Here is a 144,179-nt window from a genome sequence, read left to right on the forward strand (position 1 = left end):
TTTAATCTTTTGTTTCCCTTCTGAATTCTGCAAGTGAACTAAATAGTAAATAAAATTCTTAGCCATTTAGGATTTCAATTAAAAATATACAGAAGTATTTTTTCTCATTTTCCTAAGTAGGAAAAACACTAAACTACTTTTCTAAAGAACACAGAAAAGTACAACAGCACACTGCAGCAAAACTTAAACACTTTCAATAACCAAAACACTGAAATTAAAAACACTGGAATACCAATGAATGTTTACAAAGTACAGAGCCTTCAACCATAATGCCTGTGGACCAGTAACACTGTTAGATGAAGAAAGGTCTCAGAATGGAAAGGTGCATAAATGTAGGAGTGACTAACAAGGAGGTATAGTATATAAAAAAATTAGAAACAGTTTAGGTGATCCTTGGCTGCCATACAAGGTACTTTCACCGAGAAAAAAGCAGGGAAAGAAGCTAAAGCCCAGCAGCCAATAAAGTGGAGATTTGAGACGTAATTCCTGGAAGGATGTTAGCCTAACTTTGTTTGTTCTCGGAAGAGATTTTTAATATAAATATGTGCCTAAACTTCCAAATTAGACTTGAATAAGCTGGATAATACTGCAATTCTATTGCAGGTAAAGAAGATTTAGTTGAAAAAACAAACAGGAAACACTTATTTAGAAATTAAAACCTCACTGTACCTTCTCATTAAGATCTGTGTACGATGATATTCAGTGTCGTTGCACTACCCTGTATGAATGCATATGGATATGGATATGGAGTAAGGCTTAAATGAAAGCTTTCAAAGTAAGGTATTTAAAATTTTACATTTAAAGAATTTCATAATTTTTAAAATTATGCAAAAATAGTTTAAGATTGAAACATAGTCTTTGGAGGCCAAAAGGTCAGAACAAAGCTTTTATTTATGAAGAAATTAAATTAAATAATTTGATACTCCTATTTTTCCTTAAACACTGAAATAAATGTGCTTGGAATCCATCTATACTATCGCATTGGAAATAGGAGACATTATTCAATGCAGGCTGAAGGACTATAGCTCATGTAATGTCAAAGCCGTCTTTTCTGGTAAAGGGACCTGACTCTTCAGCATGACAGTTTCCTGGCTTGAAGTGTAGAACCTTCTTTCCATGTAGCAAAAATGCCTGATGTAAAATAACTTTTGGTACTGCAATCCCTCTTGATAATGAGATACTTGCTTAAATAAATCACATTATTTAGGTAGGCTGGAATTGGAAAATTCCTTGGATGACGTAGAAGATCAAAATCTGAGACTTCTAAGGAAAAGTCTGTTTAAAAAAAAAACCAAAACAATGAAAGGACTTCTCATCATGCTGAAAAAATAAACAAGGATGAGGCAGACTACATATTAAACAAAGGAAGAAATACTACCAAGCATGCTTCCCTGTCAGAGAATCTCGGGAGAGAGCTGTGCTACATTTCAGTGTTTCCTACAAACATGGTTGGTTGCTCAGTCTGCCATCATCTGTGTGGGCTGCATTCCAGATGAGAACATGTGGGAAAGCACAGTGTCTAAGCTTCATGCTAGTCAGGGAGGTTAGCCAAATGTCTGAAACTGATAACTGGGAGCAGGGCCAGAAAATTCTTGGCATTTGATATGTGGTTAGGTTTTTGGGGAATCAAGCCAGGAAATCTTTTTAGGACTCATCAGAAAAAATCTACTGAGTGTGTTCTAAATAATGCTCTTGCTGTACTGTTGAGATATGGTAAGGATGGGTAAATTCAGCAGTCCTTGTCTTGATACAACTGCCATGAATTTTTATGAAAGTATTATCTAATGGAAAATGCAGATTAATCTCTCACTGCTGTTTTGAATTTATATACTGAGTGATGATTTCTTCCTGTTAAGGATTTTTGCTGCCTTATTTTTTTGAAAAAAAAAAAAAAAGTTATTGCAGTAAACTGAATGCAAGCAAAATTTCCTTTTTAAAATCACAAGGGCACTATTAACCAAAAAAAAAATCTTTTATCTTCAATAAAAAATAATTTCTATACTTTACTTAAGTATTACTGTTGAGATCAACTGACTCTTGCAATTGATTTGAAAAAGGGAAAAGGAGGAAAGCTATGTGTTAGTATAAATAGACCAATCTGTTTTCAACATTTTTGGTATTCTTTTTTTTCCCCCATAATATACTATACTATGAAGACCATCCTATTAGCCTCAAAAAGGTAGTATAAGTGCTGTCATTGGAATTCCCTTCCCTTCCCTTACTTAATTAATTAAGGTGGTAATTTAAGTGTGTGTTCTAATTATGACTTTCGTGGATGATCTATAAAAAAGGGTTCATACATAACGTATATTAATGTATGAGAAACCAATTGCAGCCAAAGACTTCCTGCAAAAAAGTAGTTCATGTGGACCTTCTAAGTTCAAATATATCCAGAACATGTAGAAAAAAAAATTGTAAGATTTTTAGTCTGCTGTCTTAAATTAGTCCAGACATTCTACTCTAAAATCTAACTTCCTCTATCAAGCACTACTTTTCTTTAATCATACAATTGCTATAGTCAACTTAGTAAACCTCTAAGTTTTGATTCTATTTCCTTCTTCATGCACAGATTGTTTAGTTCTATACCAGAATGAGAAATAAATTTTATCTTCCCTGTAGAATCTTTTTCTAAGACAGTTATTTCTAAGCAGAAGAAAACTGTTCTACTGATATTAATTTTACACTTTTTCACAGTAAATGTTATTTACTGTAATACATTGTAATACATAGTAAAATTCAACAATGCAGCTCAGGAGTAACATTAACTGACAGATATGCACTAACAGCATTTCATTATAGAAATGTCAACTTCTCACATGAGAAATCAGCAACTGACTAAAACAATCACCTGCTTTTACCAGCCTTTCTCGCAATTTTGGAACTCTTTCTGCTTATAATATATCTGCTACTTAATAACATTAGTAATAATTTTGCAAATAAGGCCTGACTGGTTATTTTGTAGCTACAGATAATTTATGCAACTTGCTCAATGGAGAAAAAATAATGACATTTCATTTTATATTCATGCTTAAAACAGTATAAAAATACAGGCTGAAGAATGAATAGTAGAAGTAGGAACAAATTGTGAAGTTATTCGACATTGACCTACCTAAAAATCTTTTTAATGCAAATATGTTTAATCTATTTTTTTTCCAACTGACAGTGTCAGAAAGCAAATCTTAGGTGAACTGCTATTACATACTCCTGCTTGATAATCTTTGTTGAATCACTAGGTTCAAAAATCACTGACCCCGCAAAGATGCAGGTCAAGCTACTTTTCTGAGAGCAGTTGATAAAAGAAATTCAATTATGTTAGAGATAAGAGCCTACATTTTTCATACTACATTAATAAGGCCACAAAGAGCACAATTCCATGAGATAGTAAATATGATTTCTGAGTCTACCAGTCATAAATATAGAACTATTTATACACATATCTTTAAAAGTTTTACTAGCTTTCTGGGAATACTGAATCTCATTTAAACAATAAGCAATTAGAATATAAAAACAATCTCCATGGGAAAATAATTTTCAAAAGCACTTATTTGCTTTTCCAAAATTGCCTCATTATACCTTCGTGGTTATATACTTTTTCTATAAGAGCACACTTACAGTTATTAGTAAATGTACATATGCTTTCACTGTGTTTCCTGGCCACTCAAGAAAAAAAAAATTCCTGTAAGGACAGACACACAGATTAATTTTGGAAAAGATGTTATATTTCTACACAACTTATTAACTAAAATCATTTTAAAAATAATAACTTTTAGTACTTCATCTGGGAAAGAAATACAGTAAAAGTCTATGGTGAAAGACAGAACATGCTTTGCCACTTGGAAATAGCAATATATAGTATTGAGGATAGGAGATAGTTTATAAAAATATCAATTTAATTAAAATACTTTGTAAATTCAAAGAAAAAATGGTGAATGTTTTGTTGAGATTAACTTAAGCTTTATTTTTTTTCCTTGATTCCCAGTGGATACAACATTCAGGGATTTGATTAATTGTTTTTACCAGATTAAAATAAACTGTTATAGTTTTGATGGTGGGACTTTGAATTCAAGATCCAGATTTTAATATGCCCAGCCTGGTGAAGGTTAATCAACACAAGAGGATATATTTGCAGTAAATTGTATTATTTTCACAAATGCTGAAAAGAGAAAGTCAGAAATTGCGTATTTTACTTGCCTAAATCAGTCAGATTTTTTGTTTCAGTGAAATAAAGGTGCTATCACACCTAGATCTTCATCTTATTTGATTCTGGTTTTTGTCCCTAAATTATGCTCTTTCCCCAATGATTTAACACAAAGAAGAACGTATAGCATCATTTTGTATTGATTTCAAGGTCACTTTGTACTACTGAGTTCAGTTACAGATTTCTACCCACTGCTGGTTGTCCAGCTAACCAGCAACTAAGTCAATAAAGGGTAATCAAAAAAGGCTTCAAGGTTCTTAGCTGCCTGGGTGAAGGGATAGAAGCACAGATAATGTTCTCCTTGATTCTTTATTAGCAAGGATGAATGCTAAAAGGAATAGAAAAACTAATATGATCAGTAAGTGGCTTAAAGAAAGTTTTTTAATTACGGGGCAGTTTATATGTTACCAGGTCTGCTGGAGACGGATGGAGTTAACCTGTCTAGAAAGTGCAAAAGGATCCTAGCCTATGAATTGGCAGGGCTGAGAGGGCTTTCAGTTAAGTCTGAAGGGGGAAGGGAATGAGTAGAACCTTGCTACAGCCTGTGAGTGACAAGCCAAAGTAAGGGGCAAAATCAATAGCCCAGCCAAAGTGCATCTACTCTAATGCACACAGTATGGGTTACAAACAGAGGGAGCTGGATGCCATTGTGCTGCAGGTAAGACATGATATAGTCACCATCATCGAAGTGTGGTGGGATGACTCACATGACTGGGGTGCTGCAGTGGATGGCTACTAGCTCTTCAGAAGTTACAGGGAAGAGGTGAGGTGGTTCTGTACATTAGGGAGGGTTCTTGACTGTGTAGCACTCAAGGCTACTGATGATAAGGTTGAGAGACTAAGGATAAGAGAAAGGGGGAAAGCTAACAAGGCAGAGATCCTGGTGGATCTCTGTTATAGAACACCCAATCAGGATAAAGATGTGGATGAATTATTCTACAAGCAGCTGGCTCATGTATCAGCAAGAGCAACCCTTGTTCTTGTGGGAGACTTTAACCTGATGGACATCTGCTGGAAACTCAACACAGCAGAGATAAGGCAGTCTAGGAAGTTTCCTGAAATTCATGGAAAACGACTTCCCGACACAGCTGGTAATAGCCTATCAGGAGTGAGGCCTGCTAGACCTGCAGTTCGAAAAAAGGGAAAGGCTGATGGGAGATGTGGTAGTTGGGCACAGCAACCACGAAATCATATAGTTGGTGAAATAAGGATGGACATCAACAAAACCTCTACCCTGAACTTCCAGAGGGCAGACTTTGTCCTATTCAGGATACTGATTTGGAAAGTTCCTTGAGAAGCAGCCTTTAGAAACAGAGGCCCCGGAAGGCTGGACATACTTTAAGAAATCTTGAAGCAGTAACAGGTCATCCCTATGTGCTAAAAGGTAAAAAGACAAGCCTATCTGAATCTGGATCTTTTGCAGGAACTCAGGTAATTCCATCACTTTTGAAAAAAGAGGCAGTCATGTTGTCTACCATGACTCAGGAAGTGTTTAAGAATGCCATTACATCATGCAGAAAGAAAATTAGAGAGGTGAAAACTCAATTAGAACTTAATTTGGCTATTTCTGTAAAGGATAATAAAATAGTGTTTTTATAAATACATTAATAGCAAAAGGAGAGGCAAAGAACTCCTCCATGCTTCATTGGACATGAAAAGGAATGTAGTCACCAAAGGAAAAGGTGGAGGTACTTAACAATTCTTTGCCTCAGTCGTAAATAGTAAAACCAGTCATCCTCAGGACAACAGGCCTCCTGAACTGGTAGACAGGAACAGGGAGCAAAATAGACCTGTAATCCAGGAGGAAGCTGTTAGTGACTGCTGAGCCACTTAAATCCTCACAAGTCTATGCGACCAGATGGGATTCATCCTAGTGTGATGGACCTGGTAGAAGAGCTTGCTAAGCTGCACTCCATTATTTATCATCCTGGCTAACTAAGTAGGTCCCAGATGACAGGACCGTGGCCAATGTGATGCCCATCTACAAGAGGGGCTGGAAAGAGGATCCAGGGACTGCAGGCCTGTCAGCCTGACCTTGGTGTCTTCAGCATAATCACATGACACTCACAGTACAACCACAGCATCAGACCCAGACGGGTTTTAGTAAAGGTGGGTCCTGCCTGAACAACCTGATCTGCTTTTATGACCAGATGACCCACCTAGTGGATGCAGGAAAAGCTGTGGATGTTGTCTATCATGAGTTCAGCAAAGCCTTTGACACTGTCTCCCACAGCACTCTCCTGGCAGCCTATAGCTTGGACAGGAGCACCCTTCACTGGGTTCAGAAGTGGCTGGATGCCAGGCCCAGAGAGTGGAGAGAAAGGGTGCTGCATCCAGCTGGTGGCTGCTCACTAGTGGCATTCCCCAGGGATCAGTGTTGGGCCCAGCTCTTAAATATTTGATCAATTATTTGGACGAGGGAATACAATCAGCAAATCTGTGGACAACACCAAGTTGGGTTGGAGTGTCAATCTGCTGCAGGATAGAAAATCTTTGCAGTGGGACCTGGAAAGGCTAGAGAGATGGGCCAGGATCACGGGGATGTGGTTCAATTAAGCCAAGTGCTGAGTCCTGTATTTTGGAGACAATTGCAGGCAGCTCTACAGTATGAGGGCAGAGTGGCTGGAGAACTGTCCATAGGCAGAAAAGGACCAGGTGATGCTGGTTGACAGCAGCTGAACTTGATCCATCATGTGCTGAGTTGGCCAAGAAGACTTATGGCAACCTGGACTGCATCAGCACACAAGGCCAGCACGACCAGGGCAGGGATTGTCCCCCCGTACCTGGCACTGGTGAGGCTGCATCTCAAGTACTGTGACCAGTTCCAGACCCTGCAGTTCAGAAATAACATTGAGGTGCTGGAGAGAAGGGCAAAAAAATTGCGAGTGGTCTGGGAAGCAGGTTCTGTGAGGAGCAGCTGAAAGAGCTGGGATGGTTTAGCCTGGAGAAGAGAAGGCTTTATCATGCTCTACAACTGCCTGAAAGAAGGCTGTAGCCAGGTGAGAGTCTGCCTCTTTTCCCAGGCAACCAGCAACAGGACTAGAGGACATAGACGTAAAGCTGTATCAGGGAAGCTCAGGTTAGACATTACGAAAAAAATTCTTTACAAAAAGGGTGATTATATCTTGGAATGGGCTGCCCAGGGACATGATGGAGTCACCATCCCAGGAGGCATTTAAAAAAACTGGATGTGGTACTTAGTGCCATGGCCTAGGTGACAAGATAGTGTTAGGTCATAGGATCAATTGACCCAATGATCTCAGAGGTCTATTCCAGCCTAATTGATTCTGTGATTAGACTATACTTTGCTCTATGCTACAGCTGCTCCCACCAACTTTTCAGAAAACTCCCATGTGATTTTCTTTATATCAAGTTTTTTTCTTTATATGAAGTATAAATATATGAAGTATAAATATATTGCCTTCTAAATATAAAAACAAGATAAAAAACCGTGAAAAAACATTTTTAGGAATGAAAAATCAAAGCATCTGGGTTTCGTGGCTGTATGAAGAATACAGCTGGTATTGTTGTGGTGCAAATACGTAAAATGTTTTCATTTTTTTGGACCTTAGTAATTTATTGTTATGAAAATATATATTTTAAATAAGCTATAGTACTTTTTTTGCCATTTGTAGTTTACAAAAGAAAGCAGTCTTCCTTTCACAAGAGATGGGAATAGATGTTTGAGATCCATACAGAATTATGGATCTCACCCTTGCTTTAAATAAGGTTTTCTCACCCTTGCTTTAAATACTGCTGTATTAATGAAAATTGGGCAGAATACTACAGCAGAGATTTTAATTAGATAATATCCTCTCCCCTTTAAAAAATATTAAAAGTTTGTATTAAAATTGCATTAAAAATGAAAGCTCAATGCTTTTAATACTTCTTTTTTGTAATTTTGAAATGTAGTATTTAATTGCTAGTGTGAATTTCCAGGGAGTGTCAGGATACTTATTTTCCATACCCCCAGAAAAAGTCAGACAAATTTCTGTGCCTTTTTTCTTTCTCAAATTTCAATCCACAAATACTTTCAGAAGAAACCATAAACAGAGATATTGAAAAATATCCATGTAATTTATGAGAAAGCTCCATTTGGTGTTGAGAAGAACATCTAAGTTAAAAAGCAGAGGAGATAGCCTGAAGACATTTAACAAGACCAAACACATGCATGCACGCACACACAACCATCACAAAAATCTCCCCAAAAATCAAAACAAACAAACAAAAAATTGTGCTGCTTTGCAAACTTTCACAGGTTTGCACTCAGCAAACAATGAGTTGGGTGATATTTACTGATAGAAAGGAAAACTTCAATCTATTAACTGTTTTCCAGTAATTTTCCACAGAAAATTTTGAACTGTATTTGATACTGGGGTCATAATGTTGTCACCTGAAACTTACAACAATATTCTCTGTTCTCACAAAAAATTTTTGCATACCAATAGCTTCAATAATAGGTTTAAAATAAATTTCTCTAAAAATATCTGCTGATCTTACAGATAAGTTTTACAAAAAATCACATCTGTGAAGTAGTTAAGAATTCAAAATATTAACTTCTATCTCCAAAGCATGACAGAAACACCAAGACAGAAAACAGAGGAGGCACATTCCTCATTCATCAAGCCCAGCCAATATGCTATTGGAATTCATCTATCTACATTCCAGCGTGTAGCTTTTTGTTAAGTCAGCTTCAATATTGTGGGCTTTTATTATGTGATTCTAAACTAAAAGACTAGGAAAAGAAAAATAAATATAGAGAATATTTGGGAGAGGGTTGAATGTGGATCTTGCTACTAGTATTAACAGAAGGGCATAATGTAAAGTATGTAAAGTGTAGATCATCTCTAGCATAGATATTCTTCCCAAAGAAGACTTAAAGTATCCTGATTTTTAATCAATAGATTTTCAGCTGCCAATTTTCACCATTATAGTATCACAGGATTGTGCCCATACTTATGGAAGACTAGGTTATATATTTTCTGGGAAGATGCTGATGCTGGTTGAATAGCATTTTTTAAAGATTTTCTGAACAAACCTGAGTATCCCAGGATACTTAAATATCTGAGCATTCCAAAGACCACTGTCTAGTTTCAGATACTATCCTTAGACTTAGCATACAGTGAACAGTGAATTCACTGTATATGAAGAGTAGCAATAGAATAAGATAGCACGAAGATTCTGTAAGCCTTCTTTAAACTGATAAATTTTTCATATGTAAGGCATTCTTTTTCTATCTAAATAAAATTTAATGACATTTACAAAAATGTTATTCACCTGAATAACCATGTTTATTCTATAACAGTTCAAGCATCTACATCTAATCTGTTTCTCAAACATAAGTAACACCTGCAGTAATAAAATGAACACATTTTTATTAGACATTTAAAAAATGCTGAAACAAAAATCTGGGAAAAAAACCCCACAAAACATATTTTATTTCACAAGTAGATATAGACAAAGCCTTGAAAAGTGTTCTTGTCAGCTAACTAAGAAATATCTTCATAGAATCTAAGGAATCTAAGAATCCGGAATTGTAGACATATATTATAAAAGAAATCATACACAAGATAAAGATTCTTTAATTTTATGAAATTAAAACTACCTATCAAGGATAGTAAAGTATTAATTTTTTTGTAAATTTATTACTAACAATGGTGAGAGAGCCTTATATGTAATTATATGTTTTACACCTAGGTAAATAATGAAAAAAACCCCTCATATTTTCAGGGGGAAGGGTGTTTAGCATGGAAGCTTTTTGCTGATTTTTGATGCATAATATAATTTTGTATTTAACAGTTCTAAAGAATATTGTCATATTGAAGAAGTTAACTTGTTGTATGAGAATGAAATGTTTTGCTTTGCAGAAAATATGTAAGTATTAATCTGGAGTTCTATAGGGCTACTTCAGCACCCATTAACTCATACAGTAGTTTTTAATATATAAACAGATATACTGATTTCCCAAATTACTTCAAAAGGTGAAAACACAGACAACTGGTATGAGAATACTAGGCATATTTCTTCTTTCTGCACTATGAGTATCTTGCCACTGATTGTTGAGTAAAAGGAAGGGTTCTGGTGTTCACCAATTCCTCCAAAGCCCAGAACTATCTCCCCATACTGACCAAACCCCTACTTTTTAGCTTTCAAAAGGTACATGAACGGCTGTGTAATGTGTAACTTAATCTCTTTTTGGAAGGGACTTTTTGCTATTTTTACAGAAGAGTAATTACAGAAATGGATTGCTCTGAAGATTACATCTGATTTCTCCTTTACCATTCCACAATTATATCTTAAGTCTTTCTGCCCTGCATAGCCAAAGAATTAGGTAATTTCTTCTCCAGTCAGCTTTCAGTCCCAAAAATAATTTGTGATTTGCTCTTGCTACATAGGAAACCAAAAAAACCATACGTATATACAAGACTGAAAAACAAAATGACTGGCAGGGTAGAAAAGATAAGAAAATAATAGCAATTTTTGTCAATCTGTGCCTCTGCCTGTCATGAAAAAAAAAAAAATTATGTGACTTAAAATAATTGCATACCAATGAAGACAATAGGAAAGGTACTGCAGCACTGTCATTTCTGTAATTCCTGGGTATTCAGGAGTTGCTTCTTGTCAAATTAAAAAATTCAGATTGTATTGAAAAATAGGTCCCATAGGTCAAATATTCCCCTTAAATTAGGTTCCAGCAATTACATGGAAGTGTTTAGTTATATGCTATTTTTTAAGTCTTGTCTGTAATATTTAAATTATTTGTTCTTAAATGGAAACACATCTTAGATGAGTTCACTCTTTTCAGTGTGACCTGAACATTTACAGATGTTTTCTTAGACTGCTATATTTTCTTATCTAATTTTTATGAAATCAGACACTTAAAAATAACCAAACCACTAAACCTCATATGTTCTTACACTGCATAATATTTCTACATTTTTATGAGTGAAATATACTAGATTTGAAAAGGGCCATGAGGTAAACTTGTGTTTCTACCCATTTTTCAAAAACATTCCTTCAGGTCTTACTCTTTATGAAAAATATATTCATACCTAAGAGGACAGCTGTTTACAATAAGCATCGTTAACTGTGTTTATTATAAAGCAACTTTTGAAAGTTTTGAAGACATTAATGATGATAAAGATTCCTAAAGTCAATTTCAATAGCAAATAAGAAATACAACATTCGGTTATGCACCTAAATTCCCATATTAGAAAAATCAAGGCTAGAAAACTAGTGGGAAGAGACTACCATGATATTTTGTCATTGTGTTTTTCTGGATGTTTGCTTTTTGAAGGTTTCTATTTCCAGACAGACCAGTGATAAAAAGCAAATTTGAATCTTGAAAACTGAATGCCATAAAAGGTTTTCTAACACAAAGGGGAAAAAATAAGTTATTATTATAATTAGAAAAATATAGACGTTTTTAAAATAAAGATCAAAACACATTTATAATGAGCATTTATATATGAGCACACAGATTTTTTAAAGGAATTATTTTGTAAAGGTCACATTTCAGACCTAATGTTCTGCATTTAATAGAGTTTGGATCTAAACTTAGGGTCCCAAATTTCCTTCATTAACTGTGGGTGGTGATGATTCAAAGCAATTTACCTTATACTTGAAAAGTGTAAGCAGGAAAATATGGTTTGGGGGTCATCCCCCGTCCCTAACCCTCCCCTCACTTTTTATATCCCCCCTGTCTTTTGGTACTGCAAAAAAGAAAAAAAAAAAAAAAAAAAAAAAAAAACACCAAAAACCAAAAAAAAAAAAAAAAAAAAAAAAAACCCAAAAAACCAGGTATCTGTCTGGCAGTCACTTATGAAATTCAAGGCTGCAATTTACATATTCTCATTCTTTTTATATAGTGGCCAAAAAAAAACCCTGAGCTATTTTTGGTCCAATACAGTCTTTCACAAACTATTGTATCACATTGATGGAACCTATTCTCTGACATTTACCACATAAACATTTTACAACTCTTTGCTGTTTAGACAATTATTTGTAAGGCTTTTACTAGAGTTTGGTGAAAACAGTGGAAGTTATTTATGAAAACAATTTTCAAAAATACGTTTTAATTTTGTGATGCCATTACACCCTTTATTATTGTTTTTGCACGGCAAGGTTTTGGGGAGTCTGGAAAGGCAGCTACAGGGATGGCTCCCATGAGTAGCTTCTAGAATCTTCCCAAGTACCACTTGACTCCAAGATGGACCTACGACTGACCAAGACAGAGCCCATCAACAATGCCGGTAGTATCCCTGTGTCATAGTTTGGAATGGGAGGAAATTCAGGGAAGTGATGCAAAGGTTTCTGTGTAAGTGACAGTTTGTTGAAGCACTGAGAAGCTGGATACGCCTCTGTGAAATACACATGTTAAAGATAAAAAAACTGCAGGAACTCTCTTTTTCCTTTCCGGTCGGTGAGGAGGTGGCGGGCCCCGCTCTGGTCCCCCGTCTCGGCCAGGCTGGGCCTGGCGGTCGGGCGGTGGGCTGGGCCCTTTCCCCGTCCCCAGGCCGCCCGCCACCCCCACATCTGCTCTATCCTGGTCGGGCTGGGCCCCAGCAGCTGCTGGGTAAGAAGAGGGTGGAGGCTGCGGAGCCCCGGGTGGAGCAAGTCTGGCCGCGGCTGTGAAGATCTTATCGTCAAATCCCCTTCCCCCAGCGCAGCTGGGACCAGAGATCTCTGCAGCCTATGAAGGAAACCAATGAGCAACCGTAACACAGCCTAGCCAGCAGCTCCTGCCTCAAGTTACCGGGGTCAGGAGGTCTCAGGTATGATGTTAACCCTTTCAGTGCTTCAAGCCTCCCTCGAGTGAAAGGAACAAGATGCAAGCGTGTAAAAGAACAGCGTGAAGACATCAGTGTCAGTGAAGAAGTTAAGTGTCAGATGGGAGGGAGGAGGAGAGGCCTTGTTTTTAGAGCTGAAATCCTCTTGTAGAGAAAGGACTCTTTTCCTTTATAACACATGAAACTATGGGGAGCTGAAAGTATTAAAATTGATACTAAGCAAAAGCCTCCAGGTTAAAATAAGCAGATGTTGAAATAGCTGTGATCCCATGAGAAGTTTGAACAAACAGAGAAGAGTAGTCCTGTGCTTCCAGGAGAAGATCTCTGTTCCCAGGGATGAAGATGATTTTAGAAATAGAGAATGAAAACTTCTGCCTTTGAACAACTCATCTTTAAAACAATACCCCATAAGTCGACATAGCCCATCAACAAGCTGTGGGAAGGCTTGTAGAAATGGGAAGGACTTCACAATAGCAGGGTCCCCTGGTCGCTGCTATTCATGATGAAATTGAGAGCCACAAGAGAACTGTTTTTCCTCTTATAGAGAAGTCTCCATAACTTTACAAGAGGGACTTCTCTACCTCAGTAAACTGAACAAAGACTATTTCAGACGTAGTAAACTGACTAGAAATCTTAAGTTTAATTTCTTTACATTGTCAATAAGAAAGAAAAATTTGTGGGAGGAGGAGAAGTGTTCTGAAAAGTTTGTTTTTATTCTTACCACTTTTTTCCTTCTAGTTACTTTTAATAAAATTTTCTTTATATCCTCTTAAAGTTTTGAGCATGCTTGGCCTTTCTTCTAATCCTATCTTACATCAAGAAGTGAGTTTAGTAGTGATAGCCAACATCAAACCCACCACATTCTTTAATACATTAGCTGAGAAAATCTCAAAATTAGTATTTCTGCCTGGTTTCGAACTGAAACCACTGCACCCTGGGATAACGTATTTAAGTAGGGAGAAAAAGTTATTGTGCAGAAGAAATTGTGGCCAAAGTACAGAGGCATGAGGTCATAAAAGAGAAACAGTCCTTCAGACACCAAGGAGTGGGAGAAGCTGCTAGAGGTGCCAGAGCAGATTTCCCTGCAGCCCCTGGTGAAGCCCATTGTGAGCCAGACTGTCTCTGCAGCCCATGGAGATCCTTGCTGTAGCAGGTAGGTGTGCCTGAGCGAAGACTGTGACCACCTGTGGAGCCATGTGTGATGCCTGTATTGGAGCAGGCTCCTGGGAGGACCTGTTGCCACGTGGAGAAAGAAACCCACACTGAAGCAGCTTTTCTGGCAGGAGTTGTGACCCCATGGGGAATCCATGCTGGAGTAGTTCTTGAAGAATTTTGGTAGGACCCCACACTGAAGCACAAGAAGAGTGTGAGGAGGAAGTAGCAGCAGAGATGTGAGATGAATTAACCCCAATACCCACTCCCCATCCCCTGTGCCACTGGAGAGAGGAGGAGGTGGAGAGCAAAGTTAAACCGGGGAAGGCAAGACATTTTTAGGTTTTTGTTTTATTTCTCATTATCCTACTCTGATTTAAGTGGCAATAAAATAAACTAAGTGGATTTTGGTTTTCCCATGATGGTAGTTGCTGTGTGTCATCTCTCCCCGTCCTTATCTTAACTCATGAGCCTTTACTTCTATTTTCTCTTCTGCAGTCCACCTGAGGAGGAGAATGATAGAGCAGCTTTGGTAGGTATCTGGCATCCAGACAGGGTAATCTGCTGAGCAATCACATTTCATTTGCCCTAGTAATTCATTTGCCTAAGCCCCACTGTTACACAGAGTAAAAGATCACCTTCCATCAAAAGGAACTGTTTTACACTATCAGTTTATCTCTTAACCCACTATTTCAGGTAACAGTGGTTTGTCCCCTACTAGGCTTCTCTAAGAGGCATTTTCTGGCAAGCAAAATTACAAGCACATTACAGGGGCTTCTTTATGGTGCTTTGAGAGGACTTTTTATATTTTTTGGGGGCTCTAATTGGACCTGTAGAAAGTTGGAAACACTAAATTTCAAACCACTTAAAGTAGAGCTTAAAGTAGAATTTTTTGCAGAGGCAAGTATTGGTCATTTTATTTTTGTTTGTTCTTTGTTATAAACAGTGATTTAGGCCACCATTAGGGGTTACAGAAAAAAAAGGATAATGGTAAGTATATTTTACTTGTGATGGTAGAATTCATAAAAAGTTGATCAATCACAGATTCATTAGATCTGGGAGAACTTGTTTTCCAAAAGGATATTTTTCAGAGATTACAGAAAGCTTTGCTGTTCTTAATATAGTTATATGTGTAAAAAAAAGGACTGTTGTATTGTGAACTTTGTTACAGAACTTATCTAATTGATATATTTTTTTATTCATTATATTTTATGGACTAAACATACTTTTATTGCTGAACACAACTTTGATTATATGTCACTGACATTAAAAAACACTGACTGTTTTTTTAAAAGTACGCAATGGTTCTGCATGATTCATAGTGGTATATTGTTTTGAAAATTTGGCATGGTAGTAATCTTACTAAAATAATTTGTGCCAGAGTCTATAGTGATCTTTATGTCAGTTAGCAGAGAAGCAACTACAGTTTTTAGCTTGCCCGAAATGGAACCTTAGTATATTCAAGTTCCACTGTCTTGCTTTTCTGCATAAAACTAAAACAAGAGAATTAAGTGTTACAAATTAGATATTTGGGTTTGTTACTATCGTGGTTGCTTTTTTTGTTATTATTTTGGTTTTTTAATATGGCTAGTTGCTTGCACCAACATTATACCTTATTTTTGAAGCTTTGTAACCTAGTGTGGACATCTCTGGTCTAATAATAACACCTACCGTTTTCTAAATGTCTGCATATCTCAGCACCTAAATTGGTAATTTCTTTTGAGATAAATAAAAAATAAACATAAAACTCCAAACAACAAAGTTCATTAACACAGAGCTAGATCTGAACCTCACCAAGAATCCGTGCAGTGCACTGAATTATACACATATAGCATCTAACTGTATACTGCAACACTGTAAATGAAACGGAAATATTCTCTCTCTTCTCTGTTTCTGATTATATTAACATAAAGATTTTTCAAACCTAGTTATCTTTACACTTTCTCATTGCTAATGCATGTTATGCAGAATTCAATCATCTGACATCATGGGTTTTGTATCAATATTCTAAAGAGCTATATCATCAAAACAGTCAATAGCTTAAATGTTTCATCTTACCATTGACTAGCACATTCTCTAGGACAAGAATTTATTTACACTACTTATTCATAATTACTTATGTCTCACATAGTATGAGAATATCTTTTAACAACTACTGGGAAGCAGATGTTCCATTTCCTGAAGTAAAAATAAATGGGTTTGCCTTTTGAGTATAAAAATGCAATTAAAAAAAAAAAAAAAATTTGTTCATGTACAAGGAAGAAATATATAGTGAGAGATATAAACCCCCTACACACACAAATAAAAAGCCCAATCTCAGGGAAGTACCACCCTGGGCAAGAACAACTTGCCCAGCTGTTAGAATAGTCACATAGCTCACTGGTGACCTCTTACTTAACATAAAATATGCCTAGCTCTCGACATAACTGCAGATCCATCAGGGAAAAAAAACTCCAAAAAAATCAGTTAGGTATTGTTGACACTATTCTCTCTTGTAATCTAACATATTAGATTAGAAATAAAATGTACTCATATTAATAACTGTATTACTATTAGGAACACCAGACATTTGAATCAATTTTCCCTGGGAAGGGAGAACTGAAAACCCTAGTGCTTTGGAATTTTAGGTGGCTATTGGTATAAAATTTTTATCAAAAATTTTATCTAAACCAATTGCTTGTGTACGTAAATAAAATAAATACTGCAGAAGGTTCTGCCACTAGATCTTAAGAGATTTATCTGGTATACAGCATCAAGATTCATGGATTTACAGGAGTGAAAAAATGGTCTCCTATCTTCTCTTACAGGATCAACAGAAGACTGCTTGAGCACTAACAGACTTCATTACTTCAGTTGAATTTAGCCAGTCAAAAGATCTGAACATTAATATGAACAAGCTGCATCTCTGTACTTCAACTATATTATTGCTTTACATTTCGAGGTGAAAATTCCTATATTCATAGGACTGCAAATCCATCAGCACTCAGCACCCCTACTGCTTTGATAATTTTTGCTTTCTATCCCACACCTGTTGTCCTGCTTACCTAAAAAAAAAAAAAAAAAAAAAAAAAAAGATTTCCTGCATATGTACAGAAATTATTGTAAATGTTGGAGAGATGTGCAAAAAGAAGAAAAGAAGATATGGCAAAAAAGTAGGATGGTATTTACACATATAATTGCAGTATAATCCATTTTTAAAAATGCAGATTAGCTGACAGAAATTTAATAAATTCCTTCTGCTCATTTATGATAGTCAAAGACTGCATCAGTGTGTAATTCGAAGGAATTAAATAATTTCATAGTACACTGAGGAAAACTGACTTGGCATAGTTGACTTACTGACACCAGTTATCCTCCTGCTGTCACTTCTAATTCTCTATAAACAATTGCCCCTAACATCCCCTACTGCCAGAGACAATTCACACTCTGTGAATGATGGGGGATCATTCAGGACAATAGTATGCATTTTCTTGTATAATACCTGAAAACTTAAAGGATTAAACCATTTGATCAAAATGACAATTTGAATTTGGGTTTCTAATAAAAAAATTGATCTCCAATTATAATATAGCTATAAAATATAGCTATGTTTTTATGAATATGTACACATGTATTTTTTTCAACCTGTACATTTCTGTGTATACCTGTACATTTTTCCCTGGTTAAACATAGTGAGATTTTTTTTTTTATGTCTTTCCTGCAGAGAACATATATTATAGATAAATATATATATACACACATATGAATAAAACTAAGCAGGGCCAGATACTTCCTCTCAGAAGTATTTTGTGGCATTTGCCCTATATTTTTCTTTTTCTGTTTCTTATCATTTTAATTATATAACCTTCTTATGGCAATCATGAGTTTCAAAAGAAATATATAGTTAAATTCATTTAATACATCAGGTAAGGCCCACAAAAAGCAAACCAGACTGCTAGTGAAAAATATGCTACTTCTTCCTTATAGGGTTTATAGATAATAGTAACTCATAACCTCATTCTCCATCCTAATTTTTTAGTTTTACATCACAGTTCACTTCTTCATATCAATGGATTTGTACAGAATGGACATGCCTGTAAAGTTGAACAGTCAAAACCAAGTCTACCACATTAGGTATTTATAACTTTTGAGAAGGAGAGAAAATCAGTGAGAAATTTAAAAATCTATAATCAGCTAAGTTTTACAATTGGTCATTTTATTAGTCTGAACCTGATTCCATGAAGTGAAAATATGAAATCTGCAAGAAATTTTGAAAGCAGATTACTTATAAACAGCACTGGTCATTCTGTTACAATGTATATATTTTACGTATGCCTGCAACTACCTGTAAGAGCTGAAAAAGGTAGCCCATACACGCAAGCTCGCACAAAAGCGACAGAGTTAAAAGAAATCAACTGTATCTTTGAACATATGGTGTGCTTGTTTCAGACACTGTTCAAATCACAACAGGGGCATAGCTCTTACACAACGGGTATAGGCTGTAGAAGTGAAGGGAACCATCAGGAAACACTTCTAATCGGATGAACAGCTATTCTCAAGGTACATACTGGGGCTCTCCCTGCACATACTCTTTACAAATTTTCAGCTTATTTGATGATATCTCTAAAAAGAGATAATATTTTTGCTAAAAAAGGAGGGACTTCAATATCTTTTCATATTGTTGTGTGTTAATTTGTATCAGAAACATTATTCTAATCTGCATATTGACTGAAATATTTGTTTGCTTAAAGAAAAGTTTAAAGCAACACAAAGTCTCAAAAGATTTTGTGCTTGTCTTTAGGAGCAATTGCAAATTACAACTGTAGCACTAAAAAGAAGGATCCCCTAAAATAACCAGTCTCTGTTCTTTTCGTGACACACTTGTGATGAATTCTCAGATAACTCCAAAGACATAATTATTAATGAGAAACTGAGCAAAAAGCAGTGTCTGTGAAACTGAGTTTCTTAGAGTAAAATACTCCACATGGCCTGGGAGCTGTCAATAATAGACCTTACTAATACTAGGAGAAAACTTAACTGATTTCAGTAAAATTAGTTACTTTTATGCAGCATGGAACTGAAATATACTGTGTTAAAAGTGATAAAATCATGCTGATATATGGAGGGATTTCAATCTCTTTGGTCCACCTCGTATTTCAATGTCTGGGAGTTTAGCCAAATATAATTTTGTGACAGCTACCAAATCAGTGGGAAAGTATCACAATCAAATGTAAATAATTAATAGTCTCCATCTTTGACCAAGTCAAGATTATCCATCCCATTGTTGGAACTGTTCAGCCAGGTTGGATGCAGCCTTGGGCAATCTAATCTAGTGGGTGGCATCCACGTCTAGGTCAAAGGTGATTTATAAGGTCCCTTCCAGCACATTCAATGATTCTGGGAACTACTGCAATCAATTTAAGGGCCAAGAGCTTCTTGTCCTGAAGCAGAAGCTTAATGGTATTGAAAATAGGAGCTGCTCTAGATAATTTTCATTTGATTCTGATCTTCCAGTACAGTACATTGCACTGTGCTTAGGTTTTTCTGTCTGTGCCTGTCTGTGACCTATCTCGTATATATATGTGGATGTTTATAGAAGTGTTCTGTAAATGACATTTCTCATTTAGATATTTCTATTCCTATGTAAGTCTATATTTTACTTCATTTTGTTTCTCCCAATAAGTAGCAAAAGACAAAAGGATACTAGGAAGGTCACTGGCACTTTACACGTATGAAAAGCTCAACAAATATAATTGCACTTTACTTTAGCACTAATGTTATAATCTTTGTCTTTCACTTCTCCTATACCTTGGTACCTCTTCTTCATGACATTTTAATATTGAAGATCTTCCTTCTAAAGAGATTTTCTCCCTCTTGACTTGTAAGTTGTCTCAGTCTCTTTTCATAAACTCCTAATGTCTTCTGATCTTGATTCACCTTTCAATAAGTGATCTGATCACTAGTATGAAAGACATAAAAGTCTTCTCATGATAGTTCACGTGGTAACTTTGTACATATTTCTCACTATTTCCCATCTCAGATCAACCCAGAAAAACAATATAATCTTAATTTTTCACTCAGAATTTAAGGAGATGTGTTCTAACACCAGGATGGAAGTAGATTAGTGACTTCCATAAACAGTATGATTGTCTTTTATGTTGTGCACTTACAAAGCAAAGAATCATCTAGGCTTAACTTAGCTTAAATTACTGCATCTTTTGAAACTTTCTCTTTTTAATATGATTGCATATCATATTTTTAATTTGATATGAAAAAAGGAAAACAACTCAAATATTTCCAAATTTATTTTTTATTATTGTTTGTTCTTAAAACAGATCAGTTTTTATACATCCATAAAATTTTACTTTCAAACAAATCATCCAGGACAAGTGACCTTGACCCATGTAGGAGCATTAAAAGGAAAAGGAAATGATACCAGCAGGTCACTTGTTGCTGTAGGAGATGAAGGCACTCAAGAGATGACTAGTTCTTTTGTCTACAGAAGTTAGTTACTTCATGGGGATTCACATGCAGGATGTGGTGGGGAGATATTCAAAGCTTGCCTGTCTCCCTGACTGTGAACCCTTGCTGTTCGTCCTTGTTTGAACCAGTTATGCTAAATGAGGCAACCTGGAGCATAACAGTTGTGACTACAGAGTTCTGGAAGAAATAACTAGGACACTGCAATCCAGGTGATATTATCCTGAATCCTGCAAGTGACAGCAAAGCGTGCAAAAGGAAGATAAATAGTAAGAAATATGACAAATGAATTTCCAGCTTAAAAATTCATCGTTCAAAATTATATATGAAAGTTCAGGACATTTAATTTTTTATGTAATACTTATAGGTGACTACAAATAAATTACAGAAGAAGACTCTCTGGTGAAGAAATTATGTTTTCTATAGTTAATGTGAATTCTCATGAAAAAAAGTAGTAAACAAATTGAAGGATACAATCCTTGAAAAACAGTCTATTTAAAACATTAGATAGAACCACCATCAGAAATCTAGATAATGCTACAGAGAAAAAAGAATATATATTAGGTTTTATTTTATATGATTTTGTTTTGAAAGAAGACAAACTAATCAATGTCAGTATTTCAAGCTGTTAGCTTTTGTTTTAGATCCTGCAGGCAAGAAGCTAACTTCACTAAGAGGCTCATATTTGCAAAAAAAAATTGTCTTTGGATTAATTTTAACTTGTTTCCAATTTTCTTGTTATTTGGAGCAAAAGAAATATTGTCACCTATTTAATTTGTTAAATTGCTTTGAATTTAGCTTTTGTCAGTTTGCCAATCTAGAACTACTTTACAGGAGATAGGAGGTTTATCTTGTAGCATCACAAAGATGCCTATGATAACATATATTGTGGTTTGCATTAAGTAGAAAATTGAAGAATGAACACTTCCAAAATGGGCTTAAGGTAGTTTTCTTTACAGTATTTTATTACAATCCAGAATTCACACACTTTTATGAAAATTTACTAATTATTTTTTTTTCCCTTCCTAGGAACAATCATTAAATCTGGTAAAAAGACTGAATATAAAGCAGCCTTTTTCTCCCCATAGATCCTTTACTTCCCTTATAAGCAGTCTAGAACTACAGAATAGGACAGGGATTTGTGTTGAGTCATGATGGGGTTATCTGCATAAAGTAAGCTGCATATAATCTTGGTTTTTGTTTTTTGTTTTTTTTTTTTTTTTTTTCACAGTGGCTGCTGAGAGGACTGGGGCATGAACCTGGTAGTGGCAGAGGCTGACAGATCTATATCACCATGGTTGACCTGGTAAAGCATGCCTCAAGGAGCAACAGAAATGAGATAATGAGACATAGCAACATCATAAAAATATCTCTGAAAATTAGTTTTAAAAGATCTAAAGAGCATCCTATTTTATACATGCAAAGTGGTGTCAAGGGATAGCCATTTAGCAGGGTTTTTTTTTTCTGATATTTTATGTTATTTTAACAGTATTCAATTAAGCAGCAAAGTTAGACATACCAATAAATTACTGCAGGAGCATGATGACTATTGAGGAAGTCACTCTAAGATTGGAAAGGATTGAGAAGATGAGGATGTTCTGACACTGCAGATAACAGAGAAGTTGAGGACAAAAAGCCCACAAAGTGGAGAGGCTGTGTTGAACACTGTTCCTTCACAAACAACAAATTATCGTGAGGAAGGAGAGAAGGACAAGGGGAGTAATAGCCTTAACTTTTTTCCCTATTGAAGAAGGATTATATTACCAGTACAAATGGGCCAACTCCAAGTAGTGAAGACAATCGATTTCCCTGTCTTATGCATGAAACTCTTCACCAGAACTAGCTTCCAAAGCAGTATCAAGGTGTTTTCCCAGTAGGTAGAAAATATATCTAGATATACCCATAGAAATCTCCTGAATAATTAAACCAAGCAAAATGGATGATAACCCTTACTGCAGCAATTAGATAGATACTTAAAAGGAAGGTATATAATTAATGAAATTGTTTTAAGCTTTCAGTGTGATTTGGGCTGGAAAAATAAATCACAGATTTGAAACACTCAATTTATTCCTATCCTGATAGTCAGCTACATAGATTTATGCCCCAATTGTATCTATGAATTCTTTCATAGGCATATAACTAATATCTCTATGGCTACTTTATTCCTGTTTGAACCAATGCTAAGACATCACAGTTCAGCTGAGACATTTTTCAGTTTCCAAATCATAGGAAGGATGCTTCACTTCATGAACATGATCATTAGCAAAAATTATCTAAATGATATCCTAAATATTTCCGTTTTCTTTACAGGTCTATGGCTTGTAATAGAAAAACTTCAATAGTAATCCTTTCTGTAATGAGTATTTGGGGCTCAGATAATCCTGTAAATGAAGTCTCTAGGTTATTTTAGAATTTTAAAAAACACTCAGGTCCATTTATCAGGTACAGCATCTGCTTGAACTTATCACATGGAACAATTAAACGAGTTTTTCAGTTTTACACAACTGAAGGCACTGGTTTGATCTCATTTTCATTTCCCAGCTAGCTGTTTTTCCTTTGATCTAGAAAGCTGGTCTTTGTTCTCTATTTCCCAATATATGCAGATTAGCTGGAACTAATAGTTCTGGCTAGACTTCTGGTCTACTGCTGGATGTTGGGAGATCATGTACAAATTGGCCAGATGCTCAAATCTCACACCAGAAAATCTTTCAGTCCAAGGAACCCAGCAGAGCAATCATTGTAATCACTACTACTCTATTCTTCTGTCTTCTGTAATTGTAAAGTAAATGGAAGGTTCAGTTATGCTGGCCAGTATAAGGATGTAAAGTACAAAGATTGGTAACTGGGCATTTGTTTTCTTGCTTTCAAGTTACTTATGCTTTTATTTAAAACTGATTAATATCAACATATAAAATAATTATACATCATATGTGCATGAATAATGCATGAGGTAACTTCAGTTAATTTTATTTGCAAATTAATGTTTTTAAACTTCTGATACTGAGAAAAGTCAAAATATATAATTAATATTACATTTCTTATATTCCTTGTAGTAAAACATACAATCAAATATTTTTCACATTGAGAATTGGATGAAATGACTTCTCAAAACTCTCTTGGCAGGTGTCGGCAGGTGTTTCATTCCCATTGAAATTGAGAGGTTTCCCATCAGTTTGTATGGAATCAGTTAGAGAAAATAAGTTGCTTATCTATTTTATACAGCTTTCACTGCCTAACTAGAAGCACTCTTCAAAAAGATACAGTTCTATTGACTAGTTTGTATATATCAAATAAATTCAAACATTTTATCCCGTTCCACAGTTTACTTAAACTTTGCATATTGAGTTTTATTCAAGATGTTATTTTAGCTTGTATAAAACCAGACAAAAATTATATGTATGTCTGAGGCAGTGATATATTTTGAATATGAGCATATAAGTTTCTCAACTTTATGCATTAAAACTTACGTGTGAATTGTGTTCTCTTACCACAATTAATTAATGTTAGAAACTGACAGCTGGGCACTTACATTTTCATGTGAAGCCTTCAGCAGCTATGCACTAATAAAGATTGACAAGAAGGAAACGAAATTCCTCTTTTTTCATGCCAAATCAAATTGCACCTAGCCTCTTATAACAAAAACACTACCAAACAATCACTTTTCTAAGTAAGCCCAATGTGCAACTACAAGTTGGGAAAAAAAACCCCAAATCTACAGAATAGAAAAAAAAACACCTGAACTTTTGCACTTAAGAATCTGACACTGCTGCAATTTGTCAAAGACATAATTTCTGTCTAAAAAGGAAATAAATCACAACTACCAAGGATAAAAATCTAAAATTCTTTATATTTATATACTAGAATAAAATATATATTCAAAATCAATGCCGTGGTCTCTCAGTGTGGTACTATTTAACTACATGGTGGCTTTAATATGCCAGAAGCTTTTATTCCCTTTGAGATAGCAATTAATAAAAAAAAAAATGCTTTCATATATAAAATCTGAATAACAATTTCCTACTAGTAAAACAAAGCTTTTATAAAGGGCACCCCAGACAAGAGTAAGCAAAATAAGCAGCATCACCTAAGTCTATTAAAACAATATGAATGGCTGCCTTCTTTGAAGAAGGCTATAGATTCACACTTCATGTCAATAAGCATCTACAGTGAACTGTGAAGCCCTTTTGCCTAACATGAGCTAAACTACTGTTCTGGAGTAATTATAAATCACCTGCTTTCACATTTTTGTAGAAGTGGGTGATGTGTTGTGGCAGCACCTGTTGATTCCCCAAAACTCTTTTCTTTCTAAGAGATATTCATGGGCTGATTAATCCTGATGATTCTGGGGGGTTTTGTGTTTGGTTTTTTCTGTTTGGTTTTTGTTTGTTTTGGGTTTTAGCTCTAGTGCACATGAGTTATCCATTAAATACTTCAGGAGACACATATTTAATTTCCCCATAAACAATATTGTGAAATAAAGAAGGACAGACATTTTAATTCGAGTGATGACTGAAACCATTATGGTGCCTACCAGACTAACCTCAGGTGCTTAGTAGTCATTTCCTTTATAAACACTGTATATGTATTGGTTTTATTCCTCTTTGTGACCAGTTTTTACTGAATTTTATGTTTTGTTAGTTGATATTCTCAGGAAAAGCCTTATTCTGTCTTTAACCAGTATTCACTGTTAAAATACTGTTTAAAAACAGCTGTGATCATGTTCAGTTTCCTACCACTGTAGCTTTTCAAGCTCTTTTTAACTTTGACAAGCTGTTGCAATTTCTAGAAGAAACAAATCAGGTAACATGAAACCTCAGTTTTGTAGAATTATTGGTAAATATTACTTTTAATGGGCTTGGTTTACAGTAACTAAAAGTTTAATGCAGCTGTATAAATAACTGATTCATCCTATCTTAGTCTTAAGTTCTTCTGGGGTTAGGTTTTTTAATTCTCATTTGCATTTTAATTCATGGTGAATTTCGAATTCACACTATAATTTTGGAAATTTAATTCCCTGTTGAATTATTCAACTTCTAAAGATACTAGGGTTATTTTAATATCTTTGCTTGTTACTATGAACCAAACCTTCTTTCTTGTCTTTTTTAAATGTCCCAAAACATAGTTCAAAACAAAATAAAAGAAGAAGATTTGGTTTGTCATTTCTAGGGGAGTAGAAAAAAATCTTCCTGACCAGAATTAGGCTTCCTGTAAAACAGGTTTTTTTAATGCAAATACTGCTAGAACCTTCTGTACTTGTGCTGCAACCTGGACAATATTAGGAGGAGCATTATGCATGGAAGACATACAGTTTTATGCTCTAGAATACCCACAAACTAGCAAGGCATTCTCCATAATTTACTTTTATGAGTTTCAATTTCAAATTAATTTTACAAACTTAATGGTTTGGGAAATTATTATGGGAAACAATAATTTAGAGTTGACCTTTTTTGAGCTACCTGTTACTTGATTGGTTTAGCTAGCAATGTCTTTAATTGAATTTGTCAGCAACAAAAATATGTGTGCTAACAGCTGCTGACTTAAATTTTATAATTATTGTTATTACCTTAGATAAAAATTTAAGTAGGCAGAAAAAAAAGGGGAGTAGGACAAAGTCACCTACACTAGTCACCTAGTATACTATTTACAGAGTGTCTCAATTAAAAAGTTTTAATACTTATTGCTTCTTTAGAAATATATTTCTGCATTAGAACAAATTGTGACAAATATTTTTCATTTAGTGAAAAAAATCACAAGATATATATGAGATGATGTGTGTAAAAAATTATTATATGTATGTTATTTCCTTAGCCAAATCTTCATAATGTCATCAGAAAAAACACTTTGAAGTTCAGTCTTGAATTCTACAAATCTTACCTCTTGCTTACTATTTCAGAAATGCTTTTTGCAAGGTGCTACACAAGGGTCTGGGCAATCCCTAGTACCAACACAGGCTGGGGGAGTGAACAGATTGAGAGCAGCCCTGCTGAGGAGGACTTGGAGATTCTCTTGGATGAGAAATGAACTTGCAGCCCATTTCTGGTCTGTATCAAAAGTGTCATGGCCAAAAGGTTAAGGGAGGTTATTTGATTCTGTCCCTGTGCTCTGCCTTGTAAGACACCACCTGGAGTGCTGCACACAGCTCTGGGGTTCCTGGCACAAGAGGGACATGGATATTTGGAATGAGTCCAGAAGGAGGCCACCAAGATGAGCAGAGGAATGGAGCACTTCTACAAGGAAAGGCTGAGATAACTGAAATTGTTCAGCCTGGAAAAGGGAAGGCTTTGCAGTGACCTAATTGAAGCCTTCCAGTACCTGAAGGGGACCTACAAAGGAGAGGTAGAAAAATTATTCACACCACCATGTAGTCACAGGGCAAGTAGGAATGGCTTTAAAGAGAGTAGGTATAGATTAGATATTAGGGAAAAATTCTTTACTCTGAGGCTGGTAAGGCACTGGAACCCGGACCCCACAGAAGTTGTGGATGCCTGTTTCTGGAGGTGTTCACAGCCAGGCTGGAACCCTGAGAAAGCTGGTCTAGTGAAATGTGTCCCTGTCCATGGCAGGGAGTTGGAACTAGGTCACATTTGACGTCCCTTCCAACCCAAACCATTCTGTGATTCTATGAAATACAGACCTCTTCTTTATACAGTGAATTATAGGAGTAACATCAATATCTGTTTTGTTGTTTTTTTTAAAGAGATATTCCAAAAATCTCTAATTAAAATAGGACAAAATAACCAGATAGCTGAATTTGTATACACACTATATCAAAAAATGAAATCCATTTTCAGATAACTAAGTTCTCACCTCTCAATATTTAAAAAAAACCAACTTTGCATTAATTTTTGAGGAGGGAGTTCTAGGGGTTTGTATGTTTGCTTGTTTTTAAATTATCTCTTTGTCATTAAGTCATGTTGCAAAGAGAGGAATGAAATGTATCACTGTCTTCTAGTCTGAAACAATTTTTGGAGAATAAAACAGAAGTTTCCTTCAAGTGCACTGTTTTTTTCATCCCAAAAAATTTCAGACAAACTTTTTCATAGTTTCTTTTTAATGGTGTTTTGCCTAATTTCCTGCCATAGAAGTAAAGGAAATTTGATATGTTATTTCTAAAGCAAAAACATTTGAGGAAACATGACATTCACCAAGGGAATTGAATGCATTTGAAATTCTAACTCCAACACACACACCAAAATGAATTCAGAATCAGGCCTTCTGATTTTCCTAGGTATGATTCTTTTTCCTATTGTCCTTACTGCAACTCTTCCCTTTGTAACTTAATGTACAGTTTAAATCTGGTTATTGAGACATAAAAGCACTGTATACTATTGGGAAAAATCTGTTTACTGTATTTGGATAATATGAGACTTATCAGAAACATTCAAATTAAGTACCAGTCAGCCTACTTTCAACAAATCTCTTTCATGGCTCCACTAGTCCATATGAATGAATTATATGAAGTGGTACACAATTAATGACAAAAATTTTTAGAGCAGAACTCTCTATCCAAAGTCATTCTTCTCTCTCTCATACTTCTGGAGTTATAAATCTTGTATTTTGTTTAATATATTGCAACAAATTAGGTAAACACATTCAGCTGTGGGGCTGAAAAAAAGTTCTATTGTATTACAGTTTTAGAACTGTCACCATAATTGCTAACCTATCTTATGAGCAATTTCTCCTAATTTGAGAACATCCTATTTCAGGGACATAGGGTTATGTGCTATTGTCTATAAAATAAAAGTTTATGTATAAAAGGTATTTTGTTATAAGTATACAAAACATCTGGATTTGGGTGGGCTTTTTTTTTGGTTGGGTTTTTTTATTTGGTTGGTTGGTTGGTTTGGTTTTACTTTTGGTTTTGCTTTTGTTTTGTTTGTTTTGTTTTATATTTTGAGAGAACAACATATCTGACAAGATGCTGTGCTTCTTGTGGACAAAAGGAATTTATGAGATTTTAAGCCATGAATTATCACAGAAGAACAAATACAGAAAAAGAGTAGAAATCTGATTCTGTAAATAGAAAATGCAAATAATAATAATAATCCAAGTAAAAAGTTGATGTCAGTGTATTCTTTGCAGCCATTCAGAAATTTTAAAAGGTTTTTAGCAAATTTAAAAGTTGTATTTTCCTGATATATTTGAATAATGCATCTTGTATTGGAGTAGCTATAATAAAACATTTTCTACTCTGCAGGTATTTTCAAAAATCAATTTCTACCAGTAATAGTTGTGTAATGAAAATGTGGAAACTATAGATTTTAAAAACCTATGCAGGAAGCCAGGCGTTGTGATGGCATAACATCAACCTGTTAGGAGCTTTGCTTTGTTCTATGGCTGTGAATTTCTTGATACAAGTCATGTAGTACATCATAGTGACATAATTAATTTAAATCCCTTCTATATGATAGCATGTTCCTTATCAGAAATATATTTCTATTCACCTGTAAAGATGAAAGCGTGTGAAGACAACCACATTGAAGAAATTACTTTTGCCAAGTACTGATATTATTCTTCCCCCAAAATAAGTAAAAACATAAAAATCCACTGTTCATGATTTCTAGTACAACATCAGTATGGTATTGTGAGAGGATTCAGATGTAACAGCAACCTGCTTATTTTTAAGCAGTAAGAAGGCATTTTTTTACTTACAAGATGTCATCCATATTGCTATAGGAAATCAGAACTACAATCGTGAATTCAACAAAAGAAACTAAGTATTGTTGTTTATAACATCAAAGCATGTTGAAAGCACACTGCAAGCAGACAAAGAAAAGGATTTTTGCCTTTTTTAAATCTTGAATATCAAGTCAATTGTAAAGATATTATGTACAGATTTTTCATACAAGACTTCAGAAAAAGGTCAGAGCTGTCTTATCTTTTTAACATATATGTTGTCAACTATTGGGTCACTCAACGTTGCTATTCATGTTTACTGAAAGACTAGAGAAAATATCCAGTCATCTTAAATTTGTTTTGAGTGGTTTACAAAACAGAAAAGTTGATTACATTTATTATATATTCACTAACATAAAGAGAAAAGAATACACAGTATTCTGCATTATAATGTTTCAGAATGGCATATATTATTCAGAATTGTATTATAATACTTGAAAATTTAAAACAGAGTTTAATATCTTCAGTGGACTGTGAGTAATTTTCCTGCTTTTGTATTTTTGAATGCCTGCCTTTACTAAAGTTCTGCCTCAAACATCTGCTTCAAATGTGCATGGAAAACACAGTCTAAATGAGAAATCCTCTAAAGATAGTAAGTTTTCTCCCAGGATCTGACCAGGAAATAATAAAAAAATAAAATGTGGGAAAGTAAGTGCACAATCTTGTTCACTAATTCTCAACAGATGCAATGCTCTGAAGAATCAAAATAACAACACTGAGCATTATAGATGTAGTGAAGATGCATTTGAATTCAAAATTGGAAAGATAAATGAAAAAAAATTACTCTGGATGACTTTTCTTGAGAAGCTTCATATTGTATTTCATAACTTGCATAAGGTATAACAGAATTTCAGGCTTTGTCTATGGAAAGTTTATCACTGTCCTAGATTGCATGGTAATTAATTAGTTTTACAAGTAAAGCCTACTTTCACAAAGTTCAACTGTACTAATCTATAAAAAAATGCATTATAAAATACATTTCCAGCACGTTCCTGGAAGACATTGATGCTGACTTCTGTACAAGGTAGTGAATGATCCCAAAAGCAGTGGTTTGCTGTTCAACCTCATACTAAGAAATCAGAAAGCCCTTGTTGATGATGTGAAGGTTGGGTGCAGTCTTGGCTGTAGCAACCATGAGATTGTGCAGTTCACTACTGAAGAGGTATCAGGACAGTGAGTAAGATTACAGCCATCGACTTCAGGAGAGCTAGCTTTAGCCTCTTTGGGGATCTCCTTGGAAGAGTCCCAGAGAAACAGGTCCTGCATGGAAGAGGGCTCCAAGAGAGTTGTTAGATTTCCAAGGATCAGTTCCTCCAGGCTCAAGAGTGATGCATGCCAATGAGAAAGAAATCAGTGGGAAAGGGCAAGAAACCTCCATGGATGAATAAAAAAACCTCCTATCATTATTCAGGAGTAAACAGGAAACACACAGGAGATGGAAGTGAGTTATGTCACTTGGAGTGAATATAAAGAGGTAATCAAAGTAGAAATGAGAATAGAAAGGCCAAGGCACATTTAGAATTAAATATGGCCAAGGATGTGAAGGATAACAAAAAAGGCTTTTCAAATACGTCAATTACAAAAGAAAAGTAAAAGAGAATATAGGTCCATTGGTAAATAGAGAGGAGACTCTGGTAACAGAATGTAAAGAAGACAGAGTTATAGAATGCCTTCTTTGCATCAGTCTACACTGATGAGACCAGCCTCCAGAAATATCTGACCCAGGAGACCAGGGTAAATTAATGTTGGACAGAAAATTTCCTCTTGGTCACAAAGGATTGGGTTAGAGTCAGGAAAACATGATATCCTCAGTTCCAGGGGCCCTGATGGGATGAATCCACAAGTGCTGAGAAAGCTGTTGGACATTTTAGACAGGATGCTCATGACCATCTTTAAAAGGTCATGAAGATCAGGAGAGGTACCTGAGGACTGGAATACAGCAAATGTCACCCTGGTCTTCCAAAAGGGCATGAAGGAGGAGCCAGGAGCCAAACAGCCTCACCACAATCACTGGAAAGATGATGGAGTGAGTGCCTCATTCTGGAATCCACATGGGAGGCTGATCAGGAGTCAGCATGGATTCAGTAAAGACAAGTCATGTTTGAACAACCTCACTGCCTTTCATAATGAAATAAGTAAACAGATGAATGAGGAGAGAGCAGTGGATATTGTCTACCTGGACATCAGCAAGGCTTTCAACACTGTCTCACAACATCCTCACAAGCAAGCTCAGGAAGTGTGGATTAGGTGAGTGGACAGGGAGGTGGATTAAGAACCAGCTGAATGGGAGATCCCAGGGGGTTGTAATCAGTAGTGTAGGGTCTGGCTGGAGGCCCCAAGGTTCAGTATTGATCCAGTATTGTTTAACTTTTTCATCAATGGCTTGGATGCAAGTTATTGATGCAAGGGGCAGATGCCTCCTCAGCAAGTTCCCTGATGACACAGAGCTGGGAGCAGTGGCCAATACCCCAGAGGGCCATGCAGCCCTTCAGAAGGGCCTTGACAGGGTGGAGAAATGGGCAGAGAAGAACTGTCTGAAATTCAACAAAAGCAAATGCAGGGTTCTGCACCTGGGAAAGAATAACCTGGGCACCACAACAGGCTGGGAGCTGATCTGCTGGGAAGGAGCTCTGCAGACAAGGACTTGGAGGTCCTGGTGGACAAAAAACTGTCCAAAAGACAGCACTGTGTCCTGGTGGCCAAGAAGGCCAGTGGTGTCCTGGAGTGCATTAGGAGAGCATTGCCAGCTGGTCGAAGAAGGTGATTCTGCCCCTCTATTCAGGTGTGGTGAGGCACATGTGGAGTGCTGTGTCCATATCTGGGCTCCTCAGTGCAGGGGAGACATGAGAAATCCTGAAGAGGGTCCAGTGGATGATTAAGGGACTGGAGCATCTCCCTTACAAGGAAAGGCTGAGAGTTGGGCCTGTTTAATCTCAAAGAGACAACTGAGGGGACCTTGCTGGTAAGAGTGATAAGGTGATAAGAGGCTCCACGCTCCGCTTAGTGGTTCCAAGCAATAGGACAAGAGACAACAGGCAGAAAATCATGCATAGGAAGTTCCACCTGAATATGAGGAAGAACTGCTTCACTGTGTGGGTGACCATGCATTGAAAGAGATTGCCCAGAAAGGCTGTGGAGACTCCCTCACTGGGAATATTGAAGAGCCATCTGTATACAGTCCTGTGCAAGGTGCTCTAGAATGTCCCTGCTTGAGCAGGGAGGTTGGATCAAATGCCCAACTGTGGTCCTTTCCACTCTGACCCATTCTGTGATTCTGTGATTATCAAACACATGAACATTAATAAAAATCAGCCTGATTTAGAAGGATGCTGATTTTACACAGTTGCATGTAATCACTGCTACTTTAAGACAGTAAAAAAACTTTTCTTTTTTTGATGTAAGAATTCTAATATTATAGAAATTTGAGAATTAAAACCAGAACAACAAAAAAATTCAAATTTTCCAAGCAAAAGGATTCTTACTAGGTTTTGGGGGTTTTTTGGGGTTGGTTGTTTCTTTTTTGGTTGGATTTGCTTTTTTTTTTTCTAAACAATATTGTTCTCTGCCAAGAATACATGGAGGGAAAATAGGCTCTTTTGCTAAGAAGTTTTGGTCAATTCCACAAAAAAAATTACAGACAAAAAGGTGTTCTTTATGAATTATTAATTAACTTTTAGTTATACAGAACCCTAACCACACAACGAAATATCTCAAAATTATACAGAATCTTAAAATCCTTTTGTGAATTCTTAAAATGCCTTTTGTGAAACAATCAACACTTCTTTAAATAATCCTAACTTATAGGAAAATTGATGAATATATTAACTAATTTTAAACTCATGATTATACAATATACATATAATATTTATAATAGATTGATATAGAAGTATATCAACAGGTTGCACTAAAAATGTTTTTTAAAAAGTTCTGTCTCTCAATAAACTGACTTCTGATAAAAGACTAAGTACTACTAATGTGCTAAAATTAGACCACAGATCCTGTGCTCCATGATCCTGTACTACCTGGTTGTGAAAAGTAAAATTATAGTTTCAAAGAAGCAACATTTTATTTTTTATTCAGATTATATTATTACAACCTATGTATTCTAACTGTAGATTGCCTTTTGTGACTCATCTACTATGATTAGCATGCAGATACTGAGAAATACTGACCTGTATTATATATTACCTTGCTATATTAACTACTACTTGCTGTATGTTGCATATTTGGGAGTACCAAAATACCAATATTTTCTTGGACAGAAAAATACAGATTAAAAATGTTTTTCCTTTCATTTTACTGAAAATCATCTGTAATAGATAAGTATGAAGAAAAGAATCGGTACTTTCAATAAATGCGTAACTAGTTCATGAAGATTTTGTTTATTCCTGTTTCTATCCACACAAAGAACTCTGGAAGAACTAAATTACTTGAAGTATATATAATTTTGTGGACAAAAATATTTTCATTGGTAATGTATCTATGCTGTATTGATTTTTTTTTTTTTGCAATTCTATTAGGTTGCTTTCTTAATCACTATTCCTTCATTAGAAATTACACCTTGCCTTATTTTATTATCAGTGTCAGTAAAAATATATTTATAAACAATATAGATTTTTATCAAAAAAAGGAGGTTCTTTTTTCGTAATTTTAAGGTTGACTAAGTGGTCAAGTGAATTTTGTGTTGATGCTAAGTAGATAAATGAACCAGAATTTTTTAGCCATAGCTACAGTATTGCCTGAGTGTGGGAGTGTTCACTTTTTTCCCAGGACTCCTCATCCATCTTTAGCCACAAGACTCAAAACTGCTTATTGACTTAAGGAGTAATTGACTCTGCATAGATGTCTCATCTATGACCTTTGTGTTGTGATTGTGAGATGTGAACTATTGTCAAAATGCACAATTTTTTTGTAATGTTATTATTTCTCCTCAGCATTTGAACTCATTCTATCATCACATTTCAGCTAGCCAAATAACTATCAAACTAAAAGAATGTTCAAACTGAACAAATCTAAATTGGCTTCAATAATATGGCCTAGAGGTTAAAGCTTGAATATACTTATTCTAGCTTGCCAAGCTATTGAATTGATAGTCAGTGTTAAGAATTTTAATACTTATATATTATTATTAATAATATTAATTCCATCATAAAGTGCTTAAAAAATAATAATTGCCTCCTTTAAATCTATGATCAAAAAAAATAACAGACCGCATCTTATATGCCTGTATCTAGAGTTTTCATCTTTTTCATCAACCACAACGAATTTGTTCTAAATAACGAAGATGTATTGTCTCCTCTTGCACGTATCTTAATTATCATGAAAGTGCCGCAGACATATCTCTGTTCATCCAAGTTTAAATATGGAATCTGAGACACAATGAAGTTTAAGGGATATGCTTTTTATTTCTGCATTATCAAAATTTTACCCTTAAGGGGAATATTATGTTGACATTTTTCGGGCCAATACTGTGCTCACCAAGCAGAGGAAAACAAATCACTGAATTTCTGTTTAAGAGAAATCAATATATAAAAGAGGCAACCTCTATTCAATTTTCAGCTGGCTTTTCTATGCTTATGAAATTTTGCTAAAGTACTTCCTGTAAGAGATAGTTTGCACAACTCAGATTTATTTGTTTCCATAATATCTGAAATGAAAATTAATGAAAGTTAAAAAATTGTACATATATTTGCCACAAATACAGAATTCTTAAACTAACACAAATATTAAACCACTGAGACTATGCTGTAAATTTGGCAGGGGTTTTTTTTTTCCATTTTTAATTTTCCACTGTTTTTCCATTGCTATTAATTGCTTCAAGAAAATGTCTTACATTTGATTAAGTGACATAATTTTAGGAAATTTAATTTATTCCACATTTACAATCTTGAAGAAATGGGAATCTAGCCACAGACAATCAAGAATTCTTTACTTTGAAATGGGAATCTAGCCACAGACAATCAAGAATTCTTTACTTTGAAATATAAATATTAATAAATAGTTCACATTTATTTAAAAAAAACCCCTCAATCTGGTGCAAGAGATTACAGAAATAAATTAGATTTGTATTTATTAAATTTTACTTTAAGAATGTGAATTTATTCTAAGAATGTGCTTATTAATTTGGGTAAAATACATTATTGCATCTGAATTACTTCTATTTTTACAGTAGGAAACATCAACACAAGGGGATAATTTTATTACTTCCAATAAAAGTAATTTATATTTTAGCTAATAAAATGAGATAAGAGAATGACCAAATGGCATGATTTAGATCACACTGTAATCTGTAGCACATTTTCAAAGTCAAGGAAAAAAAGTCCTTGAAAAGGAAACTTAGTATCAAAATGGAATTTCATTGTTGGCATTCACTCCAATAAATAGACACTGCTTGTGTGACATTTCTTCTTTTAGATAACAGTGTAGTTAGTGACAATGATATCACAAAGAAAAAGTCACTCAGAGGACTGATAAGAACAAACATCTGCTCGGTTTAAAAGTAACAGACTATGGGAGAACTACATAAATTAAAACCAGAAATATTTTTTCTTGTTTACTTTGTAAATTCTCCATATTTCAACAACAAGAGAGCAGAGAATACTCTAGGCTGCATCAGTGATCCTACCTCTGCAACTGATGTACAAAATGTAATGACCATCTCTATGTCTGTAGAATATGAAATAACATAAAACTTTATTCTTCTTAGGATCTAGAGTTTTGAAAGGTTTTCTTGCACTCATTAAATTCTGGAACATGAATGATTTTCACATAACAATTATATATAACCGAAATTATAAAACAATTCTTTGTACATGTTATCTAGCTTAGCAAAACCCACGTGTTTCACTGAAAGATGAAGATTTTTTTTCCAGGCACTTGAGCTCCAACAGTAGCACAAACTTTGACTGAAAGAAAAAGAATGAGCATGGCATATTAAAGCTGATACACATGGGACACAATTGTCTAAAACATGACTCACAATCATTGGGCCCTTCAGTATTCAGAACTTTTTTAAAACCTGGAAATAAGTAACGATCGTGTCTGTTTTCTCTACTCAGTATTTAAATAAAAAAATTTAAAATAATCCTATTTCAGATGAAAATTCCCAGTTAGAGAGTATTATATGAGTTACTAGAGTGTTGCTAAAATCAAGAGAAGCTATGATGTAATTTATTAGTTTTGTATAAATTGCTCATCCAAGAACATTGACAGGTTGCAGTGACCTCTTAAAAAATCTACAAGCCTTCTTTGCAGTCAGAACAGTAAAAGCCTTTAGAGTTTTGTCATACTCATATGGGTGTGGATATGGAATATTCTGGAAGGAGTCTGACAAGTAGTTGATAAACAGATTACTGAAATTTGGAAACCTGACAGTATTTAACATTCCTGAGTGACTCATGCTCTACTGAACTAATTACAATAATCACCCAGATTTCCAGATGTGTAGGAAGATAGGATTTCTGGAAAATAGGAACTGAGCTCTGTTTATATGATATATATTTCTGTAAATACAGAAATAATCTGATGCCTCTGTGATTCAGGATTCCTACATATGAAATCAATCACAGATTTACAGATTTGGAAATTTGCCAAGAGAGCCTGGAAGAAAAGTTTGTCAGATAGACACTGAAGGACATTGTTATAGAAGTTAAATCTGAAATGACAATTCAGCTGATCAAAGTAGAACAAAGAACTACACCAACTTACCGCCTCACCAGAATGTCCTCACAGCACAGTTAACGACTGGAGGATTAAAAGTGTAAGACTCTTCAAGATTTCCCTGAAATAGAAAATCAAACATGTTTTATTTGCTTTTCTACAGCAACAGCAATAAATTCTGAAGGGTTCAAGAAACAGAAATATTAAATACACTGAAAATAAATAACTTCTGTAAACAATAATCATTGAAAAGCAGCAAAACAAAATGGAATTTCTAGAGTAACTATGATGCAAAAGAATATAAATAATATTCATACACAATTATTTATATTGAAATTACCTATACTTGATTGAAGTGGTTATGAAACAATTGTGTTCCAAATACATTGTCCTAGTCATAAACACTTTCTTTCTTTGTCACTGCACTAGACCAGCCCTTTCTCAATGTACTGTTTTGTACAAAAATAGTTTCATAACTGAGCTTATGCTATTAGCTCTTTAAATGCACCAAACATATCACTAAAACAAGCAGTACTTGCACCAACTTGGTAAATTACCTTAGGCACATGAAAACAGACCTGTAGCCTTTTCAATAGTAAAGTTATCTTTTCACATATCACAAACCTGTGACAACCTCTACCATATGGATATCCATTCAATGCACTCATTTAGCTATCAGTCAAGTTTAAGAGGTGAGTCTGTGAAAACCCTGTGATGTTCAACAAGGCCAAATGCAAGGTCCTGCATCCTGACTGGAGAAACCCAAACATAAATACAGGCTGGGTGGAGAATGGATTATGAGGGGAAAGATTTAGGGGCATTGGTCAATGAGAAGGAAAACACAACCCAGTAATGTGCACTTGCAGCTCAGAAAGCCAACTTCAGCCTGGGTGACATCAAAAGTAGTGTTTCCAGCAGGTCAGTGGGGGTGACTGTCTCCTACTCTGCTCTTGTGTGACCCCACCTGGAGTGCTGTATCCGAGGCTGAGGCACTCAGCAAAATATATGGACCAGTTGGAACAGCTTTTTTTACTGTAACTAAATACTGAAGCAGTTTGCCAAGAAATGACTGTGGAATATTCATCTCAGAAATACTGAAAAGCCATCTGGACATGGTCTTAGGTAACCTGCTTTCAGTAGCTCTGCTTGAGCAGGGAGGTGGGCCCAGATCCAACATTGATCACTCTGTGATACTGTGATATATTTTACACAACACTCATGAGTTTGTGTTCTATCCACTCACTCAGCAGTCTGGGATTGATAACCACCTTCCACTGTTTTATATATTTCAGTCATGTCATTCAGAAATCACAATATTCCTAAATGATTTAGGAGGGAATAGAAGTAAATACGAATAAATGACCACCAATGTTCAAGAATGTTTCATCTTAAAAACTCTCTTCCCCGAAACTATTCTATTTTTGTCATAACAGAGTAACAGTTTCAGTGGTTTTGTTGTTTTGTTTTGTTATGTTTTTTTTTTAATTTGCTGCAAATGCAACATGAAGATAATTGTTGAAAACAGGCAGGTAGAAAACTTTTGTTATAAGTAAATGTTGAGTAGTATAAAATACAAGGGGAACTCATGTTTGGAGGATTTATTTAATATGATCTTGCAGGAATTTCAAACGTGTTGTATATGACAATGGACTGAGTCAATCATTTTTATGTCAGAAGTATTTCACTATCTGCTTTATTTTCCACAGTCAGACCGGAAGCAGAGTGAACAGAAACACACAAATAGTAATGTTGTCAGTGCTGAAGGCTTAATGACATGGTTCAAATTACTACTTTGAATACATATTTTGTTACATTGTAACATTGCTGTGTTTATGGCAGATATTTATTAAGCTGATACTAACACCAGTTAGTATTTCCTTTATATCAATAAAGCATAATTTTTTTTTTTAACCTAAGTTGCTTAACTAAACATCACATCATAGGAATGCTGATTAAGCAATATAAATTCATAAAAAATGTCATGAAAACTGGTGCACTATGCATTGTTCCTTTTTCATAAAAGTGTATGCAAATATAAGATACTTCCATTCTTATATCAGTTCCCTTTGTTACCCTATACTATGTGTTTTAGTTGCCTGTATTAAATTTGTTTGGTCCAATTACATGGTCTTTCATGACTTGAAAATTAAGAACCTATTCTGTTCGCTGAAAGACTGTTTTCACATTCAATACTTTCCTTTCTATTAATAGTACTGTTTTTCATCAGCTTTTGCTTAAAAAAAAGCCAGAAATTCCAACCACAAAACATAAAAAATATTGCCTAAATATATTCTTAATGTTCTAATTTGTTAAGCACAGTTTACGTAGATTAATTTATGGTCATTTTCTTGAATAAAAAACACATTCTGTGTACATTTAAAAAGAGGAAGAACTATTTCAGAGTTGTAGTAGAGGGACAGAAGTTGAGTAAGACTTTTTCCTGTATTTGGAGGCATGCATACCTTTCACCTCTCTCTTCCCCTGCACTGTTTTTCTCTACCTACCATTCCATGGCTCCTTTCTATTCTTACTCAACTTCTTTTGATAGTTCCACAGTTAGGCCTTATTCAGTTTTCATCTCAGTATCAAAGATATCAGTGTATCAGCATAGCTTTGAGCTTAAATCAGAGATGATTAAACTGCAAAAACTGACAAAATAACCAGCACATCTGAATATCATAGGGTAGCTCTGGAAATTCATCTATTTGGTTTCCTAAATTTGCCAAAACAGAAAAATCTCCATCACTGGCTACTGTTTATTTAAAAGATAGGAAAAAATGAAGAGGATGGTGAGTTACATTGATAAAAGTATCAAGGGAATAATGTTGCTATACAGACCCACAAGATCATTAGGCTAGTCCCTGCCTAAAAAATAACTTATAAAATTAGTTATAACTTATAAAATGACTTTTTTTTTTTTACAAAAATACTTCTTCCCCTAAAAAATCTTTTGTGTCTCCAGAATTTTTATTCCCTGTATTTAAATATAAAATATAAGAAAGCAGATGTCACAGTTCCCAAACTTTGTTTCTGTGTCACACAAGGCTAAAAGCTCTTGAGAGAAAAGACGTGGTCTGTTTTGAGTGGCTGTCAGTGGACTTTGGGGGCAGACATTGCTGTTAGACTCTGTATGACCATAGCCAGGCCTCTCTCAGGTTTGTCACTGGTAAATTGAGTTGGCAGTCTTCTGCTTTGTCACTGACATGCCATGCAAATAAGTTCATTGAAGAATACTGTGAAAGCATGTGAATCTATGGGAATGAAGGCAACTCATTTAAATTTGACCTAATTAAAGTTAATTCTCTTGTGGTTGTCCTTTAGTCTTCTTTTTAATCACTTTAGTATTGAAATAATGAAAATGGGCATTCCTAGTATTCCATACCTTAGGCAAGCAAAACTTGCAGCTAGCATGGAACAGACAGGATCTTCCATTGTGTCATGCTTTTCTGCCCTGTCCACTGTTTCTCGCTTGACAGAGTCCATGAGTCTAAAGAGCTCAGAACTATTACTTAGGAAAAAAGAGTTTCAATTTCTACAAGTTTACCTTTTTGATGGCAGTCTGATAAATGTTACACCTGGACAGGGAAAGGGGCAGAAGCATATGAATTGGTACTTTTTGCGGTAACTAGATTGTAGCTTGTTTTTTTTGAGAAGGAAAATCTCTCTCAGGCACCTGAAGGTCCCAGCAAGGGACAGACAAAGTTCTTTAAGTTCTTTAAACAGTTGAAAAAAGCCTGTCAGGAAAAATGACATACTAGTCAAGCTTTTTTTTTTTTTTTTTTTTTTTTTTTTTTTTTTTTTTTTTTTTTGGGAAACTGGTTGTATATGTGGATATGGCACAGAATAGAAAATGAGATCCTATATGGACTGATGACCAAGAAATCACTTCAGTGCTCTTGAAAGGAAAGAAACACCCAAATCCAAAAAATTGAGAGAAGAGAGGGAATTAAGTAAATGACTTAATATTAACTCAATGCAAACAACTGTCATGTTGGGATAGCCTAGTTCTGAGTAACATTATTTAGATGCTGGAGACTTGCACCAACATAACACTGTCTGTAACAATAGATAACTTCAGATTTGGATTATAAAAAGTGCGTAGAAAATCTTTAAAGATGGAAGCACTGAAAAAATAGAACGTTAGCTTCATTATAAGCAGGGAAGGTAAGCTAGAAGTTGAACCTTCTACCGGTTTAAGTACTTAGTCTGATTTAGAACTAGTGTCAAAGAGTAGATTCCATGCTTCTATTATTTTATTAAAAATGTTTAAAAGGATGAAAGATGTTGGTATATACTCTAAATTCTCATTTTGTAGTAATTTATTTTCCCTCCTAGAACTGAAAGTTATTCATATTTAAGATTTCTTGGTTTTGACAAAGAGATTATACTGTCAAAAATAGTTTTCTTATTAAGAGCAATTTTCCCCTTGCTGATACAATAACTGCCATCAACATCTGACAGTCATTCTCAGAATGTATAAGTATACCCTGTTTATTGTCATCCTTGCAAATATGAAGTGTGAAAAACATGTATTTCTCAAATAAAGTTTAGAGTAAAATATTCCTTACCTAACCATTTGCTTTCAATCATGAAAGAACATCAAGAGATGTGTCTTTGGCTCTAAGCAGCAACATGAAAGAGGAGGAAAAAATATACATCTCTCAAATTAAAACAAGGAAGTGTGAAGAATTATATCAAAATCAGGATTTTCAATATTCAGAAAATCTGGTACCTAATTTAATTAGTTTCCTTAGAGAACAAAACTGCAGAGTCTTTCAAGAAGACTAGATAAACCAGGAGAAACGAATATTGGTCTAAAAAAGCCAGAGTACGTCCCACTTCTAGAGACAACAGTATACATGCACAGGAAGGATAATGAAAAAAAGTTGATTAAGAATTTTGTATCTGATGTGGTTTTTGAGAATAAAAGACATTTTGCCCTTAAACATTTTCTGAATATTTTTCTGATCCCTCAATCATGATTAATCCTGGCCATTCAATGTCACCTGTGTATTTAGTCCAGAAAGACAATAGCAGATGATGGCGCTAAGAGAGGCCTATTAAGACCTCTCACTTGCCTAACCTTATTTTCACAAAGAGACTGAAACGCAGTCTCCCTCTTAACGGTACAGCACAAGTAGGTAGTCTTCCAGGAATGATTTTACAGCCAAGTAAATCAGTGTTTCTTCTCCTGTAAAGTCATTCTCAGTAGTATTCTCATTGCTATTAAGAGGTAGCACGACGAAGAATAATATCAAGAAACATAGTATTGCCCCAGTGGGAATGTAGTAGGAAACAAAATAGAGGGGTTTCAGGCTGCTATTTAGAAGAGATTTAAGCCCTAGTAAACAGGACCCTGCAGAGAGATAAAGGGAAAATGTGTTTAACATTTTTTCACCTATTAGAATAGCATCACTGTTGTTTTACCTTGCATTTCACAAAGTTTGACAATCTCTATTCCAGTGCTGCAGCAAACCCAAGCAGTAAAAGAGCTCCTAAATCATAAGAAAAAAAATTCGTAGGGCAGATCTCCTCTAAGAAAGTATCTGCCAGTAATAACTAGCATTTGCTCTTCATGAGACAGAAGTTCCTGTCAGCCTTATCACAGGCTGAGGTGAAAGCAGCTGCAATGGCCAACCAAGGATGTCAAGGGCTTGGGCAGCCCTTAGGGCCTGGCTAGTTGCTGTTGCTAGTTGCTGTTTCTGCCTCGTTCCGCTGATGTGGGGCCGGGGTCCTCCCCACATCCGAGTGCCCACACCTGTCCTGCGCATTCCCTCACATCACTGCTGCAGAACAGTGTGGCTTCCCCACCACCACTGCGGCTCCTTCCCCTGCTATGTGAATGCACTCCACAGGCACACTGTATCAGGCCTGGTGTGTCTGCAACTCCCACATCATCTTTCCAGTGTGATCTCACCTTCCTAAGCCCCTACCTGTGTGTGGGGGCTGCTTCCTAAGGCCAAACTATGGTGCAAGGCACCACAGCTGTGCAGGAGGCTGCCCTGCAGCCCACCCAGCCGGGAGCCATGGGTCAGGACTCACAGCAGAACTGGAAGCTACAGTCAGACACTATGAGGCCTTGCCCCAGGATGTGCCTTCCACTGTGATGTAAGAATCCATGTCTGGACCGGCTGTTTGGGTCTAATCTGGCTAGCTATGGACCGCAGCCCACACGATCTTACAAGGACAAAAGCAAAAGAGGAGAAGTACTCTTCTCCATGTGGGGACGAACGTCCTCCATTACTGACTTGAGAACCACCAGACAGAGAAACACATGGAAAAAAGAGGGTGTATCTTGATGTGGGAAACTTTTATAGGCAGGGAATGGGGGCGGAGGAAGAGGATCGCAGCCAATGGGACACTAGTGGGGAGGGGCGAGGGGAGGGACTGACCCAGGAAGAGACCACCAGGAGAAACTGGGGAGAGGGGTGGGTGAGGGAAAGACCATATGATAGGTGAGGGGAAGAACAAACCATGTGATATAACATAAACTATTCAGTGCAATATAGACTACTACAGTGCAAATCTCCAATCACCCAGTGCAAAACGACAACTTAATAAATCATTTAATGCAATACAACACCGTGATTCCCCTCAAGCCAGCTGCAGCGGCGCCTGGCCAAGAGCCTGGGGCTGTGCCCGCAGCTGTAGCTGAGCTGGTCATCTGCTCAGCTTTCCTCCCAGACCCTCTCACTGGGAAACTCTGGGCTGAACCATATCTCTCCAAGTCCTTGCTGCCTCCAGGACCTCCTCTTGCCTCTGTGTTTCGCCTTAAATCCATAACCTGGCCCTGGCTTTTGTGACTTTGTCATAGGCCACTGCTCCTGCCCTGGTTTCAGGTCCCACCACAAAATAGAAAAAAATTAATTTAAAAGTGCTGTTCTTCTTTTGTAGATGTGGAACAAGTATTTCTTCTTTGCCAAAAATTTAACTTGCTAGACCCTTTGAAAAAAATTTGAATTTTCCAATATTTTAAAAGTTTAATCATGGTCTTGCTTCTGCAGTAAGAAATTTATCTGAGGGAAGGGAGAGGAGAGGAGAGGAGAGGAGAGGAGAGGAGAGGAGAGGAGAGGAGAGGAGAGGAGAAAAATGAAAGAGAAAGAGGAAAAAAAGAGAAAAAAACACCCTAACAGCTAAACAGTAATGCTTAGGCCACAAAGTCAGAAAAGCTTCTTCAATGGTTACCAGTGTAACACTTCCCCTGGTATATCCATTTTACATACAACGTAAAATAAATTGTAAGCTAGTTAGTTGAAAGCTATTTAGTTCTATTTTTTCGAATGGAAAATTCATTTTTTCTAATGGAAGTCCTTTCATAGAATTTGGTTCAAAAATCCAACACTCCTTTTTAGGCTAAATAAAACCAAATTTGTGGAGCAAATTAAATGTTTTGTAGTATTATATTGAAATATGGTCTACAGTTGCATTGTTTGAAAGTAAGCAAAATATTTTTTATCTCTCATATTTGTCAAAAAACCAGAATATGATGGGATTCTTTTAGCCTTCTGCATAATTAACAAGCTTTAGCTTTACTTACAAGTCCTTTAAATATCAAAAAAACAAGGAAGCTGATGGCAGTGGAAGAATTATATATATGTAATCCTTGGACTACATATATATATTTTTGATCACGCTTTTAATGTATAAGTGTAGTATAATTGTAGTCAGCTACATCTGAATCCTAGAGTGGCTTATTCATGTATTAAGGTATAGTTAAACAAGAAGCTCCACAAAAGAGGGATTGTTTGCATGATCAAGTTAAGTCTATGCATAGCTAAATAAACTGTAGGATAGTGTCATAGGCAGTTGCTGTCTCAGTAGTTCATGGGGTTTTTTTCAGCAGAAGAGTCACTGTAACACTCCTTTTTTATAGAGAGATTTAAAATAAAATTAGTTAATTATTTATAGGAAGCTGCAGCATACACTTAACTTAATTGCATTACTTTTAAATATGCTGTTTGACAGTATCCCTTGAACAGGAAGACCTTATGATCTTCTGTGAATAGAGAATAATGCCTGAGTAAGTCTGATCTTTAGGGAGGCTATGTATATCCTGTCCAATACCACTTACACTACAAATGTGCCAAATAAGAAGAATGACTATGAATGACAAGTCCACTGCAAGGAAGTCCAAGGAAATCTGTCTCAGTAAAAGCCAGAACACCTTCAGAATCTTGCAGCTGTTTAGGCAAGTTTAGTTTAAGTTTAGTTTAAGCAGTGTATTCTGTCACCTAAATACAAATTTAACTACATCTTTGGTCTACCTTCTTTTATCTAAATTGTCAATATAGCAAAATAATTGCAATGTAACATATGCCTCCTGGCTTGGCTGGTTTCAGACAACTTAGTGACACCAGTTGTGTTTGGTCATCTTGAAAATTAAAACTGGAGAAGAATAGTCTGTGTAAGCAATTCAGCCATCAGCTGAGGGAAAAAAGAAAGAGTTTCTTATTAGAGTTTGTGCTTAATATGCATGTTTATAGACTGAATTGGGGTAGGTGGAGAGCTGCTGCCATCTGCTGGAAGGATTTCTTTTCTGACTTTAAATGAAATTGGAGCGTTTTTTATGAGTAACCTAATGAAAGATTACTAAACTATCACCGTTGATGAAATTTAGGTGCTTAACACCTGTGTAGACATCTAAATGATCATTATTCTAATGGTATTAATAGTGTAAAATTATCAAAATGTGGACCTAAATCCCCTTGCAATTCAAGGTCTGAATGGAGGACTTTTTAATTAAGCCATATTCATAAATATGAACTAGAGAGCACAAATCCTTCCAAAATGGGGACACTAGAAGATGTAAAAAGAAAGGGAAATTAAAAGCAAAGAGGCTTTTGCAGACAACCATTTGTTTAATTTTATAGTATAAATATCGGTGCTACATTTTTATTCATTATGATGTGTAAAAATACAGGTCTAAAATTCCGATGCTATGGATAGGTAGCAGGAGCCTCACAGTGAATACCCAGAATTCTCTAAGAGTTGGCAGTTTCAGAAAATAAAAAACAAACATATATAAACAAAATCAAGACGTACTAGTTTTGTCCACCTGCCAGGAGACTGCACTTTAGGTCCCAACACACACAGAGTGGTTAGGACTGCAAAGAAGTTTGATGCTGCATATTAGAATAAGCAGTACTAGGTACCTTACAGGGTCCTGGACATTTTTGAAGAGCTTTTCTGTCTTCCTTCTCAGTTCAGTTTAATCTATGTAGAGTCTCAAATTTAGACAACACTCGGTATTTCTTCCCAGCTAAATGCCTGTAAATGTTAATTTTATATCTGCCTGGTGAGGATTTCAAGACAGCCAAGTTAGACGTTGCATGATTTAGACAGATTTGTGATTTACATGTGAGTACACAACCTTGCAGATTTGCAAGTTTTACCCAAAATACATATAGGCATACATATTCCTAAAAAAAAAAAAAAAAAAAAAAAAAAAAAAAAAATTCCTGAGTAATCTCTTTGATCCTGGAAGAAATTGCTTACATGGTAATTTCATGGTAAGATGGAATGGAAATGACACCAACTAGAATGAGGAAATCAAGCCAGTTGAACCACTTACAATAATATAAATACACAGTGGAGGAGTATGGTGAGAGGAATTCTGATTACATAGTGAAATGATAGACTGATATCAGGCTATCATGCCTGAAGTATTTGCTGTCCCAAGAAAACTTACACCAAATTATATTGTAATTTAAACTGCATGGTCAATCATTTATTTCCTGCTAATCTGAGGTTTACATTTCATGTCTTTTACATCTCATTACTAAGTTACAAATACCAGCTGTTAAATTCAGCCCATTGGATTTCAATCTAATGATTATTTACAGTGCCCTACCGTTAACTTTGTCTTTAGGTCCAGTGTTCATTACCTTGATACTGAGAGCTTAAAAGTGGCCAACAGATTAAATGTACTGGAAGATAATTTTTTAAATGTAGTCACAAAGGCACACCTCCACCCATTTTATCAATTTATTCTGATGAGCAGGGGCAGTATATTTTCCATCTTCATGAGCTAGGTTTTGGTAAGCAGAAAATTTGCAGGTGTACTTCCATGGTTGGCACCTTCCCATGTACTTATTGTATTCACACCATATTCTCATCTCTCTAGAGGACCACACTAGGTTTTCTAGGAGTTATTTGGATAATTACAAAGAAAATAATTTCTCAAGGAGTGGGGTACATCTTAATGGGAAATGTAGGACAATATTGATTAAGGGATATCCCAGCTACCTGAATCAACTACACCAGTGTCAGTGTGATACTGTACATGGGCTAACTAGAGAGAAAGATATGAAAAGCAGACATAGGAAGGTGCATAAGAAATGAGGTAAGGAGACCTCTGTGTAATCATTATGATTAAAATTCCTACATTCAGGTTATGTTACTAACCTTAATTGTAACTATATGTTTTCAGAAGTCTAGAAGACTTACAAAAAGATTAAATGTCAGAGGCACACTCAGTTTCAAGGCACAACTTATTATGCAAATATTTTGTCTAGAAATGTCAAGATCAAGAGGTTTTGAATAACATCTTTGTGTAATTTTTTGTAATGCTGGTGTGAATCTGTGACACACTTTTGCAAGAAATTGAGAAACTACTCAGTCTGGACGAAGTTGTTCCTTGTAAATACATGTGAAAAAATATGCAAGGCAGGTTCAATCTCTTACAGCATAAAAAAAAATAAAAAACTTATCTCTTTGCAAAAACCTTTTTATTTAGTTGAAAGTATGCATTACTATCAGAAGCCATGCATGAATTAGAAAAACAGAAACACTCAGACTTTCTATACCCTCTGGTCTTAGCCATCTTAATTTAATACTCTGTAAGAGAAAAGGCAAACTTGCTGCCTTGCTAAAAGCCACTAGTCTGTGCTGTTGTATAAGAAATCTGTTTTAAGTCAATTCCTTACAAATAGAATTGTAATCATTTCCATAAGCATGTTTTTGTGCCACTAGGTAGTACCTATAAACAGTTTGGATGAGTTTTATCTTTTATTGTCCACTATCTTCTATATAATGAAAATATTGAATTAGAAAGCATATCATATTCAAAGCATCACTGCTTTAATTCCATTTTAATATTTTACTAGAAGTAAAAAATATGTATATGTATTAGACTAGCAGGAAAATCTTCAAGCTAGGAACTCTAACAATTCAAATATGCAATAGGAAGGCTGCTTAATGATTGAGCTAAGGCTTCAAATGGGTGTTGATCTTACGGAAATTTTCTTCCATTATACCAACAGTTTAAGGGGCAGAGGAAGAAAAACTTGTCCCAAAGGTAAAAATATTATTGATACCCTTGCTGTACTAATACCCAAGTAAGAGATTTTTTTTTCTTATATTTTGTGTCTATTCACAAGCTGCAAACTGATTCTTGCTACATTTTAGGAACAGATTTGTAATGGAGACTATGGACTATTTTTTTTAATGTGACTTTTTTCTTTAGCCTTTCCTTTTATTTTTAAGGACTTATATTAACTATATTATAAAATAAGGCACCATAAAATTATAAATGTGAAATAAATAACCTTCTTTCTGAATAAAAACATGAATTTTATATTCTACCATAAGGTAAATTCTTTGCTGATGACACCTGTAAGCAACTTCACAGAATGGGCAGCCTTCAAAATTTTCTTTTATTATCTCTGCAAGTAATATGTTTACCAGCAGCTAAAGATAATCCTTTCTTGTCTACTATATCTATACTCTTTAACTATTCCCAGTTCCCGTATAAGTTACTCTGTCTGTAAAACATTCTAAGAGTATAAATTAGGTGGTTTATTTTTATTTTTATCTTTTAAAATCCAAAAGTATCTATAACTTTTAAGATAGTAATCCTGGAAAATATGTGTCCTCATTAGATGTTTGCAATTTAAGTAGGACAATTAGACTTTTTGTCACATCATCATTTAGATTCCTTGTCAAAAGGAAATATCACCAGAAGTCTACAATTCTGGACTGTCTATCCAGTTAATATATACTGTGCAATTCTCTTTTTTCCTTTTTCAGGACTACAGTCCTTCCTGACACACAGATCCTTACCTTCAGAAGTTTAATAAGTTCATATTATAGACAAGAAACCTAAAGCATTTGCAGGCAATCAGCAGATCAAATATTCATTAAAGTGGGTAATTCAATTTAAAATATCCATGGACAGTTTGTTTCCATGGTTGTTTTACTACCCATACATTGCTGAATGTCACATGAGAAGTGTTTAAACATTTCATAGCAGAAATCTGATTTTGAGTGTCAGTCCAAACTTAAGTTGCATATAATTTGTATACCATCCATTATTTAGCAGCCTTATTCAAATACTACACATACAGGAAGTATATTTCCATTCTAAAAAAATCTGAAATTAAACAATGCATGAATTTTTCTATGTCCTTATATCTACATGTTCATTATAGTTACCATTCACAGGGCTAAATTTGAAACATACTTATCGTTTAAAAGAAAAAGAAAAAAAATAATTACAGGCTTTAAAGTTCTGATTTATTCAGAGACTCTAATGGAACAGTCAAAAGCACAAATCCCAGTCTATCTCTTTTCCTGATTCAATTTTATGGCAGGAACTCTCACAGTCTGTATATAATCCAGTTCCAACATTAGGCAGAAATGTCAGTCCATGGGGAACTTTAACTACACAAGAATCATTACCTTAAATATGTCATGCTGGAAATATTCTCTATCTACTTTGAATTCATATATATATGCTCTAGTCTAACCCTTGTGAAAGACTCCACTCCCAGGTTTGCAAGGCAGGATTCACACTCCTTCCAGCCTAAAAATTATATAGAAATAAATTGATTTTCTGAACTATAATCTAGCCTACTGATCTGACCACAAGTGTGTTATTGCAACTCTGGAGTATATTTTATAATGAGTTTTCTAAAAAATTTTCAAAATTCAATAGTTATAATTACATATTGCAGCTATTAGAAAGCTGTTTGCTGTAGGTAAGATAGTTTGCTAATTTTTTCTAGACTTAGTTGCAAGTGTGACAGGACATAAGCATACTTTTGTAGCTTACTATGAGGAAAGCCAAGTCCGCCACTGGAGTGGATGTGAAGTGAAGCAAAACAATAAAAGGAAAAGTTTTGGGTCATGTAGGAAGAACACCAGGTCTTTACACTGTATTTTTTGAAAGCTAAAAAACAATTGATGCCTTGGTTCAAGCATTCTGATTTGCTTAATCTCAAAATCAAACTTTACTTTAGTGAGTTTAGTCCTGGGGAGAATAATTTTGCCTTCACTTTCATGTTCATGTGTTCATTGCTTTATAGGAATATGAACTCTCAGATTATGGAAGCACATACCCACCAGGAGCTCCTGGAGGATCCCATGCTGAAGCAGGTGTATGTGCCCAAATGTATCCCATAAGAAACCCATACTAAAGCAGGCTCTGCGCAGGACCATAACCATATGGAGAGAGGAGCCCATACTGGAGCAGCATTGCTGGCAGGACTTGTGACCCCATGGGGGTCCCACACTGGAGCAGCCTGCTCCTCAAGGACTGACCAAAATGGAAGGGAACCATGCTAGAGCAGTTAAAGAAGAACTGCAGACTGTGGGGAGGAGTGATATTCAGAAATTTCGTGAAGGACTGTCTTCAGTGGGAGACACCCCACATTGGTGTAGGTGAGGGTGTGAGGAGGAAGGAGTGGCAGAGACAAGGTGTGATAAAGTTGCAGCAACACCCCCTTCCTGTCCTTCTGTACCACTTAGGAGGAGGAGGTAGAGAAATTAGAAATTTAGTTGGACCCAGGAAGCAGGGAGGAAAGATTTGGAGTTATTTCTCATTGCTGTATTCTGGTTTTATTGAAAATAAAATAAATTCATTTCCTCAAGGTCAACTGTGTTTTGACTGTGACAATCATCACTGAGTGATCTCTCCCTGTACTCCTCTCGACCCATAAGCATTTTGTTGTATTTTCTCTCCCATGTACAGCTGAAGAGGTAGGGACAGAGCAGCTTTGGTGAGCACTTGTCATCCATCCAGGTTTAACACACAGTATATACCACCACTCTTTTAAAAGGGCTTGGATATTAGTTTCATACAGTTTTTGAAGAGTTTAAATACTAAAGCTTTAATGCATGTAAACTTGACAGGTGTGAAGTTAGTGGATTTATAAGGACTCAGCACAATGAGGCCTCAGACCCCTCAGTTTCCTCTGAAGTAACCATCTGTACAAGGTCAGGACCTACCGTGCTGTAGAAGAGCAAAGTAAGAACTGGTCACAGAGTACCAATTTTGTTTGCTTTGACAACCTGTATAATCCTAAATTAGAGGCATGCTTCTGAGTAATCTACTGTATGATAATAAAGTGTTACGTGCAAAATACATCAAAAATCCTGACAGATTTCCCAAGCAGATTTTACTAATTACTGGTTTGCTGTATGCTGGTCACACTTTCAGTCATGCGAGTTATGTACATATCAGGTGTTTAAGATAGCAAAATTCATCAGTTTAAGCAAATAGTCTTCATTTTAAGATATATGTCTGTAAAGACCATAAAAATTCATAGAGACAGCTCTGACCATTGTCAATGCTAGTAACTATATGAATTACAATATATGGAGAATATGAAAATACAAATACTGAATTAACTTTCAAGAATTTTCACACCAGTGTAACACATCAGTTTTCTGTGTTCAGTACCTGTAAAAGTAAGAATGACAGGAATTTTCTAATGTTCCTTCAATGAGGATTAGCAATGTTACATTTTTATTGTATTTCTTAGCCAACAAACTGTTTGGAAACCAAAGAAAATATTCAGAGGGCCAGTAAGCAACCTGCATTGGTTGAATTTCTCTGGCTGACTCAAGTAATTTCTCTGTTTCACCAAGGAATCTACCCATCTACAGTGGCAGAGCCAGGGTCTTAAGAAATTAGCATGTCATTCTATTATTTATTTATCTTTAATAGTGACTATTGATTTTCAAGCCTAGTTTCCAGTTCTTGATAGCTAATTGATAATGTTTAGGAAAGTTTTTTTAATATATTCAAAATGAGTTTTATGCCTTTCACAATGCCCCCAGAGCAGGGAATAGGGGGGAAAGAAAAGGAAGAATACATTTCTGGCCACAAGAATGAACATGTGTATTCTATCATCATACTCTGCCCTCAAGCCTCATTAGCAAAAAAGAAATCCTTCATCTTCACTAAACTTCCCACTCCATTAACACATTTTTTCTCCATTTTGTTACAAGAATTAAAATGAAAAAGTAGATTTTTAGTTAGTACTTAGATGTGAGAGAGAGACATTAAATCTGTTTCTGTAAAGTTACAGATATTGCAAGGTTCCCTAAAAAAACATTATAAAACATAGGTGTAATATTTATTTACAGTAGGATTCACAATATAATCCAGAACACAAAAGCTGTATGGAGAACCATAGCAACAGGAAATTGATGTCAAAAATCAAACTGGTGAAAGGCAGAAATGGAGATAAAGCACTGATCTCTCTCTCAGAGAGCAAAAATACTACATGTTTTGCTGAGACCAAGATTCCAAATTTTGCTTTCTGGAAACTGATGTTAGGAAGGCTTCCCCGAAGGACTGAGATATAAGGAAATTGGAGTAATGATGTCAGGAGCTAGAATGGACAGTTTTAGGATTGAAGTCTTAGAGCTGCAAGCAGGCATATGTGTCTTTGCAGTTGTCCAGTAAGTCTTCAACAAAAAAAAAAAAAAAAAAAAAAGGTTCAGCTCAGAAAAATACATCTTTCTTACTGTGGAAACAGCTCCCTGTCCAATGCCCAGAACAGGTGCATAGCAGCAGTTGCATAGTTTGCAATAATATAATGCAAACAATTTTTTGTTAGTTCAGCTCAATGCAGCATAATAAATTATATAAATTTTACAATGTTCTATGCTGATTTTGGTTTATTGTTTGGGTTTTTTTTGTTGTTTTTTTTTGGGGTTTTTTTTGTCAGATGAGCATTACTTCCACTTGTCTGGACAATTTAAATAAAACTTGGGCTAAGAAAGATCCTCAGCAGGTAGAAACTGACCTTGTACTTGTGGCACAGGAACTCTACTCTGGACTTGGTCCCTATAGTGTAGATTAAAATTAAATTCTTCCTTTATCATTACCGTTCTTTTCTGTCATACCTGTGTCTGCAGTGCAAAACTAATACAGCATTAAATGCTGAAGTCCTGGTAACATTAACAGAATTGGAGTCTGGTGGTTAACAGCTTCTAAGTCTCTTGCAATATTAATTCCTTTCCCCCTCCTTTATTCCTTTGTGTCCATTTGTTCCAGCTTCTTAAAATTTTTTAACACCTTTCCTGCTTTTCATCAGGATGAAGTGAAAAATACTTACCTTTTCTTACTAATATGTGTTATGTGCCCAGAATACACAAGTTCTTGTAACAAATCTACAATGATTACTTTGTCAATATAGAGAATGTGTAGCACAGAAAACCCAGGAAAAACGCTTAATATAAAAATATTTGCTTTGTGAGGGGAATAATGGAAGAATAAAAATAGCCATGATCATTTATTTTCTTAGTTAACACTCAGAACAATTAAATAATTTCAGTTGGAAGAGACTTTGGGAGGCCTGCAGCACAACCTCCTGTTTATAGCAGGGCTGATCCTTAATTCAGACAAATTTGCTCAGAGTTTTCTCCAGCTGAGTCTTGAAAACCTCCAAGAATGGAAGCGGTATAATACCTCTGGACAACCTGTTTCACTGCTAGACTGTCCTCCTGGAGAAAAGGCTTCTCCTTCTTTCCAGCCTAAGCCTCTCATGTTGTAGCTTGTTTCACTGCCTTTCAACTTCCTGCCACACACACCACTGTGAAAAGCTTGACTGTACCTCTTCTTCCCCTTTTAGTGGTGCTGGCAATACTGTTGAGCCCACTGAAGCCACCCTTTCTCCCAGCTGAACCAACCCTGGTGCCACAGCCTCTTCTCACAGGGCTAGGGCTCTAGGCCTCATCATCCTAATTGCAGTCCCTGAATCCACTCCACTATGTCCATGGCCTTCACATATTTTAGGGATCAAAACTGAATGAAATATCCAGATATGGTCTAATGAATGTGACATAGAAGAATATAATCTCTTCCCTTGACGCCCCTGTTAACAAAGCCCAGTATATTTTTGGACTCTTCTGCTAGGGTGCACTGCTGATTTCACACTATTGTACTATAGCCATAATATAAAAATATGGGTGCCTTAATTCCTCTTTTCTATTGCATTCTTTCTTTTTCTTGAGAACAAGTTATTCAATTCTTGTGTTGCACTGAGAAATTTTAATCACTTCCTGCACTACCAGTGAAACAGCAGTTTCCTTATCTTTTTCAAGGGACATACTGCTTATACATCCCAAACTTCATAATTCTTTTATAAATGTTCTAATAGTGATCTTCGCTCTTCTGTATCAGATTTACTATTTCAACTTCTATGTACTTCACTGTTACAAAATCAATCTTTTTTCCCATATATGAACATTATAGGCATTCTGAACTATCTTCTAATTACATTATAGATACACAGAACAATTTTCCAGTTATCTACAGCTTGCAAAGTTATGTGATAACTACTTCACTTGGAGTTCATTATTCACTTCATTATTATTTTTAATGTCAGTGGTGATCATCTGTGTTAAAAAACCCAAAACAATCTTATCATGTTGTGGTCCTTCACCACTCTATAAAAAAGAGGATGCAAACTAAAATAAAGAAAAGAAAAGTAAAAGGAAGAGAGAAAACACAGATTAGATTTGTATGTTCACTAAAATAATATGACTACTTTGTGCTTTAAGCTGTAAAATATATAAGGAAAATTGAAATAAATTCCAGATGAGAGCTAACATGTACCTTAAGTCTGTCTACAGACAGTCGAAATATAGCCAATGCCTACTTTTCACAGAAAGTAGATGTTATTATAGTAAAAAGAGGATGACATAGAAATTGAACCAAAGAGCTGATTATTTAGAATCACAGAATCATAGAATATACTGAGTTGGAAGGGGCCCATCAGGATCATTAAGCCCAACTCCTGGCCCTACACACGACACCCCAAGATTAACACAATGTATCTGAGGGCATTGTTCAAATGCTTCTCTAACTCTATCACACTGGTGCTGTGGCCTCTTCTCTGTTCCACTGCACAAACACCAGTGTGTGATGAGCCTTTTGCTAATATCTAACCTAAACCTCCCAACTCAGCTTCATGCCATTCCTTCAGAACCTGTCATTGGTTACAAGAGTAAAGAGATCAGTGTCTATCCATCCACTTCTCCTCACAAGGACATTGAAGATTTCAGTGAGGTCTCAGTTTCATTCTCTCCAGATTGAATAAACCAAGTGACATCAGCTACTGCTCATAAGGAACTTCCAGACTCTTCACCATTCTCATGGCCCTCCTCTGGAAGACTCTGGAAGGTCTTTAATAGCTTAATTTCTTTTTTATATTACCCAAAACTGCTCCCAACACTCAAGGAAAGGCTGCCTCAGTGCAGAGCCGAGCAGGACAATCCCCTCATTTACCCGGCTGTGACACTGTGCTCTTGCAGGACGTGGGTGGCCCTCCTGGCTGCCAGGGCACTGCTGACCTGTGTTCCACTTTCTGAAAGTCAAGACCCGCAGGTCCTTTCCTCAATGCTGCTCTTCAGCATCTCATTCCCCAGTCTATCCACACAACCAGAGTTGTCTGTCCCAGGTGTAGAATCCAGAACCTGCTGGTTGGTGATTGACCATCTCTCTAATTTATCTCTGCAGGGCCTCCCTGCCCTTGAAGGAGTGGACATCTGCTTCCATTTTATTGTGTTGGCAGCCAGACTTCAAGTCCTGCATCCAATATCTAGCATTTATTGCAGCAAATGTTCTACTACCTAAATACTCAGGAATTTTACAGCTATGTTCACAGTATCCAAGCTACATCTCAGTGATAGCACTAAAAGTATATCATCTTTGATTCTGCTAATTGAAAGGTAACATTTCCTGAGAATACTTTGAACAATCACTTTAGAGTAAATTGCTTCACTTCATCATAAGTTCTAATGGTTTTTTCTTTTCTTCTAAAGAAAGACAGGAAAGCATAACTTTATATCACGTGCGCTGCAATTTTTTCTATAGCTGTCAATACAGAGTTTGATACTGTTGTTTTAAATTGACATAAAAACTAGTACAGGATCTTTATAAAGACAATTTGCATCTGTTATACTTTTCTTTCCCTTTTATTTGCTTTACTCAAAGCAAATAGTTACCTTAAAAAAAACCCAAAACCTTCAGAGATTTATAAATTCATCATTGTAGAGCATAATGCTAGGTCTCTAAGAAATTCTCCCTTTGGATTGTCCTGAAACTGACAGTGAAATGTAAGCAAGGTCATGTCACAAGCAGCTTAAAATTATGATACATGTGGAAAAAAAGTATGATCATTAAGTAGTGGACAGATGCTCTATACACTTCAGTACTATCAGAGGATACTAATGGCTTTTTATTAAGTACAAGGATAAGAAAATACCCCAAATATTAGACTGAATACTGATGGTGTGAAACTGTTTCAAGTGTGAGTAGACAAGACATCAGCAATGAAGATGAACATCGTTTATCATTTTATTATGTAGTTCTATTTCTCCTAAGTGCTTTTATCATCCATAACATTTTCATTTATACTTCAAATTATCTGGATCTGCCATGAAGTTACTCTGAGCCTTTGTGTGAAAATATTCTCAGTCTCTATTTTTGTTAGGCTTGTGGACGTAGAGCGCATATGAAATTCTATGAGGAGGGGCTATTTTCAGAAAACTTTCTAGCTATTCTAAAGATACAAGTGCAGTGAGTCTTGAGACAATACAGCAAGCTCAACAATGTTATTTCATCAAAAAGTCATTGAAGGAAAAGTCAGTAATTTTTTCCCTGGTTGTTTAACAATTTCCTCGATCCTTTAGCCCAAGATTTTTCTAAAGACAATTCAGATTATTAAATATTTGCTAATGGTAGAGACACTTAAAGGAAAAAGTCTTAAAACATGTGTGATATTGCAAAGTATAATGAATTTCAGAGGAAATTGGGAAAAGTTCTTCCTTCATAGATTTATGAGTATTGACAAGGAAAAAAAACATATTTCACCATCGACAATTACAGTTGTAAACAAATAATGGAAATTATTAATGAGAAATGCAATTTTCTTGCAATAGTAGAGACAGTTTTATCAGCAGAACTAGCTGCTAATTTCTCAACATGCAAATTGTTTTCACAAAGTGAAGTGTCTTCTCATCTTGAACCACCTAAGCATTTTATTACTATTCACATATTTTAGATACATACCTTTTGGCATAGTATTTACAAAAAAAGAATCCCACAACAAAACGTGCATTAATTTTACTAGTAATTATTTTTTTCACATCTACCTAACAGCCAATAAAATGCCCAAATTTATACTCATGTACCTGCTTTTGTGAAGTGTCTAAAACCACACAGGTCTTGCTAAAATCTACCTATATTTATTTTCTGTATTTTTCCCAATAATTCGTACTAAAACATGGATATCATCAAACTGATATTATTTAGTTTCTAATGATCACCAGGAAATAGTAGTAATTTTACTAGAAAGTTTATTTTTAGAAGATACCTTGTTTCAGAAACCTTAATCAGTTTTAACTAATCACTTGACAGATCAGTTTTGGAATAAAATAAATGTATTTATTTCAAAAATAAATTTATTTGTTTCTGGAGAGCTTGATTTTTATGGTAAATAAGAGTCTGCTTCCTCTCTTCATGACACTATGCATTTAAGCAGACAGATTTTTCATGGCTTTACTCACACAAGCAGATATGAATAGCATCTACTTTGTTTACAGCCTACTGATATTTTCATGGTTTCTTGGGTCAGAAACTTTCACTAAAACACTCTCTATAACTTGGATACTCCCACAGAAGAATTTTCAGAAGAGCTAATTACTCTTTGAAGGCATCAATGGAAAATCATTGATTCTCAAGAAATCAGTGCTGTTTCATTTTTTTACTCTTACTAGAACATCAAATGTTTCCTGAACACAAGACATCACAAGCTGCTCATTGTATCTAGCAAGTCACTGAAAAAATTCTAAGCTGTACATATTGAAGTATTCTTTTTTTTGTGTCTTCTGTACCTCAAGGGGAAAAAAAAAAAAAAAAGCTTATTGTTTAACACAATGCCTAAAAAGTCCAACAAAATTTTCAAAATGTGTGACATATTTCCATACCTTCCTGGGTGTTTGGGGTTTAGGGTTCTTTTTGTCTCCCAATACAATTTGTGGTTACTCAGAAAAGAGAATCTTCTTCTGCTACCATTTATAATCTATTCTGCGCACACAATCATATAGGTAACCTGTCGTTAGTTCAAATCACAGCACTCAGCATTCCTACTGTTCCCACAGAAACAGACACAGATAATACAGAATGCTTTCTATTTATATTCAGCCAATAGTCATTTAATGCTTCGTGAAGATGCACATCTTCAGCAGCTTTACACTTAAAGTAACATTATAACTATTAGCCCCCATTATTCTAACCACAAAGAACAACTCCATAATTTTTATCACAATGTGGTAATTTTTTGTGGTCACACCTCCTGTACCTTTAGTGGAATCAAGATTGTGTTAAAACATACAACACAAAATATCCCTAATCCCTAGGGTGGATTTTCCATATTCTTTTTCATATTCTTAATAAGAACATGTATTCTCCTTTATGGGAGTACCTCAATAAGACCTTGAAATGAACAAGCCTGTTTCACAGGAGAACCTCCTCCCTTCTTCCTTGTTCACCAAGAAATAATCTCCTTACATCCCTGCTTTGCAAGAACACAAAAGACAACCACAGAAAGTGAACAGAATTGATAATGAGTACTCACTTTTGAAAGAGTGAGGGTGGAGGTAAGGAAGAGAGTTAAAAATTATTTTTGTGCCTGCTACGAGACTCTGACCAAATATGTTCAGGAAAGACAATACTAAGAAATAGAATTATGTTTGGAAAAGCTTATTTGCTTTCTTGCCTTGCTTTATATCTATACCATTTCCCAATTTAACAGGCATTCTCAGAGAACTTTGATGTACAAATTAGAATCTATGTCTCTTCTTGTCTGCATGCTAAGCATCTAAAGAGTGCTGAATAGATTTAAAATCTGAGCAAAAGTCTTAGAGATTACTTCCAGCCATAAAAGCAATTAGTGAAAAATTAACCTATTTACAATTCTGTTGAGGTTTAAGAGTTTTGTTTCCATTAAATCAGAGAAAGCTATATAAAAGTGAGGTAATATAGGAAGTCAGGTACATTGTTAACTGTACAATCTGATATGATTCCCTACCAATTAATAGGATTTGAATCATCTTCATATGCATAAAGCATTAGTCACTTGAATCCTGCTTATAACAAAGTATGAACTGATAGAAGTTGGCATTAAAACAATAAATTACTTTGTGGGTGGGTTCGGGGCAAGAAAAGGCAAAATTTTCCAAAAATCCAGTAGTCTGAATTCAGAGGTGGAAATAAAATCATGATATGCATAATGTTCCCCAGGCTTACAAGCAGTTTTGTTTTAATTTGAAATTCTGACTACATTGAAAGGATTCTAAAAATCTCCCTTGATCTAATTCTGAAAAAAAAAAAACCCTATGTCTATTACAGTTACAAAATAATCACATTCTTAAAAAGCACAAATGTCATTAAAAGAAGAATCTATCCTACTGTCTCCATGAGCAAGTAAAAGAATTCAGAAAAACTTCAATATCAACAGCAGCAATAGAACACTTTTCCTATATTTACTGCATGTGTATTCAGGGAGAAATTCTATACTTTTTAATTTATACTCTGTGACTAGCTGAAGTTAAAAGGATTTCCAGTAAGCAAACTATTTGCAGCAATAAATATCATTTATTGATAAATGTTTCACTGAGGATAAAATCACACATTAAAGTGCTATTACTTTCATATCCTTACAAAATTGGTTTCTTGAATGGCAGGCATTTTACTTCTTGAGCAATACTAAAATTTGAAAACAAAACAAAAATTAAACAGAAGGAGAGCAGTTCACAGAATTGCAGAATTACAGAGGAGGTAACAAGCTATTGGACCTTAGTCTGCCTGGATCTACTCATGGATTTCTCACAAACGTCTAAAGTACGGATATGTCTTCTAAACACTAACAAACTTAGTTCTATATGATCATGAAGTCAAGTAATTTCAGGGAAAATTAACTCATTTCTGTGAAGGCTATTGGCCTAACAGTCATGAAAAGAAAATACTAGGAACATCATGATCCAATCAAACATCTTTTCAACAAGCTATTTGTTCACAATTTTAAAGTGAACACAAGATACTTAAACAGAAACAGCTGGTGTGGGGTGCTTTCATCTGAGTTAATATTTAAATATTATCTCAGTAATCAAAGATTTCCCTACTTTGAATACTGCATAATCCAATTCGTTGACAAAATGAGATGCAACGTAGGACCTCATATTGAATTACTAACTTGACTGAATAAGAATGAAGCATAAAATCTAAAAATGCATTATCTTTAGTGATTTACAGCATGTTAAATTCCTGAATTTAGTTGATACATAAAACATCTGTATAATAAGAAAAAGGCAGGCAAAATGTCCTCTAATTTTTTCTTAGTTTATTTTTTCTTAATATAACAATTCTGCTTTTTGAATTTGTTTGCATTTTTGACAGTTATTGATAATTTAATAGTAATACTGATACTGAGAAATTAAGCCAGAAAAAGCTATGTCTGATCTCTAGATCAATTTTCAAAATGTTGTTGTAGCTAGAATTTAAAAAACTGAAATTGTATACTGTAGTTTTTGGTCAAGCACTATATTTTAAGACTTGTTAAAACAAAATTAACATTAGATATATCTTTCTAGAGTATCATAACTAGAATTCTGTACCCTGTATCAAAATAGGTTTAACTTTTAAAGATTTTCAATGTTTTTTTAAATTTATTTTGAAACTAGTATTCTCTAGAGCTGTGTGAATTTGAAGAGAAAAATGTCCTGGTTCAACAAAGGGTTAATGACCTTATCGGTAAACTGCTACTATTAAAAAATTGATTTTTAATCATTAGAACACAAAAATACGTAGAAATAATTATAATTTTAGAAATATTTTAAACTAGCAGGTAGGCATTTTTTGGACATAAAAGTGGATTTATATGAAGGAAGAAGTAAATTCTATCATTTAGCAATTAAGATTTATCTTCCATTAAAAACTATCTAATGCTTCTACTGTAATTTTGACTCCTTGTCCCATACATGAAGATTTTCCAAGGTATCTAGTACTGGATGAATAGCTTCTTAGTTCAAGTTTTGTTTAGCTGCCAGGGGTGGTTAGTATCTTTCAATATCAATGTTGTAGAGCAGAGTATCACAGAATAGTTACATTTGGAAGGGTTATCCTGTCTAACCTACCTCCTCAAATAAGATAAGGACCTTGGCCAGGCAGCTCTTGTATACCTCAAAGGATGGGGAGTCCACACTCCCTCTGTGCACCCTGTGCCAGTTCCCAGTCACCCTCACATTGAGAAAGTGTTCCCTGATGTTCAAATGGAAGTTCCCATGATTCAGTCAATGTGCATTGCTTCATGTCCCAAAACTGGGATCACTGGGCATTTGTGGGCACCACTGAATGTTTGGGATTTTGTATTATTTCCAAGGATGGAGACTCCACAACCTCCCTGAACAACCTATTCTTGTGCTCAGTCAGCCCAAAGTAAAAAGAAAGCTTGCTAATGTGGCCACCGTGTCTCAGTCTAAGCCCATTGCCTCTTTCTGTGTCATTGGCCACCATCGAGAAGATCCTGGTTTTATTTCCTTACAACCTGCCTTCAGATATTTGCACACATTGAAGAGATCACCCTGAGTTTTCCCCTATGTCAAGCTGAACAGGCCTGTTTCTCTAAGTATTCCCTAACACCCAGAGTTTCTCCAGCCCATAAATAATTTTTGTGGCCTTTATTGTACTCTCTCTAACATGTCCGTAGCTCTCTGATACTGAGGAACCCCAAAGTGAACACAATGTGCTGGTATATAGTAGTCATGTGGCTTCACCGGTGTCCAGTAAAAAGGAAGGTCATGTTTGATCTGCCGACAGTCCTTCTCCTAGCCTAAGAAGCTGTTGGTCATCTTGGTTTCAAGTACCCAGTGGTAGATGATTTTCAACTTGGATACATCCATAACTTTCTCTTCAAAACCATTTCCCAGATGGATGAGCCCAGCGTGATCTTCTTCCTTTGCTTCCAGGTGCCAGTTTCAGCATTTTCTTAACCTCATTAGGTTGGTGTCAAACTATTTCTCCAGGTTACTGAGGTCTCTTTTCATGACAGCACAAAGCTCTGGTCTATCAGTTACCCCTGCCACTTCTGTGTCATTTACAAAACTGCTGACGCTATATTCTTCCCCCATTCTCCAGGTATTTAGTGTATATCACTAGCTACTGGTTTCCAAGCAGATTTTTTTCCACTCACTACCACATTCTGGCCTTGTCTATTCAGCTGCCCTTCAAATTATCTCACTGCCCACCTCCAAAACTTATCAACAGCTTGTCTGTGCCGACATCATGGGAGGGTATGACTGGTACTATGACTGGTACCACCTTCTTCTGACCCCGGTAATGTTGTTACCATCATTCTGTAAAGAATTCCTAAAAGAAACTGTGTCTTTAATGTCAGGTGAAATAGGCTGTGTCAAAAGACAGTGAAATCTATGAAGACAGTATCCACTGTTCTCATGTGCCAAACCTGTCCTTTCAACATTGGTTATCAAGTTTGTTAAACATGACTCCCTCCTGGTAAATTCATTAAATTACTGCTTCTGGTAGTCTTCTTCTTGGTCAGTTGGCTGGAAATGATTTTCAGGATCCTTTCCACAGATGAAGTGGCCTGTAGCTCTCTGGGTCTTTCTTACTGATGTTCTTGAAGATAGAAATGACACTTATTTCCTGAAGTCCTCAGACACCTCTTTTAATCACCATGCTCTCTTGAAGATAATCAAGAGAGGCTTTTCAGTAATATCAGGCCTCACTCTTGGGCCAACTCATGTCCATGTCCATGGATTTATGTATGTAAAGGCTGTTCAAGTTTTCCCTAGCCTGTTTCTCTTTCACCAATTATATAACTTTCCTACTTCAGATGTTGTTCCTGGATTTAGATATCTGGGACTTTTAAACCCCAATTTTGCTAGTAAAGATGATAGCAAAAAGAGGAATTCAGTACCCTCAGCCTGTTGCATGTCGTTACAGCAAGGTTCCCAACTCATTCAGCAGTAGGACCATATTTTCCTTAGTTTTTCTGTACCTGTTAATATGTTTACAGATACCTTTTTCTTGCCTTTGACATCAGACTCAATTTCATCAGACACTCTCTCTGGGCTTTGATTTTCCTACCTGCATGGCTCCATGCTTAAATAGGGTCTTTTTATTCCTACCAGATTACCTGTCCCTATTTCCAGCCTTCATATATTTTTATGTCTGAGTTTTGTTGGAACATCCAAGCCCACAGATATTTTGCTTGTCTTCCAGCTTGTTGGAATAGACTGCTCTGAGCTTGCAGGACATGAGTTCTGAACATCAACCATTTCTCCTGGGGCTTCCTTCCAACCAAGGCTTTATGTAATGGGATTGTTTCAAGATGAGTGTCAAAGCTCAAGCCAATTCTTGCTCTCTTGAAGTCAATGTTGTAACTTTCTTGTTGCTCTGCTTCCTCCTTTCATGATCCTGAACTCCACCATCTCATGGCAATGGTATTCAAAGCTGCCTTTGACTTTCACAATCCTTCCTTGTGTGAGAGTATGAAGTCCAGCAAAGCACCTCTACAATCTGGTTCCTTTCTCACTTGAGTCAGGAAATTGTCGCTTCATGAATGTCCTATATGGTTTATGGCATTTTCTGATGTCCCTGTTCCAGAAGATACTGAATAAGTCTGCCATGAGGATCAGGACCTGTTAATGAAGCTCCTTCCAGCTCTCTGTAGAAGGTCTTACCTTGTTCTTCTTGGTCAGGTGGTCTACAATAGACACCCAATGTTACACCAAAATCTCTCAGTTTGCTCATCATCCATCTCCAGGAAAAACTCCATGCCTTTCAGCTGCTCTCTTAAATAAAGGGCATCTACCTTCTTATCTTCCTGTTCTGTCCATCCTAAAAAATATCCCTAATAACTCAAGCTGAAGTACTCCAATAGTAAGCTGTTCCACTGCATCAACATGATTCCAACTAGATCAAAGTTCTGCTACTCTACACAGATTTATCATATTTGTTCCCCATGATACATGTGTTACAATACAGGTACTTCAGACACGCATCACTGATGATTTCCCAGAAGGTGCTTAGGGGTAGAAAAAATATATTTTGATATTTTATATAAAGTTTTAAAAGTGAGTCATGATGTAAACAATAAGTTTAGGAAAATTTTCTCAAAGATCTTTTAAAATAAACAGAATTTTAATTGGATAGACATATAACATAGGAACAGATAATCATTCTTTCCAAATCACTTAAAATTTTTTTACTCTATTCATATTTCAATTTCAGGAAGAAGAGAATTTCTGTGGACAGAAAAAAAAAAACCTTTTACCGTAAGATTTCAAATATTTATTGACCTAAATCAACATATTAGTAGTGAGACCAATTTACAGATTAGTTTATTACTAATTTTTTAATAAAAATTGACCCCAACTTTTCTCTCTGTTTCCCATTAGTCACACAGCAATGTAATTTGCATAACAGCAATTATATTCCTAATTAATTTTGTTTAATGAAAACTTTATTACTAAAATGTACACTAGTTACTCCTCATTATACAGGAGCTTTTAAAACTAAACTCTAGATACAAGATGCATGAGGAAAATGTCCACTTTGTCCAGAGGAGTTAGCTTACAGAGTAAAGGTAAAAGTTTTATAAACAGCAGCAGGAAAAATTTCTGTCTGCTTGGATATTGGAAGTAATAACAACATTTACCAACATTTTTTTTAACTTTTTGCATACAAAGTAAGCTGTGAGCATGCATTGGAAGCAATAAGACACTGCTGTCTCATATTTTGAGTACTGAATGGAGGCATAGCTGATGGGAGATAGAAATTAACTTTAATTAATTTTGTCAAATGTAAATATTCCCATGAAAAAATAAATGAAAATTCAGGATTTTCCACAGGTCTGTTTCACAAGGAAGCACATTGGGGCAACATAATTTTGAACCAATATTTATGCTTAGCAAAAAAGTACTAAAACAGATAGAAGCCTCTTCTATAAATGCCTATTTATTTTCCTGCTATCTTGTTAGACCTAGTAGTTCAGACACTTTCTAGAATTTAACAAGCAAGTAGCAGAGTGATTAAGACTCAAGAGCTGATGACAGTGAACTGCATGGTCACATGAACTTATCAGAATGAAGAGCAATCTTGAAAGAAAACCTGGACAGGTTGGAAGAGGGTGCTATCAATAACTGTGCAAAATTCAAAATTGTATTTAACAAAGCCAAATGCAAAGTCCTGGCATGACATTACCAGAGAGCCCAGTCCAGACTAAAAAGTGTGGGGCTGGGGAGAAGCCTTGCCAGAAAGGAGTGGACAACAAGCTGAACAGGAGTCAAAAAAGGCAAATAGGATCCTGTACTGCATCCCCAGGGGCATTACTAGCATAGATATCATGATCATCCCACTCAGTGCTTGTCAGACCATGCCTGGAATATGCTATATTCAGTTCTTAACCCCACAGTTCAAGAAAGACTGGAGCGGCTCCAAAGGAGGACCACAATAATAGTTAAACAGCTGGAGAATCTGCCCTAGAGGCGAAGACTAAAGGAGTTAGATCTCTGGTGCCTGTAGAAGAGAAAATTCCAGGGGAAACTGATTACAGCATTCCAATACCTAAAGTGTGGCTACAAAAAATCAGAACTTTATAAAAATCAATGATGACATTTATCACTTGTTAGGGAACAACAACAAAAAAAGTGTATATTTATTTTCAAGTTTAAACTACCATTTGCAAATCAGTTTTCTGTAACATATGGTATACTCCACCACATTCCAAAAATAAAATAAACCAGGATGATTTAGTTTCCATTTACCTGCAGCAAACAGGTTGCATGTTGGAAACCAATTGTGCTGTGCGACTGACTCAGTGCATCACAACTTGGTCTGATAAATCTTATTGCTTCAGCTACAGCTTAGTATTAAGCGTAGTTAAGCAAACATGCAGAAACATGCAGACTACATATACCCCGACAAGGAGATTAAATTAATAGATTCTCTATGACTCAGAACCCTGCAGGCACGATGATGCCAAATAGACAAGAAAATTCAGACTGATTGGATCTTGGAGGTCTTTTCCAGGCATAATCAATCTATAACTGTGTAAGAATATGACAGACCTGTCAGTGAACTGAGCTGATAATTCCTGAGCTGACACTTGTATCACATTCCACATATTATTTAGGATTCCTGTCTTCCTTGCCTTTTTTGTTTGTTTGTTTTTTTCATTATACAGAGCATGAGATCCTGCTTGACTTCTGTCAAGGGAGCTTATAATATTTCATATTCTATCAGAAACAATTTCCATTAATGGAAAACCTGAACTTTGCCTTCTATAATGGGTTGAATGTATCAAGATAAAAAGATACCTAAATAATTTTATATTTCTGATATTAGTCATTCCTGTCATATTAGAGGAGACACCTATAACCATGTCTTGTTTACATAAAACAACAGTCTCCCTAGCTGATTTCTCAACAGAACTTCAGTAAGAAATTAAAATAATGGGTCTTACTGCAGCAGATTTCTCTGATAACAGTTAGCTAATTTTCAATGCTTGAGAACTTAAAAATATTTTGACAACTAGCAGTGAAAGCTTTCAAGCCAATTCCACTTCCATAAAAACATGTCACAACTTTTTATTATGTGTTCATTATCATGGATGTTTATGATGTCTATTAGAATAATTTTTTTACTGTGAGAGTGGTGTGATACTGAAATACATTGCCAAAGGAAGTTGTGGATGCCCCAGTCCTGGCAGTGTTCAAAACCAGGCTGGGTAAGGTCTTTGGCAGTCTGGCCTACTGAAAGGTGTCCCTACCCATGACAGGAGGGTTTGGATTAGATGATTTTTAATCTCCCTTCCAACCCTTGACATTCTATGATTCTATGACTTATTTAGATTAAGAGGAATGAGCAAACCTGATTTATTGCAAAATACTGTCCAGTTTATAAAATACTATGCTTCAGGTCTACTTTCACTTGTATATTAAGTAAAGAGTTTATATTCAAATAATCACATACTAAATAGGGAAGAAATAGTAAAATTTCTGTGCAAAAAGGTACATCTTTTATTTAGTGTGAACATCATATACAATCCAATCTACTGTAATTTTCACCAGACAAATAGTCTGATTGATTTCAAGGCCTACATCTAAAAATAAAGGCTGATCTTAAAGTTCTAAAGCTCAGACTTATTGAGTATCCCTGCTGTTACATCCTGCAGCTTCATTCCTTGTAACAACCCAGCACAATAATGCCTTGAGCAGTCAGGCCACATTTCAGGCACTAAATCAGTCTCTAATCTCTAATCTCTTATTTAGTCAATTGCGTACCTGCAATATATCTTCCTATGACCACCCGTACTTGCACATATATGGAATTCTGATGCATATAAACACTTACAGATGGAATATTAGTTCTGATTTCTCATTTCATGTCTCTCAACCCATTTGTTGCCTTTGTTGTTTTCCTTAGTGATAGCTGAAGTTAATTCCTTAAAATTAGACATTCAGTTCTGTTTAGTAACATCTAATTCTAACCCGTTCAGTATATTGCTTAGAAATCAATGATTTTGAGGGTTTTGTTTAGCAGTTGCCTGCATTTATAAATATGTATGACACTAAAATATGTCAAGCCAGATCTTCTGTATAGTGTAATCCTGGGGCCGTCTATTACAATTTCCCTAATGTGAAGAAAAATTATATTCTGTTATGCTTCTTCAGCATGAGATCTAAAGTATTAATTCACCTCATACTTCTTAATATCACAAAAAATGTATGTCTTCAAAAAGGAAACATGTTTTATTAAAATCCTACAGAAATGTGCAGATGTCTTAAATCAATTCATCTTTCCTTCAAGCTGAGAATCAAAAAAAATTTAGTTTCCAACAATCATTTCAATTTGTTTTTGTTTTTTGTTTTCAATTTGATAAAACTGGAAGTTTGTCACTTTTATTTTCATCCTGAAATTGAATCGTTCCTCAGACCCAGAAACTGGTTTTCGATATCAGGCCGCAGATGCACAATATCGGCCCCAGATGTTCTTGATTACAAAGAACAGTATTTGAATTAAAATTTTATTTTTAAATAGAGTATACATTAGTTTATTGATGATATATGCAGAGATGCATCCAACATAGCAATTATGATTTAGTTTTATCTGTTCAAAGTTACAGTAATGGGAAAGGAATCAATAGACTCAGACGGGTATGAGATCATGTTTCATCCCTAACAGATGCCTAAGTGAAGACTTACATACAAAAGTGAAAACTGTGAGAATGATTTATCTGAAATTCTTATTGGCACATTTTCCAGTCATTTATGACAAATTGTGAGTATGTCTAACTAACACCTTCATATAAAAAAATACAATGCTTTAGAGTAATAATCCATTTTTAGATATAACCACTTGAAGTCGTTGCCTATCTCACAACTACTCTTTGTGGGAATACTTCCAGAGGATTAAAAACACTGTGCTATTGTCCAAATATATATAACTGGTTTGCTCTAGGAAAAGTACCATTCAGGTATTTTTCTGAAAACTGATTACAATCTGTCAATATATGCTGCAGCCTGAGGTTACAGTTGATGAGATTTACTTTGTAAGAGAAAATAGACAAACTCTTTACAAAAATAAAATTCAAGGAAGCATTGGTATTGAGAGGTCAAGAAAGGGTCAATATTTACAATTTGAAGAATTTAGTAATAAGTAATTATATTAGTTTTACTATATTAAGAATTAAAATTGAACTTAAAAAGCAAGAGGAGTCAATATTCTGCTAGGTCTTGCTACAAACCTTGTTGAAGTGGAACATATGTGTGCCCAGGAATATGTCTTAATGACTATGATTTCAAATGGAAAAATTAATTGGACATCTTGGGACAATATCAAATCCAAATGGGGAAATAAAGTAGGGGGGAAGAAAGTGAATTAAAACAAAATAAATTAGACTTCCAATGATCTTTGGTTCAAAAAGTCAACCCCCTAGAATTAAAGGCAACCACAAAATAGAATAATTTAAAAAAATATATCATCATCGTAACACCGAGGTGGGTTTTGGATTTCGTTAGAATATTGTTCCAGAATTTTTCCAAGTTTCTGTTATCAAAGATTTATCACTTTTATGAAATGATCTGCAGGAAGGGATCAAATGCACCCTCAGCAGGTTTGCTGGTGACTCCAAACTGGGGGCAGTGGCTGATCCACCTGAAAGCTCTGCTGCCATTCAGTGGGACCTTGATCAGCTGGAGGGTTGGGCAGAGAGAAACCTGGTGGGGCTCAACAAGGGCAAGTGCCAGGTCCTGCAGCTGGGGAGGAACAGCCCCAAGTGCCAGCACAGGCTGGGGCTGACCTCCTGCAGAGCAGCTCTGTGGAAAAGGACCTGGGGCTCCTGGTGGATCACAAGCTGTCCAGGAGCCATCAGTGTCCCGGTGGCCAGGAGGGCCAATGTCATCCTGGGGTGCATTGGCAAGAGTGTGGCCAGCAGGTCGAGGGAGGTGATCCTCCCCCTCTGCTCAGCCCTAGTGAGGCCACACCTGGAGTGCTGTGTCCAGTTCTGGGCTCCTCAGCACAAGGGAGACAAGGAGCTACTGGAGAGGGTCCAGTGGAGGGCCACAAGGATCATCAGGGGTCTGGAGCTTCTCTTCTTAAAGAGACTGGGCCTTTTTAGTCTGGACTGAGAGGGGATCTCACTAGTGCTAATAAATATCTCAAAGGCAGGTGAGCATGGGATGGTGCCAGACTCTTTTCAATGGTGCCCAGGACAGAAGAGTAGCAGTGGCAATAAATTTAAATACAAAGTTCTACTTCAACATGAGGAAGAACTTTACATGGAGAGTGGTGTCGCACTGGGACAAGCTGCCTGGGGAGGTCATGGACTCACTCTCCTCTTCTGGAGACATTCAAAACCCACCTGGATGTGTTCCTGTGTAACCCACTTTAGATGATCCTGTTTTGCAGCAGAGTTAGTCTAGATATCTCCAGAGGTCCCTTCCAAATGTTACAACTATTAGATTCTCTGATTCATTCCATTCTATGCAAATTCCAGTCATGGACAATATGTTACTTCCTACAGTAACAGTGTCCTGTTGTTTATATTGATTTTTTTTTTCCATTTAATATTCCCATATATTTCATACTTTCTAGTACTCCACTCTGTCTACCTCATACCTAGAAAGAAATTGTCTTAATTACTTTGTAAATTAAGTACTTAATTATTTTAATTGCCTTGTTGTTTTAACTATGTAGACATTTTCTGTTTTTTTTTTTTAAATGAGCAAAACTGAAACTTGTCATCTGTTTCCATTATATTTCGATTTCTTTGAATTGATGTTCATTTAATTTTCACAAAAGTTTTTCTCACAGATTGTGTTATCCTATGAATAAATACTAGGGATTCATAGGGTTACTCTGTATTTCAGCAGTACTGCCAATATGAAGTATTTTACCAATTATTTTACCTTTATTTTATAAGATGCCAAAATACTCTTATGTCAATATGATTATTTGCTGTTGAGCAGTGAATTAGTTAAATCTCTACACATTTTGGTCTCCCAAATGCATTCAATGAGTTTTGTTTATGCAGCAAAACTCCTGAAAGCTCAAAAGTTTCCATGACGGAAGAAACTCATCCTCCAGAGAGCTCTTTTTATAGGATACAGGAGCCATAAAGTCAGACCCAACATTAAAATATGCATTTAAAGCAGAAAAAAGATTATCTTGTTAAGAAGAGCTCTTAATTATGATAAAAAACAGCACATGCTTTGAAGACCCATATAACTGATCTAACCTTTAAAAACCAGCACTGATTTATCTCTCCACCATCACATTTTAATAATGAATCTCTCTGATAAATGTGCATCTTTTTAAAAGACACACAAAGGGCTGTATGTGCTTACCTTGTGCGACTTCCACCATTGATTTAATGACATCACTTACAGAAATAAAATGGATAGGACTGCAGTTTCTATATATAAATGCTGAGCATTTATTTTTTAGAGCTAGAACTGGTTTAAGATGCACTATAATGATGGAAATAGATATATATTCAAAGAAACAGTACTGACCTACTATCTGCACTTTTCACAAGCTATTTTCAGCACCTTTGCACATTTACATTTCATAAGCAGAAAAGGAACATTTCTCTACCTTGCTTTATAAAAAATTGGAGCTGACTTTGGCTTCTATGTGTCTAGAATCATTCTTCACTGAATATAATTTCTAAGTCTGATCATTCACAGCTTGTCTTTTGGCTTGTGGCAAGGATATGGCTTAGGTCAAACTGCTTATTTGGGGGGGTTTATTACTAAAGAAGCATCATTAAAAAAAAAAAAAGTTTGGAAGCATTTCACTCTCTTGTAAATCTCAGAATCCTCAAGTAGGCCTTACAAACACATACGTACTGGTTATGTGCAAATCCATACTAAGGGGAAGAAATAAGTTGATGTTTCCTCAGGTAAGAAAATGTAGATGTTCCTTATGAAGGTTAACATACCTTCAATATATTTCCTATGAAAAAATACTGTTCTGAAGGTTGTATCTTTATCAAGTATGCTAATCTTTTGGGGATTTCTTACACAACCTTTTAAGTGCTCTTAATATTGTTATGGTCTGTTTTGTATTACGTTTTTACACTGCTAACCTGCAAGCTCAAGTTATTTGAGTAAGTAAAGGAAGCCTTTCAGTCACCAATGTGACTGAACTAAAATCCAATCAGATAATCACTGTTTTCATAGAAGGTCAACTGTGGTCAAAGATAGCTCACACACAGCAGAGGAATAGAGGAGGCTATAGAAATATCACAGCAGCAGGTGGGTTACCTGATGAATTGATTACTGATACCTGATGAATTGATTACCTGATTACTGATGAATTTCTCAACTAACACAAAGCCTACATGTAAATAGCATGATACAGAGAATATCCCTAGAGCTGATCCAGTTTGAAATTCTGAATATGACTTTAAAAAGCACATAAACCGAAAGCAGACTAACAGCAGAAATCCAGTAAATGAAATAATTAATTACATTTATGAAGGCATGATACAAAAAATGGGTTACTTATTATATGAGAACCCAAAGACATAAAAATTCCACTGTATTTAAATATAACTCACAGTACAGAAAAAAAAGAAAACTAAAATCACAAAAATAGAAAACTTAGACATAGATATTCAAGAAAATTGCAAACTGTCCTTCACTCTATAATCATTCTTGTAGCAATGCTGCCACTTCATGAGTTAAAGACAGAAAAATGCATCACGGATTTAGCTGACTATTATGATGAAACTAATTAAGAGTATCATTAAAAAACTAAAACTAGGTAAGAAATATGACATCAGTTTTTATAGAAGATGTGTAATGTAAACTAAATGCTGGTAAAAAACTTGGGAAGATATATCCAAATGAAGAGGTAGAATTATTACAGCATGTTAAGTGAAAAAAAAACAACAACCCCAAAACCAAATCCAAAAGTGGATTTAGCATTATGGATAAATATGAAAAATATGTCTAAACTTAAATGTAAGCTTGGAATTTTAATACAGATATTAGTATGAGTAAGAGTAGACTTCTGAACTGCTTTAAAGTCAGACTAGGATGGCAAAGAAGAAATGAACCCCAGACTGTGTTCACTGCAAGATGAATTCACATTGTCATATTATTTATATCTGCATACCTGTTTAAGATTATCCTGTAACACAGAGGAGTCAGAAATTTAAAGAAAGGTATTAATCTTAAACATCATTCTTACTTGCTTATTTTCAGAGACAGGCGTAATGTTCAGACTCTTATTATACCTATACATAAGCATGTATAGGTCCTAGTTATCTCTGAATCTCAAATTGTATTAGCAAAGATTGGAGAAAAAGGTCATCCAGTGTACTCTTAATACACTTCTGTATAGCCAATATTTGTATTAGAGAGTGATGACATAAAATCTGACAAAACAGATATTTGAACAACTATTTTTCTGGGTAAAAATCTTTCAATATCTCAAAGAACTATGACAAGACAGGGAGCCCTTGACAGAACTATTAGATGCAGGGAAAAGGAAATGTTTATATATAGTCAGCTTATTAGCAGAATTTGCATAGTGTTATACAAGACAAGGCAAATAAATTTAACATTCTAGAAGAAAATAATTCTTTACAAGGTTGTTATAGAAATTAAACTTCAATAAAAACTGCAGTGTTATGGCTATCCTTTCTTCTTCCTTTGGGCACTAAACTATTACAAGACAACAAATCAGCCAAAATAATTCTATTTCTATTTAAAAGCTATGGATGGATTTGATCTAAATCATCGAATAATGTGAAATGAAGTGATCTGAATATCTGAGAAGAAATAATCATTCCCATTGCAAATCTTATAACAAATGTAATATTCATATAGATGATACAATTCTGATATAAAAGCTCCATACTCATTCTCTCCCTTAAAAAGGAGAGGAGGAATCTGTAGATTTTCCAAAGATGAAAGAGACTTCAGGAAGACACAGGCAATTCAAAAATAAAAAGAAATTATAAGTATTTCAAAAACACTTGACCTACTGTCAAAATACAGACAGGAAGGAAAAAAAAAGAGGTGCAAAAAGAGATTGTGGAATATGTTAACAATGCAATAAAAAAAAATAAGATTAAAGGTTATTTTAAAAAGCACACACTGTTCTTTAAAAAAAAAAAGATATTGCATTCCACTATTAACCAAAAAAGAAGAGAAATATAATAAACAATTTTCCTCATACTGAAGTGAATTTTAAAATAGCTCTAGGAAAAGATCCTATTCATAAGATCTCTTTCTCATGCAGAATTTAAAGGTTTTGGTTTTTTGTTTTTTAGTTTTGCTTTTTTTCCTTTAACTTCTAGTTTTTAATTTTTCTTAATAGAAATAGGTCTTATTTAGATTTTTTTAAAATTTATCTATGTAACTGAAACTATTCCTTTTTTCCTTTTTGGGTTTTCTAATTTTTTTTTTTTTTTTTTTTTTTTTTTTTTTTTTGTGTTTTTTTTTTTTTTTTTTTTTTTTTTTTTTTTTTTTTTTTTTTTTTGGTCATGCTGGTTCCAGATGTGTCAGTCTTTACAGTCTTTATTTTGCCTGAAATTACTCCATCTAGTCTTAAGTCATGCTTTTATGAACATCTAATGTCCTGCCAGTTGCAGCTGGGAAATGCAATGACTTGCTGCTTTTGTCAAAATTAAAATGGAAACTCTATCAGGTTGGTATTCTGGTGCTGTGGAAAACTTAGTCTCATTTGAGCCATTTTTCATTCCAGAGATAATACTGGAAAACTATGTTTCTTCTTCTTCTTTTTTTTTCTTTTTGTTTGCTTTTAGTTGAAAAACCATTTTTTAAAACTACACTTTTCAGCATTCAGCATGTTTTTTCCCTACTGCACATTGTAAGCACAAGTTATTACAGGAAAATATATATTTAGAGAGGAGAGGCTATAATTTGACAGCAAAAATCCTGCAAGGAGCTGCATTTTTGGTGAGGAGTTGCATGTGAAAGTGCATGTCACAGTCAGGTCTTCCACACCTGGCTGCAAGAACAAAAGGAGCAAAAGGCTGTCACTAACTGGGAGGCAGGCTGGCAAAGTAAATCAAATCTATCTGAACCTGCAGCAACAGAAGATCTGTTAAACATACCCCAAGAGGCATAACTCTGAACACTTTCACAGCAGATAGAACAGGTTGATCTTGAAGTAACCATAAGAAACAGTCAACTAAAATCAGGTCTGTAGCATCTGTTAGGCAATTTTCCTACAGTCAGTGCTATTCACAGGGCAATCTGTACTGAAATTAACTGGGAAATAAAGAAAGAGAGGAGGATGAAAACATATACATCTGTTTTGTTTTTAAATCAGAAACAAAGAATTATTGTTCTGCATGCAGAAAAATTAAGCTCAAATTACTGTGCAAAAGGATTTTACTGTTCTGGGAACCTTTAAAATAGTTCTGTAGTTCAATGTCAATCTAATAAGGACAAGGGTAATTGGCCTAGTTTACATGAATAATCTTATTGATTTCAGTAGAACTACTTGCGTGAGTAGGCCAATTATATTTTTGTTCTTACTGAATATTCACATATCACTCTTCTTGAGTTTTGTAACAATTTCTGAAGCTCTTAAAAATTTGTCTACAGATATTTCTATTTAATATTATGCCAATGTACATATTCTTTGTCTTTGGGATACCTGTTTCTTTTTCTTTAAACTATGTTAATAATCTCTGATAGAATGATAGCCATAATCCAAATAATACAGACATGAATACCAAAACAGTAGAGTTATTAACCTAGAAAGACTAAACATATTGTATTACTTTTTAGCATAACATGCTATTATTCTTAAATACATCAGTTCTGTGTCCTACCATTATGACTCAGTCAGTGTACACTACATGAAATCTTGCTGTTAACAAATACTGTCATTGTCATTTTCTTCCTACTGATTTTAGCACTGCTTATTCAAGTCATAAAACAAATTATTTGTTTTATTTAATAATATGGTACACCATTTGTATGAACAATGTCTCTCTTCTTCAGTCAGCAGATGACTTCTCCTCAATTTTTAAAAAATATCCAATAAGGAATATAATAATAAAAATGTGACTTTTAAGCTGTTCTATATTTTCCATACCAAATGGAAATGCCAAATGATTTTCTCAGAAATAATATTATCCCAATAGGCATCAAAGAAGCAACGATTAGCCACTTATTGCAAACTGTTACCAGCTTTTTTTTTTTTATTACAAAATTGCATTGTTGTTATGTCTGCAATGAGAATTTTACATTCTTACATTCTTGAACTAGATTAACACTGTGACCATGAAGATCCTGAAATGTATTCCTTGCACAGTGCTTAGCAGGGAAGGAAGAAGGTCACTGCAATTCTCTTGTTCCTAAAATTTGGATATCTGTGCTCTTTTTTACCTACTGTAGGAAAGCATAATATCCTGAATCAAGGTGAACTGGTGGAGTAAAAATATGCTTGATGAAGTACATGGGAAGTTTTTTCATAAGCAAAACTAATATGTATTTACTAATACGTAAAGGCTTTTCCTGACATGCAAACTCATTGCTACAGTCCTATAATGTCACTTGTTTTATTCATAGATTATTATACACTATTAAATTACATTAACATGATTGCAAGTTTAAAGCCTGATTAAATATAAACATATAATAAAGAAGATTACATTGCATTATATTTCTTTGCAATGAATCAGTATTTATTTTGTGTAAGTTGAATTTGTTTCACCCATTAGGAATGATCTATGGGCAAACAGAACTTAATAGCAGAACTTTCACATTCCTTCACTGAAAAGAACAGCAAAAGCTTTGACAACAAAATGCTACAGGACTACATTTCGTGGTCTGAAACTTAAATCCTAAAACAGAATCCACAGCTGATGACAAATCAGCTAAGTTCACAGTACATGGATGATTCCTCGTTTTTTTGTACCTGTGCAAGGAAGCACTGTCTGATTTTGATCATGTTGCACCTGTCCTACTGGTAAAACAAGAATATCACTTCAAGCTGTAGTAAATTAGCAGTGCCATGATCCTTCAATCAGTTCATACTCATATGAACACATACACAACAAAGCACTAAATAAAAATGAAAATTCTCAGCCCATTAAAATTTACATTCGTTTCTGACATGAGCTCTAGCAGACCTAGCATTTTATCTATAAAGATCAGTTTCCACAGACAGAAAGAGAAAAATAAAGTGTTGAAAATAGTGTAGGATATTCCAGAGGCTTTTGCCTACACATAATGGACTTCCCAAGAAATGAGTTGTATTCTGAGATACGCTGAAAACTTTACATAGCAATTATATGTCTGATTTGCATTATACATTAAGTATGAATATGAAATCTAATAGTACCTATCTTTATCCCTCTTTCCTTATATAATTTAAATAATAACAAATGAATAAGAAACTTTGTCAAAGAACAAAGTATAAATATAAACATCCATGGTATCAAAAGAAGTTTGAAAAAAATCCTTTCTGCTTCAAAATATATGGATATGGCCTCAGAGGTAGAATCTTATCATCATAAATATTAATGCGTATGAAAAACATATGGTAGTACAAGTAAATAGATGCCACTTTTGCACTCTTTATTTGTAGGGGCTCACAATGCCATTTCCTTTAGACAAATATCCAGCATTTCTGTGCATGCCAAACATGCATGAGCTGTCAAACAGACAAAGAATAAGCAGGAGTAGAACCACTGTTACCAAATTTTTCAGTGGGATTTCAGCATTTCTAATGTAGCTTTAGGCCTTTCCCCATCAATGTCTAAATGAACCAATAAGAGAAAACTATATTCTGAATAATTATTCTAGATAACTCTTACAATTCACATTTTACTTCACATTGGTAACATTATCATGTTACAAATATGTCACATTTTATATGCCACAAAATTTAACAAATAAAATCAGGAAAACCCAAATAGAAAGTTTTAGGTTAAATGCTGCTTTAAAAAACAAAAACAAAAAAAAAACAAACAAAAAAAATTACATAGAAAATAAACAGCCATATTTGCTTTTAGAAAATAAGGCCTATTTACTGTCATTACACTTTCTCCTTTCAATTAGTTCAAGACAAGCTCTTTCTCTTATTTCTAATTTATTCTTCCTACTAGTTTTCTTTCTCTTTACACTGAGAAATTTGGAAAGAAAAATAACAAATCATTACCTGTACTGTAATTAATTACAGGAAAAAGATTCTTAAGATTTTATATCCCGTCCTATTTTTTAACAAAGTTTTAACTATTGCTTTAAAAAATAAACAAAAGGCATAATATGGAGCCCATAAGGTATCTAAAATTGCGTATCTTAAGGCATTATTCTCCATTAAAAGGCTTTTGTACCACTGACCTTGCTGGTATTAGCTATTTGTACAGATACATGAAAATTCTCTCTATATATACAGTAAAATATGGGGTTTTATGTCCTCAGTGAATACTTTGGAGGGTGACTGAAAGGACTTTATTTCCCAAACAGACTCTCTCCATTGGATTGATAAACTGTCTGCCTGGATTACTAGCAGGAGAAGCATTAACCTTTGTTCACTTCATTTAACATACACCTGTTTATACAACAGAGGGACAAGTCCACTGAGACCATTCTCAATGGTTCTCAGTAGAACCATCCCATCAACAAAACTATGGATTTGCTGTTTAGTTCTTTTGGGTTTTGGCCCTCAGTGACAACATCTCCTCAGCTTTCTGTATACTGGCAGACTGGCAGTGTTTAGTTGCCTACATTAGTGGTCCATGCTAACACTGGACCACTGAGAGCACATCTACGCCACCAACTATGTCAACCAGCTCTGACCTGTACAGAGAAACACTTGGTGCTGAAGGTCTGGAATTCATAGTAGACGCATTTCAGATATTTTGTTTGTCCATTTCTACTTTGGATTAAGTACAATTCTGGTACTGTAAAGCGTTCCATCTTTGTATCATAAGGAATGAATCCAGTTTGCGCTTTCTCGTGCACCTGAATTCAAAGCAAGCTAAACTGATCAGGAGATATGCTTTGGAAAGCATACCTGTTATTAGGTATGTATACACATTCTTTATTCTTTTCATCTGTAATATAGTTGATAACTAGTATTAACTGAAACAGAAAAAAATACTACTATTACTACTAGTTTAGTACAATTGACCTTAATAATGCAAAGACTGAATAACTTTTTGCACACACCCACTGAACATATTTGATCTTAAGATGACACAACAAACATATTTTCCAAGTAAATAAAAGCCTAAAATGAATAGAAAAGTAAATTAAAGCATCCAATTCCTTACTACAGATTCATAGTAGCATTTCCAAAAGATAAGTTTTTTTGGCTATTAAATCAAAACTTCGTCCATTAAATCAAAAAGTTAAAGTATTATTTCAGCTCAGTAAAGATTTTTAATAAACACAAAATATTTTGAGTGTTTTCACTACTAAAGGGGAAAAAAGTAATCTTAGAATGGAAAATAAGTTTATACTTAAGTAAAGAACTAATTCAGTTTTGTTTCAAACCAAAATATTTCACAGTATTTTTATGCTTGTGTTCACCTAAAATAGGAAAATTAATTAATGAGATGATTTATTCAGATGTTGCTATTTTTTTCAGCAGAAAAAAAATACAGTTCTTGTTTTAAAATCCATAAAAGTTAAAAACAAACAAACAAACTTAGATACACTTGTAAGCAGAAAACAGTTTGCAGTGAACCTGGAACATCACAAAGTAAAAACAGTCATATTAAAAGCCTCTTTATGGAAAGAATGAGTCACAAGAAATCTAACTAAAGAATGAAATAACAGAGTAAGGACCATACCTGTCTATTATTTTGTTTCTTACATTCCTCTTAATCCATGTCATCAATGTAGTTTCCTGGTTAAACTGCATATTAGCTTAATGGGCAGTCAGCAAATTAAAAAAAAAAAAAAGCAAAAAGGATTTGAACTTTGAATAAAAATTCTTCATCAGCTGCCTCTCATGAACACCCTCTGTTGTCCATTTTTTTGACAATAGCATTGATGCAATTATGTGAAAACCAACACATTTCATTTGAAAAGTGATTGTCACATTTGAAAATAATTTTTTCATGATATAGGGCATCAGTCACCTGTTAATTGTACTGAAACATAGCAAGAATAGGAGTGGTTCACATCATCAAGAAAATGCAGTAGTTTTGGCACATGCCAAGTAACACCAAAAAAACTGAAAAGCTGGGGTTTTTTTCGTAAAATGCTAAAAAGAGGTAATTAAGGAATGTAGACTTTGACAGGCCTTGTATAAATGATTAAGACCATTTGTAAGATGAAAAAAAAAGTATATATACATAGCCTGAATTTTTCAAAGATGTCTGTGAGACTTTAGAGGGAGCTAGGTATCCAGCCTTCATAAGAATCTTTGAAAATTCTGCTCTTTGTGTTTCCCAGATTTTTTTTTTCTTTCAGGGTGGGAGAAATAGCTCTCTTACTGTGTTTTGTACTTTTGATACAAAATAGAGGTAAGTTTTTTTTGTGTACAAATGTGTTAACTCCCGTGGAGTAAACTGCACCAGGGAAAAGAGACTGTTGATGTCTGCTTTATGAGATAGAATATATCCAGTGTAAAGAGAAAATGTAAAATGTGCTGATGTACTTCTTTTACAGGAAACAATGCTGTGTGCAACTGCTAATTTTATCACAATACAAATCACTTCTATTTCCTGTGTGCTGTGGAAATGTTTTCAAGCAGTGCATTGTTTTGAAATATAATAGATGAAGCATAAAAGAAAGCATAGAAAATTACTACAGGATATGTTTCAGTGAAAGGATAGCCTTGGACTGCAGTTATGTGGACTGAACAAAGCCAGGTTTTTAGATCCCAATATATGAAACAATCTTTGTCTTTATCACATTTACCATCTCCTTTATTCATATCAGTCAAGTCAGTCTTAACATTGTGGTCTATGTCAAAGAACAAAGCCATTTTTATCAGTTCTATTCTCACTCATTACATGCAAACCAAGTAACTAATTTGATCTTATCTAACTGCATATTATCTAATTATCAGTTTAACCTGGCAATCAACATGGTAGACTTGGATTCCTTAGGAAGCAGAGGAGAATATCACCTGCCAAAATGATCTAGAGAGTAAAAGAAAAATTTTGGAAATTCTTGAGGAGAAGTTGTGTGCTGAGAAGAGAGCACCTGGCATAAGCTTTGTTGTTTCAGCAAATGATCTGAAATCTGGGTAGAGTTACAGAAGACTGTAAGCACAAGGAAAGACTTGGGCTCCTACCATCTCAAGGAAGTATCTCAGGACTCTTGGAAGACTGAATAAACTCAGAGTATCTTAATCTTCCTGAAACTGACATTACAACCATCATTCAGTTCTGTCAAGATCAAATCATTTTTTTAAATGCTATATAAACTATTATTTTGCCATCACCTTGTATGAGGCTCATTATTTTAAGTGTCAAATTTTCCTAACTAGCTGAGTGTCCTGCAGATTTAAGTGCTGATGAAGAATTTTTTAAAGCTATTTCAAAGCTCTTGGCAAGACCTGTGACCCCATGGAGGGGGGAATCAACACTGGAACAGATTTGCTGGCAAGACTTGTGATAAGGCTGTAGGGGAGCCACACTGTCCTACGCAGTGTGGGTCCCCTGGAGCATTATCACGAGTCTATACACTGACCCACGGAGCAACCTGTTCCTGATAGACTCTCTCCTGTGCAATGGGCTCAGGGTGGAGCAGTCAGTGAAAAACTGCAGTCTGTGGAAAGACCCATACTAAGAAAGATCATAGAGAACTGTCTCCTGGGGGAGATGCACCGCACTAGAGAAGGAAAAGAGTCTGAGAAGTCCCCCCACTGATGAGAATTGAGCAATGGAAAGAATGTGTGATAAACTGGTGCTGACTTCCATTGCCCATCCTACTTTTTCACTCAAAGTGAAGAGGGAGAGAAATTGGGAACTCAGGTAAGCCTTGGAAGGTGTTTTCAAGATTTGGGATTTCTCATTATCCTACTCTAATTTGATTGGCAATAAATTAATTCAATTCCCCAAAGCGCAGTTTATTTTGTCTGTGATAGTAATTGATGAGCAATCTCTGCCAGACCTTATCTTGACCCACAAGCCTTTGATTGTATTTTCTCCCCTGTCCAATTGGAGTGGAATGTTAGAGCAGCTTGGTGGACACACGACATTGAGCCAAGGCAACCGACTCAAAGTGTGTCTATTCTGAGCACACCTTTTACAAAACTGTTCCTCTTAGCAACAGTAACACTAAAGATCCAACTGTACCACCACCATCAGTTCACCCAGCAATGACAAATAACTGCTGCAATAAACGTCTTCAAAATACAAGGCTTATAAAAGTATAACAGAAAAAAATGGAACTGTGAATTAATAAAGTGAAATAATACAGTTCTGTCACACCAAGTCTTCTGTACAAGCAGATAATACGAGATTGTGGATGTGTTGTTACCTTTCATATAATGTTTAGTTATCATATTCAGAAGAATTTCTTGACAATCATGTCTGTTTACAATAGTGTCTTTTTTAATCTCCAATCATATGGAGTCTTTGCAAGTACTGTGTTTTTCTAAGCTCCAGAATCACATAGCACTCACCTCAACAAGCATATTTTTAAGGATTGTGATCAGAAAATTAGTATTTTTTTATTTCTGAATTATAATTCTCTTTCCACACCAGAGATTTACATCACTTGGGTGTATTCAAACGCTATCTTAAGCTGTAACAAATCCATGAATAAGGTTAATATTTACATACCAAAGAGAAAAATTTCAGAAGTACCAACTCAAATAAAACACTTTCCTAATACTGCAATACCCTTTTCTGGTTTTTGTCAGTGGGACATTAAGTTTGTATTTGTTTGTGCCTTTATTACAGAACTAATTTAATTATACCTTATTTATAAAGGAGGGTAATCTCATGGTAACAACTGTTTTCAGTACTACATGCACATGCAGGTGTCCAATGGCTTTTGTATAAAATTTACCTATTCTAGGAAAGAGGCAGAAGTTCTAATACAACTTTTTTTTTATTTCTCAGTGTGAAATATCCCTCATCCTGTAATTACCATTCTTTTCTCAATTGAACACTATTCAAAAATTTCCATGCACAAATGTCAGTTTTTCTTGTGTCTAGGAGCACAAAACAGAACTATGAAGAAGTGTTTCGTTATTATTTGAGTTCCAATCACACCTTTCTCAACTGAATCTTTAGTCAGACAGCTTGCAAAGAGTGCCACTGCACCAACTTGCTTACATTAGTTGATAACAGTAAACTAATCCAAATTTTCCTCAAAACAGTTGTGCAACCCTCTAAATTAATTCTGCCACTTTTCAATTTTGTATTTTCATTGACAAGAATATTTTCAAAAGCACGTTATCATATCAGCAAATAATGCCCCACATGAATTCTGTCCAGCTTGGGTCCATGATCTAAATAGATGAACCACCCTCTTTATGAGAAAACACAGAAGACAATACAAGTGTACTTAGAAACAGAGTTGACACATCGTCAACTTTAGAACCAGCTTAAAGGTATCAATTTTTCACTTTATTATGATGCATTAACAACTTTATAAACAGATTAGTGGACTATGGATGTAAATAAATCAATTTGCATGTAATCCTTTCAAATGAAAATTTGCCTATCACACTGACTAGCTATGCAGTCAGAGGCTGAAAGATTAGTCTCCTAAATGAATGCAAAAACCCAAGTGTTTTTTTTCAATTAAATGTTATAATAATTTATTGCTTACTACCAACTAATAGGAAATCAGCAGAATTTATAAATGCATTAACTAAATAGAAAATAGATGGTATTATTTATTGGAGGGCCAAAGTAACCTCCTGGGTTTACAAAGCTCCTGTGAATGCTTTGCAGACTCTTCTCATCTTGTTTCAAGATTTTTCCAACTTCTGGGAAATATTTCCATATACAAAATAAAGAAATTATAAAAGTGTATAACATATGAACAATTGACCACACTGATAATATAAAATAGGCAATTATTAATTACCAAGGTACTCAATGTTTATAAGAATTTAATACAAACATTTATTTAAGGAAATCTACATAAGAAGACACCTTCAACTGATAAGTCGCTGTCTTCTGAAATTTGGAAATTATTAAGCTAATTTTTTTTTTTTTTTGAAGAATCAATTTTTTTTTTTCTGTACAGACAGTTTTTCATATTGAACAGAGAAAAAACACACACACACACACAAACACACACATACACACTAATCTTTCCCAGCTCTGCATCCTTTAATGATCCAAGACAGTAGCAGTGTAATGGTCCACCACCAACTCACCAAAAGACAAAATTTTGCCATCTAACCACTTTTCACTAAATATGAAAGGAGTCTTTCCTGTATTTGCCTGGATAGATTTAACCTTTCTCCTAGTAGCTGGTATAGTGCTGCATTTCAGATTTAGGATGAGAATAATGTTGATAATGCACTGATGTTTGAGTTGTTGACAAATAATGCTTGCCTTGTCTTTATAAGACAAGGACTTTCCAGCTACTCACACCAGCCCTCCAACAGAGACTGGGAGAACACAAAAAGCTAGGAGGAGACATGATCAGGACAGATGATCCCAATAGACCACAGGGATATTACACTGCACCTAGTGGCATGCTCAGCATATAAACTATGGGAAAAGCTGATGGGGGGCACTGCTGAGGAACTGGCTGGCCATCCATCAGCACAGGTGGTGAGCAACTGCTGTATGCACTCTTTGTTTTGATTATTATTGTTGGTTTTTTTCTTCTTATTGCTATTATTATTATTGCTCCTATCAGTGCTATTATTAATATTTTCCTTTCCTCTTATGTCCTATTAAACTGTCTTAATCTCAGTCCACATTTTTTAAATTTTTTTTTTTAACAACTCTGTTCCCCATCCCACTGGGAGCAAGGGGATAGTGAATGAGCAACTGTGTGGTGTTTAGCTGCCTGCCAGTTTAAACTATGGCACCTCTTGGGTCTTCTCCTTCTTTGTCCAGACAGCAGAGTCACACAATTTATCACTCTTATGAGAAGGAAATGTCACTGCTATCTAGGTGCCTGAGCAGATTAAAGTAATACTATGTAGCCATTGTTATCTTTTGATCTCAAAGCATTTCCAAATGTGCATAGATATACATACATATTTATATTTATGCAAGTTTACATCTATACACATATATTAAAAATCTACACAAAAATTTTTCTTCAGAAATAGAATAACACTCAGCATTTTGTCAGGAATAAAAGGACATAACTGAAATTTTGTATTAACTTTAATTTTGCCTTGTCTTACCAATTAACAGACAGTCATCTGCAGATTTTTTTATGCTTAGGTAATTCTACTTGATTCCCAAAGGGATTGCTCAAGTTTCCTTCTTTTTGTATGAAAGATTTTCAGACTTTGAAGTTGAACTGAATGCTGACAGGGTGCTCAAAAGACCATATTAGTTATCAAAAGACTCTGTTAATCAGTTGAGATTTTTTTTTTATACATGAACAAAACATTTGTTGCAGGATACTCTGTGAAGAAAAGCTGCTGTCTATGTTCACAGGAAGGTACTGCATACTGGAATATTGGTCTGCATATGGGTTCGTTCATGCATTCATTTTTATATTTTATGTCAGTTAATCTCACTTTGTTTTGTACAAATTCTTTTTCATAAGAACATCAACACTGAAAAGACCTAGAACAGCAGTAAATTCATTAAGGATTTTATTAAGTCAGCTAGTCATCAGGTACAATTCATCAATTGCATACACCTTTCTGCTCTATTTTTGCTAAATGCATCTTCTTTGGAATTTAAATTATGACAAAAAAAGTGGCTGACTAATCTGAATTTTTCAATTTATTCATGTTCAATAAAAACCTGTTCATCAGCTTAAACTCAACTATGAGTTCAAATCAAATTTAAACCACCTGGGAGTAAACAAAATTGCTCTTCTTTCCTAGCACGTCAGCTATGGATAAAAATAACAAGCATATTTCCAAGGAGCTCAAGATTCTAAACCTCTGTTTCTACCAACAGATTTTACTGAAATGATTTAACGATTAGAAAGAAGCATCCTGGGTGCATTTTAGATAATATATTTTGATCCATGATTAAAGAGAACAGAGACAAAAAATAGATGTAGGGTCCTATTTGGAGATTACAAAATGGGTTTGTTTTTCACTAAAGTCAGTATTAACTAAATATTCATTGCACACAAGTTTTAGATATTCTGTCACATTTGCTTGAATATCTTTCAGTATCTTCCTCATCCTCTCTCTCTTCTGTCTTCCTTTCATTTACAGACCATGTACAGAGCTTTAACTGGAAAAACAAGTTTACTGAGATTCTTGGAAAAGACACGAATGAGATGTGAGGCCTTGGCTATAAAATACACAATTTAAAATATTTTTAGATAGCTACCTATCTAATTAAATACTACTTTGCCTGAGTTCTGTTTAGTTTTGACAAGATAGTTCTGTTTAAAACCCTTGCAAAAAGACTCTGGGATTGGGAAAGCCAATTGTCAGGAATATTTTAGGCAGTTCAATTGCTTATTCATCAAGGCACCTCTGATACAGTGCAGCACTCTACACTGGACTCTTGCTGCTCAGAAATTGTTATGTGTGAAAGAGTCAGGAGGTGCTCACTCACTGCAGGAGCTGCTCTCAAGCTCAGACCATTATCCTTGGGACTTGCCTGAGCTATATTGAGGGTGTGCCTGATCATGTGCTCTGTCAGTCCGAATTGACACAGACAGCTGAAATATTTTGAGGCTTGATATTGGATCTACTCCATCTCTATAGAACTGATTGGCACCAAATTGTCACCAGTCCTGCTTTGCTTTGCATCTGGATGTTGTAGAACTCTGCCCTTGACCTTACAGGCATCCTTCTGTCACTACTCGCTCCTACCTTACCTTCACTTAGCAGCCATTCTTACTGCTCAAAAAGTGCAGATTGTTAAATTACAATTAATGTATTTTTAGGTAAAGTATCCAATTATGAGATTTTCTTCTTGCATGGAGTACACATGTGATGAGAATCATTCCATCTCTCCTGCTGTAAATAACTGGTTTTGTATGTCTTGGTATAGGTAATGAGTGATAATGAAGTCCATATCTGAGCTGCTGGCTAGCACATGAAAAACTGCTGAACGTGAATTGCAGGAGACTCTCCTATGTGACCACACTCCTTCGTACCAGATTGAAGATGTAACATAATATGCTTTGTTTTTATCTGAAGTCTGTATCTGCCTCACAGTTAGTAAGAATTTTTCTTTGCTGTGTAGTCATATTGTTACAAAAGAATACAAAATACATTGCTTTCTAGAGGCAAAAGGTGAGCCAACAGTTGCAAGCATCTTTAGCCTCTGTCTCCTTGAGTGAGGACTCAAGGAAGGAATATGATGTACCACTAAGCAGATTATAAGAAAGATAGTAGGAAATGAAGAAGACTCCTTTTAATTTTTTATGTTTTATAAAACCTTACTGCTTGAAAATTCTTTTAACAAATGAAATTTCCTATGGTAGAGATATAAAACTGTATTTCTGATGGAGTTCATAATACTGTGGGTCTGAAAGATTCTAGAAAAGATCTCAAATCAGTAATCACTAACTAAATGTTAAGGGACATTGACTCTTATACTGGAAAAAATAGAACACAAGGAACAGAAAGAGAAGAGAAAAATGCAGTAACCCACCAGTTGCCTATCATATAAATGGCAGACATAGGATCAGAATTCATGTGATACTAAGTAGAGTTAGTCAAGAATTTAGATAAATTATTTTCTTTCTTCCAGAAATGATCAGTGTCAATGAAAATTTTATCAGAAGAAGGATTTTTGAAATTAGTAAACCAAAAAATTATTTTGCAGTTTCACAGTATTATTGTAGTCAAAACCATCTACCCATAGTGGACATGAGACAGTCTAGTCATTAATGCCCTAGTCACTTCTAAGGTGGATTTTTGCTTTTGCTCCATGTGGGAGTAACTTGAATTTTGATTTCCCATAGCACAATCACTGTTCAAAGTCTATTATAAGCAAAGATTTTCTAAACTTTCAAAGATAATATTTATCTAAAACTACATGGGGAGATGGTAGATTTTGCTATAGATAGATAGATTTTACTAATTAAAAATGTAATGCCAAATGACATAACAACAGTTATTCAAGTTTGTAGTGAATGTTTCAAGTCGAGTAAATAGCAAGAGCTTTGAATAGAATAAAACAGCAGACTATCAAAATCAAGTAATAAAAACATGCATGGTATTAAAATGTCTGGATATGTGTATATATACATATAATGCATCAGTGTCATTTTTCTGACTGAACATTGAAGAATTTTTAGCATTTATTCTGCTTATTTACTTGAGTATTTTTATGACAAATTTAAATAGAGATCTAAATATTTATTAAGGTCTGTAAATTATCTTGCTCATCATTTTAAAAAAGGCAATTCTTTATGTTTAACTCTTCTAAACACAGAAACCAATAAAAACAAATAGGAATTATTTTTTTTTTAGCTGAAGAACTACTGTTATTTTGCAGATAACTGCAAGAACAGCTAGCACCTATATGTCTATTCAGCAGAGTTTTACTTAAATTTGAAGTTAAACCTGCTTACTTCTAGACCTGACATTAATGCAAATCAAGTCAACAGTAAAATAAGTCTTGGCTTACTCCTAAATTACTGAAATTATGGGCATATATGAATTTAATAATGAAACACAATTTTTCTAGACAGCACATACTATATCAATATCAACCTTCCCAGAGAAGACCAAACTGAAGATCAGCTATTTCTTGTTCTCTTCAAGAAACAAATAGCAAAAAGGTAACAAATGTAGGAACTCTTACAGAGAGGTCGGGTAATTCACTGGAAGTTATGATTTGTTTCCTATTAGATTTATTTCCTCTTAGAAAAGAGTTGCAGAAGCTTCACTGCAGTGACTTTTGAAGGATAATGTTAACAGACAGCCAGTGGCATTCAATCTATTTGATCAAATGGCTACACACATGCGACCATGGCTTGATCTTGAAAAATCTTTTGCTTTGGCTAAATGGTAAAAAGCAATCAGAACTTGGTAAGCAATGGCCTCATTGAAGTTATCTTCAGTTAATATTTCCTCAGTACATTTGTTTTGATTAGTAACAGAGCTCTAGTAATAGTTAATGAATGAAATACGGAGTTATCTTCTCACTGTATTTTTTGCACATATTGGAAATAATTTCATAAGTGGCTCACAGCCACTAAGCATTAATTCAAAGAATATCTAATGGCTCCACCTTTTGCCCTATCCTTTAATATTTTGTGGAAATATATGGCCATCTTGAATTTGAGTAACACTCTGATTTAATTTTTCTTTAAACACATCTATTTATAGGTGGCTTCAGTGAACCATTGGCCTGCACAGCAAATATTTAGCCTAAGAGCCAGCTCTATCCTCTCTTTAACTTCAAAGTATATGCCTAAAAGTCATCATGTTTATGCTTTTGGATTTTATAAATACAGCCTACTTCAGTAAGTGAACAGATATGACTTCTTTGAAATCCATAATTCTGAATATATATATATGTATTATGTCAAAACTTAACTTGCTTTACATCATATCCCCAAAATGAGGCATCATAAAACAAAAATATTCCACAAAAGAAATGTGGAGATCAGCCACCTTAGAATGGATACATTACATTAAAAACATAGAATTCCTTAAAAGTGCATTAAAAAATTCATCTTGTTCCAATTTTAAATGATTTATCTCTGTGTCTATGTCTGTGGATGAATATTCATAAAGAACACCAAGTAAAATCATACTATTTTTCTCTCCACTTGTAATAGAATTATGTATTGAAATTTTTGTAAAACCAAGTTAATGATTTAAGCAAAAATTTATTTGTTTTACCCACCAAATTACATTAATGTTCCTCTTGATGTATGTAATAGAAATTAATGAGATATTCTTGCAAAAAAAAAAACCAAAAACTTCTACTTCTATTACCTCTTTCATTATTCAATGAAAATATGTTTCTGTTCTGGAGACAAGCAAAGGAATGGATGCTTCTGGTCCCAAGATACCATAATATGAACAAGTCAAGGAGATCACATGCCATTTCGACACATCTCAGGGCAGGCAGGTGCCCTATATATGCTCCTCTGAAGAGTAAAAAGCTGATGTTGATTAAAGTTCTGTTACATGCTACACTGCCAAGGTGTAATATGCCTTAATCCTCCTTTCTCCAAAACCTGTCTCTGATTTATACCCGTGAGGGAGTCAAGAGGATTCTGTCCCTCTTGTGTACATGAAAATAAAACAATTTGGAGAGAATCAAGTGAACCCTGGATGTTCACAGACAACACTGCCAGTTAAGAAATCTTCCAACATATCCTTTAAAGGAATACATGTTTTTAAGCAGGTGGACTTCTTCTTAATCTATTTACATGTAATGTACACTACATGCCTTCTCTACATACTGTGATAGCAGAAAAAAAAAAGACAAAAAGAGTTCTAGAAATCAACTTATTGTTAAAGGAAGTGTTCTTGGGTTTGTTATCATACTTGGAGAAAATTCCTTCCATCCCACACCCCAGGAATGTATATTATTATTTGCTGGTTCCAAATCCCATGAAATCAAAACAGGATTTTATTTCAGGGAATGTATGTGAGAGAAAGTTTTATCTTGCTACCTACTGTTGGTTTTAGTATAAATCTTAGCAAAGATGGCAGAATGGTGTATTCTACATAAATTACTGAGTCTGTTATTGGTACTATGACATGTTTTTCCAGTTACTTCCTGTTGTCTTGGCAGTACAACTCTATTGTAGACTGCCCAAATGCAATTGTATTTGTTTTTCACCTGCAGTGCATTTGATTACTAAGATCTTTTTTAGCTTTTTTTTTGTAGATAAAAACGTGAATTTTTGTCTGAATTTTTTGTTTTGTGTCATTATAAAGAACAGCATGCAAACCCTTCATGCTGAAAAAGCAGGAGATGAAGAATAATAAAAATTACAATTGAATATCACTTCAATGAATACTTTTAAACTAAAAATGAAAATATCTACTTTCAGTAATGTAGACATGCTTCAATTTTGAACTGCAAAGTGTAAACTCTCCTAAGCTTCACCAGTCTACACCCATGATATATTCAACAGTACACACCCATTCAGCAGATCTGATATTCATTATGCAATCAAAGCAAACACTTAATTAAATGACTGGTCTGTTTCATAAAACTGTTCACACAGGAAGATTATTTATTATTCATCACAGCTTCTGCTGTAATATATTTTAAATACAAGACTGTAATGACTGTTTATTTCTGCCTCATAGGATGCTTCTCTGTTTACCACAATACATTCTCATATGTAGAGATATGATGAGAAGAGAGGCCTCATTCTTTTTCTCTTTGACAAATAGGTTTATGAAAACCTTGAAGCCTATGCTACAACATTCATTCTTCTTCCATTGTCTATTCTAAACTATACTTTAGATCTCAAAGCTGTGCATGCACATAAGTAGTAGAAAAGTATATTTATGGCATAATTTTAATCAAATACTTGACTATGACTTTTTAAACATAAAGTGCATGTAAAAATAAAGCAAAATATGACACTTTAGGTCTAATAGGCTAACAACTTAACATGGGTTTATTGTTACCATATATTTACAAAAATACTATTGAATTTATTGTCTTTTTGTGCTATGATTACTAATATCAGTTGCAGCAGTAGACCTTCATACTTTTCTTTGACTGTTGGCAGATTCCTTGATACAGAAATAATCTTTTGGGTGTGTTCTTTATTGGACTGTGTGGTGAACTAAACACAAACTAAACAAAAAAATGGGTGAAAAGAATGAGCTGCTTCATCTGATGGTGCCACTAAAACAAATGCCTAAATCAACTAACCTGCCCAGTGGTAATATGATGCATACTTTCTGTTGTGATACTTTCTGATGTCACCTTCTGTTACTGTCCTCAGTTGAGGACAGCTGAATAAAATTCTTCCTGATTCCTTGAATAGCAGAACTGAAGCCTAGAAGACTTTAGGAACCGTAACCAGTGAAGTCACTGCAAACATCTTCCTTCAGAGGTGAAATGGGAATAAATGTACAAATGAAAAAGAAAGAAAACCTTCTGCATGGTAATGTACACCAAAAAAAAGCACGTCCTTTTTAGAATTTTATGATGCTTTTTTATGCTGACTGCAGAATTGGTTCAAAGTGCTCATGAAAATAAATTACAAACTGCTTGTTATTTTTTTTTCAACTATTTCATGGAAATTAAACTTTTTGCTAATTCCATTTATACTGGATATTTTCTCATACTGGTAGAATATCACATTCAGAAAGGATTTTCTTTGAAGAAAATAAGAAACAGTAATCTTACTTTAATGATATATCTTCTAGTGAGTAATTGTTGCTATTGTTGTCTTTCCAGGGACTGTAGTTCAAAAGTTTGTTTACATCCCCCCTAGGAGTAGGTTGCTGCTGAAAAAAAAGTCTTGGTCTTTGTTGCTTTCTGTCCTAGTTACTTGTTTCTAATTCTGTCTTAGTTTCTGTGCAGTAAGTTTATCTTACTGAAGCCCACTTTTTTTGGGAAACAGAGGGGAACAGAAGTACAGAGTAGTAGATTTAACTGTTCTTTCTGACCGATTCCAGAGCTAGAACAGACAAAACAAAAATCTGAGAGTTTGTCTGAAATGAATATTTATTTATATACATATTTTTATATAAATATATAAACATACATGTATGTATTTTTTATCCACATGGTTCCACGTGTATTTGCAGAAGTATGCCTGTTCAGCTTCCAATATGATTTGAGCTTTGCTTAGCATCTACTGAATTTTATCTCAAATATAATCCAGTTGTATAATCTTTTAAATTAAAAATCAAAACTGAATGATGAACACATCAAAAGAAAAAAGACTGATATGAAATTCCATCACAAAACCAAAAGCTGAAAGTGATTGAAAGCTTCAAGGTTTCAAAGCTCTGGAAGTGTTTGGTGAAGTAACATGCTTTTATACATTGTCATAAATCTTAAAAACCCTGCAGTGGGAAAATTTGAACCTGTAGACAACTGGGGAAGTAGAAGACAATTAATTTGAGAGTTCAGCTCTGTAAAACTAATGTGAAATTAGGGAACACAGTCTGAGATTTCCAATTTTTTTTCTCATTCCTGAAAGGCTCCTCTTTTTATCTCCTGCTCTTATTTAACTTCAGTATTCCCTATTCTGCTCAAGAAGGAATTTTAAATAACTGAAGATACTTGTGGAATATTCTTATATAAAACTTAAGACATGTAAAATATATTGTTTTACAGTTCCACAAGTCAGCTCATACAGAAAAAAGCCAAATATCTTATTTGCTATGTAATTTTTTTCAGTTTATCACATCAAGCCACTCATACTACTTATGTTTGATTAACCCAAATTGTGTGGAAAAAGTAAATGAATAATTACATAACAATAAAAAGTTATTTATAGTATTCAGAATATAGCATTATGTCATCAGAGTAAAATGCAGCTATTTTCTCTTTCTTATGAGACAAGGTAGATCAGAATTAAAGATTTTCATACCAAGATGACAACCAATTTCCTTTGACAGAAATGGGAAAATAATAACAAGTCTGCTTGAATGATAGCAATAAACAAAGTTTTATCTTTACCTTAAAGGCAACAATTAAACCTCAAATGTTGCCCTGCCATGTTAACTGGCTTTGGCAAGAGAGTAGAAATTATTTAACAGCTGCAGACTAGATAAAATCATAGCTGGCCACCCCAACCACGGTTTCCACTTAGTATCATGAGTAGGTAAGAGCTGAAAGACAATCCTAATCATTCACTATCACTGTCATTATTAAGGACACACAAGGCAACAGAGTAAATGTGGAATTATGTCCTCTATAGCATTAATTGTTCTGACTAATATATGTCTGTTACCAGTCTGTAATCTCAGAGGACTTCTAACCTTCTTTTTCAAGTTAATGCACAGCTACTGTTTTCTGTGCTTGAGTCAGGCCAAGCCAGGAAATACCAATAAATCTTTAAAAAATGAACAGATTCCTACTTACATGTGGAAAATATTAATACGGTAAATAGACACAAAAAAAAAAAAAAAAAAAAAAAGCAAAAAATCCATAAATTGAGATATACTAAAAAACCCCAGAGAGAATGCTTCTGAATGAAATAACAATGGAAAATTTTCAAGAATTTGCATTCTTAGAAATCTTGACTTCTGAAACCTATCAGCAGTTAAGGAATCTACCAGGGTAAATTCTTGAAATAGTGGCTTTTTTGTTGTTGTTTGTGTTGTTGTTGTTGTAGTTGTAGCTGAAAAAGGATCACGTTATCTCAAAATTTTATTTACTTTTTCCTTTGCTTTGTAACTGACATTCATAAAAAATCAACTACATGGTCAGTTAATGCATTGTTTTATGCTTAATTGAACAAAATGCCATTCTAATATTTTAATGCCAATATCTGCATATTTTATTTTACAAAAAGATTTAAATTTTATGATTCTCTGTTTTAATTTACATATAAAAACTGAATTTTGAAATTTCTGCTTAAAGTCTACTCAAAGTGGACAATTATTTTTCTTATAGAATACAGTATAATGAGCAGGAAAGCAATAGATATATAACACCCTAAGTTTCAACTGCTTTACTCTATGTTGATTCTTCATGAAGTTTTAACAAAAGATATAAAGAATATCTAAGAAAACAAGAAAATATCTGATCACATTACTATAACACTTGTAATTTTGTTTAACAGGACGTAAACATGATAGTTGAAAATCAAGGTCATTCTTTGGTCATTCTCACAAAAGAACATTTATCATCTAACAGCTTTTTCTAGTAAAACAGGTTAATGCTAACATACACCAGGTTTCTTTATTCTTTTTCATATTGTTTCTCCAGAAAAACAGATTTTTAGTTTAAAAATAACTTCTTAGTTCAAAATCACCAAGCAACATGAAAGCACTAGAGGAACTACTGAACTGCTATATCATTAATTATTCTACAAGAACGTGATTCCTTTGAGTATAAGATCATCTGTCTTTCAGACAATAAGCACTGCCACAAGGTATGCAGAATTGATTTATGAAGAAAATTTGTTTTCTGAGGAAGGTGACAGGTTTAATAAGGGATGAGGTTTTAAGAAGACTCTAATTAATGTAATTAAATAATTACCCCTTAACTATCAGCCATGTAAACTAAAATTCATCCCTCATAAAGGAAGAAAACAAAAGAGTACAAGGAAAATAAGAAATGCTAGTACAATTTCCTAAAAGGTAACCTTATCAAGTTTATCTACCTTCTCAAAAATGGATAGTCAACAGTATATATGCTCAAAAGGTATGCTGCAATTTTCTGTCTCATGCTAATTGTTCCCAGAGCTGCTGGACAGTTCTTGCAATGATGACATATTCTGAAGACTTTTCTAGGCTACCTCACAACTGTCTTCCTGATAAGTCCCTATATGAATTTTGATTAGCAGTTAAAGGGTTTTTTCAACAGCAGCAACAGGATACCATGAGTAGTTTTCTGTATATCCATGAAAACTGATCAAAACTGTTGCAATTAGGCCCAGTTTGGCTACAATGTGGATATGAAGTGTGGGTTTCCTTGCACAAAAAATGTGTATTACAGCCTGAATGCTATTTCTTCCAAGTCAATACAACAATTATAAGACTATCAGGTGGAGGTGTTTTATCAACAGTATTTTCAAATGAATTCTCAGTGGGACTTGACCCAGATGATGTTGCTGGAATGCAGAAGGCAGATTAAGGTCTAGGAACAGGTAAGAAAATATGTACATTGACAATTTTGATGAGATTTTGGGTACAAAGTACATATTCACAGAAGCAGATGCAGTGTTGTACAAAAACACTTTGTGTACACGTGTAATATGAAGCATTTTGGAAATTAATGGAGTCCATTACCAAAGCTCAGGTGCTGTGTCCTTTAAAAATAGGCAGTATTTTTGCAGTAGTAGCTTTGAAGATATATATTTTACAGTAATAATTTTGAAGTTTTGCTCAGAAGAAATTTTGAATGTTTTGGGCTTCTATCATGATAAAGGGTGCAGAAGCTCTGTGTGTCCAGTACAAAATGTCAGGTTCTCATGTATCTAAGTCAGAGAGGATAATAAGCTGCATTCTGTGTAGTGAAATCATCAGCATAGTTTTGAATGAGTAATGAGTTTATCAATGTCTGGCAATAAAAAACCATCTGTGGTAACATTTCTTCTGACAATCTTTGAAATACAAATAAACCACTTTTACCAGACAAATATATACAACAATAAGGACATAACTTATGATAACTTATGCCTAATCCCTGCTAAAAGACTTGCCTTGAACTTCCAGACCACAGACAAGACACATACTGCTCAATCAAGATTCATAGAATTATTTTTACAATGACTTACAAGTAACCACAAAAGAAAAAAGAAGGTGAAAGAAAAGTCCATTCTATGAAGAAAATAAACCACAGAGATTTGCTAATATATTTGTCTAGGTTTTCCCAGCCAGAAAATAGTTGAATTATAATATTATTTAGAAAGCTGAAACCTTCTTTTCTAACAAGATAATGTGCTCTGATTTCTGAGTTATTATTAAAAAAAAGAACAAAAATAATGTTTCCTAAGGATTAAACCAGATACATATTAAGTGCTAGTCACACATAAAATCATTCCACTGAGAAAGACACTCCAGCACATGTGGTAGACTTAATTTGTCATGAACCCTAACCTACTTTATGTGCTGTACCATACACCAGTCTCAGTTGAGACAAAGTATGATTTCTCACTTGAACTAGCATTTCTTTTCTGACTATTCGATTAATTTTACAAACACTTTATCAAGCTTTATTTTCAGTACATTTAATATGGATTTTGTTGAAAGAATGTGAGGATTTTTTTCTCCTTTAGAAAAGAAGACTAGAGGACTTACTTGACCTTTTACTCAATAACTGCAGTATATATCTGTTGGAGAAAAATAGCTATTATTACCCAGTATAAATTATTCCTCTTTAGCTTACTCGTTCATAGGTCACAAGAATCACACTACAGGGTTTCCCCTTGAAGTTAGTGGTATTTTGTTTATGATGAAGAAACTGCAGTTTAGGTATCTCTCATACTTGCAATACTCACTGTGATAAATGTTAGTCATTATAAAGTATTTTTAGAAGTACTGTTTTATTGCAGAACAGAAAATACGTTATTCCATGATGTAGTAGTGGGTAGGTATGCCAGGTTTTCTTACAGTATAGGTAAATGTATTTTTAAAAATAATTTATATGACTTCTTAATAAATTGAATTCTAGAACAGTGGTACATTTAAAGCTCCACACTTCAGAGAACTTGACACAAGACTGAAATGCTCAGCTCCCTTATAGTAGAAGGCAATTGACTGTTCTGAGATAAGGTGGAATATAAGATCTGTGAGACTGCTGAAGAAGTTTCAACAAACCTTAACAACAGATTGTAACCAATTTCTTTCTTTAATGTATCTTTTTTTATCTGCAGTTCAGACATACATAAAGATATTCCACATAAGCTGGATTTTTTATAAACTACTTAAAATGTCCTATAAAAATTTATTTCCTAAAATGGTGACAAGTTCATATTATACAAGGGACAGAGCAGGTACAACTTCTGAACTAAATTGCCAAGAAATGTGTAAAAATTAAAAAAAAAAAAATCGTTCAGAATTAATGTCCTGCAGTTATCGTGATATATGCTTCATCTATGCACCAGTTAGGGCCAACAATGTCTCTTCATAGGCCAGACTTGAATAACTTTTTTTTTTTTAAAGTCTATTAATTTTAAACACAAAGAGTCCAGTGGTTCAGAAGCAGATAGAAGGCTAGAAAATTTTGTTTTCTAAGATAAATTTTTTTTTGTAAGATAATTTTTTTTTTTCAGCAAGACAAATTAGGTCAGCTCTCTTATTTAAGAAAAGAGGAAAAGAAGTGCATCTAGTTTAACACATATCGGATTTCTAGTCTGTGATTTGCACTGGAAGACGCAGGGGAGGGAAATTCTACTTTAGTTTCTCTTGTTCTAGTGATTCCCAGAAATTTGCTTCATGACTAAAAAATGCAAACATTTTTGTTAAAGTGAAACCCATCTTCCAAAGTATAGCCCTCAAATGAAATCAGACTTGAATCAGACTATGAAGTGATTCATAATTAACTATTTTCATTTGTAAATTTCAATAATCAGCATCAGCTTAAAGGGAAATTTAGCTGTTAGTGGATAATTGTTTTGTTATTTTGTATTAATTCTGGCTAAAATCAGCTTCCCAGTTTTTATGGATGAAGTTTAATTACTTCACAAAATTTAAAGGAGGCTGTGAAAGACATTTTACTGTTACTAACACATACACAGAATAAACCAGAATTTATGTTCACACCTCTTCCAGTTTTCTATGTGCTTGTTAATGCAATAATAATAATTTATCTCAAATTATTTTCAGACGCTGAGGCTTTTCCCCAGGTAAACAAAAAACTACCAATAGTGAATTCTGCCAAAAGAAAAAGCAAGTGTTGTGGTGTCATTTTTCCTTCTTCTTTTTACTTGTCTTTAATAATTAAAAGTCTTTCAGATTGATAGTCTGGCAGGCATTTCTACTGAAGTCAATAGAAATGCTCACATTTGTAAACTATTTTGACAGAAGAATTTCTGATTGTTTTAGAAAAAAATAACAGGTCACGCTGAAGACTGAACTTGTCAGTGTTTATTCAATGTTTTAGTACTGAAAATGATGAAAAAGTGTAACTTTTTAAATCATGGTTTTATTTAGGGCTATAAACTTTGGACTCACTTCTATCATTGTATTCTGTTGTAACTGGTATAAGTTCACAGATGGTCTTTAGTTGAATACAAAACTTGGGAACATTTTGGCAGTCAAAATATTATCTAATCAGCATATCTCATTAGTTGAAACTCTTGTTTTGGTAGCTGGCATTCAAATAAAATACATTTTAAACTAATATTTAATTGAATTTTAAATTCATCATTGATTAAACTGGATGGCATAATCTGATCTAACATTTTAATCACAGTTTATTTTAATTAAATGGAAATTGAAGACATGGAAACTGTAAAGGTATCAATTACAAAAGGTGAGGGGGTGAAGGAGGTGGGGGGAGGGGATCCACAAAACATGTAAGACATTTATAGGAGTAACAGTTCAGCAGGAACTAAGGAAAGGCACTTTTTTCTTCTTTTTTTTTTTTTTTTTTTTTTTTTTTTTCTTTTTCCCTAGGAAGATAAGAGATTTACCTGTAAGAATCAACAGGAGTACAGATAATGGTTAAAAGAGATATTTAGTAGGTATTTCAGACTGATCATACCTGAAAGAGAGAGAGTTGCAACCACAATACAGCAGTAGATTGAAAAGAGCTAGGAGTTCAAGAGGGAGTTAAGGTAATAGAGGATGAAAGGAACAATGACTGCTTGAGGACATGGTTTGGAAGGAATTCAGAGAGAAACTGACTCCTGAAGGATTAGCATTACAAGCATTGTGGTGAGCTGAGAGTGGCACCTTACGTTTGGTGAGATAGAGATATAAGAAATGGCTTCACATGGGACATAGGGCAAATTTAAAGCATACAGGCTAAAGAGCAAACAAAACAGGTATAGATAAATTGTCTTTTGGGCTTTTTTTTTTTTTGTTTGTTTGTTTACCTTTTGTTTTTAATAATACAACTATTCTCCAAATAGTTGTCATTCTGCCTGGACAGAGGGTAATTTCCACAGACACAAAGTGGGCAATGCTGGCAGCAGAGGTGAGGGCAGAACACAACACAGGATCCCCACATGTACACTCAGAGTCAGAGCAGACTTTGTTCTGTGTATCTCAGGTGGGCCCAGGAGACTATAGGTAAATATAGTCATATTTACATGTTTACACATTTGTCACTAATGGTCTTTCATTTTACCAGTGCATAGTGATTTATTCAAATGTAAATTGATTCAGAGTAATCTAGGACTCTTTTCTTTAGTGGTAACTTAAGAACTAAAGAGTAAGCAAGAACTGTTTTCATCAGAATAACATCATTCTAATAGCTCAAGAGGCATTTTTTTCCTCAAAATGATGCTGAGTGAGTTGCTGCTGACATCACTTTTAAGTTTTTGAAGCTTTAGCAACAAAATTTCATATGGCTTTCTCTGAAATATGAAAGAACCAGCAAGTCACATAAGGACCACCAAGATTCTTCATGCTGGAACGAACCACAAAACTAATTGTACGTAATTCTATACTAAAACAAAAGGAATAAATTTCATAGATTGAACTATTGACTTGATTTGCAAAGGAAGAAGGGTTGAGCTTATGAAACTACTGAATTTCTGATTACAAATAACCTAAACTAAGCTAATACTGAGATGAATAATGTTAAATTACATTCCAATGATAATAAAAGAAGCCAAATCAATTTTATGCTTGTTATTTATATAGTGTGTATGTATCATGTACACATAATCAGTATGATAATATATATACTTAAATCTTTTTACATCTAATCATATAATCATATACACTTTATTCATGTATGTGTAGCATTCCTAGCAAGTCATACTCATGCTTTCCTCCTTTTCTATTCCTTACCCTCAACTGTCACAGAACTTATCAATAGTCAGGTGTTAAATGAAGATAATTTTAAACAATAGTATACTGGAAATCTGAGACATCAATACTCATTACCAAGAGACAAATATAGTAACTTAGTAAATCTGCCAAGTAGAAGATTCGCAGCTGGACATAATTTTTTAGTATAAAATTATCTTATTTATCCGCTTACTTAAAGACAGTAAATTAAGACCAGTCAATCCCTGAAAAAGAGTAATTTTTGAACATGTGATTTATAATGTAGATTATAAATTAAAAGTCACGTCTGAGATAGTAAAGAAAGGAGGAGATTAAATTAAATTTGCTTTAATTTAAATACTTTTCAAAATCTTCTGAAAAAAGGTCTTTTGGAGTATAATACGGACACAATTGAAAGAGAGAAGACTATGCATTATTTGTTAAGTAAATTAATATTAATGCATTTCATTTCCACATGAACATCAAAAACTATTTCCACACGTTTCTATGCATTCTAGCACAGAATACAATATTCACATCTCAAAAAAATACTGGGATTCCTGTGTATCAAAGCTTGAAAACTGCAGATTTCCTTTCTTTCAGTAAATAACTAAACTGTCTTTATTAAACTGAATCTTTACTTTCTCAGTTTAAACCATGAACAGTGTTATTCTAAACCCTTGCCAAAACATTGTAAGAAAGTGATGCACATGCACTTATTAGATATTTTTTAATAAAACCCAATTTATCCAGAAACATTATGGAAAAAATGGATATGAAAAATATTTGAAAAGAAGGGGCCAAAGTCCAACAGTTGAAGAGAAGGGGCCAATCCACTTTTGGGGGATGTTTTCTTGTTCATGCTAGGAGAGAAATTAAATAAAGCATAAAACTAGTTAATCTTCTTAGTGGGCCATTTTCCTAACTTCAGGGAACTATTTTAATTTGGAAAAAGAAATGGCAAAGAATTCTAAGACTGAGGAGATACAGAGGTATCAAGGAAGACAAGGAGGTAGCAGAATGCAACTTAACGTGGAATACAATTGTCTTGTCTGAGACAGACAAATGAAGTGTAACTGGAAAACAAAGTCAGGAGATTGCAAAAAGAGGCTGACTAATCCTGAGGGACTTGAACTCATGTTGGGTGAAGAAAATTGATTGACTAAGTACAATTCAATAAGATTGCTAGAGGATTACATAAAAATTCCAGGTTGTGTGGTCCAGAGGAACTAACAGAACACTCATTCAAGAAGCTTTTATGTCTTGGAGTGTAGCCTTGACCAATAGGTTTTTGGATATCTTTAATGGACTTTGATACCTTCTCAAATCTCAGTAGCAGTCTGGTTTTCAATTATTAAAAGTTAAAAGCTGTCCATAATTGTGTATAACACAAATTACTACTATATAGTAATACTGAAGAGAAATACTGGAGCGTTGAACAAATACCATGTCAAATCCATGATATAGATAGCTTTTGTAACACACCAATTTAACTTCCAAATAAAAAATCATATCTGTAACATTAAAAATAGTATACTCATGTAGCTTTGTGAACATTACTTGTGGAGGTGTTAATTTTGTATATGGGTTACTTATTAAGACATGGAAACTTTATTAAATTTTAATAAGTAGATGTCTGCAACAGGAAATTTTTACACAGCAAAGTATTAATTTGACAGATAGCTCACTCAGATTCTTCAGGATTTTTTTGTATTATATTCATGTTGCTATGGAGTGGTTCATACTTGTTCAAAAGCCTTAAGGAGGGCAAAAAGTCCTGTCAATTTTACTTCCTTCACATCTAAAGAAATCAGGAAAAAAAAATAAAAAAACAAATTAATTCCCACCATTTCTGAAAAAAAAAAATCTTTTAGAGAAATATTCACCTTTTTCTCAAACACAACAGCTTTCTGCAGCAAAGATTATACAAACTGAACTCGATTGTAATTCTTGCTCTCAGGGGAAGTTGCTTGCTATTTGGCAGCTCTTTGATTTGCGATGCTTTGATTTTGTAGCCTCTTATCTGTTTCATAATTCACACTCTCCTCGCCTTCCTTAGCAGCAAATATATTTTATCTCAATGGCAGACCATGCTGAAAATGAAAATACAGAAACCCCCAAAAGACCAGAAGTGTCCTTTATGTTTCCCCTAACTTTTTCACTTAGTGCTTCTATGTCCATGGGGTTTTTTTAGATAGTTAGTACTCAGGTAGCATCACTGTATGCTTTTGGCAAAACATAGTGTTATACCATTTGGTACTTATATTTGTCCCACTCTAGATAACTTTGAACTCTCCATGCAATTTTGGCTTTTTTTCCTATGGGTATGTAGACAAAAAGATTGAGTGTTACATCTTGGAAGCTTAGCATATGTGTTGAAGTTTGGTGGGTATTTTGTAAAACATGCTCAGGTATCAGAAAGATTGCAAATAAAACACTTCAGTTCCTTTCCCTCTCTCAGTTGGATACTTTCAGGAATTGCTAACATCCATACCACTTTTTATTGTCTTCTCACAACATTTTATTGAAGGAGAAAACAAACATTTTCTTTTCTCCTCATTTCTCTTCTAATTGCACAATATCCAAACTTAAGAAACAGATGCAAACTTCAATTACTTTTAAATCTATGAAAGACAGAGGTTTTTATGTTTGAGCTCACTGTTCCTCAACTACTTATCTTGCTATGCACATTACACAAATAATTATTCTAATTTTCCCTAATAAAATGTGGTCATATATGGATTGATTTTGATAACTACTAAATTAATGATAAGTTCCTAGCAATGACACCAGAAGGAAGAACTATTTTCCTGGTGTAGTAATAAAATGGTTCTGCTAATTCATTTATGATATAAGAATGATCAAGAAATACATGAGTTCTGTAGCATTTTGAAACAAATACTCTCTCAATATTATTGCCACTTCAAACTGGTTTTACAAATCTCAGGAAAAATGTATCAAAACTTGTCCTGATATTATCATTAAAAACCAAACAAACAAAAAGCCCAACAACAGCAAATAAACACATCAAAAAACACCACCCAAATTTTAAAGATCAAACTTTCAATAATATCAAAAATAGTTTAGTAAGCATTAATATGTCATTCTTCCAGCTTTAATTAATTAAGTATGGATTAACGCTAGGGTGATAAACAACTCAGTTACTAGAGAATTCTTTATATGACAAATTCTGTAATTTCTTCCAGAGAAAAACCATGAGAAACATAATAAAATATTTTTTGTTACTGAACACCATGATTCTTGGCAACACTTATAAATTTAAATTATTGACACAGAGCTATCAAGACTGAACTTGTACTGGAAAGTACTATACACATGTGCATGAGACATAGGCATTCTTACAATATAGCTTTAACAAAATGATAAGAAATAGGGTCTATTACACGTATCTGCGAAGCCACCAGGGTGATGTAGAGGTAACTTAGCATTTTCCTAGATAAATGTTATATTATTAACATTTTTTTGCTTGTATCCACCCACCTATTGAGAAGATAAATGCAGAAATGGAGCAAGTTACTAGCCATTAGCATAAATATAAATCCATCGTGCCAGATTTCATGCTCCTCACTGACCAGAAATCAAAATATGCACACATCTTCCATGCCTCTGAAGAGAAATAAATTTACTTCTAAAATGTCATAAATAATTTTAAAATTATTATTCAGATAATATGTTTGTTTTCATCATCTACAATATCATAACGTATCTTCCATAGCAGTAGAACTTTCTTTTAACATAGCTGATATGTTTACATATTTATACCATGAAACCATGTATTTTATTTCTTGAACAGAACTCTACATTTCAGTGTGGGTTTTTTAATATTCACAGCAATAATTTTTGAAGTGCGAGAGGAAGCATCTTGTCACAGATTGAACAAAAATGAAATTTATGCATTTTATTTTGTGTCTTGTGTAAATACAAGAAGGAACCAGATGTGTATTAATTAAGTGTGGGCAGATGACAACAAGGCACAATGCTACATTGCACCAGCTGTGAAGACTGCACACAGCTTTTCTTCCCCCCCATCAGTCCATTTTCGTATTATCGAGAAAACATTCAAAGTGTCAGAAAAGGTGTTAAAAGATAATAATAGTGAGAAGTAAGAATTCATCATTGCTGAAGCTTCAAAAACTTTTACCTGGTTTACATTGCAATCCCGCTTTCAGGTGAGATAAAAAGAAAGAAATTTAGGAAGTTTTATAGCTATTCCAGTTACCTTTCATCAGCCCTCATTTTGCAGACAATGAATGACTAAGATATTTTATGAAATTGCATCCCAAATAGTATGCCACCATGATAGTGTACACTGTTTTAAGTTTGAAGGAAACATGTACTCTTCACAAAACAGCCATACTGGAAATAAGCATTTTAAGGTTTAAATAAGGTAAAGGCCAAAAATATTAAAATAACACCAAAAAAAAAAAAAAAAAAAAAACCAAAAAAAAAACCCAAAAAAAAAACCAAACCCAAAACAAAGCCAAAGTATTTCCATTAGCTAAAGTGGGTTTTGTCTTCCTTTCTCCTCCATTATGATGTGAATATACTCTTTGGCCAAATATATTATCATTTTAGGAAATAGTGAAGGTAGCAAGATGGGGACGTGACTCAGATGTTGTCATTAAGGAGAAACAAGGAAAGAAAAAGAAAGCTAATCCCTCCTAAAGAAGGAAGTAGTGAAATAATAACTGTAAAACAAGCAGTTTTTGTCACGATTGCTCTTCAAAGTTTTGAAGTTTAGCACATGCAAAACCTTTTGGCAAGTCTAGTCTCAAAATCCTATTCACTATAATACTTAAAGAAATCAAAAATGGTAAGACAATACTTGACAAATAGAGGAAAAGAATTTCATCAGATTCAGGTACTTACAGAATATATTTTAAAGATTATTCCTGCTACCATCTGATTATTTTTGTGATGACAGAATGCTGCATAGGACTCATTGACACTTTTCCTTCCAGAACCTTTCAGAATTAAATGTTCTTCTTCAGGAAGTTGGCTCTATATAAGCTTTTCCATTAGCTGCAAGCAAAATTAAGGCTGCCTAGCAGAGAAAAACTGATTGAATTACTTCTAAAAATTCCTTCTGCAATCAATAGCACCACAAAATACCCTAGTAAAAAAACCTTTTAATCGAAGTATATAAATAATATCAGAAAATGCTTTCTGATATTACCTCATTTACTACTTAGTTCAGTGGCTTAGCTGTTTGGGGTTTTTTCAGAAACTTTAAATGGCTCATTAAGCTAGTTTTGTGTAATTTTATTAGGTTTGGACATTTAACCAAATGATCTTGAATTCCATTTTACATGCACAATGGAATTTGCTTTAACTGCCACTCTCTAAGGAAAATAAAAATTCCAATAATGTAATAAAGACTCCTAAATGTGCTAAGGTTTTTGGTAAGCAATTTTTAATTGTAATTTTTTGTAAGGATGCTGTATTTACTAAATATATGCATATTTAGTAAAAAAACCTAACATTTTCTTTCTCAGTTAACGGACAATTAATACACTTCCAAATATGCATTTTCAGCTTCTCTTAAAACATACTTGCAAATTCAGATCAAATGGGCCAAACAAGTTTAATAAAAGTAGGTTTGGTAAGAAGTAATCTACAGACAGGTCTGTTTTCAGCCTGCTTCCTGATACATTCCAATTTTGTCTGTGGTAGACTTAGATGCATTAATCTTCCTTCACTATTGTAACCACACCTGAAATGTCCATTTTCTATGGAAATATTTACCCTCCACATATGTTTGAGCCTCACTGCTTTGAATTAATCTAGCTATTGAATTATACAAAATCATTAAAGAAAATAAATACTCAGTGCAATAATTCTGATGGACAGACTGGACAAAATGCCCAGGTCAATGCCACATTGAAGTGACAAAATTCAGTTTCCCCATCTCCTTGACAAAGAGCTCCCACAAGTTTTTGGAGTATTTATACTGTTTTCAATTAAATAAACTTCATTTGTCACAAAATAATTATTTAGGTGAACTAGAAAAACATCAAGCTACAAGAATATGGCTTCTCAGGCTGTCCAGTAAGGTGTTGTTTTTACTTTTAAGTTTAAATCACATGATATAGAGGACTATCATAGAGGACTATATAGAGGACTTTTTTTTCTGTAGAAAAGAGGTAAAGGAGAATAAAACATCCACACAGGGATAGAAAAAAACATTGAAAAATTTCTGATCCTGCTCTCCTTGTTGAAGAGCACTCAGACCTTACAACTGTGATCTCCATGAAACTTCCGGGACCATAGGCTGTCCTCTGAGACGACTCATATTGTATCTGTGGTGTTATATCTGCACAGTGAATTCAGCAGAAAACTCTTAAGAGATTACTATTTTATATATGTAGTGATCAGGATTGATACTGGCCTGATATTGGTCATTCTTGACCATTCCCCTAACAGCAACTTCTGAGTCCCAGATATACTTGTACAGTTATAAATATATATATGTATGCATATATATACACACACACATTTACATTTAGACAAATTTACCTATACATTAAATGCAATATAAGTAACTGTGCATATTTGTGTATATGTATGTTCAATTCCAAAAGAGATAAAATAAATCAATACAGAATTTCTAGCTCATACATAGTTCAAATAATTTCTAGTTCTGTTGGGACTTTTAGGTCCTGTAGATTAGCTACAAAAAAAAATATGTCCACGCCTTCGCACATACAGAAACTTTTGCATAACACAGAGCACAGGGAATCTTACACTGCACTGTGCATGTCTTCTTTGTATTCCATCTTCATCCAAATCCAATTTTGATGTTTCCATAGAAAAATTAACAATTGAAGGACTCAGAGTTAATATTGCAAGAAAAACACAGTGGTAACCTCAGTCTTCTCTTTCATGCTTTTTCATCTCAGAGGAAGACTGAAAAAAGAGCAATGGTTTGAGTAATTTGAAAGCATAGCTCCTTCAGGAATCATAATGTCAGTGGCCAACCTAATAATGTTGAGCAAAAGAATTATGAAATTAATTATTCTTTGTGCCTTCTGATCCCAATAAACAAGTTGAATCACTTTTTGTTTTTCATGTTGAAAAGATCAGCAATCAAAAAGAAATGTGTTTATCCAAAGAGGGAAAAGAGTAGCTTTAATTGCTAAAAAATGGTGGGTAAAAACTTAAAAGTAAGGTCACTCACATGTGAAAAAGGACTGATACCCTCCCTACCTAAGGTAAGTATCCTACACTTCTACTATAATCACAGGAATTATATTATTGTCTGCTTTTTAAAACAGGTATTTTTATGAAATGGTACCTATTAGATTGCCAATCTCACATTTTTGGTAGCTTCCTCATTCTTCCTGAAAAAGTGTGAATGATTGGATGACTCGGATTATTAGAGTGTATCATCAGATGTGAATGATAAAGCTATTTATGTGCACTGCTCTTTCAGGAACACAATAAAGTTATTACTGAAATTTCAAATGAAACATAAGCCTTACAAGCCTTTTTCTGGTAACTGCTCTTCAGAAAACTATTTTGAAACTCCTTGATAAAATGTTTAGCTAGGAAATTGATATCAAAGACAAGCATTTAGAACTTCACTTGTAGCACTGTGTGAATTTAGTAGAAAAAATTCTTTGGTTTGTGGTTGCTTACACTAGATGGCACTGATAAAGTATTGCCTGATTAACAAAACATCTTAAAAATACACTTCCATTATTTTGAATATTTTATTTCATTATTTAAAAACAAAATTTAATAAGATAGTGACATTGTTTTGCCACAAATAAAAATAAAAGGGTAAATTAAAGGAAGAAAGGGAAATAATTTAGGATTGTCCCTGCATATTTTGTAAACCTAGCAGTTTCTGAAGATTGGCTTCCTCTGGCAGTTACACAGACACATTACACATACCATGAGAGACAGAGCATTCTTGCCCCAAATGGAAGTAGCCTAAATTTACAAAATCGTGAAAATTGTGGTTTGGGTGAGTCTTTTTCTTTGGCTTTTTGTTTCTTTGTTTGTTTGGTTTAGTTTGTTTGGTTTTTGTATTTGTTTTACCCTAGAAAGGGATAGTATTTATAAAAGTGATTTCTCTTCCAGTCCATTAGCTCAATCAAAGCAAAGGTTTTTTGCCATTCTGATTTCTACTGAGCAGGGCGGGGGCTTAATGAAAGACCCTCATGCATGAAGTGCACATCTAATTTGGTGGTCTCTTCAAGCATATTCAGAAAGGTTATCCAACAATACGGGTAACACCTCTGTAAGTCTTATTTCTGCTGCTGTGGGGAGAGACATTGGCTTTTCTGGATGTAATTACAAGAGGAGGAAACCAGCTGAGTACTCTGAGCTGCCCTGCAGCAGAGCTTTGTATCCTCAGGTAAAATAAAGGGTCTAGAGAAACTAGTCTCACACACCTAAAACTGGTCTCTCTGACTGCTCCCTAAGGTATACATTTTTGTATGTACTCAATCAATATACATCACAATTCCATTTTTATAAGATGATGTCCAAGAATCTGAAAGAGTACTGCTAATTGTGGGCATAAATGTAAGTCATTATCTATTGCATGGAAGCTACCTTTTTTGTGAAGGACATCATTGTGTTTCTAGTAATAAAAAATGTATTCTTTATAAGCTAATATTTTATATAGTAACAGAGAATATGACATAATCTCCAGTCTTTGAGGGTAGATAAGGTAATAACTTAGTATCTGAGGTCTGTTATTTCCCTATGCTTTTTTGTTCTCATTTTAGCATAAACAATGAGACTTGTTTCAGAACAAGCAAGTAGTTATGTTATGGTTTATTTAATAAGTTTTTTAAATTAAAGAAAACAAAAACCCCAAACCAAAACAGCCAAGCTGTAGTTTCAGTAATTACATATTTAAGTTTTTTTCTTAAAAGTACCCTACCAATTTTTTTTCTAACTCCATCCAACTCACACATACAGCACGTATCTTTAGGCCAGTTTTACATGTAATAACAAGCAAATCTATTTGAAGTAGTGAAATGCATTAGTTAAATATCATTCTTGAGAGGATATGATCCAAATTCCCTAACACACTCTTTGACATCTTCACACTATTGTTCTTTTTGTCTTGAAGCACTGGCTAACTGCATTGTCACTGTTGAAGAATTCCTGAAGACACAAGAAAATATAAATCACATATTGTTAAACAAAACAAAGACATTGTCATGATGCCATGATGCTCGCTTTAACTCACACGACATCTCTGCTTATACAGACTTTCTGGACACAAAACATTCCCTCAGGATATTTGGTATAACCCAAAAATACCATTTCAAAGTCCTAATTTTTATCCCTTTGCCTTCTATATCTTAAGCAGATGGTTTAATATTATCCTGTCAAATACATAAATCAGGATTATTTTTACACTCAGCATTGCAATTGAGAAGGTTTGTACAATGAGTTCAGAATAATTTCTTTTTCAGCTGTCAACATCTCAGCTCATTCACTACTTAAAATAAATACATTTTACTGCTCATCTACTGGAAAGTGATTGACTGCATCTTCTCTGGAAAGCACAAGGCAGCAACATGGAATTAAGTAAAGATAGGTATACAGTCATAGAAAAAGTCAGAAAAAACATCATACAAGTTATATGCAATGTGCACAATTTCTAGGGATGTATCTAGAAATTCCATTCCCAAAGAAGCATGAAGATACAATGCATCTCAGGGAGGTTAATTATTCTTTTAATTTCCTTTACAACGGACATTAGCATTCATTCCATGTAATAGCCTAAGAAAACCATTACTGTAGGCCAAACTGGAATAAATAAAATGAGTAGTTATTGTATATGGATGCTTAAAATGTGTAAAAAAAAAAATTTCCAAATACAAAGTATTTCAATACAGGAGTCATTTGTAGATTCTAGACTCATTAATTTGTCCTGATACAATACTACAGGTCTGGCAAGACTCCAGCACTATCAGTTAGCTGATACACAGATAAGCTCAGTAAAATATTCTTACAATTATGACTATAATATAACCTGGGAAAAAATAAAGCCTTGTACTAAAAAAAAAAAAAAAAAATGTTTTAAAAATGTTAGTTAGCTTTGTAGAAACTGACAAACTAAAAAGAAATAGAACCAGAGTTCTTTAGAATTTTGAAGAAAATATTGCGTCACACTGCAGGTTCTCTTATTTAATTTTCTAATAAGCTTAAGATTTCAAAAATAGGTTCCATTTCAGCTGCATACACTCAAACCACTTATCATATTTGTACTACAGCTTGCTTATCACATCAACAGGTTTATGATTTTGCTTTACAGTTCATAAATTGACTCAAGAATTTTAAAATTACTCATGTAACCTGGAAGAAATATGGAAAGATCTTCCAAGATGCCAGGGATCAGTCTAGCAAATGTAAAGCACTGACAGAATTAAATCTGGCCAGGGATGGGAAGGGCAACAAGAACATCTTCTACAGGTGTGTTGGTGATAAAAGGATGACTAGATAACATGTGGGCCCCCTCTGGAAAAAAAAAAAATAAAAGAAGAGCTGTTTATGGTTTTGCAGGACATGGAGAAGGCTGAGGTACTCAATAATTTTTTCCCTTGGTCTCCATTGCCAAGTGCAGCAGCCACATTGACAAAGGTGCCAAAGGCAAAGGCTGAGCCTGGGACAATGAAGAATGGTCTGCTGCAGAAGGCTGGGTTTGAGAACACCTAAGGAAACTGAGGACAAACAAGTTGATGGAAATTGATGAAGGAACTGGCATATGCAATGAATAAGCCATTATCCATTATATTTGACATGATGTGGCAGTTTGAAGAAGATCCCACTGACTAGAAAAGGAGAAAAATAAACCCCATTTTCAAAAAGAGAAGTATGAAGACCCAGGGTACTACAGGCCAGTCAATCTCAGTGCTGTCCCTGGTAAGACCATGGACCATATCATCCTAGAAAACTATGCTAAGGTGCATGGAAAGCAAAGAAGAGACTGATGACAGCCAGCAAGCCTTCACTAAGTGCAAATTGTCCCTGAAAAATCTGCTGGCTTTCTATCATGATGTTACAGTGATGGTGGACAAGGGAAAAGTTACTAATGTCATCTACCTGGACTTGTGCAAAGTGACACTGTCCCACATGTCATCATTGTCTCTAGGGCTGAGAAACATGTATTTGATGGAAGGACCACTTGGTGGATAAGGAATTGGCTAAACCGCTGCACTCAAAGATTTGTGGTCAATGACTCAATCTCCAAGTGGAGAAGTGATGAGTGGCATTACTCAGCAAATTACTCCTGGTATTAGAGCCAGTACTTTTTAACATCTTTGGTGGCATGGTGACATGGAGAGTGGGATTGAGTAAAGCCTCAGCAAGTCTGTTGCCAGCACCAAGCTCTGTGGTACAGTTGACACACTGGAGGGTAGGGATGTCATCCAGACAGTCTTTGATGCACTTGAGAGGTGGGTCCATGCAAACTTCATGAACTGCAATAGAGCAAAGGGCAAGGCGCTGCACTTGGATGGGGGAAATACCAAAGAAACTATAGGGTCAGCTAAGAATAGTTTGAAAGTATCCTGAGGCGGAGGACTTGAAGTGTTGGATGACAGCAAGCTCAAACATGAGCTGGAAATGTGCACTCACAGCCCAGAATGGCAGCTGTGTCCTGGGCTGCCTCCAAAGCAGTGCAGCCAGCAGAGTTGGGAAGAGATTCTGCCCTTCTGTCCCCTCTGGAGTGCGGCATCCAGGTGTGGGGCACTCAGTAAAGATGTGGAGCTCTTGGACTCAGTCCAGAGAAGAGCCATAGCAGTGATCACAGGGCTGGAGCGTCTCTCCTTTGAACAATTTGTTCAGCCTGGAGAAAGAAGTGGAGATCTTATTGTGGCTTTTAGTATCCAAACAGGGCCTAGAAGAAGGCTGAAGAAGGACTTTTCACATGGGCCTGTAGTGATAGGTCGAGAAGGAATGGCTTCAAACTGAAGAGAATCGGTTTGTATCAGATACTAGAAAGACATTCCCTACTTTAAGGGTGGTGAGGCACAGGAAAAGGTTGCCTAGAGGAGCTATGGATGCTTCATCCCTGGAAATGTTCAAGACACAGCTGGACGGGATTTTAAGCAGTTTGGTCTAGTGGAAGTTGTCCCTGTATATACATTAAAATGTGTATAAATTATTTAAACATAAAATATTTAAACATAAATAGTTTACCTCCCTTATATTCCATATCAAACAGGCAGATATTTTGAGAAAAATAATGGTTAAGAATTCTGTAACTACTTTTAACTTTAGCACAGCTCTGCTTGCATTTAGGCACAAGTGGTTAAAGAAATCCTGCATACCTAGAACACTAGTTTTGAGAGTCTCAGAAGAGGGGAGCCAATAGCTTCAATTACTAAATTATGAATGAGAAAATGAATTGATTTTTCAAACTCTTAAGTGCTTAAGGAACTGCAGACCTTTTTCAATACAGTGGGTAAACATAGAAAGGTGCATTTTAAGATATCTCAAGAAATGGATGTATGTTTCAAAATATTGTGCTGCTCATTACTTATGCTTGTGATTCAATAATTTTAGGAAATTTTACCTCAAAGATATACTATGTGGAATTAAAAAAAAAAATGAGATATGGTATGCAAACACTGAATTTTATAGATAATTAAGGAAAAGGCTGAGGAGCTCTTTTAAATAATTAGTGTGTAGTTAGAGGAAAACAAAAGCATTATCTACAAATTTTTATTTTGGAAGACAACTTAAAATACTGCTGTTGAAATAGTACTATATAAATGCATTAACATGTAATGAAATATTTAACTAACACAGATCAACTGAAAAAAATTGTAAGAATTCTATGTATAACCACAGTATTTATCCTGATGTTAATTTTTCACCCTTTGAATAGGATAGCATAGCTTTGACCCAATAGGAGAAAAAATTAGCATAATGGGATCTAGTATACTTTGAGCATTTTTTCAGTTCACTATCGAATTAATACTATCCATTTCCTTATATAACTTAAATTTTATTTTGATTAACAAAAACTGTAAATTAATAGTAGTTTTTGCTTTAGTTTAGGGATTGAAAAATTCAGTGAAGTTGCAAAATTTCAATGAAACTTTACATAGTATAATGGACTGCCCAACTAACATTTTATAGCACATCTACTATGTTATTTTCATACCAGTTTTGGACTTTTTCTTTTATTTTACATGCTAATAAACTTAAATTTTAAAGACCATGATATATTAAATATTTCATGGTATTTTAAAACACAAAGGTCACATGCCTTTTGCCTTAACTGGAGGTTATTTAGCTTGGAATGAAAGACTATCAAATTACAGAGTTCATCCACTTAAACTGTTATTCACAAACCCAGAATTGTTATTTACAGCTGAGATTGAAACTGTGAGAAGTGTCTTATGACTTTCAGGCAATAAAGGTGCAAATTGCTTATCCTAGCAGTATATGGAAAAGAAAAGAAGGGGTTTCATTTTAGTAATACTTATTTCAATAAAATCCCTTGAAACTGGCAGCAAGGGGTGGCAGAGAACATCTTTCCCTCTATTAAAAAAAAAACAAAAACAAAAACAAAAAAACCCAAACAAACAAAACACAAACAAACAAACAAACAAACAAAAACAAAAAAAAAACCACCCAGAAAAAAATCCCAAAATAAAAAGCAATAAAAATGTGTTCTTCGCACTTTTTTGTTCTTTAAAACATGCTCATCCAAAAACATTTTAAATTTAATTTATTCAAATTTTAAATTTCAACAGATTATACTCATTATAGATGAGAAACCTCAGTTCATTTTATTGTTACTGATACAGCAATAAAAGAGACATGTAGGTACCAGAGTGCATGCAACAAAAGGCCACAAAGATGACTTAGGGGCTCCAGAATCTCTCCTATGCAGGAGGGCTGAGAGAACTGGGAATGATCAGACTGGAGCAGAGAAGGTTTAGGATGATGTCTTCAATTTGCGCAAATATGTGGGGTGTGAGTGTAAAGAACTTAGAGCCAGGTTTTTTTTTTTTTTGTGGCGGCCAGTGACACGACAAGAGACAATGGTCACAAACTGAAATGCAGGTACTTCCTGGTGTACTGAACACCAGGAGGCATTTTTTAGACTGTGGAAGTGGATAAGCACTTGCACAGGTTGCTCAGAAGGGTTATGAACTCTTCTTGAAGATACTCAGAAGGTATTTGAACATGATCATGGACAACTTTCTGCAGGTAACCCTGCTTTAGCAGTGAGGTAGTACAAGAGCCTCTTCCAAACTTCAGCTATCCGTTTCTGTGATTCTCTTGCTTAGTGATTCTGTGAAACCCTATGATTTTAATAATTACAATAAACTGATCATCAACATTTGTTACACATATGCCATGTGAACCTTAACTGACTTTCCCACATTTAAACTCAGTATATTGCTAAATGACTAACGCAAGGGATACAAATAACGTTTCAATATCAAAATACACACTAGTTCTCCCAGTCACTGTGAATATAGAACTTAGCTTACGCATAATAATGCATAAGCTAGGTCAGATTCAGAGCATCTCACATCTGCTAAAGGGCTGTATGAAATAAATGAGTTTATGGAAGGTTATTTCTCCCTGACATACTATTTTACCTTCTGGCAATACAGATTTAGCTTCTGGCAATTGCCATTTAGGGACAGAGAATAGTAAAAGTTAATGAAGCTGTACAGGAGGTAGTAATTTGGAAGAGATAGCTGATATTTGTTCTTACTTCTATCCATATTAGTAACTAATATAGTGTATTTAGTAGTGTGCCATTTTCTATGACTGCTTTCTTTTACTTTAAAATATTTGTGTAGGTTTCAGTCCTAACTGTTGACATAATAAGTCATTAATGGTGACTAACAAGCAAAGGGTATCTAAAGATAGGTTCCTGAGAATAAGGGAAATAAGTTTCAAATAGAAGCAATTGTCATTTTTTCAGCAAAATGGGATTTTGAACATAAGAAGAGGGAGGAGAAGGTTAAGTCAATGATAAAATTAGAAACAGGCCAGTAAATAAAGAGCTTACCGATAAGAATCAGGGAAAAAAGAAACAGCATTTGCCAAAATGCAAAATAAAATTCAAAATCCTTTTGCTGTGACCTTTCAAATCTGCTTTTGATACACTGACCCCATATGAATCTTCAAATTATCTTGTATCTCTAGTTACATGAAGAAACAAGGAATCAACATTTGATAGCAGGATAAAACACTTTTTCAGTGTCAAGTTAGGTGGAAGTTCTTCAAACAAGACACTACTGTTTCTGGATAAAAGGTAGTTGAAACATGTAAAATATGAGCATACTTTCTTGCTGAAAACATGAATAAGTATAAATAAAAGCAGGAAAGGATGCAGAGTAAGAAAAAATATTATCATTTTTATACCTAATGTTAGTATTTTATGCATTTTTATTTCAATGTCTGTATATAGAAATTGTTTTTAAAATGTATGAAATAGTTTACACCAACATTAAACTTAAAAAGCCCCGCTGCTTTAACACAATAAGTTAGATATTATTGGTGTAGATTAAAAAAACTGTATACCTCATTTAAATTTCAACATGCTGACCAACAAATATGCTTGTTCAGTTTAAATTATTAGAAAAAAAAAAATGAAGCAGATTTCAAAAATAGGAATTATCTTCTGAAACTCAATCCTCAAAATTAAAAAAAAAAAAAAAAAAAAAAAAAAACAAAAAAAAAAAAAAAAACCCACCCTGATTTCAGTTCTTGTGATAGATATGGTGCATACTAATTTAATAAATGCAATCCCCAAAATTAAAAAAAAACCAAACAAACAAACAAACAAAAAAACCTGATATCAGGTATCAGGTCTTGTGATAGACGTGGTGCATACTAATTAGATAAATGATACAAAGCAGGTCTGGATTTGCAGAGGATGCCAAACATCCATGATGGAAGTGGAAGGAGTTAAACTCAGGAGGACCTAAAATTTCAACTAACTCAAGTAAATTTTACCAAATAAACCCATCTAAAACTGATTTTTTTAGGTCAAAATCACTGAAACATTTAAATAGAGTCTAAAAACATGCAGTCATATTTAAAATTACATCTTATTTTTGTTTTTGCAAAAGATCACTAATTCTGAAATTCTGACAGATACTATAAAAGAAAAAAATAAGGAAATTAAGAACTATAATTTGGAAAAATGAGTTAAAGATATTTTTGACTATTTTTGTACTCTCCCTTTCCCTCTCTTTCTCTCTCTTTCTCTGTATAGTGTTCTTCTTGTTCTGTTTAAGACCAGATGGGTTATTTTTGTTTCAGCCTGAAAAAACAGATTTTTTAATAAAAATTTAAAAAATAATATAACTTCCTATAAAGTGTTAAAGCACAGAGATTTGTACTGAAAGTCATCTTTATATATCTGAATTTTGCAAAAATCTATTTTTCCTTCTTGGCTTATTTGGTGTTTCCCATGATAAATGCTTACATTTTTTAGTTAAGTCAAAAGAAGAGGGAGGCATACAGAAATTATAGAAACATGCAACTGTGGAAGAACCTCTTAGCACCAGAGTAGTGCACTATGGCAGACTCTCAAAAATATTATGAAAGTGGATTTTTTTTGCATAGTTTTCAGGAAAGAACTCTGGCTCCTAACATACTTCACCCCCTTACAGCAGGATCAAGGGATATTAATTCATTTTGCTGGTATTATGCAAGGTTCAATGTCTCATAACATCACTTAAACTCAGAGACAGGGAGAAAAGCATGTTAGACATTTCATAATTATGGAAACTCTTTCTTTCTCAAGACAGACTTGATCAACATACTTCAAGTATCAACCAGATGTAAAAAAGAAAAGGAAAAATCCCACACAAAAACAAATATCCCCTACCACAAGCATCAAAATTTTAACCTTTTTACTAGACTCTTAGCTATTTTGACAATCCTTTGAAAAAGACTCTTTATATTAAACATATATATCTGGCCCACTAATTCTTCAAATAACAAGCAAAGCACAATATGCAATAAACTATTTTTACAAAATGGTAACACAAAAGATTTTATCAGTTCTTTGATGCTTAAAATAAAGATTTTTGTGAGGTAGGAGACAAATGCAGTGTCTTCCAGGCTCTGTAGGTGAGAATATACTTTTGAAGGAGAAATGTTCAGTCCCCACTTAAAAATTGTTTTCTTTCTGGATTCTGTCCAGGATTTACACTGAATCACTTGTACACCACACAAAAGAACAGTGGAAGTCTTCTACTATTAATAGAGCATTAAGGGCTTTAACTTTGAATTCATCTCAATTCTTATGCAACCTTTAGAACACTTCTGTACAACTGCTTTATACATAATTGTAAATTTTCTAAAATTTGTTTAACTACTGTTTGGGGAAACACTAGATCAACTTACTTTCAATTTACTTTTTGGATCAAGATTAGGTCTAGGGAAGAGTGAAGTGAATACTCATTTTTTATATGCCAGTAATTACAACAGTAAAAAGGAACTACATTTTAAGAGCCCCAGCAGATTTCTTAACATAGTGGGCATGATCAAGCAATTCCCATGAACAATTTGAGTCATATTATACAAAGGCCCTAGTGTCTTTTTCAAATTTTAAAAAAATCACTCTTACACTGTTTCTTTTGAGATCATTAAAAATGATTCATTATGTTACATATTCATCCACTATACTTACCACATAATTCACAAGCCCCACAGACACATTAGCCCTGTCCTGACCACTGATAAGCATGCCACCTTGAAGAAATGGGCGTAAATTTATCTTTTCAACAAAATTCTCATTTTACTTAACAAACTGTCTCAAAAGATTGCTTATTTTAATTAATTCAGGGCTTTTCCATATGGATAATGTAGGACTGTTTGGAATTAAAGTCAGAACTGTGTAACTATACCCCAAAAAACGAGATGTGCAGATATTGGTTGTTATAAAAATAAAAATCACATATCTTTACTAGGATTTATTAACAGATATAATTATTGCCTATTACAAGCCTTGTACTTAGGAAGGAGTGACAACAAAGGCAGTTACAAAGATACCTATTTATGGAATGCAATGATTCTACATTCTAATAATAAAAGTCCTGGTCTTTCACCACAGAAATTCAAGTAAAGAGCTCTCACTGTGCCATAATTCTGATTATATTACAAACAAATTAATATTATGTTACTTAATACATGGTTAAAGGTAGACATTTTTGTCTTTCAGAAGCATTATTTATGGATTGTGCGTAATCTCATTAACTTCAACAGACAATGGATTACATCAGATCCATACAGGTTTTTTTTGAGGTCGGTGTTCATATGTTCATACACATGTAAAAAAGCACATGCATTATAAAAAATCATTCATGGAGAATATGCAAGCAAAGCCTTTGGATGAATTTCAGAATCTGTACTATTTCTTCAGGAAATTGGTAATATAGCACATAAAATATCAAAGCATCTTTAGCAATTTAAGAATGCTAAGGAAGTTGTCCTGGATCATTTCACCGAAGTCTCTCATGTTAAAATCTAGAAAATAATAAGCAAGAAAAATCAATAAACTGATAACATAAAAAAACTCTAAACCAATAACACAAAAAACCCCAAAACCAACAACACAAATAAAACCCAACAAACCAACCAACCAACTAACCAGCCAACCAAAAAAACCCGACAAAATCAATCAAATAAAACCAAACCAAACCAAAAAATCAAGTCAGCCAAAAAACCCCAAGTGAAATTGCAGCTCATGCTTATTGGACATGTATATTTTCAAGAGAAGAAAGGGGGAAAAAAAAGTGAATTATGCACGGATAGAAAAGGGAAGTAAATTAAGAATTTATACTTCAGTGGAGGATATGGTGAGTATTGTAGCAATAGTCCAAAAATAGTTGTTCACTCTGAAGTTCATTACTACTTGACGATATTCTCCAAAACTAATAACATGGAAAAGCCTACAAACAAACAGGGTAATGAAATAAAATGAGCTTTAAAATGGGTTATTTAAACTTTCTGTGTTTGGAGTAAGATTAGGAGCTAAATAATTTTCCCTGCTAAAGCTAAACACTAAAACTAATACACTTTGGTTTTTTAATAACCTCTTTCAACTACAAGTCTTGACATAATTCAGAAAGATAGATGTTAGATGTAAAGATAGTCAATATAGTAATCTTTTGTGAAAAGCAGTAGAATGTTGTGCACTGCACTATTTTATCCAAAATCGTTGCTGTTTAGCCCACTCTGTTAGCTGAGCTTGCTAATTTAGGGACCAACATTGGTACATTTAAACAAGAAAATAATCAGTGTGGAAGCTCAGATACTTAAAGTGCCATTGGTCATACACCTACTGGCAATATTAGATGAGAGATTCAAAAGTTTTAATAATAAGGCAAATTCCTACATCTGTAGAACTAAAAAATTTGTAATAATTGCTATTTGTCTAATTCATTAAATAAAGATTGGAACATTGTATAATATTCTAGGTAAATTGACAGAGCTTACATCTTCCTAGGGAGGAAAAAAGTAAACAAATATAAAGGAATGAAAATCTGAAAAACAATTAAATACCTCCAACCCTCCTGAGCAAGCTTTCTCTTTTTTATTGCTCGTTAATATTTCCAATTATTTTTTTCCATAAACAAAACCAAAACCGATATAGTCAAGGTCTAATGTAATGTAAAAGGGGAAAATTTTCTGCTTTCACAGAAGGTTTTACCAAATGGCTTCAATTTTCTTATTTCTGGTGCCTACTGTTGATGCAGGAGCACAGACTGACACAAGTAAGTTCATTAGCATAAAATTCTCTCTTATTTACATGTTTAGATGATGTAGTATGTCAGCACTCTAACGATGCTTTGTACAGATAATCCACTCTGGAGAAAGGATGACAGGATTAGTAGTGCAGGAACTGGACAAACAGTTCTCTGTAATTAACCCTCTCATCATCACTATTTTGACATCCATATTTTAGTGGAGCAACCTGTGGATCTGCAAGGAATTTTTCTCTTTCTTTACTCAGCACTGCTCCCTGCTTCTATTTGAAGATAAGAAAAAATCATAATGAGCATAAAGATTACTAATTTTTTATTCTCTTATGGAAAATGATAGAAAATAAGGAGTATAAATTTAAGAATATTCAAGTATCCATCTTTTCAAAGATGTAATTTCTAAATTGCTTAGTAATGAAGCAATTCACTGGGTTTTAGTCAAAATTTATTTTCTATGAAATTTATTTTCTATGAATCTTATCTGTTTGTTGTTTCAAAAATATTCTTTGTCTCTAATTTTCCCCTATTCAATGTCACAAGGAGAGAAAATTTCAAGTCACACATAAAGCTGTCACACCTTAATGATTTAGTACCCACTGCCTCCTCGGCTGAGTTTGGGCTTCCTAGCCCATAAAGGATAGGGAATAGTGAGAATGTATTTTTGTACAGATTGCCACAAAATTTTGAGAAAAAAAAAATAATTGAGGGTTGCTAGGAATTGCAAATGCAGTGAAACTAGCAATGTCTGCACTAAAAAAATAAACCTCAAAACAAAGATGTCAAAATATTCTAGCACTTGTAATCTGTAAATCTGAAATATCATGGAAATTGCTAGACTCTCTCACCTCAATATATGGATCTGAAGTTACAGAAATTAAATTTGTGAGGCGTATTTATTTCTACTCCACCCTGGAAATCTCTATTAACATCAATTGTAACTGTGTGTACAGATGAGAGTAAGAGACCCCATGGTGCAGATAATAAAATGTTCATACACAAAGGGGAGGAGAAGGAAACCCTTATAATAATGTTAGGAGCTACTCTTTACAAATTGGAAATTACAGACCAGATGTTTTTATTCTACTTTTCCACACTGGGTGTAAACTCAGAACAGCAGCACATTCAGAGTAGAAAGGATGCAGATTATAAAAAGTTATCTTATTTTTCAAGCAATGAATGCCCTTTCAGAAAAAGAATACAACCTCCAATACTTAGACATTGATATACTTAATTCCAGATAATTCTTCCAAGGTTGTTTGTGGTGACAGAGCAGAGTGGTTTTTTTCTAGTCACTCTTCTACACCTTCTCTTCCCTAATGCAACAGAGAAAGGGATATGCTAAAGCTCTCCTATGTATTGGTTGCTTAGCTTTTCTATTTTGTTTCTGCATAGCTATGCCTTTCCATTCATCTATGTCATATATTTCAGTTTCAGATGTTCAGCCAACATCTTCTAATTTCTTATATCCTTTTTTATTTCCCTGTTTCCTTACCAAAGACAGACAGGCATGTACATTATTGAGGAAACTAAATTAACTTCCTCTCTTTTGCCTGAGCAACAACAGAGGGTGGCATATATGGTAAGGATGATCATGTGCTTGACTTTTGACTTAGTAAACATTCCCTTTTTTTCTTCCAGAGAAGAAAGTATTAATTCTCCTCTCATTCCATGACTACTCTGAGAATCAATCTTTCATAAGTGTTTCTTTCCAAAACCCAAAATCTGAAAAATGGTCAACAACAAGCCCAGAACACAGGCTTGGATTGAGTGTAATGATACAGAACAACACAAATTGCTTTGGACTGACAGATACTAAAAAGCATTTTGTCCCTTCAAAGTATAACTGTGTATTATTGTATATATTTGTAATAAAACAGAGGCTTTGTATCAAAAGCTGAGGAGAAGCAGCATTGTAATGCTCACTAGACATATGCTTCTTTCTTCCTGAAATCATAATTTCAGCTTGCTTTTACCCTGATCCAATGTCTCCCCAAGAATGTCATCAGAGGAAAGGAAAACCAACGCTTTACAAACACTTACAAATCCCCACGATTCTGTGACATGTATGTCTTGAGCTGATCCCCATCTGCTAGTGCCTGGGTTACATTCATAGCCCATATATCAAGGGCTAGGCTGGCAGAGCTCATATCCTTTGGTAAAGTCTCAGGATAAAATAGAATTACTGTATAAGTATTCACACTTCTTCCTACATGGCAGCAATTGGTCTTTGCAAATAAAGATGAGTTTATATGAGTTACTACCTTTGGCACACAAAGTCCTTTTCCATATATCATAGAGGCCAAAATCAGAGACTTTACTCTTCTCTATAACAACTCTGTTCTAATTATAGCTCTTCTGTTACAGCTCCTATATAAGCAAACCAATTTGCCACAATTTGTGTACGAATACATTAATGCAATGCACAGAAGGTGCATGGAGTTCACTCTTTCCTTCTTGTGAAAATATTATCGTTGTAATGGAATTGTTATTCCAGATAACTCTCAAGACTAAGAGAGTAATTATTCCTCAAAACCTCAAAGTTACTCTGTAACTATTTTCTGGAAATATTATCTGGTCTGTAAAATTAAATACATTCATTGGGTTCTTTAATTAGTAATAATTACTTCCACTTAAATGTTAATAATTCTTACATCCTCTTAATTTTTAAAATAAGACATCTGTCTCATTTTAAAATGCCGTTCACACCCATGTAGATGTTCTGTATCCACTACAGTTGTTGGAGTTCTACATGTGACCTTCCTGTTGTGTGAAGGAGCTAGATTTAGTCTTAAAAATTACTTAATTGTGAGTTTCGTGTAAAATAACTGTCTATCGCCCCAGAGTCAATAATAATTTTTTCAGTTCTATCATATCTTTAGTAAATTAACTCCTCTCCAAAATTTTCTCATACAGAGGTTGTTCCATGAATTGAAGCATTTTGGTCTTTCTGAACCTGAACCCCCTTCTGTTATACTCTATCTTCTTGGAAACTATAATTCTGTGCAGCTCTTAAGGTGCAAATCAAGTGCAGGTTTACACAGAAATATAATAAAATGGGAGTGTTTTTTCCAAATGTTTTCGGGGTTGCTCTTTATTTTTTTTTTTTCTCTCTTCAACTTTACATTCTATAAAGCTAACCATTTTCATCTGTGCAGAGCCAGAGACCACAAACATGTATGAGAAAGCTTCATTGTACCTCTACATGTGGGGCAAATATGTAATCACTTCTGGTTTTCCAGAAATGTAAATTCTAATCTGCCATACTATCAGCACAGACAAAAAGCTGATTAAGAATTCATATTAAAGGTTATATCTTTGGATTGCCAGAGTGATGAAAGGATCACTTAAGGCGGTTGGTATTACTGAATATTGCACTAGAAAGGTGAAAGAGTGCACTCTGGAGTCCTCGCCATCTAGATGAAAGCATCTAGAAACTAAAAGTGTACTTACATAAAATTGCCATGCAGTTCCTGAGCATGACATGTAACAAGAAAAGGAAACAATACACAAATATTCAACAATAATGAAATAGAAACAAACTATTTTAGTAAAGAAAACTTCCTGTACTGTTTATGTACATATATATCCTAATACGCTACAGAGAAGACATAATTGCCATGAAATACACTACCTTTACTTTTTCGTTGAATTCAAACTAATCTGAAGTACATAAAAACTAAAACCCTGCTGATAATGACTCAAAGTATAAAATCTTAATACTAGCTGAAAATACTGAAAATATGTATTGGGGTTTTATGATGAACATACACTTACAGTTTGGTTTATATATTTTATATATAGAAGATCCCCTGAGATTCCTTTTCTTTTAAAAAAGATCCAAGAAAAACAAAATTCTAAAGGACAGAACAAATTCAGGGACTCAGTGTCTCATGTAATTTAGTTGATAAAATACTGTGAAATTCATATACTGGTTGACCTCTTTTTAAAAGAATGTTGCCATCAATGGTTCAGATGTTTATGGTTTAAAACAGGCCTTTTTTTTGAGTTTTGAGTTACTTTTCTCATTAGAATTTCATGTAAAGATATTACTATTTTATGGAGGAGACAATTTTTCATTTTACACTAGAAAGCACGCTTGTTATATGACAAAAAATCTTTGGTCATGGATACCTTAAAAATGCAAAATGTAGTGAATTGCACTTGTATTGTTCCAGTAAAATCTAAAAATAAGTGGAATAATAGAGCTACAAAGTAAATTACTTAGCTCTATCTCCTTCTGTTTTACTTGGCTACTCCCTCCCATTTTATCTGAATGAACGTCAAAAAACTCCTGTTGCTTTCAACAGATATTATTTGTCATTATTTGTCTGTAAGGGAAAAAGACCACATTTTTTTAAAGTGTTACTCAGGATATGTATCAAAAGACTATTCAAAACATATATAGTTAATTTACATTAATAGGAATAAGACTAAAGTATATTTTGGATGCAAACACGCTGGACATTTCAATCCTTTTTCATCACTGTGTAAAAAAAAAATAATTTTTTTTAATCTTGGTCCTCCAACTCATTGTTGAGAAAAAGGAATGGTTCATTAGAAACAGTCAGTCCCCTAGCAATAATTATTATATAAGTCAAAAATCTAAAAAGTTTATTACTTAATCCATAATAAGTTCCCATATGTAACTGATCTATGAAAGCACAATTTTTTCTCTAATCATGTGTGAATGTGTAAATACTTTGACACAGACTGGTTACTTTCAGAACTTCTATAATAAAGCTCCTTGAGAAAATATAAAATTCATTAAAATTCTAAAAAAAGAAAACAACCTATTGGAAATAATATTTTTGTATTATTCTAAAACTTTAATGAAAAGTATTTTGGTTATGGAAAATTTAAATTACACTCAGTATAAATAAATGAAAAGAAAAATATTTGATCTCAACTAATTAATTTTACAAATTGCAAACTTTTTTCCCTGTTTTCTTAAAGGTGTATATAAAACTTATTAATAGGAACCATACAGGATAAAGTAGAATTTTTGGCCTGATAACCCACAGTATGTATGCCATCACATAAAATAAGTCTACTTTAAAATCATGATTAAAAAGTTACACAGTCTGTAATCCCTTTTATATGAAAATCCGGTCCAGATTTTTTTTGATCTGACGAACAATATGTGCAGAAAATTCTTTATACTGCAGTGTTTTTTCACATTGCCTATATCATGCTGGATGTTTGAAAACTATAGTTAAAGCAGTGAAAATGTTGAGCCTGACTGTATCAATCTCAAAGAAATTTGTAACTCTGTATGAAGCATGTGCTGCATTATACCTGTTTTTCTTCTAGACTTTTAGAGACAAATGTTTCTATCCGTATGCCTCAGTCATTTTAAATTCCTTTTTTTATTTGGATAAACCCTAAAGTACAATTTCCTTAGCATATTCTACGTATCTGTACAACAAGAGAAATAATTTCACTCTTCTAAAACCTAATAGGAAAGAACTAAATGAAATTATATCATTCAGAACATATATTTTGGGGAATAAATGAAGAATGGCTGTATCAGGACAGTGATATAAGTGGAGAACTGAGTTGGAATCACCCTTCTGGAAGATTTCTAACAGTTTGGCCTATTCTATATAGATTATATTTGAAAACAAATAGTGATCTAGCAAAAAACAGACGTCTTCCAAAGTTACTGACCACTTCACAAAAAATCCCCCAAAAATCTACAAAATAATTTCTAGCCACCTTTACTTAACCTTCCTCGACAGATGTTCTGCAGTACAAATAGTTTTTGCCATGCAGAAATAAATCAAGTTAAAAACATTTATTTCCTTGCCAAATACTGCTATGCAGCAACACCAGCTGATCTTGGTGTGCTCATTTATCTCAGGACAAAAACAAAATGAAAGCATCAGAGGGGCTGAGCTAGTCATGAGGAGGAATTAGCCTTCATCAACCAAAGATTTTTCCATTGACTGGTAAACTGTCCTTCTGCTTTCAGCTTTGTTTATTTACTAGCCTGCAATTCTAGAAGATGTTTTCAAAAATTATTTTTATAAAGACTTTCCTACTTGAATGCTGAGTTTCACCTGAAGGTATCACAGCAACTGAATAAAATTCTTAAGAGATACAACTTTGCCAAGTAACAGGTTGGAGTGATAGAAGTATGACCTCAACATAACTCCATTTTCTACATCACATAATGTTAAAATTGGATAAACACAATAGCTTTACGTTTTCCTAAATAAGTATAGCACAAATTAATAATACTTAAGTCAGAACCAGCATTTATGAAATGTGATTTAAAAAATGAATACATGCAAGAACATATTGAAATACATATGCTCTTATGAAACAAGTGATAAAAATTACATTTAGAAACCTAAAAGATTTGTTCATATTCACTAGGCAATAAAAGAATACAGTCAAGATAAGGAAATTCTGATTAACTCACAATCAAAAAAAAAATCTGTATGGATTTTCTTTGATCAATCTCTTTGGTATTTGGCTGCTCTGAGTCAGTACATTTCAAAGTTCTGACTTGAATTTAAATAAAAGAGAACAGTTTTGCATGAAATTTAATTTCATATAATCCTCCATTAGTAATTATTAGTAATTTATTAGTAATTCTCCATTAGTATAGATCCTTTTTATAGACTGTTCTTGTTTCAGGATAACTTAGATCTGATTTGAGAAGAGAAAAAAACCCCAGAAAACAACAAAAAATGCCTAAAGAGTTAAAATTAAAAAAAAATAAAAATTCTGTCTGCTGCTCTTGCAACCCTGAGTAAAGTTACTTCACCAGAAAATTCCCTATTATAGATCAAAATATGAGAAAAACAATATATCTATGATGAAAATTAGTGTGTTACTTGCAGTGGAAGTGGTCTAAAGGTCATGTAAAATTCAGAGTAAGTGTAGTGGCTAAAACTGGACTGAACTTTTTAAAATAAAACTGTACACTTATCATCTGCCATTATTCACATGCCATCATGTGCTATTATTCTACTCCTACTAATTCTACTAAAATTCCTACACTAAATAACAGAACAAGTAAGGTCTTCATGACACACACACAAAACATCCTAGACTTTTTGCTTCAAAGCTTTAAGCTATGTATTCTATCATAAAAGAGCTAAGGAAGAGAATAGAATTGCTCACAGATTGTATTTCACAGATGAAGTCAGACAAAGGTCAACTACTTGCTGACATTTGTACAATTGCCAAATCAGGCACACTTGCATTTTTTTCAGGAAGAGTCACTAAGATGCAGTAATATAACTTACAAACAGTAATGTGAACATGTTCTGTTTTCATTCTGGCACTAACGTTGATCTTATTATTATATCCCATAAAGTATGTAAGGGATAATATGTCTGTGATAATCACCTTACAGATGCTGTGATAGCATAATGTCACTCACTACAGAGGGAATCACATCACAGGAGGCCTGTACCTCCTGTAAAATTAGACGGCTGCCTGACATTTTTGCTGGTGCATTGCCTAGCACAGGGGTTGCTTTAATGACTGAGCAATACACAAAGATAAAAATATTTTGTGAAAAATGGTCTACCTGCCCTGAAGACAGATACATGTTATAGGCACAGAAATGCCAGGATCTCCATATTACAAAACACACAAACTGCCTTCTGAGATTCTGTCAAAGTTTCTTGCTTTTTTTTTTTTTTTTCCTATTTGTAATGTATATAATAACTGTGTCATAAAGGATCCCTCAGCATCTCAATGCCAGAATTTTGAGAAAGTTGCTTGGTATCAGAAATACAACCATACAATAGCATATCATTTGATGTAAAAATGGAAAAAAACCCCTAAAGTTTGCAACAATCTTTTCTCAATAGCTTCATAATATTTATCTCCAGGTTGCACTGTGTCAGACTACCATTGTCTCCCACAGAGTTAGATGGCCTGTGTTTCTGAATAAATGTTGTTTTTCTTTTACCTGTGCATATATGTCTAATTTGTTGTTTTCCCACAGGGTTATATTAGCCAAACATGAAACTGGGTCAGCTTAAAATAATTCTGTGTGGTGCTGTAGGGGTGGAGACTGTTTGACTTTTTTCACATATGCAAAATTATGTTTCTTACTGAAACATATAATAAACTGCTTGTATTTGTGAGCAGTTCAACTGTTAGAAGCACTCAGTCTTGTACTTTTCACTGACTCTGATGGTGGTTAATATTTTTAGGCAGAATGGCAGGTAGAAAAGGAAATTAAAGCGGGTGCATAGAGCTGATGTCATTTATGGCAATGTCCTAAACTGCTGATAATCTGTGACAACTGATTATTCCAGTTTGTTCCAATCACCACTGCTAAACTGCTAACCAGCACCCTGCCTATAGTATTTTCACATAGTAATTGTAAAGACATCAAATTTAATCTGATATTTCAGACACAAATTATAGGGATACAACCAGTGACATACTACTGGCAACTGGAAAACTGTATAAACAAGAACAGAAATGGAAATGTTATAGCTGATTATTATATCCCTGTGATATAATAATAAGATGCCAGTCTTATATGCCTGACCCCATCTAAATAACATCTAACTAAACACAAACATTTATAGCTTTGGATTACCATTGACTGTCTGAATATTTGTAATCAACTAATACTGTTCCAATACTTCAGAATATCTTTGGCCAAAATATTAACAGAGGGGAATTGCACTTAACATAAAGCATTATTAGTGGTTACTATGAACTGTATTCTAATTGTTCTTTCATGAATTTCATTAATTATTTAGAATCAAATTGTCCAAATAGAAGCCAGAGTTAAAAAATATTGTAGATTAATTAAAATAACAGAAATGGTAGAAAATACATAAATTACAAGCAATTCCTTTAATTGGAGTGTTCTTAAAATTTATTTTTTTAAATGTAAAAAATGCAATTCCCATATTGAAGGAAAAATCATTATGTATAGAAATCTGCTTCCTCCCTCTGAAATGTTCAGTATATCATTAGAAAAAGAAATAAAAATAGGGTTTCTGCTGAAAGTATAACCAGACTACTTGTCTTCTCCATATAGGTTTTTTAAATGGAACCACTATGAGTGAAAAGAAGAGTCATTCATTGTATAAATTACAGAGTATTTGAAATTTAAGGTTAGTTATTGGAAGAAAAAGTTTTTTAGAAACTTCTTGGTATAATTCTTAAGTTCAACGGAAGTGGTAAAAGGTGGTAGAGTGGTAAAATATGTTCAAATAATTCTCACAGAAAGCATCCTTAAGGCTAATCACTTTTTATATGTCTAAGACATTTGTAAGCCATCTGTTAAATGCAGAAGTAATAGCTTGCTTTTCCAGTTAGTAACAGCACTAACTTTTAAGATCTTAAATACAAAAAGCTAGGGAAATCTCCCAAAATAATAAAACTAAATAAAATGCATAAAATATGAGTGCTTGTAACATAGCAGTATCCCTTGTGCTATACTAGCCACAGTTTTAGTGGAAAACCTTCCATTCCATCATCTGCTGAAGAAAATGGATAAATGAAAAATGAAATCCATAATACCCTGACTTTGACAGTTAAGACACATACAGTTCATAAGATGAGCCCAGCAGGAACAGCATACCTCTAAATATTTTCATGGAAATTTGGGGAATAAGAATAAAGAATCTGAACTAAGTTTAGCAAACACATTATGTTCTCACTGAAAGAAACAACGAGAAGTTAAATTGTGATTTACTCCTTTGGGTATGCAAAACTGGGTTGGAGAGCAGTAAGCTAAATTTCACATTTCTCTTTCTTAGGCAAAAAAAAAAAAAAAAAAAAAAAAAAAAAAAAAAACCACAACAACCCAAACCAAAAATTACCGAAACCAAACCAAAACCAAACAAAAACTGACTCAGTCTTAGCATGTACATTTCAATTTCCAGAGTCTGACAGGCTTTGGGAGCAGGAAATACAGACTCTTACACTGATTCTGAGGAAAATGATTTAAGTGGCTCTTCCACTGTTGCATATACTTTCATCTTTAGAACAAGGACAAAAGTGATCTTACATAGACACATAACATACATATCATCCTAATAATTATTCCATGCCTGCACAGCGTGACTGCATCACAACTCTGCTATTGATTACCTGCAATTGGTTAAATTTTGCAGTCTAGAATAGGTAAAAAAAAATAATGCCTTCATTTTATGCAATAGAAAAACATGTTCTTAGACTAAGTGGGGCACCTGTGATGGCATAAAATCAGTCAAAAGAAAAAGCAGTATAAAGCAAAGCAAAGCTCTTCATGCTCTTATGATAGCTGAAATCTCATAGTTCTTTGTATCACAGCTTGCACGATAACATTATTCCCCCTTTTGAGATCTTGAATTCAGGGATGTACTTACCTGACTGCATGAGAAGATTGGAAGTGTTTTGCTCCTATATGTCTCCAATTATCTGCTTGAGTTTCAAGACTTCTGCAGCAAAGTGTCTGGCTTTTTCTGCCTCTCTTTCTCCAGCAGAATAATAGGAAGAAAAGTCAAGAGATCTGGATCCTGTTAAGTGTCATAACCTTTATGCAGGTTCTTTTAGAACTTGGCTGCTAAGCATCATTTTCAGGAGCAAAAATATGCACTGTTATCCAAATGAATTAGCTCTGTTGTGCTAGTTCTCACTTGGTTGTAGTGCAACCAGATGACAAGGTTTCAAATGTGTTAACTTGTGTGATAAAAAGTGTTGAAGAGAGTTTCAGTCCCAAATGATCTAACAAAACAACTCTTGTTTTTTGCCAATATTTAGCCCAAAGGATGGACTTCAACAATAGAAAAGTTTCCATATATTCATATCTATCTGAACAAGGACTCAGTTCAATTTTATGCATGTATACTATTCTGGGAACATTTTCTGCAGGTATTCAAAATCAAATTTGTTGAATTGTTCATATATTTCTCAGTTACAAAACACTGGTGAAGATTCTAACACACTAATATATGCTCACATCAGGTTAGAAAGGCCTATTTTTGCAAGCAAAGTTCCCACTTTTCATCTTTTATAAAATAAATAAGCATATCCCAGGGTTAGTTCATAAAGGGATGAGTGAAATACAACATGTAATGAAGGAGAGACTTTACAATGTTGGAAATATTATCATAAACTGAAGTCATAAATCCTTGTAATGTCTCTATATGCAAGATCTCAGCATCCATAAACAATCACAGAATCAGTATTAAAATATGCTCAGAGAAGACATAACTAGGTAAAGCCTAAACCAGCTATATTGAAAGGTGAAACAATGACAAATAAATTACTAACGTGATCTGCTTTGTTTCAGAAAAAACAGCTTTGATTCCTCTCAAGGGAAAAAAAATCTAATTCTTTTTTGTTTTAAGAATATATTTAGGAGGCTGGTGATCTTATTATTCAGTTAACAGCTCAGAGTTGTTTGCAAAAGAAAAAAACCTAGTTGTCAAAGTTGCAAATACACATTAAGATTTAGTAAAAAAGCCCCCTCTGAAAGAAATAAATGAGAGCTTTAATCATAAATACCCTTTCCATGCTGTTACTCAGGTCACAAGACTGCCTAAACTCATGATTATAAAAGAGATGGTTCATGACTTATTATTCATGGTATCCCCACTCACTAGGTAATTTGGGTACTAATTTTTCACTATTAAATTTTGAACAATCAGTTTGGATAAAAATAAATAAATGAAGTGTGCTCATTTTGAGAGTAAATTGTTGGAAAAGCCCCCAGACAAAAGAATGATCACCAGTGGCCAGGCTTGCATTATCTAAATAAAAGATTTAATGAAACCTGATTTTGTATCTGTTTATTTCCCAACAAGTTGCATCTGTAATTATCTTAGAACCATGCCATAATATTATCTGGTGCTCAATCCTACAACATTTGTCACAAATGGACTTTCTTGTCACAGTTCTTAAGATCATACAAGGAGAGAGGTGGGTAACAGGAAGCTGTGGAGTGACAGGACAGGAAGGACTCAGGACTGTTTCACGGTGCTCTCTCATCCAGATGTACCACTGTGCTTACAGACCATCAGAGAAATTTCTGGAAGATCCAGCATTAGAAATCTTTCACCTGCTTGTTCCATGACATCATAGGAACCTCTGTGTTAATGCTGGAGGAATTTCTGCTGTATTTGGTTGAAACTGGCATAGCTTGAAAATTATTGGGAGATTGGGAGAAAAGAATGTCTAAGACTCTTTTCTTCAAGGAATGATAAGAAATTTTTTAATGCTAGCAAAGTGATTGCTCTCCATGGTGAAACACCTCTCATTGTATAAGGTCACCTATGGCTATTAAACTACCTGAACAGTACCATTATATAATTAAGTGCTGAACATGCAAGACACCTGCCCCTTGAACACGGTTTGTTTCCCATCTCAAAAGACCAGGTATATATACAGAATAATAAAATAAGCCAGTCCTTTATTGGAACACATAACTTCCACAAACCTTTTCTTCCTGTCATCACCAAGTCATCTGATACAAATAATATAAAATTAAACTTTATTTCATGTCACTATTGCTAAATTTAATGGGTTTACCTTTAATTATGCAGATAAATGAGCCTTTCCCCCCCTTTTTTTATGGTACTGGCCAGAGAAAGACAAATACATTCATCTAAACCAAAAATAATTGTCTGAGATATCTTTCAGAGATAAAAATAGACTGTGGTGCATTACATTTCCATTAAAGACAGAATGGGAACAATGTGATATATTTTAAGTTCTGAACGTCTATAGCTGAGTTTAACTTGTGAGTTGCAACTGAGGAAAATACAATTCCTGAGGTTGTTTTGCCAAGCAGAATTTTAAGGAGATTAAATGAATCTTGATAAATTATATTGTTTTCTTTTAGTTTGCCAATAAGTGTAGGAGACAATACAGCACAGCTTGGGCAACTTCTTTCCTTCTATTGCAATACAGGAAAATTGAACAAAGAAATTCACTTATATGAGACACCGTCCATTGTTCTAGCTTAACTTCATTGCAAAACATATATCATATACCTTATACTGTCTGTGTAGAGTTTATATACTTTAAAATAAAATTTAAATAGCATACTTTTTTCATAAGTATATAATAAATGTTCCCATTTCAAGCAAAGAAATGAAAAAAAAAAAGAGCAGGTTAAAAGTACTTTTCCCAGTGCTTGTGTCCAGTGGAACCAGCTGACTTCAATGCATTTAGACTCAGTTTTTAGCAGAAAATTCCTAATTCAGCTACTGAATGATATAAGGAGTGATTTTTTTCACTGATTTCATGAAGCAGTACAAACCAACTATAGAATAAGCAAGAATTAGGCCAACCTCTATTTATAGGCAGTTTTCTTTGTGAAGCTGTTTTTTACCCTTTCAGCAGCTCTTTCACACCATTCCAATTTCAGCTAAACAGCTAAAATATCTGTGATTTTTTTTTTCTTCAAGTTTATATATTTTATTCCTGTGACATTTGCAAGAATTAATTGCTGATGACATCCCTCTCATCTCTTAGAATAACGAAACCATCAAGAAAGGTCTTTGAACTTACAGTCACTATATTGTTACCAAGAAGAGGAGTGAACAGACTTGCTCTCAGCACTAGTTAACGAAACATCCTTTTGTCTATAGCTGTATCTTTGAAAAACAGAAAACAGTTCTTCATATGACAGCTGTATAGACATAGTTGCTAGCAATTACATTTCAATCAAGAATTATGCTACCTCTGCATACCAATCTCTGTGAAAGTTACCTTTGTTATGTTGACTAAACAATGGATTACATTTTGTAAACAAACCAGACTTATATTCTTTTTCAACAGAAATAAATATTGCTCTATTCAATATCTTGGTAAAATTAAAAAAAAATTCCAACATTCATAAAGCTTGAGACACAATTGATGCATATACTAAAAAGAAAAAGAAAAAAGGGAAAAAAAATGAGGTTGGAAAAAAAAGTCTGCTGTAGAAAGCCTGCAACAAGTTTTTACAGAGAGAATACAAAAAGTACTCTCTAGAGTTTGGATCTGTTTTAGATGAAATTTCAGCCATAATGTTATTGATGTTTCCAAAACTACAAATCAATGAAGAGTGTAATTTGCAAATTTTAATGAGGGTAATGTAAAGGAGTTCTACATCCAGATTTCTTCAAGAGATCATGACACCTTATACCTGTTTTCTCCTCAGGTTGCTGAGTTCCTTTATCAAAAACTGTAAATTTTTGATACAAATGTGCTACAAATGTGATGCTGTGTTGAGGCATTAATTTGACAGACCAAAGATCAAAACTATAAACTTTACAAGATAAGTAAAACCTGCAAAAAATTCTGAAAGGCAATCAGTATATGCATGAATATGAATGCTATGTCCATATCTGAAAAGATCTCAAGGTCAAAAAAAAAATGTTTATGCAATTGAAAACAATTAAATATTATAATTGCACCATACAAGCTCTCTAAAAGAGAAATTTCCATGTCATTTTTACTGCCTTGACTATTAGAGGTCTTTAGACCCCAAGACAGCAAAACCAGTGAAGGAGGAAACAGAGAAAGGTAATTTTGTCAAAATAAAAAGAGCAGTTGGTGGAAATTATGGACAATTTTCCAGTCAGAGAAATTAAAAAAAAAAAATGAAAGAGGAAATATTAAGAAATTGGTGGAGAAAGAAGCTGGCAAATTAGGCAAAGAAATCAACTTTCTCTTCCAATAATCATTTGAGTCCCTTGATTATCAATTGCATGCTTATGTATTCAATTTGAGAACCTAATGTGAAGCTCATATGGTCTTTGAAGACAGCAGTTATATTGCTTCAGCTACATGTAATTTCACCATTCCTTTAAACACTGAAAACATTTTTTAAAAAGTTGAAGAAATAGTCTTACGCCTATGTTTAGAGCATCTTAATAAATAATGAGAAATATTTACATGTCACTGATAAAAGATATATATGGTAGAAGTGCTTAAACAAACAGCACGTGTAACACCAGAAACTGCTATGTAAGAACTTGAAGCATACATGTTCTCATTTCCAGGCTATAGGGAAAATTCTTACATCATTATTTCTACACAAAAGTCAAAACTCATCTTAGGATACTTCAGCACTTCAGAACTTTCCATGCCAATGAATAGACCTCTATAAGTTTAAAAAACCCCCAATCAGTACAAAAATATTCGCCCTAATTTCTCAGTGCAGTCTCCCTGTTTCTCAAAAAGACAAAACATTAATTTCTTCAAGACTTCATTGGAGATAGATGTCTACAGACATTTTTGAGAATCTTTACTAATAAATTCCTGTATCCAGACACTCAAGAAATCAGGATGGTAGATGAGAAGAAATATTTTCTAGATGTCTTGAATAAACTCTCAGATTTTATTTTAGTTTCACGCTATTTCTTTTGGACAAAACTGATGGATTTCTTCATTCCAAGTTAGGCATGCCAGTGTCTGCCTAGGCTTACAGAGTTTACTGCTGCAGATCAGATGATATGATATATTTTAAAGGATCAACTGCTCTCAGATATCACAGATGAACATTTAGTCAATGCAATTTTTCAGTATATACTGATAAAGGCAGAGTGATTTGAAATTTAAAAGAAGAACACTGCTGCAACTATCATGCTCTAGTGGCACAGAATGCAACTTAACCATAACACCAGAAAACACTTCTCCTTCAGGTTTTCAGTACTTCAAGTCACATGGAATATCAATGGATAAACTTATCCCTGCTTTCACCCTGTATATAATTCCTGCCACCGCAGGCAGTGAACTTCTACAACCTCTTGCCCCAAGAACTAGACAGAGAGTACCAGTACATTTAAAGAGACTGGAAATTCATGAACAAGAGGTCTGCAAATAGAATAACCAGAGATATTCCTCTAACAATGTTAATGAAATCCTGTGGCTGTTGTGGAACAACAAAGTGTAGTTTCACAGACTGCAAATATTGATCAGGCAGTATCTGAGGAAGATCTACTTTTGCTATGGTCAGGCATAGTTGGTCAGATAAAGAGATGGGTCAGATATAATAGAAACGTTATTGCATTTTTAAGATAAAATAAATCTAAAAATGTCAAACCAAATATTTTATTGTGGTGAAATCTCTTGCACTACTAAATGACTCAGAGCAGATGGTAAGTAACATCAGAATCCACTTATACACACAAAGATTAAGTAGAGAAGGGAGAGCTTGAGGAAGAATATGTAAGGGAACACTTGAGAAAGCGTAGACATATGTGTTTCTCTTTTTTTGAAGATGGGACCTGACTGATCCAACTTATTAGATCTGTTGACCTTTTTTTTGTTTATTTGTCTGGGTTTTTTTGGTTTTGGTTTTTTTTTTGTTGTTTTGGTTTTTTTTTTGTTGTTGTTGTTGTTGTTGTTGTTGTTTTTTGGTTTTTTGGGTTTTTTTGTTTGTTTGTTTTTTGTTTCTTTGGGGTGTTTTTTGTTTGGTGGTGGTGGTGGTGGTGGTGGTTTTTTGGGTTTTTCTTGGTTTTTGGTTTTTTTTTTTCTTTTTTTTTTTTTTTAAGCCTGGCGTGACTTCCATGTCTGCAGTTAAGGGATCTAACAATACAGATTTGACCTGTTACATTTAAGTTTTTGTTTCGGACTAGAAGAGTTCTATGGATGTCTTACTTTGCTCTCAGTTTCAGCTAGGTGAAGTAATTTCCATTATCCTAAAATTAGCACTGCCCCATGAGACTATAAATGGCATTGTTATGGCAGCTTATTGCTAGGGTTCAATACAGATGAAAGAATAAAAAGACAGCAAAAAGTCTTCAAAGATAATCTGGGTTTGCCCTTACCCCCTTCTCCTCGCTGATTTACAGAGGAAAAGAAATATTCTGGAATGAAGGACTAAGCCAAAAGCTTTGACAATAAATTGCAAATCTTTATAACTGTGATGAACTCTAGTAAGTGAATAAGTGAAATTTCTGTCTCTGTTTGAAAGTCAACTTTGGGTTAGAAAGCAACATATATAACAAACACCCACGTATGTCCAGATCTTACTGTGGGATGTGAGCTCTAGGCACTGATATTTAACAGAGCCACATTCCAAAGTTGCAGATAATTTCCATATGCTATTTTTGTTTTCTGACCTTTCATCTTTCTTTTCTTTTTAATTCCTTTTTTTTTTTTTCTTTACTTCCTAACTGAATTAAGACAACCAGCAAAGAGTTTTTCTCAGTTTTATGTAATGGAAAATATTGCAATAAAATAATTGGTAATACATTCCACATTTAATGCTCCTCCAACTACTTTAACATAAAGTGCACAAAATCATTTTATGTGTGCCATAAGAATGGCATTTGAATATAAAATAAATTTCCTGCAAAATCCATTTTTACTCTAAATTTCACAGCTTAGCTTGCCAAATTTAAATACCAGAAAATACAGAAAACAGAAATGGATTTTTATTTATTGCAATTTTCTATTAGAGAAAAATACTTTTTTTCTTGCCTGAAGTTTTTATATGCAGACATAACTAATGAATATTCACAAAGTAAAAAAAAAATTTTATGAACATTTAATTTCTTGAGAATCTAATAAAACAGTGCTAATTCAATTTAGTGAGGTCACATGGACACAATTAAATTCATTTGTTCAAACCAATGCCAGCAATTTTGTCAAAGCTAATGAATGACACCACTTTTGACATTTTACATGAATTACATGTCATAGCTCAGTTACTCTAAACTGCAGTTAAAAAGTAGGACACTGAGAAAAAATAGCTTTAAAGGGGGAGTAGAGAGATGAAATTTCTTAAAGAATGTTTCATTTAGCATGTATTTATCTTTCCTTACAATAGTTGAAGGGTAAAGCTGATGTAATCCCAACTGTATTTCAGACTTCACAAATAGACAAAATTTAGTTTCAGCTACTCAAAAGTCATACATATGCAACAAGCTTGGCTTTTATATTTTCATTGTACTGTCCTTTCATGACATTGTGCATTAAAACGACTGCAGCTGTCACAGGAAAACCAAGCTACTTCAAATCTTGAAAAACCTGCTCAGCAATAGATGAAAATGGCAGTGAAATTTCAAGAAAGTTCAGACGGAGAAATAACAAAGTTGATTTTCTTTTAACATGATTAATGAGCTAAATATTTCAATCAAGAAAAATGGTGTTTGAATACCTTGCCCTATATTTTCATAAAATGAACATTTTATTCTGTGGTCAGAATAAAAAAGAGGAAGATTTATTCAATGCTTACATCCTCTTTCAACACAGATTTCTTCTCTACACATTATTTTCAAGCATTTTATCAAGCATAGCATCACATGAATCAAATTAAGAGATTCCCACATCTTCAATTTTCCCACCGCTAAGAGATTTCGCAAACTGAAAAATCTTGCAAGTATTCAGCCTAAATTTTCATTTTGAATGCTGAATCACATTACTCATATAAAACTTAATTAATTGCAAAACACTTAATCCTCTCACTCTTTAGTCACTGCATTTTCAAATGCTTGAAAAATTTTAGTGGCTTTTTTTCAGAAGTCTTCCACCTAAATAACAATAATTCACAATCTTACCAGAAATTATTTTTCCCTTTTCCCTAATGCTTTGTCACTGCATTAATTTCCTCTAATTTTTTGACAAAAATCTACATTGCTTTAGATAAAAATTAATTTAAAAAACCAACTCTCTGACAAAAGATACCCTCTTTTAGGGCCCTCTCTGCATTTGAGAAAGAGTTCTTTATGTTGTTTTTCACACTTCTCATTTTATCTTTTTCCCCCCGTAGTCTAGTAACATAATTTTAAAAGTGTAGTAGTGTAACCTGTCTTGAATCATCCGCATAGTTTTCTATACACAGACTTGCCTAAGACAATTATAAATTTGTAGCTTCTAAGGTATTTTCAAATATATTTTCCTAGTCATTAGGTCAAAAATTGAAAAAACATACCAGAAATATAGAGATGCTGTCTTTATTAATTCCTAGATCACTTTTTATATTTTTTTCTCCTAGCAATTGTTTTATTTCCCTTTATGCAATATAAATAATTCCTGGTTAAGTATTTCCTGTTAACTTGCCTCAGTCTTTGACAAAATGACTGAGACAAACATAAAATCAGATAAACAGAGCAATTAAAAATATGAAATCTGTGGAGATAACTGACTTTCCTTCTTTGCATAGGAAAACAAAAAACAAATCTAAATCTGCAGTTTTCACATATTGAGTAATAACAGTTCTGAAAAATCTACACTGAAAATTCAGAACATGCACTTTTGCAAAGACTTATGTCAGAAATCTGCAGGATCTCTTGCAAATCATGCAGGAACTGCTAATAAGGAGTTCTATATGGCAATAAAAAGAAGTTAGAAAAGTAGGTGTTCTGCTTCTAACAAAAATTTCCAGATGAGTTTCTTATGCAGTAACATAGGAAGTTCAGGGAACAAGAAACTCATAAATAAAAACTAGCAAATGCATGAAAAATTTTAACTGTATGGATGTGTTTGTGGGATAAGACACTTTTGTATGTGACAGAGAAAAATCATAGGGATTAATGAATTAATCTCCCATCTGTAGCTAACTATAAATGAAAAACACTAGGCTGATAACTAATCATAAACACTTCCCGACCCCACCAAATCACTCTAAGTCAAATTAATAACACCTTACACTAAGTCTCTATTCAAGAAATTAATGAAAACTCCCAAGCCCAAAAAAACCTTTAAGCCCCCCACAAAAAAGACAAAACACTACAGCAAAAAAAAAAATAAAAAAAAAACGAAACAAAAAAAAAGCCCAGCTCAAAGAAACTTAGAGAACAATTGATGTAAAGGAAAACACACACAGTTGTCAAATGTAAAAGCAATCTAAGTGACCATATTATAGTTACTTTTTTTTTTCCTAACTATAGCCGCCTTTGTTATATCTGGCCTTAATGTGGATAATGGGATCATGACTACATTCCTGTAGTTTTATTCTCCCCTTTCGTCACTCCCGATCCCAAACCTAACAGAAAAAACCTTTAACGCCTGACTGAAAATACAAGAATGCCAAGTGTCAAAATTACATCTTAATGATAAATTAATAGTAGTAAAGAACACATAATCTCTAGAAGGTTTTCAAATCTCTCCTCTACCTCATGTTGCACACAGCATTAGATTTCACACTTTTCCAAATGTTACTTATATTTGGGAGGATTTCCTGTCCTCATGGTTAAGCATATCACATTTTCTTAAATATTTTCCATTGCATTTTCTATCTTTATGGTTAAGCATGGCATAATGATAGAAGATGCGATGGGAGATATTAAAGAAAAGAAAAATCTTTCTCAGGTAAAAAATATGTTAAAACCAAAATTGCATGGTGTCAGATTCTTCCTCTATTATGTACCCAGATAACAGTCACTTAAACTCTTGTATTCTTCCATTCTGTATAGTATTTTCCTTGTAAACCTGGAATTATTTGCAAATTGCAACATTTTAAAAATTATGAAACCTGAGCACACAAACACAAGAAGATCTAAGTAGGAAATATATAATAAGGAAGCAGATGAATCTCCTGAGAGAAGCTTCTTAAAAATATCACAAAACTAGATACCCAACAAAAAAATAAGATGATGGTGAACAAATCTGTAAATTCAACACCACTCTTTGAGTTTTATAACTCTAATAACAGTCATGACCCTTTGCGATCACATTGTTTGCAATTCAATAGCTTTTTTATTTCATTTTCAATTCATATCACTTCAGAGATATTGTATCACAAGTGGCAGATATGATTGAGTGTACACCAAGATTAAAATCAGATTTTGCCTTATGAATTGTACAATTGAGTACTTCGAAGCTCACAAAGGTTGATGTTGAAGCACATATTACTTAGCAAAGAAATTTATTTGCCATATACATTTTGGTGAAGCCTAACAAAAGAACACACAGCGTTTTTGCAGAATTTCTTTCTATTATGTAGTTGTTGAGAAATAATGAGAAAAACCACAGATACATTTGTAAATTAATTTAAATTGCATGCAAGTTCAAATGTCCCTTAGTCGAGAATAACTTTTTTTCTTGTTTGTTTTTTTTTTTTTTTGTACTGCAAAACTGTATGGGGCTTTACAGCTGTACAGGCTCAAACTTTCAGTAGAAAATCAAAGTAAATTAGGAATGAATCTTCAATGAATGTCTCCTTCATGAATAATACAAGAATTGAAATTAAAACTTGCTATATGCCAGTATGATAATAAACAGGTGGACATACATACAATATGATTTGTCTGTTTTAGAAGTTCCCTAGGGAAGTGAGATTAACAACATCTAAGCACAGGAAATAAGAAGCCATAGATAAAGAAACCTGCATTAAAATCTACAGAAACAGTGGATAAGCCTGCAAAGCAACTGCTTTTTTTGTCACTTCAGTTCCCTGTAATAAATATTGTCAAGGATGACTGCATGGCCCATCAGTGAAGATGACTAGACTGGCACTGAAAAATTTCATCTGCTGCTTCAGCTCCCTGAATTCAGCATACTGTGTTCCCTCACTGTCTAGCGCAATGCCCTAGTAAGAAGTATCCTGTTGGAAAACTACTGCGAAGCCAATTTTACCCTTGCCAATAAGAATTATGAACACTACTCTGTTGTTCACAGTAAGGTACAGAGGGGCAAAACTGAGAATTATTAACAGGAGGTACCTAGTATGAGTAAAAAACCCCCACATCTCAAAGAAACAGAGACATGTAAATGAAGTGAGAAAGGAGATTAAACAAAAAAAGTCATAAAAATACCTGAAATTTCTCTTGAATGATCTTACAAACAGACTTGGTATCTCCAAGTCTAAGGCAGACCTTTTACCTCTGCTATGAGAGGAATATTTTTGATTATTCTGTGATTGTATTACTGACACCTTGTAGATACAGTGTCAGTTATTGAGACAGTATCACTGACTCCTCTAGACTTAATTCAGCAGATGGTTTTTTCTGTTTTGTTTTTGTTTCTAACACCCATTGTCCTAGAAATCAATGGCTTGGGATGCAACATATCTGACTGAATAGTCATCCATCTGTATAAGCTAATTACATGATCCAAATTACTGACAACATCATTTGATTTATTGTATAAACATGCAGAACCCAAACTGTTAATTTTCATTATCATACAGGAATTTAATGCCACAGAAGTAGCTCACAGTTTTTTCCTTAAAAAAGCTCTGAATAAAATTGGAAAAGACACTTAAAAAGTAATAATGGCCTTGCAAGTACTTCAAGGTAAAGATGACCATGGAAGATAATGAATTATGTTTCCTGGCACAAATAATTCCATCTCCTGAGAACTTGCGCATACTTGCTGTGAAAGTAACTGTCTGATTTACAGTTAGACTGTCACAATATTTGCAAATTTCATTTTTAACTCCATTCCTTTCCAGCACACCACAGATCTCCCTGGACATATCAGGACATTCATCATTCTGTGGTAGTTTTACGTAGCTACATGTTTATATGACTGTATTCTTATAAAACCTGACTAGACTTATTGAGAAAACATGTTACATACAAACATAAGGTCAAATGACAACAGTCTCAAAGCAAATTGAGTATGTTCATATTCTGCTGATCGTCTTCAGTATTTCATGGAAATATCACACGGTGAATTATTTTTTTCTTATTAGTTTCTGAATTTATATTCCTAATATGATAAATATTTAATACCCTTCTAACCCACACAGTGGCAAGTATTTGCTTGAACTGAAGTAGCATAGTAGATTCCAGTTTAAACTGTCACAATATATGTTTCCATCATTTCCCAAATCAATCTTTTTAGCACTAATGGATATGTCACATATGTAGGTACAGAAGCGAAATACTGATTTTTTTTCAGCATAAAAAAGTCATCTTAGGGTTACTGGTGCAACATTATCTTTTGTTGGTAAAATAATACTACCTAGAAAAGCAATATTTCTACTGTGAATTAACATACACAGATTCTCTTTAATTATACCCCCCTTTATGCTGACTGAAATATCCATCAATATTCTCTTTTAATGTCTCTCTGAACATATTCAGTCTGAAGATATGCATTGTCATACATGGAAAACCTTGAGTTTTCACATGCTTTCTCTAAAGAATCCATATATCCTTACTTAGATTGTGTGGAGAAAAAAAAAAATCTATACCAAATCTATTTGGTTTTCAGGTGAAATTATAAAGGCATTCCAAATTTTGATATGTAAGGAGGAACATTCAAATAGCTTGATGATAAAAACACTTAATAGTTTCTTATAAAACATATCATATACCACATAATCAGCAGTATTATTCCTTATAAATCGATTAACAAGTTAATATTAATTTTCAGGAAAATAAAAAGTTGAAAGAGATCATGCCTAAAACACCATCTTCAGGTCCACTGATGCTGTTAAAATAGTTCTATTTTAGATAGAAATCCACTTACAATTTCAGTGAGACAGGTACAGCATTGCACTTATAAAGGAGGTTTGCCATATCTAGTAATCAGATATTTTTGGGGAAGTTAAGCCCCTTGAATATCAAGAAAGGAGAAAAAAAAGTCAGAGAAACAAGCTGCAGTGAAGTAGTACATTGTGCAATCACTATGTATGAAAACCTGAATCAGTAAGGTGTGCTTTGGTGGCACTCAAACATTCATAAATTAGCATGCCACTCCTGCCAGTATGACAGGATATACATCATGTATTTGCAGCACTCTACTGTCTTCAGTTCCATGTACTGATCTTCTAGCCCTGTCCTCCTCGTGTCTCCCATTCCTGCAGATTCATTCCTTACATCTCAGTTATATATACCCCTCTTTAATTGTTAAGCTATACTTACCTTTTCCTTCATTAGCTGGGTGAATGAAAAGGGGATAAGCAACAAAGAGGGTTCTCAGATTGTCCTTACAACTTTTACAGAAGATTTTGCCTTGGATCAGGGTTGGTGGGTAGAGTACACTTTACTCTTTGAAGGTGCAGTTACGAATAGAAAGAAGGTTTCAGGTAAGTGGTAATTTCACTGTCCCTTCTCAAAGGTACAGAAAAAAAAAATGCACACCGCCATTATTATATGGATTTTAAAGTATGAAATCTTTATCAGTGTTCAGCAGAATAGTTATCTGAACATGTTAGCATCAGAAAAAGTCCAAATTATTGTGGAAGGAATGTTGGGAAAGTTGATTTAAATTCAGTAATGATTTTAAAAGGCAGTGGGGGG

This window comes from Pyrgilauda ruficollis, unplaced genomic scaffold, assembly GCF_017590135.1.
Source record: "Pyrgilauda ruficollis isolate IOZ18807 unplaced genomic scaffold, ASM1759013v1 scaffold74, whole genome shotgun sequence".
NCBI classification, from domain to species: domain Eukaryota; kingdom Metazoa; phylum Chordata; class Aves; order Passeriformes; family Passeridae; genus Pyrgilauda; species Pyrgilauda ruficollis.